The following is a 144179-nucleotide window of genomic DNA, read 5'->3' on the forward strand; positions in this document are numbered from 1 at the left end:
CGATCCTACAACCTTCTTTCAACACGGGTGTGATCAGAAAGGGAAAGTAACTTGCCCAAGGTCAGAAAACTGGTAAATGGCAGAACTGAGATCCAAATCCTGGTGTTTTCTCTTAGCCATGATGCTATACTGCTCTTTGACTTCCTGATGCAGGTCTGGATATCAGAATTCATCATCATGATATTTCATGGCATGTTGTAACATTGAAAATTTCAGGATCCTAAAACTGTTGGTAAAAGGTTGGAACTTTAAAAATGAGTATGAACATATTATAAGCCCCCTGATTTCCTAGAACCAAACAGAAATGAATACGGTGCACCCCTCTCCAAACCTCCTCCTTCCTATCCCTTACACCCCACTGTGGAAAATCAGTGGGTTAAATTCTAATCCAAATTCAGTAATGGAGTGTTCTGAATATTGGAGTTACTTGAGTGAGCCATACATAGCATTCAGTTCTGTATCCTCAGTTCTTAATATTGTATGAATTCTAGATTCCCATCTCCAAGTAGCTGCTAGATTCCCACTTGAATATTCACCACAATTTCAGTTTCAACACATTTAGATTTAAGAGGATTACAACCCACAAACTAGTCTTTATTAACAAGACACCTGGAGGGGCATTAGACTCTGGGGCCCGATTGCTTGTGTTCCAAACCTGGCTCTGTCGCTTATTTGTGTGACTTTGGATACATTATCTAACCTCTTTCTGCTTCATGTTGTTTGAAGATCAAGTGTATGTAAAGCTTTACACTAGTTCCTGGCACATAGTAAGTATCCTGAAACGTTAGGTATTGTTACGCTTCTTCCTTTTTCCTTCTTTTTCTTCTCTGTTATCCAGTTGAAAACTGCAGCCTTTTGCTTTGATTTTTGGAAGAGGGAAGCATGTGGGAGCAAGGCTGAGGGAGCAGCCAGCAGGTCCTTTCAATTCTTCCTTTGGAATATTTAGCACATCTGAATCTCCCTTTACATTCTCACAGGCAATTGCCCTAATTCAGGCCTTTATTACCTTTGATCTACTGTAGTATACTAGCAGTCTTCTTGTGGCCATTTACTTTTCTCCTACAATTTATGCCTCTTAAACTTCCAAGAGAACTATCATTTTAAATGTCGATTTAATGGAATTATTCTACTAAAAAACTTTCAGTATCTAATGCTACAGCATGTAGTGCAAAGTCTTCATTCTGAGACTGAAAATCCCAATGAAGCCTCAATCTATCTTTCCAGACTCATCTCCCATTTCCTTGCATGCCATGGAATCTCTTGGTAAACCAGTCCACTCACTTCTTCATACAACATTCCTAAGGCCTGAAATATCCCCTTCTCACTATTCACTTCCTACTTGTCCCTCAAGGACCAGTTCAAATTTCTTTTCCTCCAAGAGCCTTTAGACACTCCATAGGTTGTATGATTTGGGGCAGACATAAAGTATATGAGAATAAAAAGTCAAACTTTACCAATTCAGAATGGGCATATATTGGGGGTGATTTATTAAAACAAAAGGACAGATATGGGATTTGGGAGTCATAAAATTTTATAAGTATTCAATAATTTTCATATGTATATGGTGACAGCAAGCACTGATGGAAGCAACTAGCACAGGGCTTGCTGGAATCTATTTTAATAACTAGATCTTACAGAGTTCTATACAATGCTTAAAAATCATTGCCCATGATCAAGTTAATAGCCCCATCATCTCACATCATCTTGTCTGTTCTGCTGTAATGTGACAGCTGCTTTCCTAAGAAATCATGCATGATTAACAAAAAAGTTTCAGTGAAAAAAAGAGGAGGTGTTAATGTCAGGGGTTTCAGATTTATAATTTTTTTTTTCTGAAAGAATTTCAGTAATAAAGGTGCTTTCTTAGAGTCATAAATATGTAACTATAAAATTTAAACAATATTGAGCAAATCCAGTATTTTATCATATTCAAGGTATTGGCCTTCCTCTATTAGATGGGACCTCTTAATATTCCTACCATTGCTGATATATAAATGATGCAGAGCTGCTCAAATAAAGCAGGAGTGCTGGAAGCAACTTAGAGTGAGGAAGGCTCCTAATAAAGATTGCATTATAAATAGATGTTCATGTAATGCAAACTGATACTATAGAAGCTTATCCTGTACTTGAACATTTTTTTTCATAGAAAATACAAATGATAATTTCAAAACAACTTGCCTGAATTATCAGAAATTGCCAATTAGTGGAGAAACCTGGATTTTCATGATCCTGGGCAAATTACTTAAGGCTCTCAAGGCTTGAGATTTTTCATCAAAAAAAAATAAAATAAAATAAAAGGTGAGACCCCCAAAACATCAATATTTCTGTACCTTTTTCTTTTCTTGCTTACAAGGCTGTAAACTATTTGTATAAGTTACTGTTAGTAATGTACTATGACCTTAAAGTCCAATGAATGTATTTATTCTCTCATAGATAATTTTTCAAAGAATTAGAATATACATTCCTAATATTAAAAAATTACAAATTTTGATTTTTCTTTTATGGTTCAGAAGACACTTTGGATTTTGCCATACCCTGTTCTAATCACTGCATAGTAACATGGAAAAAAATTCAATTTGTTCATTTTTGCTTTATATTTCACATAGCATTGTATAGATTTAATGGCTCTGTAAAACCATACTACTTTACTACATTTTCAAAGCCCAATAATTTAAACTTATTAACTTTGTGTTATCATAATATTAAAGAAACATAATCCCTTTTATTGGGGAAAGCAGAAACCAAATCTTGCTTACCAAATGGAAATTAATTTAATTAATTTAATTAATTAATTAAATCTGAGACCACATCAGATCTTTTCACCACACCTAGTATTCCCTGACTACTCCAGAATTTCTTGGGTGCCTTGCTGGTGTGCATAATTTGACCACCTCACATCAGGTCTCTTTGCTGCTTTTTCCCTTAAGTATTTAGTTAGGAACCTCTCTCCCCATCTTTTCTTTTGTGATGTAAGATGCCAGATCACACTGTGATGAATTGATATTTTCTCAGGAAAATTTTAAAATAATTTCAGGTAAAACTATTGAACAATTTGCCTTACTGCCCTTGAGATCCATTTTCTATTTTAAAGATAATGCAATTAGTTTCATAGGCCAAATAATGTCATCTGGATAGTAGAATGAGGAAAAGAAAATTCAAGAAATGGTCATTAGCAATGTACAGAACTTCTCTTTTAAAACAGGATAGTGCAAATTTCAAACTTGCAGAATTGATAACTAGGAAGTTCTTTACAAAATTAGAAACCCGAAACTCTCCAAAACCAGTTGTAAATTTGAGGAATTTCTAGGTAATCACCTGGTGACATCTATTGGCCAAATGTGTCACTGTAGCCTAACTTTTAAAACATCTATGAGCAAGATGGCTAAATAAAGTGGAAAATTAGGGGTTCTTATCCATTTGCGATATCCACACTTGTGGATACATTTTACATAATATTTTAAATTACATACCTCACATATGTAGCCATTTTGCTTTTGAAGTTATTTTGTTCACATATAAATGTGTGTGTGTGTGTTTGTGTGTGTGTGTGTAAGAACACTCATTAACTTATTATTAGCATTAGGATATTCTGCAGTCAGAAATTTCAAACTTACGGAGGGGCAAACTGGAAAGGCCAACAGCTCCTTCTGCTAGTTGGAACCAAACCACCAGTACCCACAGCACTGGGGATCTCCTATCTGAAATGATTATAAAGTAATGAGATTGATTTTTATACATCATTTATGGACTTAACATCCTATCAGTGCTTCTCAGTTACCCATAATTCTCACAATGCCAGAAAGTTGTCTGTCATATTAAACATCATCACAGTTTTTAACTTGCTTGTGAAATAAATTTAATTAAAAAATTTAAACAGGGTACATTTGAGAAGCAGGCAAAGTGTTCTGATACCTTTAATAGTACATCAGATCTTTTACACTTTATTGCCAACCCTCTAATTTGTTTGGAGTAACTTGGAGGTTTTAACTGTTATAAAAAATACTTCCATTACAAAATCGGTAAAGCTTTCTATAGTTCCAACTTTAATATTAGCTTTCTCTCTATTGTAGATTCCTTGATCAACTTTCAGTTTTTTCCCAATAGCTAAAACTTGATTTTTGCCCATTGGAGACACACTGCCTTGAATCAATATAGAGCTTCGGGCTTTTTGCGTAAAACTACCCTGTGCATGGATCTTAATTTGAAAGCCAAGTAAGTGCTCATCCATGAGAGATTAATTGTCTCTTCTAGGTCACTAATTCATGCCCTAGTAGCACAGGAGAGTTAATTTATTTTAACCACTTGAGTCTGAAAAGGTTTTTTAACTTACCCAGGCTTAAATATAGGACAAATCTTATTATTTTAACTTAGAATGCAATAAGCAGTTTTCTCTTTTCTTTCCCACTGTGTTTACCTGGTGGCAGAACTGTCTTCCTTTCAATTGTCCTAGTGATTTAAACTCAGTTTGAATTTCTACAAATCCTATAATTTACAATTAAGATTGTATGACATTAGAGATGGCTACGAGGCTAAATTAATTCACATGCAACTGTAAATATGACAAATGAATCTCATGCTCTTCTGTAACCAAATAGGAATGTGGAGAATAAAATTCTTCTAAAAATATTATTATTAATTCCTTTGTTGAAGATCTGATTTGCCCATGGTTTTAAAACAAACTGGAGAGGAGAACCTAAGATGGCGACTAGGAGAGACAGGGCAAAAAAACACCTCCGTGAAAAATATTAGAGGCCAGAAAGTGACCCAGAACACCAGTTCCAGCGATGCACCAGCTGGACAAGGTCTGCTAAATCCACATGGACTGTGCGCTTGTTGAAACTGGGAGTCTGTGTCCTGAAACAAGTGAGTAAGCCTGCTGAATGTCTGGCAGCCATGCTGTGATGTAGGGAAACCATAGGTTGGTGTTTGGAGGCGGACTAGTTCTTTTTTAAAAAAACTCAAAAGCGGCTGCAGATACGGCAGTGAGAACCACACAGTGAAGTGCAGCAGGAAAGAGCTGTGCGAACGCTTCAATATCTGGCATGGAAGATAGCCTTTCATGCTCCCACTGCTAGTTGTCTCAGAGCAAGGAGGGCAGAGGTGAGCCAAAAGGGGAAAAAAAACCATTCCCCTTGCAGCCATCTTCCTGGCAGGCTGGGAACACTTCTGCCTGGCGCCAGAGCCACAGCCCAGAGCTGCGCCAAGGGACTCAGTGTGACGGGAAGTGTTTCCGGCAACACTGCACACACGCCACATTATTGGGCATGGACAATAGCCTTTCATGCACCCACAGCTAGTTTTCCCGGAGCTGGGAAGGTGGAGCTGTGCAAAAAAGGGGAAAATTAACATGCTCCATTCAGCCATCTTTACATCAGGCTGGGAACGCCCCTGCACAGCCTGGTGGCCCAGGGCTTCCCTTGAGGGACAGTGTGCACTTGTGACATAGCACAGCCTTCCCTCAGCAGAGGCCCTAGAAGGGCATGGCTGGGAAGAGGGACCCACTTGGAAGTCCCAGGGACCCTATGCCAATACCAAGGACTTGGGGGTCAGCAGCAGAGACAATCTGTGGCGAGACTGAAATGAAGGTTTAGACTCTTGGAACAGCCTTAAATCTCCAGGAACACCTGGAAGGTTTGATTATTAAAGCTGCCCTGCCTCCCTAACCACCCAGACACATGCCCCACATTCAGGGTGGATAGCACCAACAACACACCCAAACTTGGTGCACCAATTGGACCCCACAAGAAACAGACCCCCATGCACCACAAAGACAAAGTTGGGGAGAACTGACTTGAGGGGAATAGGTGACTTGCAGATGCCATCTGCTGGTTAGTTAGAGAAAGTGTATGCCACCAAGCTGTAGATCTGACAAATTAGAGATTGGTGTCTGAATAATCCTTCATTTCCTAAAAGAACCCTATCAAGTAAAGCAAATGCCTAGAGCCCAAAAACAACAGAAAATTTTAAAGCATATGAAAAAACCAGATGATATAGATAACCCGAACCCAAACACCCAAATCAAAAGATCAGAGGAGACATAGTACTTGGAACAATTAATCAAAGAACTAAAGACAAACAACGAGAACATGGCACAGGATATAAAGGACATGAAGAAGAGCATGGCACAGGATATAAAGGACATAAAGAAGACCCTAGAAGAGCATAAAGAAGAAATTGCAAGAGTAAATAAAAAAACAGATGATCTTATGGAAATAAAAGAAACTGCTGATCAAATTAACAAGATTCTGGATACTCATAGTACAGGACTAGAGGAAGCTGAACGACGACTCAGCAACCTCGAGAACCGCAGAATGGAAAATGAAAGAACAAAAGACAGAATGGGGAATAAAATTGAAAAAATCAAAATGGACCTCAGGGATATGATAGATAAAATAAAACATCCAAATATAAGACTCATTGGTGTTCCAGAAGGGGAAGAAAGGGTAAAGGTCTAGAAAGAGTATTCAAAGAAATTGTTTGGGAAAACTTCCCAAACCTTCTACACAATATAAATACACAAAGCATAAATGCCCAGCGAACTCCAAATAGAATAAATCCAAATAAACCCACTCCGAGACATATTCTGATCAGACTGCCAAATATTGAAGAGAAGGAGAAAGTTCTGAAAGCAGCAAGAGAAAAGCAATTCACCACATACAAAGGAAACAACATAAGACTAAGTAGTGACTACTCAGCAGCCACCATGGAGGCGAGAAGGCAGAGGCATGACATATTTAAAATTCTGAGAGAGAAAAATTTCCAACCAAGAATACTTTATCCAGCAAAGCTCTCCTTCAAATTTGAGGGGGAGCTTAAATTTTTCACAAACAAATGCTGAGAGATTTTGCTAATAAAAGACCTACCCTACTTTAGATACTAAAGGGAGCCGTACTGACAGAGAAACCAAGAAAGGAGAGCAAGATATAGAGAAATTTAACAGACATACATAGAACATTACATCCTAAATCACCAGGATACACATTCTTCTCTAGTGCTCATGGAACTTTCTCCAGAATAGACCATAGGCTGGGACATAATATAAGCCTCAATAAATTTAAAAAAATTGAAATTACTCAAAGCACATTCTCTGACCAAAGTGGAATACAAATAGAAGTCAACAACCATCAGAGACTTAGAAAATTCACAAACACCTGGAGGTTAAAAATAAGGGAGAGATGAAAACATTCCTGGATAATCAAAAGCTGAGGGACTTCGTCACCAGTAGACCAGTCCTATAAGAAATGCTAAAGGGAATTGTGCAGGCTGAAAGGAAGGGACACTAAACAATTGACTGAAACCACATGAAGAAATAAAGATTTCCAGTGAAGATCACATGGTAAATATAAATACCAATACTACTGTAGTTTTGATTTATAACTCCACTATTTACTTCCTACAGGATCTAAAATACATAAAGTATAATGATAAATCAGTGGTTTTGGACTCAATGTAAAATAAGTAATTTTTGACAAGAACCCTACTAAAGGTGGGGGAATGGAGGAGTATAGGAACATAGTTTATGTGTCCTATTGAAGTTAAGTTGGTATCAAAGAAAACAAGATTGTTATAGACTTAAGATGTTAAATTTAAGCCCCATGGTAAACACAAAGAAAGTATCAGAGAATATGATCATAGAGATGAAAAGTAGAGTATGGGTTACAAGAAGTGGGGGAAAGGGCAATGGGGAGTTAAAAAGAAATGAGTGTAGGGTTTCTGTTTGCAGTGAAAAGAAATTTCTAGTAATGGACGGTGGGAAGGTGATGCATTGCAACCTTGTGAATGTGATTAATCCCACTAAATGGAATGCTTGGGAGGGGTTGGAATGGGAAGATTTATGCTGTATATATGTTTCCACAATTGGAAAAAATGACAGTCTAAATAGATAATGACAATTAAATGCCATAGATGATCCTGGATGAGATCTAAGAATAGAGGAAAAAAGGCTCAAAAGGACATAATTGGGACATAAGAAAAAAACGAAATATAGAATGTAAGCTTTATATCAATGTTAAATTTCTTGAACTTCTTAACTACACTTAATGTGATTACATAATTGAATATTCTTGTTCATAGGAAATGTATATGTGAATTATATTATTTGTTCAAGGATGTGTGCAACTTGCTCTCTTAAGTTCAGAAGACAGAGCAATAGATGATGGATGATAGGGATGGAGGGAAAGAAAGAAATGGTAAAGGGACAAAATATTAAAGCTGGTAGATCAGGGTATCAGTGGAGGGGGGGTTGGGGTATGCTGGAGTTCTGTGTATGGGGTTTGTATTATTTTTGCAACTGTTACTGTAAGTTTGAATTTATTTCAAAATAAAAATTAAAACAAACTGGAGAAATAAAAAAGCAATCAATGAATAGTAAACATGAACATTCAAAGGCTAAACCTGAAATTAAGTAATTCTGCTGATGAGCCCATAAAATGCTGATTTTTCAGAATTCTCAAAGCTGACTCTTTTCAACATTATCAGGTATTCTTATATTTTTAAAAAATTTAGTTTGGTACTCAAAATTCCTCCATAATTTCACAATTAAAATAACTCTTCTTTGATAGCCATATTGTCATTCACATAGGGTTGCCAGATTTAGCAAATAAAAATATAAGACACACATATAAATTTGAATTTCAGTTAAAGAGTGTTCCACTTTCCTAATGCTGCCATTATGCAAAATACCAGAAATGGATTGGCTTTTATAAAGGGGGTTTAATTTGGTTATAAATTTACAGTCCTAAGGCCATAAAAGTGTCCAAACTAAGGCATCATCAAGAGGATACCTTCACTGAAGAATGGCTGATGGCATCTGGAACACCTCTGTTATCTGGGAAGGCACGTGACTGGCATCTGCTGGTCCTTTGCTCCTGGGTTGCTTTGCTTTCAGCTTCTGATTCCAGTGGCTTTCTTTCTAAGCATCTGGGAGTCCTCTCTTAGCTTCTCCAGGGCAAACTCTCGGTTTCATCTCTTAGACATCCTTCTGTCTGCATCCCCAAGCATCTCCAAGTATCAGCAAGCATCTGGGTCTGTGTGGGCTCTTCGCTTCTCTCTTAAATACTCCAGTGAACTTATCAAGACCCACCCTGCCACACCTCCATGAAAATAATTCAATCAGTTTCCACCCCAATCAACAGGCTAATCAGTCTGGCCCCACAAGATTACATTAAAGAACATAGCTTTTCGGGAGACAGAATATATACAAACTGGCACAAAGGCAAATTTTTAGTAAAAGCATGTACCATGCAATACTTGGAAGAGAGGCAGAATATTTCATTAAATATACTGTTCCAATTATGTTAATTAAATAGAGCAGCAATTGTAAAACAAATTGAACTAATCTGAAACTAATTTGGGATCTCTCTACCCAAAGTTCTCAGATCAAGTTTCCAGTTTGACTTTATCAAATTACTGGATTTACTGTTCTGAACCATCATTAAATTAATCAGCATCTATTTTACAATCTTTATTATTGACATTTATTTATTTATTTATTATGTGACAGGCACTTTCAGTAACAAAAACAGACCTTTTGGCAGGCACTTTTTCATGTTTGTAAAGATGGTTTTATACTATTCAAAAACTACTGAACATTCACTTTGCAGCAAAATGGTCTACACAGTTGCAATTTAGGCTATTGAGTACAAACCAGTGTTTAAAGAGCTTAATGCCTATTTTTGGATCATTATATTGCCATTCATTATATCGGAAAATTATTCTTTATAGTAGATTATGCAAGAACTTGTAAGTTAAATAACTCCTATGCGCAAGATGAAATTAAAACAATTAGAGCCTGTATTTTTATACAGAACTATGAGATCAAAGCAGACTATAGGGTTGCAACCTTACCTGTTAGCCTGTTTTCATTCTAAGGAAGCAAATTTAATGACATTTCATGTAAATAAGTTGAAGTAAAATTGTAAATGTGCCAAAAATGCAAGCTTTCATGAAATAATTGAAAATGATGAAAAAACTGTTAGTTAATAATTAAAGAGAGAAAATCGACAGGGATAACAATCTGAAGTCTAAAAGAGAACGATTTGACTATCCTAAGGATCAAGAGTCTCAGAACTCTTTGACCCTTTTGGCAAATTGATCATGCTATAAAAAAATGTGAAATGTCTAATAGAACTACGATACAATATTGTAGGAAAAATTATATGTTTTGCAAACTTGATTTGTTTATTCTAAGATATACAGTTGAAATTATACCTAAATATTTAAAAAGATAATTTTATTCCAAAATTTCCCAGAGTTAAAAATGAATCCTAGTACATTAAAAAAAAAATGGATTCAATTTTGAGCCCCTTTTTTGGTACTTTTTTTTCTTTTTAACAGTTGCTGTATGTGCTAGTATTGACATTTGTATCTGCTGAGCTCTAGCTCTATGTTTCAAGTGTCACAGAGATACCCAATGTTCCAGAGACCAATCAGGTTATACACTAAGGGATCACCATCTCAAAAGTTTGGAGATAGACATTACAATTCAGAAATAGATTTGACTGCTGTTTAAGAATTTACAATCTAGGGACCATTACAATAATCGTTCCCCTCTTAGGCTGTGTTCTAAGATTCAGTTCTGAGTTTACACATTGTAGTTAGTCCACATTGGTGAGGCATTCGTGTTTGCCTTTATTTCTGGCATACTTCACTCAAAATGCTGTGTACAGGATCCCTTTACCTCATTGCGTCTCACAGCTTCACTCCTTCTCGTAGTTGCTTAATATTCCATTGTACGCATATGCCACAGTTCACCATTCTGTTCCTCCAGTACATTTTTTAATTGGTCCTACCACGACTTGGTTGTGGTTTTGAAAACTTTTTATTGATACATAGTATACATACAAAGAAGTGTTCTTAGGTACACAACTTGAGTTTTTACAAAATATTACAAAAAAAAATACCCTTGCAGACAGAACCCAAATCCAGGAAGAACTTTACCAACACCCCAGAAAACTCCTTATCCTTCCCTCCAGTCACTCCCCTTTATCTCCTAAGGCAAACCACCATCCTGACTTCTATTAGTATAATGTTGATATTAATGAAGTTACAAAGCATGTATGCTTTTGTGTCTGGCTTTTGTGCAATATTATGTTTATTAATATTACCCATTTTGTTGCAAGCAGTCAAAACCATTCATTTCATTATTATATAGCATTCCATTACGTGAGTATGCCTCAATTGATAAATTCCTTCTGTTGATGGGCATTTGATTAGTTTTTTTTTTTTAACAAATAGTGCTGGTATAGAAATTTATGTATCTTTTTCAACCCTATTGCCTTCTTCGTGATGTTTTTTGATTAATTACAAGTTCTTAATTTAAAAATGATCCAATTATTCAAAGTTTTTTTCCAATTGTATGATTAGTGTTACCATTTTTTTTTTTTAAACTTGTCTACTCCTAGGTCACAAAGATCTTTTTCTTTTCTCAAAGCTTTATTGTTTTACCTTTCACATTTCGATTTGCAATCCACTTGGAAGTGATTTTTGTGTATGGTTTAAGGAAAAAATACATTCCTTTTCCATATGAACATCTAACTGACCCAGCACCTTTATATTGAAAAGATGATCCTTTTCTCAGCACGTGAGTGTTGCACAAATGACCACTTACGTGCAGGTCTGTTTCTGGACTCTGTTCATTGGTCAGTTTGTCTATCCTTGGGCCGATACCACCCTGTTTTAATTATTATAGCTTTCCATAGTAGCAATGTGATTTAAAGTGATTATACTTCCAAACTATGACTGGAAGTCAAACGCTTGAAGTCTGAATTTGAATCTTCTGGATAATTAAATTACAGCTCACTTGTAAGCTACTGACACAAAGTGGGGGCAGGGTAAATAAAAACCTGTGAAAAAATTTAAAATCTTCTGGTTGGTAATGAGAGGATGAGAATGAAGATTATTACAGCATGTGTAAGTCTGGTAGGGAATTGGGTCTCTACTTTCCAAGTATGGAAGACAAAATTTAAGACAAAAAGCGAGCAAGCAAACAACAAAATAATTGTGTAAGTTTTTAATCAAGTGCAAAATGATGTGGTATAGACCAAGGACTTTACAAACTAAGGGAAAGATCAGTAATGGTTGGAGTAGTGAGGAAAGGCTTCAGGAGGAAGTGGGAGACTTTGAATGGATTGGTGCCCTATTAGGTCACTCAAGACATTAAAGCCTTTATTTGTTTCTTGCATCTCCTTCAAACATTGATTCCTGTTATTGTTTCCCTAGATGACCCTTTAATGCACTAATGGGTTAATACCATTACAATAGACTAATGGTATTAACCCTGGCAGCATATCTGAAGGACCTGGGGAACTTTTAAAAATTACTGATGCCCAAGCACCATCAAACTAATGAAATCAATCTGTGGGTGCTGGGCCACATCATCAGCAATTTTAAATGCTCCTCGGGTGACTCAAATGTACAGAAGTTGAGGACCACCAAGTTAGAAGTTGCCTTTGATCAGTGGTTCTCAACTTGAAGCAGTGTTGAAATTCAAATTTAAATGGGTGTCCTATATTTTTATTTGCTAAATATGACAACCCTAACTGGGGCCATCTTGTTAATCCAGGGAAATCTGGCAAAATCGGGACAGTTTTGATTGTCATGACAGGAGTTTGCCACTGGCATCTAGTGTGTAGAGGCCAGGGACCCTGCTAAGTAAGCATCCTATAATGCAGTACAGCCCCCACAACAAATTACCTGGTTTAAATGTCAATAGTGCTGAGGTGGAGAAACTGAGCCTTGGAGCAATAAGAGAACCAATCAAAAGGAGAGGAAACAGAGTTGGAATGAAAAGCAGAATTTTGCTCAAATGTTAAGGATTAGGTTGTTACAAAGGACAGAAGCCTAGAAAGACATAAAAGTTTGTGCCAGTTTGAAGCTGTTATGGACCCCAGAAGACCTTTTGATGGACATGTGACTCACCCAATTTTGGATGAGACCTTTGATTAAATTATTTCCATGGAGGTGTGACCCTCCCCATTCCTGTGGGTCTTATTTAGATCACTAGAGTCCTTTAAGAGAGCTCACAGAGAGAAAGCTCACAGAAGTTGAGAGAGACATTTTGGAGAGAAGCTAAGAGTCAACACAGACCCAGATGCTGAGAGATGCAGGCAGAAGGATGTTTGGAGATGAAGCCCAGTATGCCCTGGAGAAGCTAAGAGAGGACTCCCAGACGCTTCGAGAGAACCGCCCTGGGAGGACAAGCAAGGATGCAAGGAGGCTGAGAGAGAGAAGCTAAGAGAGATAGAAGCCCAGAAACATTCTGGAGAAAGCCATTTTGAAACCAGAACCTGGGAGCAAATGATCAGCAGACACCAGCCATGTGCCTTCCCAGCTGATAGAGGTGTTCCAGATGCCATCAGACATTCTTCAGTGACGGTATCCTCTTGTTTGATGCCTTAGTTTGGAAATTTTTATAGCCTTAGAACTTTAAATTTGTAACCTAATAAATCCCCTTTATAAAAGCCAATCCATTTCTGGTATTTTGCATGATGGTGGCTTTAGCAAATTGGAACAAGGTTCTAAAACTGAAGACAGAGAAATAGTTTGCAGTGTAGCAATCTGTAATTGAATTTTTAGATACATGTTTCAAAACATTTTCAAAAAAGGAAACAGAGCTGTACAGAGAGCTCAACGGGATAAATTTCTAAGTTTCTTTATCTATGAAATGTGGCAGCAGTATTAGGTAACTAAGTTCTTTCAGATTAAATTCTGCAACTATTCACATTTTTAATAAGCACTTAATTGATTTAATTATCACTATAAACAGCCAATATAGAAAGAAAGAAAAAAGAAACTGTAATAGAATCATAGCCAAGTTCCAATGCTGGGTCTTCAGCATCACACAGCTGTGTGATCTAATGCATGCTCCTATCTGTATTTTCCCCATTTTGTCAAATATAAAATGAGGGATATGGGTCAGACAATCTGGAAGATCTCTTACAGCATTTTACATCTATGCAAAAATTTCTAAGTTCTTGTCAAAATATAAATTTCACAACAAAATATATATTTTTTCAGTGACAGGTCTAATATTTTCAATAGCTCAGTCCTAGGTAGCAAATTTATGTTAAGATGGCTTTTACAAATTCTTTCTTGTTCATGGTGTCTTGACCATGTGAATAAGTGAACTGGTCAGCTGTGGTTTTTTCTTACTGCAGTACCTAATAGTCAATCACTCTATCTTATCAGTAAGAGCCTCAAGTTATATTTCTATAAACCTGAATCTTACCATAACACTTCAGAAAAAATTTTTAATTAACAATTACGGCAGATCATGCTATTTGTTTCCTGGAATTCCTGTTAGAAAGCAAGATGATAAAAAGATTTCCACCACCATGTGCCCTCACAGCATACAATACAGTAAATAGCCACCATATATGCAATAAGTATCCTTGTCAACCAGAACTGTTAAAGTAAATGTTGAATTTTCAAGGGGATTTAGCTGTAAGAGTGGTGCAATGCAGAAAATGCCTGGATAAGCAATATACACATTAGAACAATGAGAGTGGGGCAAGGCAATAGACCAAGTAATACTTTGTTGTGGGGAGCTGACCTGTGCATTGTAGGATATTTAGCAGCATCCTTGGTCATTAGCAGCCTCCTCTTCCACTTCCAGTAGTGACAGTTAAAAATGTCTCCAGAAATTGACAAATTTCCTGAGGGTCAAAACTGTCCCCCACTGAGAACCTCTGAGAACGCGAAGTTATGCAAATAGGTGATTTTTAATTATACATAATAATATGGGTTGATATCATAAACAACGTTGAGTGAAAGAAGCCAGACATAAAAGTGAACATATTATATGATTTCATATATACAAAGCATCAGAACAGGCAAAACCAATTTATACTGTAGGAGATCAGAGTAGTGGTTACCCTTTGGAAGGGTGAGAGAGTGATGCGGAGAGTAGTGCCTTTCAGGCTGTTTGGGTGCCAGTAATGTTCTGTGTCTTGATTTGGGTGCTAGTTAGGGAGATGGAAATTTACCTAGCTCTTTTCTCTATATTATAGTTGAATAACATTTTTTTCAAAAAGCTATGAGACGTACTATTTCATCTGTCATAATGGAAACTTTTTAGCTTTTACTTTTTTAAATAAGCCACACATTATCAAGCTACATGTTAACTAAGCAGAAAGTTTTAAATCAAATTAACTAAGTTAAAAAGTAGGTCATCTCCATGTCCCTTTTTAAATATAGGCATTTCCTTTAAAAATACAGAAAAAGTCCATTTCAATTAATTTATTTCATAGAATTTACTTGTTTTCCTGAGATTTGACACCATTCCTATTGGCAAAAGCCTCTGAAATGGAAGATGATTCTTTTTATGTTTATTTATAATGCTGTAAAAACCAGCTGTCACAAATGAGGCATTTCTGTAAAGTACTGCAATTTCAATCTATTGTTAAAATTAGAGAAACATGTTTGTCAGCTGAAATATAGTACTGTTTGAAAATAATATTTATCTATGTCAATTCAGGAGCTGTTATTGTTATAATATGCGTAAGGATGAGATTCATACACTTTTATACATAAAGATCTAGTGTTACCCTTATTCCTCTTTTCCTGCACATACAACACTTCACAATAATACTAAGACTGGTACCAGAACATGAGAAAAAAGAAAATTAGGAAAAATAAAATCTACACTCAATCTAGAATTCTCAATTGAATTTATTGAAAAAAAAAAAAAAACTTTAAAAACATTAATATTATAGTCGATTAGGACTTTAAGAAGTAAATTTAAAAAATATTGCAATGAAAAAACACATCATTTCAACCAAATGAATGATTTATTTTTGGAGAAAAATAATTAAAACTGAGGTTTTTCCAATAAAGGGGAGAAATAACAATATGAGATCTTCATACCCTAGTTACACATTAATATGATCACATTCTATACAATGTGGATGTACTAAGCATGTATTCAATGATAATATGAATAATGAAAATCTGTGATTTAAAAATCACAAATCAATTACCAACCTTGTAAATTTATAAGTGTTTAAATAAATACCTACAAATAAGTATACTTTAAAAACTGAAGGGTTTGACAAAGTTTTTAGATCAATCCAAATGTGACGTATAAATAGTAAAACAAATTAACTGACATCACCACTAATTTCCACTTAATTTCTTCATAATATGGGTGTCTGGTGTTGCATTAGTGAAGATACTTCCTACTACAACATGAGTACCCCAGAGACTATGACGAATCACTTTACAGCAGCCAAGATCATCGACAGAGAATCCTAAATGCCGATAGCGTTCATCTGTTTCAAAAAGAGTGTTGTTTGTATATGGTCCAAAGAACTGGAGGAAATAAAAATTGAAGTAATACTTTCATTAGCTAGAAAGATATTGTAATAGTAATTTTTGTGCAATCATGAATATATACCCATACAAATGATTAAAAAATCACATAAAAGGAGGAAAAATAAAAAGGTCCCATGCAACATTTAAACTGCCCCACCCCTGCACAATATCTGCGTATTCTGGAAATGTAAAAGGAATGATCTAACAACTTTCACATTTAGAAGCAAATGTACAACATTATACAACCTTTAAAGATGGAGTCTACCTTAGACATCATTTTTGGTTTGTTGTCATCATTTTCAAGATGAGGAAACAACAGCCCCGAGCAAAAGTTCTTCATTTCTAGTCTTTACTATATTTTATTTGATGGTGAGAAAAAATAGTGTATACTACTATCTTAAGATTCAAAAAAGTCTAAAATCTTGTTACTACTTGTAACTGAAAGGTATACCCAGAATTTAAAATGTGACCACAATAGTGGTTATTTTTTCGAAAGCTTAATTTTGTAAATGTTAGTTTGTAAAAAGATCCTTTTCTAAATATTTCTTTTCACCAAATTTTCTTCACTTAATTCTAAACATAATTTTGGATCTTCCTTACAGGAACTTGACCACATTGACAGTTCTAATCTTCAACCAACAATAAACACACCAATTCAATACAAATCAATTAATATCTAATCTAGGTGGGAAATTAATAATTGATTTTATTTTTAATAAAAAAATTAAACGGATGGAGAGTTATGTGTCAATGAAAGAGCTCCACCAAAAGTTGTGAATTCAAGTGACTCAAAGTAATGTAAACTCCCAAAAGATCTAATTTTTACCAAAATTGTAAACAATTTATAAATTTCAAACCATACCTATTTCAAATTATATAATCTAGCTTTCCTAATTAATTTACTCACTGCCAAACCAGATGATGGGTCAATAAAGTCAGCCCAATAGCCTTCAGCGCGAAGAGCATAGCAAATTTCCTTAGCACCATTGATGAACTGCATAAAAAAAAGGCACAGATAATATATTCAAGATAGCATCACTACAGATTGTTTTATTTTCAATAAACTTTTAATTGAATATCTTTTGCTTCACACAGAGAACACAGTAAGATTAACAAATAATTAAAAGCAATGAAAAATTAGACTGTAAAGTCAGAAAATGACTTCTACCATTTCAAAAGACTAATGGTTCATGTAACAGTTTAATTTCTTTCAAAAAGTCTAAATTCCATTTATTTTCTTCAAAATTATTTCCTATGTACGAACTCTTCCTAATCAGTTCTGTGCTATTAACTTTTGTGTTTATCATGAATTATAAACTATTGTTGCTATTTTGTACCATTATAGAGACATTAGGAATAAGGTAAGAAAGGGAAATAAAATATTCATAATGAAAAGCTTAGTTTATTTAAAAACATTGTATGGACTTCAAAAACTCATCTATCCACTCACATGTCTGACAGTCATAAAATATTTTTGAAAAGACACATAAGATAACAGAAGAACTGGACAGTTGGGATACAGGGTAGACAGGATTCTTACTTTTCACTATATAACCCCTTAGTATCTATTGTATAGTGTATATTCACCATATACCACTTACATGTATCACCTGTTCAAAAGTTTGGTCTTATCATCCTAATTCTCCTATGATGTCTTTATTAGCCTTATCAGAAGTCTAAAGAGTAAAAACACGGTAACATATATTAAGGCCAAATTACAATATTAAAAGAAAGACCATAAGTGTTTAAACACAAGAGCACAGTTCTACTTCCAGCCATAATATGTACCAAACCTGACAACCTGCTGAAAACTATAAAACTATTGAATAAAATATGTGAGGCGACTGTTTTTATTTAGACCGGGAAGAACAGTCAGAACAAGACTGTGATGCTTGAGAGAAGGGAAACAAATGAAATGATCCCGATTTTTCCAGCTTTCTGCCTGGGGTACCTTTCTGCCACAGGGCAAAGAAGTCGAGACCAAGCCAAGTGAAGGTTTATCACTGAGCAGGGAGAAAGCAGAGTTGTGGACTACTGAAGCATCTGGCATTTGTGGGGTAGGGTACTTGGAAAGATGCATAAAGGGCACATTCTTTCTGGTTCATTAGCTAAGGGCTGTGCTGTGCATGCACAAGGTGAGATTCCAGGCCTGGCAGGGCTTGTCTGCTGCAGGGTTGAGAGTTACACTCCTGGGAAATAGAGAGAGGAGACCTTACCGAGCACCTCTGGCATTCATTTGAGAACCCAAGGCTGAACATAGGAATACAGACCTTGTGCTAAATCAGGAAGCTATAGCCTGAAGGCCAAATCCAGCCAACTGCCTGCTTTTGAAACTAAAGTTTTATTGCAACACAGCCACACATTTATTTACACATTGTTTGTACTTGCTTTCATACTATAATGATAGAGTTGAACAGTTGAGGCAGATAATCTGCTAAAGGCTAAAATATTTACTATATTAGGAAAAACTTGCAGAGATCCATGCTATAGAGGTATGCAGCCTAAACTTATTTTCCAGATACGTTCTTGTAAGTTAATGATAAACATTAAAATATAGATTTATTTCCTATACTTTACTATTTACACTATATTGCTGTATTTTATCAATCCTCCTAATTCTTAAGAATAGGAAAACTACTGATTATGGTCTAGAAAAGTCATTAGAATATATTTCAATTTAATGAATAAACATGCCATACACAAAAACTCTACAAGGAGAGAAGAAAAAAAATGCAATCAGATGCTCAAAGATTAATTAAAAGAATCCCAAATTAGCAGAAAAAGAACCAATTTGAATATTTCTAACAAAATTTCTATTTTATTAGAACACTGACAAACACTGACATCTGCTGGGAAAAATTAGAATGATTTAAATCATAAAACATAAAATACCTACTCGGACCCTAAGCTAAGTTCCAAAATAACCACTAACATCTGAAACAGAAAAATGTTTGTTTTTTTAAAAATAGAAAATAGTGGCAGACCTTATAAAATTAAAAATCACAGGAAGCATGATGCCATTTCAAAGCCCTAAAACTGGTTACAGGGAAACTAAGTTACAATTATAGGGGTCAGTCTCAAATTGCCAGAATCTTTAAGGGATCAAAATGCAATGCACATGCATATGTGAGAGCTCTCTAGCTGCTAAATGATGATTAGTACATATTTACTAAGCACTATCTTTTTTTTTTTTTTTTTTTTTTTTTTTTTAAATCATCATTTTATTGAGATATATTCACATACCACGCAGTCATACAAAACAAATTGTACTTTCGATTGTTTACAGTACCATTACATAGTTGTACATTCATCACCTAAATCAATCCCTGACACCTTCATTAGCACACACACAAAAATAACAAGAATAATAATTAGAGTGAAAAAGAGCAATTGAAGTAAAAAAGAACACTGGGTACCTTTGTCTGTCTGTTTCCCTCCCCTACTTTTCTACACATCCATCCATAAACTAGACAAAGTGGTGTTTGGTCCTTATGGCTTTCCCAATCCCATTGTCACCCCTCATAAGCTACATTTTTATACAACTGTCTTCGAGATTCATGGGTTCTGGGTTGTAGTTTGATAGTTTCAGGTATCCACCACCAGCTACCCCAATTCTTTAGAACCTAAAAAGGGTTGTCTAAAGTGTGCATAAGAGTGCCCACCAGAGTGACCTCTCGGCTCCTTTTGGAATCTCTCTGCCACTGAAGCTTATTTCATTTCCTTTCACATCCCCCTTTTGGTCAAGAAGATGTTCTCCGTCCCACGGTGCCAGGTCTACATTCCTCCCTGGGAGTCATATTCCACGTACTAAGCACTATCTTAATATATAAATAGAAAATGTTTGTTAAGCTCTTGCCTATTTAAGACCCAATTCTCTAAATTCAGCTCTCCTTAAAATGAGATGATGCTTTATGCTTCTCTGTAACTTCCTTGCTAATTAACAAATAATGTTCATGATTGCTTACTATAAGAAATCTATCAGCAAAGCTATAAATGGGACCTTCAACTATGAAGTAATTTTTGTAAAATACTGTTGAACATGTAAATTACAATGTATCTTCACAAATTAAGGGAACCACTCAACTACTAAAGAAAATACAAAATAATTCCTAACATTATCTTGCATGGAAATCAGTATAGGGGATTTTCAACTAAAATTAGCTAAGCTGCTCAAGTAGGCAGAAGAATATCCCATTCTATCTTGTAGACAAAGAAACTGACATACACTATTGATCCCAAAACAAGCTCTCAGAAAAATAACTATATAGAATTTAAAAATAAGTAGTTATTATTTAACTATCCAAATCCAAGTTAAGTTGCCATTTTCCACTTCCAGTTTGGTTAAAATGAAAAGAAATGCTAATATCCAAGATTGGCTAGGATAGAAGTATATAAACTAGGACAATTTTTTTTGGTGGGCAGGGTAAGTTTAGTGTCTATCAAAATTTAAAATGTATATACTGCTTCATTCAGCAATTCTCTATTTAGGAATCTATAGACACTAGTGTGTGTAAAAATATATGTACAAAGATATTCACTGCTGTGTTGCCTATAAAAGAAAAAAATCGATTTTCAACTTATAAATCACTAAGGAAATGTTTAAATTGAAGTATGGTTTACATGTAATGTAATACTATGCAGATTTTACAAAAAATGAAATATATCTATTGTAATACCATGGAAAGGTGTCAAAAAATATCTTTTAAGTTAAAGCAAAGCACAGGAAAAAAACAGTGAGTATAGAGCATTGTACAGTACACTGTTAATGCTTATTCCTTGGAGAAGGTTGGGATAATTTTTACTTTTTATTTGACATGGTTTAGAGAGAGACAGATAGGGGAGGCGGGGTAGGGGAGAGGATGGGAGGAGACCAGAGTATGAAAAGTAAATTTAGTTTTTTTGTTGTTTTTAACTGTACTTTCTAAATTTCCTAAAGCAAGCACACTTTTTTTTTTTTTTTTTAATTGAGGAAAGAACTGGACAGAATCTAAATTTTTCAAGGATACTAAAAATAAAAAAAAAGAGCCATATTTATTCTCAAAGGGAAAAAAAAAGATGCATTAAGTCCTTTGGTACTGAAATATTTTAGTGAAGAATTAATAAGACACCCATCATTTTAAATCATTTTGTTTTATTGGTATTTAAATAAGACCACAAAATTAAATTATCAGCAATTGAAATAATACCTTTTCTAAAAGCATTTCTCTTTCATTTTCTACTTCCTCACTCCAAACAGTCATATCATTCTTAGTTTTCTGTGTTACAGTCAGAATTATTAGTTTGCTGGTAACCACTTCTGGAAATAGTGATTCGAAATCTAGAAAGAAAAGACAATAAAAATTCCAGGGTTGCACGAAAGTATTTCTTTGGAAAAATGGATGATTAAGTCAAATCAGAATGACATTAAGTTATTATTATAAATGCATATTATCTTCTAATGTTGCTACCAACAATTCTGAAGGGCAAATAGGGTAACATGTTATTGGTGTTATAATTTTCAAAAAGGTCTATTAAGATTCTTTTCAGTATTACATATTAGCTTAAGGACTTACAGCTATAATAATCATCCAGGAATAAAAATGATTTAAATTAAGTTTTGGAGGAGAAAAAACTATTAAAATTTCTACTATTCCTATCTAATAGCAGCATGAGGCCAGATGGTAGGGGACATTTGAAAGCTTTTATCTTGGTATGCAATCACTTCTAGATAGATTAAAATATTAAGATGCAAAGATTATAATTTCTATAGAGTACATCATTCAACACATTAAAAAATTAGTGACATTATCTAATACACATTAATGTTACCATGTATAAAGCACGACATACCTTTTCGCAGCAACTCCGGGCATATTTGGATTGCACACTCTACTTTGGCACTTTCAAAGTAACTTTCTGCACTATTAACTTCTTGTTCGACTGGTGCAGCACTACCCTAAAGGGAACAAGAAATGTAAGTACCCAAAATCTGGAGTTTGAATAAAATATCATACATATTATGAGCTTGTTTTCCTTGGAAATTTTTTTTTTTTTAATAATCCTAATCTAACTGGGGGTGGAAGGGTAAATGGAAAACAGAAAAGGTAATAGTGTTTCTTATATACTCAAATTGTTCTTCTGTGAAGAATGTGAAAGTTGAAAGTTCTCAAGAAATACTGAATAAAACAAAATGAATATATATAATATATTGATATTCTAAGACTTAATATGAAAAGAAGTTGGCATGAAACTAAAATGTCATAACTGTCTTACAAAGTCACAGTATCTAATTATCTTTTCTTTTCTTTGGTTCTGTAATCTGTAAAATGGGGATTATAATATTAATTTACAAAATAACAAGGCTACATAATACAGCCTCTCCTACAGGGAGAGCTTCGAGATTTTTATTCAACTAAAATTTACTGTGAGCCTACTATGCATTAGGTACTATGTTAGAAGCAGGCATTATGATGGTAAAATATCTAGTCTTAACTGTGAGTGATCTCAGGCCTAGTAGAAGAAAAATAAGCAGAAACCAATAAATGCATTTTAATATGAAAAGTGCTATGGAGTTACAAAGAAAGTCTTCTGGGAGTACACATGGGGAAGACATTTTTTTGCCAGGTGGAATCAGGAAAAGGTTAAAATGGTGATATATGATGTACATCTTGATTTACATGTATGTTTGAAAGGCATGGAATAGGTGGAATATGTTAGAAATTCAGGAGGAGGAACAGTCAGCAAGAGACTGGTATGTGACAGTGAAAGAGAATGGTATATTTTAAAAATTGAGAAATATGTTGTGGTTGGAGTACAGAGGGAGTGGGAAGTAGTGGAAGATAAGGTGGGAAAGGTAAGGGATCAAAACTATAAAAGGCCATTTGTGCCACATTAAGAAATTTTGACTTGGGTGTATAAGCAATGAGGAACAAGAAGATCAGACACAAGAAACTAATGCTAGTGTTACCCTGGAGGATATATGGTAATGAGGAGAAGCAGGACACAGACCAATAATAACACCAGCATTTACTGACCACTTAGTAAATTTAAATGCTTTATACGTATTTTTACATTTATTCCTCAAAGCAACCTTGTGGGCTAGCGATTATTATTATCCCCATTTTACATATGAAGAAACAGGCTCAGAAAGGTTAACTAACTTTCTCAAGTTCATAAAATTAAATGAGTGACAAAGTCAACCTTTGCTAGATTTCTTCTATTTCCAAAGTTTATCACGCTATAATGCCTCAAAGAATCCAGGTTAAGATAAGGAGGCCTTGAACTTGAGCAGTATTACTGAGAATTAAAAGGGCATGAATAATTTAAGCACTACTTCAGTGAAGGAAGCAATGAGATTTGGTCAGTTACTATTTGTGGGGCTATGACAAAGAGTCAAGGCTGGAGATATACTTTTTATTTTGGGACAGTGGGTGTATGGTTAAGCCATTTATATTACTGGTAGGGAGTAAGGGCAGGTTTTGAAAGAAAAAAAAAAGGACTAGTTCAGAATTAGACATGTAAAATCCAGGGGCTTGTGAGACTTCTAGGTTAAGATGCTTAGCTGGGACAAAGATATACAGAACCAGACAGAAACAGTGGAAATAGAAATACTGAGATAGAAATGACAAAAACAGAGACTGTGGAGGAAGCCAATGGATTAAGTTACCAGGGAGGGATTCAAATGAGAGGATGGACAGAAACTTATGGGAAATAATCATTTAATTGGCAGCTAAGAAGACTGAGAAAAAATTATCTATGATAAGAAGATAGGAGAAGTCACCTGTGTCCCAATATCAAGTCATCCAATATGGCTCATAATAACTGTGAGGGGTTGTTGCTTCCAACAATATGGCTTTGATAAAATCAGCCCCAAACCATGTGGAATGTGAAAAATGATAAGCATCAGGGGCTTGACAGAAAGAATGAATATGCTGCAAAGCCAGTTTAAAAAACACAAAACTCAAAGAACTTAAAAAAAAATCCTCAAAAATAGTTTTTTTAATGCTTCCTTCTTTGTTTACTATATCTGAACAATTTCAGAGATCTCAAAATTTTCTTCATCTTGTAAGTGGATAAAGGAGTAGTAAAAACTGGTCAAAATTTGGTTCATAAACAAATTATAATTACCATTTATAAATGGGAAAAATGGAACCTACATTCCCAATACAGGAATAATTAAATTATCTATTATGAAATATGCAGTTATTAAAACATATTTTTGAAGAATTCATGACCTAAAAGAGACTGCAGTCTAAATTAAAAAAAAAAATTATATAGTAATCATTACGTATAGGACAATGTCAATTTTTAAAAAGCTATATATTGTTTCTGTATTAGAACTGAATTGTTTTGGAATTCTGTTGATTTGGATTTCTTTTTACTTCTTAAATGAAAGAAACAAGCTCACTGTAATCACAAAGTAACATGGCCTTACTATTTAAAAAAATACAATAAATGACATAAACAATTTACCTGAAATTCATTTACATATTGTGCCATTACAAACTCATGCCTTTCACTTGATAAAGGTTCTGCTAGAACATCAGGCAAAGTTTTATGAACCTGGCTTTTCTTCTGTGAAGTGGTCCCATTGAGGTGACAATCAAAACCTATGTTTCCAGGAAGCTGGAATCTCTGATCCTGAGGTCCAAATGGTCCCATAGTTTCATCAGGCCATACTGTTCGAGAGCCTGAAGAGGAACAACAAAATGAATAATTTTCTCCTTAATAGTCAAATGCACTGGTAGACTGAAAAAATGTTCTTCTTACAATTATGTATTTTTTGACCTAAAAGGCAGTATTGCTTTCTTTATAAAAACAAACAATTTTTGAAATTTGCTTCCCAGTGTGAATATAAATTAGTTTCATGCCATTTCTAAAACACTAATCAAACCAACCAGTTGTCAGTTCACAGGCAAGTGAAATAATATCTAAGAATCAATTTGTTCATCTTGAAGAAACAAAGGTTATTAGACTAGATAGATACATGGCATTTTGATATGGTAATATGATGCAGCTATCACTAAATGAGCCAAAAGGCAAAAACTAAGCATTCTTAAAAAAAAAAATTCAGTTTCTAAATTATCTGCAAAAACGGACATTCTCATATAGTCTGTCCTTGAGTCTCATTCTATTGCTAGCCTCCATCCACGAGTTGGAGACTGAGAACAGGCTGGGTGTTAAGGAGCAAGTTAGGTATAACCAGGCAAAGAAAATCCTATAACCAAGCATCATACATATTTTTACATTTGCTTATCTCATAAAAGGCCATAAATCATTCCAAACAAAGGATCTGCTCAATTTCTGAGAACTTACATTTTCTTGAATGGTCTCCAAATTATATGCTAAACTTTTATTACAATGCAAATGTATCAGAAAATTTATTGCAAATATTAGATGGGAGGAGGAAAATATTTGTGCCACAATATGATCACTTCTTCTGAGCACCAGATTGAATATGAGATCCTCAATTAAATTTCAAAAGTTCCTTTGACAACTTTTTAATATACATATATATTATACAAGTAATATGTACTTCTGGTTAAAGGTAGCAAGCAGACTGAGTACAAACATTTACCTCTTCTCCATCCAAAAAATTTCAGCAAACTGAAGAAAACATATAATAAAAGCATAAAAATCCATGATAGTACTAGAAAATAAGAAAGAAAACTATTGTCAACAGTGAACCAAAAATTGTAAAGAATATTTGGAAGACAGAAAGCAAACGAGACTGGATTGAAGAAACAGGAAAAAACCTACCAAAGCAAGCACAGAAGGTTGCTGCAAAGGTTAAGTTATCCTTCCCAAAAGAGTATGGGGGAGAAGTATTGAACAGAGAGAACAAGTTCAGGGAGTATGTCCAGACTAGAGACAATCATCAGGTAATTTAAACCTGTTATGGACAGTCTATTGAAACTGTAACCCAGTTTCCCACATATACACATCAATCATTTAAGGAGTGTGGTTCTAGGTTAAATCGAAGAGCAATCTTATAAACAAAGTGGGATCTGTCTAAGGGAGTTCCTAGATACTAGGCTGAAGGGGATTTGGGGGGAAAAGTGTAGAGACAGTCCTGCACAAGGAAAGTCACCCTGCATGCCTACATTCATGTAGCTAGAATATGTGAATATAATTGTTTGAGCTTAGAACTATTTTACAAAGAAAACATAATTTATTTCACATTATTTCAATATCCACTGAATTTTATAGGGATGCTAACATCAAGAACATTGAGTTAACTGGTCTTAATTTGCTTGTAACTTACCAAGAACTACTACTGTTTTAGAAAAATCACATCACTGACAGCAAACTGCTCACAGTAGGTGAGTCTTTAAGACAATACACCTGTATCTGTCTGCATTTGTAGCTGATGCATTCACAGTAATTTTATGTATAGATACAAGTGTCTACTGTGGGTCTTCAAATATAGCTATGCCCTAATATTTACATCTTGAATTACTTACAATTTCATTATAAATTACTTACCTTTTATATTAACTTTATATTATACTTAGGCATGTTGATTTATTTTTAGAATTTTGAGTGTTGGCCAGTGCTATCAGCTACAGTGTCATTTCAGCAGAGTAACAGGGGTATTACAAAATATAAAGTGGGACATTGGTTTGACAAGATGAGTGTACTAGGGTAGTGTTTCTCAAAGTGTGGCCTGTCTTCTGGCAACAGGCCCTTGAACTCTACATTACCAGTCTAAGAAGAGATGAAGAGCTTGCACCAGAGTGTAGATCAACCACCTCACTAACCATTCTCTTTATATAAGCTTTATATATTTTTTCTTAAGACATTTCTGATCAATGAGGCAATGCACTGATTTACATCCTGGCACAAACTTCTTACCATAGACCAGTAATAGCATTTCTTAGACAAGAGTCTTTGAGTGGTACTTTAAAAACTTTCTAACTTTGACAATGCTGGAAGTTACTTAATATGCCTACCTGCTCCTTATCTATGCATCTGAAAGGGAAGCTTGTCCTAGTAGTGTAAACAGAAGTGTCACAGTGGTGCCTATATGGCCGAAATCAATCCTTGGGGAAAAAATAGAGAATCCAGAAAAAGATTCATGTATATACAGGAATTTAATGTAAAATAAAGATGACATTTAAAAAATAATCATGTTTTAATGCTTCATTCCATATGCAAAAGCAAATTCCAGGTAAATTAAAGAATAAAATGTAAAAACAAAGTTAAAAACATTTAATAAAGAGATACAGGAGGATATTTTTATCTATTGGGGTGGGCATGGCTTTTTTATGACAGGAAAAACAGTAACTGCAAAAAACATTGATAGATATGGCTAAATAAAACTAACTTGTATAAAAGAAACCATTAATGAATTCAAATTTTGATTTAAAATAAAAGAATTACATTTCTCTTAAAATTTTTATAGATAGGTGCACTGGATAAAATGTTTATAGATAGGTGGCAGGCATAGAAAAAATATTTCTGTGAAACTTAGGACAAAAGATTAATATTAGTAATATTAAGTTGTTCTTCAAATAATTACAAGACAACCCAATAGAAAATGGACAGAGTAAAGAATCAGGGATTCACTGAAAAAATATACCAATTTCATGCAATCAACAAGCATTCATTAAAAGCAAGAGTCCAGGTCTAAGGGTATTAAGCATGAAAAGATATACCTCAGGGAAATGCAAATAAAATCAAGATACTCTTTCCATTCATGGAATTGGCACAAAAGAAAAAGATTAATTGTATCCAGCATTGCTAAGGGTGTAGAGAAATTGTTACTCTCCTATACTGCTAGCAGAAGTCTAGTAAAACCTGGCAGTATTTACCAAATACACATACATACTCTAAGTCAATATGAAAAACACATTGGCACAGATATATATACAAGGATATTCACTAAAGCACTACTTTTAATATAGAAAAATGGAAACAGTTCCCTAAGTCCATTATTAGGGGAAGTATTCAATAAAATATTGTAATCATCCTAAGGATGCGTGATAGCCATTAAGAAGACATAGTAAACCTATATGAAGCGACATTGAATGAAGTCCAGGATATGCAGTACTAAAAGAAAAAGCTAAGTCAAAGAATAGCATGTAAGCCATTTACTTTATATCTTTATAGTCACATTTTTAAGTAGAGAAAAAGATCTAAAAGGAGAGATACCAAACTTAATAGTGGTTATCCTTGGGGAGGGTCATATCATTGAACAGAAGAATTTTACTTTTTATTCAATATACTTCTGTATTGCTCAATTTTTACAGGTGTTTCTGCTATTAGATGTCATATTGTGTTTCCGGAAAGCATTCTGATGTGCAAAATCTTGCAATAAAAATAAGGCTTATGGGCAAAACAGGTTTAGAGCAGACCCAAGATTTTTGTAACCTGAGAACCAATAAAAACAATAATGCTACTATTAAAAAAACTAACACAATTAAAAAGACATATTAAATTCCTAATACAGAAATACTAAACAATAGAATTTTATTTTAAGGGTGAATAAAGGAAATTAACAGAAGGGTATATAAAGGATTGAGATTTGTGAATTATGGAAACGAGAAAATGCACAAAGATTGGGAAGAAAAGTAAGTTAAAGCGTGTGACCAAATTGAACCAAGAGGAAAAACAAGGTGAAGAAACAGAGGTAAATGGACATTGTGAACACCAGTATATTCTTGTTGATTGTTGAGTTCAACGTTGTTAGTTTACACCTTGAGTTTAGCTGCTGTTACCTCATGGCACAACACATTAATGGGCTGGGAAAAATTGCATATGAACCAATGTGACATAATTCCCTGTGAGCATAATTAATTTAATTACTGAATTAAATAAACATAGCAGAAGAGAGCACATTAGTGTTTTCACTTAAAACTTTAAAAAACAGTCAAAAGATCCTCCAGTGAAGAATAAAGTAGAAAATTAAATTACTATATACCTGGGGTGGGGGTATGGTTTAGAGAAGGGAAGGGCAACTGCTGCACACATTACTTAGTAATAATAATAATAATAACAATAATAATAATAATAATGATAAATATTCTGCCAGGACTGAATGACTGGAAATGGTCATGTCAATATGGCTGTTTCCATGCGTGCCACCATATATATCCCACTCCCACACCTGTGATAGACATCACTCATCAATCATGGCACTCTTTCCTGCTGAACCCACATAATATCTCAAAATTCCAACACAAATACTCTAAGCCAGTGCTCCTCAAACTCTAAAGTACTTAAGAATAATCCAGGAACTTGTAAATGCAGATTCTGATTTAGTAGGACTGGAGTGGGATTTAAGATTCTGTACTTCTATCATGCTCCCAGATAATGCTGAAGCTGCTGGCCTGCAGATCATGTTGAGTAATGAGACTCTAGTCAGCCACTAATGATTGACAGGAGTTAGTTTACAAAATAAAACCTGTTGGCTATTTTTGAAGCAGATGGTTTATAAGATTATTTGGGTCTAGCATTATCTAATTCTCTAGTTTATTAGAGAAAGTAAATATCCTATAGTTACAGATTTCAGTATATTTTCATAGGTTCACTGGTCATTTAGTTTTCTCTTTTGAAAATGGCTTGTTCATATCCATTTTGTTTGTTTTCTACTGGGTTGTCTTTTTTCCTATTATTCTATAAAAGTTCTTTAAACATTCAGGATACTAATCCTTTATATATTTTTGAATGAAAAAATCATTTATGATACATATATGGTGTAATTTGGGAAGCAGTCCCAGAAGGAGTTATACAATAAAACTGGGGTAAAGACAAATAGGACATTCTACTAAGATGGCGGTGCTAAGAGACTCCAGGGTTCCATAACCTGACAGAATCTTTGAACAAATAGCAAAAACTGGCAAGGCCACCTTCCTCAGAGCTGGACTAGCTATACTAATATCAGATAAAAGACTTTAAGTAAAAAATGGTTACAAGGGATAAAGAAAGATGCTATATACTGATAAAGGATTAATTCAACAACTCGTAACAATTATAAACATATATGTACCTAACAGCAGAGCCCCAAAATGTATGAAGCAAATATTGAAAGATGTGAGGGAGAAACAGACTGTTCTACATTAATAATTGGAGAATTCAGTACACCACTTTCAATAATGGATACATCTAGATATAAGGTAAATAAGGAAATAGAAGACATGAATGATATTATAAACCAATTAGACCTAACATACATATATAGAACACCTAACCCAGCAAAAGCAGAATACATGTTCTTCTCTAGCATTCACGAGCCATCGTCTAGGACAGACCATACGTTAGCTTACAAAACAAGTCTCAATAAATGTAAAAATATTGAAATCATACTATAACTCTTCTCTGACCACAAAAGAATTAGGCTAGAAATCAATTAACAGCAGGAGAACTGGAAAATTCACAACTACGTAGAAAGTAAACACACTCCTAAACAATGAATGGGTCAAATAAGAAAGCACAAGGGAAACTAGGAAATATCTTGAGGCTAATGAAAATGAAAACTCAAAAACTTATGGGATGGAGCAAACGCAGAGCTGAGAGGAAAATTTATAGCTCTAAATAAATTAAAAAAGAAAAGAACTCAAATCAAAGACCTAAACTCACATATGGAGGCCATGGAAAAAGAGTAACCTCAACCCAAAACTAGCAGAAGGAAAGAAATAATAAAGATAAGAACAAAGATAAATGAAATAAAGAATAGAGAAGCAATAAAGGGTTCTTTGAAAAGACAGAAAAAATTGCCAAACTTTTAGGTGGACTGATAAAGAAAAAAAAGAGAGGACAACTAAAATCAGAAATGAAAGGGGATACATCATTACCAACCTTACAGAAAAAAACCAGACAGACTTCTAGAAACACTTAAGGTAGAACTGTCATTTTAACAATATTCAGTCCTCCAAATACCACAAACTACCCACACTGACTCAAGAACAGAAGACCTTAACAGATCAACAACAAGTAAAGAGATTGAATCAGTAATCAAAAACCTCCCAACAAAGAAAAGTCCAGGACGAAATGGCTTCAATGGTGAATTTTACCAAACATACATTCCAAGAAGCATTAACACAATCCTGCTGAAACGCTTCCAAAAAACTGAAGAGGAGAGAATATTTCCTAACTCATTCTATGAGGCCAGTATCACCCTAATACAAAAGTCAGCCAAAGACAGAAGAAGAAAATTACAGACCAATATTCCTTATGAATATAGATGCCAAAAACTTCAACAACACTAGCAAACCAAATCCAACAACACATTAAAGGAATTACACACCATGACCAAGTGGGATTTATCCCAGAAATGCAAGGGTGGTTGTGCTGTTTTGCATATATTACTTCCCCCAGAAAAAGCCATGTTCTTTAAAGCAATCTTGTTGAGAGCAGACGTGGTAGTCTTGATTAGACTGGAATCTTCTGATCAGGTTGTTTCCATGGATATGAGACCCACCCAACTGTAGGTGATGACTCTGATTAAATAATTTCCATGGAGGTATGGCCCCGCCAATTCAGCATGGGCCTTGATTAGTTCACTGGAATCCTATACAAGCTTAGACAGAAGGAGCTCACTGCCAGCTGCAGCTGAGAGACACATTTTGAAGACAGCTGTTGGATGCCGACACTGACATTCTGGAGAATGCCATTTTGAAAGGCAACCTGGGAGCAAGCAGATGCCAACCACATGCCTTCCCAGCTAACAGAAGTTTTTAGACGCCATTGGCCATCCTTCTGTGAAGGTACCCTGTGTTGATGCCTTACCTTGGACACTTTATTGCCTTAAGACTGTAACTTTGTAACCAAATAAACCCCCTTTATAAAAGCCAATCCATCTCTGGTATCTTGTATTCTGGCAGCATTTGCAAACCAGAACAGTGGTTGAACACAATAATAATATAATACACCACATTAATGGAATGAAGGAATAAAACCACATAATTTCAACTGATGCAAAAAGACTTGACAAAATTCAGCACTCCTTCTTGATAAAAACACTCAGAAAACTAGGAATAAAAGGAAACTTCCTTAACATGATAAAGAGCATAAATGAAAAACCCACAGCTAACATCATACTCAAGGGTGAAAGACTGAAAGCCTTCTCTCTAAGATCAGGAGTGAGACAAAGATGCCCACTGTCACCACTGTTTTTCAACATTGTAAGGGAACACTGTAAGGGAACATTCATTCAAATTGAAAAGGAAGAAGTAAAACTTTCACTATTTGCAGATGACTGATTCTATATAGAGAAAATCATGAAAAATCCACATCAAGATACAAGAGCTAAAACGTGAATTCAGCAAAGTGGCGGGGTACAAGATCAACATGCAAAAATTAGTAGTGTTTCTATATACTAGTATGGAACAATCTGAAAAGAAAGTCAAGAAAAAAGATTTTATTTACAATAGCAACTAAAAGAATCAAATATCTAGGAATAAATTTAACCAAGGATATAAAGGAACTACACATTGAAAACTACAAAACATTTCTGAAAGAAATTAAAGATGACCTATATAAATGGAAGGACATTCCATGTCGATGGATTGGAAGACTAAATATTGTTAAAATGCCAATTCTACCTAAAGTGATTCACAGATTCAATGTAATCCCAATAAAAATTCCAAAAGCCTTCTTTGCAGAAATGGAAAAGTGAATCAAACATCTTATTCACATGGAAGGGTAAGGGACGTTGAATAGCCAAAAACATCTTGAAAAAGAAAATCAAAGTTGGAGGACTAACACTTCCCAATTTTAAAACTTATTACAAAATTTCAATAATCAAAACATGGTACTGGCGCAAAAGCAGACACATAGACCAATGAATTCTAATTGAGAGTTCAGAGATAAACCCTTACATTTATGACCAACTGATTTCTGACAAGGGTGTCAAGTCCACTCAATGGGGAAAGAAATCTCTTCAACAAGTGCTGATAAGAAAATTGGATAGCAACATATGCAAAAGAATGAAGGTGACCCTTACCTCACACCATATACAATAATTAACTAAAACGACATAAATATAAGTCTCAGAATTGTAAAACTCCTAGACGAAAAGATAGGGAAAGATCTTCAGGACCTTGTGTTAGGCAATGGTTTCTTAGACTTTACAAGAAAAGCAAGAGCCACAACAAAAAAATATATAAATGGGACTTCATCAAAATTAAAAACTTTTGTGCATCAAAGAACTTTAGCAATAAAGTAAAAAGACAACCCACAGAATGTGAGAAAATATTGGGAAACCATATATATGATAAAGGTTTAATATCCAGAACATATAAAGAACTCCTACTTTATATATGAAGAATTCAACTACATAAAGACAAACCACCCAATTAAAAAATGTGCAGAAGACTTGAATAGACATGCCTCAAAGAAGACATACAAATAGCCAATAAGCATATGAAAAGATGTTCAACATTATTAGCCATTAGGGAAATGCAAATCAAAACCACCATCAGGTACCATTTCATACCCACTAAAATGGCTACTACTCAAAAAATAGGAAATACGTGTTCAGGATGTGGAGAAACAGGAACACAAGCACACTGGTGGTTGGAATGTAATATGGTGAAGTCTCTGTGGAAAAGAGCTGGGTGGTATTGGGGATTGAATCATGGTCTCCACAAAAGACTTGCTCAGGTTCCAACCCCTGGTCCTGTGGGTACGAAACCATTTGTAAATGGGACCTTTGCCAATGTCATTAGTTAAGGTGTGCCCAAAATGAATGCGGGTGGGCCTTAATCAATAAGACTGAAGTCCTAATAAGCAAAAGAAATTGGACAGAGAAAGAGAAGCCATGAAGAGCATCTAGAAGCTGGAGGTCAGCAGAACCTGTAAGAGAAAGGATAAGACATTCTGTGTGCATTGCCATGTGATGGAAAAGCAAAGAACCTGCAAGAACCACCAGCAGCCAGCCCCAGAACACCAAAGTCTTTAGAGAGAAAGCACTGACTTGCTGAGGCTGAGATTTTGGACTTCTCCTAGCCTCAAAACTGAGCCATAAATTCCCATTATTTAACCCATCCCATTGTATAAGATACATTTTAGCAGCTACGCAACTAAAACAAGTGGTTCCTCAGAAAGCTAAACACAGAATCACCATGTGATTCAACAATCCCACTTCTAGGTATAAACCCAAAAGAACTGAAAGCAGGGACTTAAACAGATATTTGTACACCAGTGTTCACAGTGGCATTATTCACAATTGACAAAAGGTAGAAACAACCTAAGTGCCCATCAACAGAAGAATGGAAGAACAAAATGTGGTATATATATATATGGAACATTATTTGGCCATAAAAAGGAAGGAAGTTCTAATGCATGCTACAACAGGGATGAACCTTGAAGAAATTATATTGAGCGAAATAAGCCAGACACAAAAGGGCATCATATCATGGTCTCATTGATATGAAATAATTAGAATATGTAAATACATAAAGTCAGAAGCTAGAATAAAGGTTAGCAGGGACTAGGGAGGGGTAGGGAATAGAGAGTAAAGCTTAATTAGCACAGAGTTTCTCCATGGGGTGATGAAAAGGTTTTGGTAATGGATGGTGGTGATGGTTGCACAATATTGTGAATTTACACCACTGAATTGTATAACTGGAAGTGGATAAAATGGGAAATTGTATGTTGTACATATGTTATCAGAATAAAAACAACCCTTCCAAAAAAACCACTGAACTATACAACACAAACAGTGAATCCTAATGTAAACTATGGGCCATAGTTAATAGTACATTACAATAATAATATTTCATTAATTGTAACAAAGTACTACACTACTGTAAAATGTTAATAACTGTGTGTGATGCAGTGTTATAGGGGAACTTTGTATTTTCTGCATGATTTTTATGTAAACTTATCACTGCTATAAATTGAAAAAAAAGAAAAAAGAAAGAAAACTGGGGCAAGACGGAGGACTCTGAATGCCCAAATGAACCATTGTAAGTGATGTGCTCCATGAAAAATGGCCTCCAAGTGCAATGCCTTTAGGATACACTAGGTTAAGGTTCTAAGGGCCTCTAATATTTGTGTGCATTATAGATCTCCAAGATAGGAGTATGGTGTGTTGCATTTCTCAAACTTACCTAACCACAGAACTTAAAAAAAAAAAAATTTTAACATTGAACAATGATACACAATGATTCACAGCTTGAGGACTGAAAATAACCATAGATAATTAAGGCTTACCAAAGAAGTGACACGATTAAATATTTTAGAAAGATTAACACAATAGTGGTATGCATAACAGATTAGAAAAGGCAGACTTTTGAGACAGTGCGTAAGTTGTTGATTCAATATACATTCATGAACTAGCTAATAAGTGCCAGCTACATTTAAAAAATTTAGTGAAGAATGGCAAGAAGTAGTAATATGTTTTAAATGGATCAGGAGATTTGTTTCAGGGAGGACTCTGTACGACTGAAGATATTCAGAAAGAAACTTAAGTTTAGCAAAATAAATTTTAGAAACCAATATTCAGTCTTTCTTTTTAATAGTAGAGCTTGCTTTCTTGTTTTTAAATTTTTATTGTGGTAACATTTATACAACATAAAATTTCCCAGTTTAACCATCACCACCATACATTACCTAAACTTTTCCATCACCCAAAAATAGAAGTTCTGTATTAAGTATTAATTTTTCCACCCCCCCACCCTAATCTGTAACCTACTTTCTATCTTTACGAATTTGCAAATTCTAGTTATTTCATATAAGTGAAATCATACAATGTCCTTTTGGGTCTGGCTTATTTCACTCAACAAAATGTCTTCAAGGTCCATCCATGTTGTAACATGTATCAAAACTTCACCACTTTTTATAACTGAATAATATTACAGTGTATGTACATACTACATTTTGTTTATCCATTCATTTATTGATGGATATATTTGTTGATGCAATTATGTAAAAAAACTCTGATTTTATTTTCAATGGAACACACACCACTTTACAGAAAATTTGTAAAACCTCAAGAAAAATATTATAGGAACCACAACTCAAATTGTTTTGAAACAAATATAAGTAAAGCATCAATTACTTTTACTTACATATATCTGGAGGTGCAGTGGCAACATGAGACTCATCAGAACCTGAAGATCCTGCAGTAGAAAAGGCTTTGGGATTGACAACCCTTTTAACTAAAGAGCAAAATCCTGGAAGATAGGAAACCAGTCTGGCTCTGTTACAGAGCACCTAGAAATGACACAACAATTAACACAATTTGTTCTGGGTATAAATATTATACTCATATAGACAAATATATACTATCTCTAGTAAAACTTCATACTGGAACCTATCTTTTAAAATTGATATTTGTTCTACCTTTACTGAACACCTATTATTTAACAAGCATTATGTATACTTATAATTTTAGGAAAAAACATGCATAGTTTTAAAAAACAAACAATAAGTTACTTTAGGTAAAAATATATGTCTTTTCCAGTGAAGACCAGAATTCAAGAGAACTGCACATGAGAAGGAATGGGAATCTCTAAAAGTTGCCCTATTTAGCAACAAAACTAAAAGTAGCACAGCTAATAAGATTCTTCTACCCTCAAGATAGAGAATTTTCAAAACCTATTCCTTGGACTAAAACCTGTTTACTTTCTAACTCTTTTCTATGACTGCTACAAATTCTGCTATTTCCCATACTGTTCTTTCCTCTTGGTTATAGAGTAATGTTCTCTGTCCTCCATTTTAACATATACCTTTGTAGTGTACTTTCTGGTCTTAAGTTCCTTTCTTGAATGCTGAGGTCAGTTGCAATGAATTTGTAAACATCTTTCATGCATTTAGCGAAATACTTGGGTCAGGATAATTTAACGCAGGGGTCAGCAAACTGGCTAAATCCAGCTTGCTGTTTTGTAAATAAAATTTTATAAGAACATAGTCACACCCATTAATTTACGTATTGTCTATGGTTGTAGGGCATTTTAATGAGTGACAATGGTATAGAGGCATAAAAGGTTTGTATATTCAAAAGTGACAATTTCAATGAGGGTGGACATAGTGAGTAAATAAAAAAATAGGCTTGAAAGTTAACTTTTGGGCAAACTATAAAGAGCTTTATATTTAACAGACAGTAAAGGGCTTATTACATGAAGATAAGGCCAATTTTAACCTACAGGCAGAGAGGAGTCAGAGTAAACTGATAAAATAAGGGCTGTTTTTAAGGAATGCAACATTAATGGCAGTATACAGAATGGACTGGAGTGGGCACAGAGTTGGCATGGAATTCTTTAACTATTCCTCCCACCCAAACCTCAGATATCTAAATCCCACCCATCTTTCAGAACTCAAGTTCAATGCTTTTCCCATTTAGTGACCCCGGACTCCTCTGTTTTCCCTTCACCATGAAACAATGAATCTGCATTGTACCTTTTGTGTAACTTTTTTTAAAAATCATATTTTAAAATTACTTTCTATGTTCATTATCACTGTTTTCATACATGTCTCATGTCCCCTACTATATAAGAACTGCTTATGCTAAAGTGTGTCTGGTTAGTCACCAACCAATAGCTCAGCATGTTGCAGGCAATATCTCTGATCTGTGTGAATATTTCTTGTTCTTAATTTGTAGGATAAGGAAGGCTACTTCCTACATTGAAACTGGGCTACAAAACCTTCAGTTTAACTTACCAAATAAAATAAAAGGACTTAAAAAACAGATACTAAATGTTTACTGAAATAATGGCTTTTAAAAATATCAAAAAGATGCTTGCATGGAACTTCTATTTATAAAAATGAAATTGGAGAAATAAGTACACTTGTTGTAAACAGAATGTGTTCAAACTACCTTCAAAACATGTCAACATTATTTTCACACCCCTTGCTTCCCTTGACATTTTTGTTACACTAAGTCTAATCACGAGAAACATCATGGTTCCTATGCCATCAGAAAACCGTCCCTCCATTTCCTAACAAATCCCCAAACTATTTTACTCACTGGTTCTTACACAACTAATTTACTCACATTGGCCATTTCTAGCGGAGAGAACAGATGCAAAGTATCTTTTCCTTTGAAAAGTTATTCCTGGGAAAGGGCAAGACAAAACAAAACAAGCAAGTGACAGATTAAGATCTAACAACAGCACGGAAAACGTCCATTATCTACTACTCTCTGTCCCTCCACCGCGACAAGACCAAAGTCCAACTTCTCTCAGTAACGCAGGGAGACCAGAATTCGATCCCAGCTCCTACAAGGTACACAGGCGAGGCTGGAAGATCTCTGCTCGGAAGAGAGGCCTTGCGGCTGAAACCTTCCAATTTATGTCCGCTGAAAACAAACTCGGACCAGCTTAGAGAGGGAAATGGACAGCGGTGGCTAGGATATAGGGTTCTGGGAGCAGAAGTAGATAATTCAAGGTAGGCCAGTGCTGCCTGATTACAACCCGAAGTAAAGATTCAGGCTGAGCAAGCAAAAAAGTCCAAAGACAGAGTGACAGGAGGATTGGGGATAGCGACAGGGGCCCTGTGAGAGTAAGGGCAATACCGAGGGCTGTGGCCCGAAGTCGGGCGAATTTGGAGTGGCTACCGCGAGGGGAAACCATCCATACCAGTCACCACAGCCGCCACCAGCCGTCTCAGACACAGACTCTCCCGCCATCAAAATGGCGGCGGCGGCGACGGCAGCGGCGGCAGCCTCTACGCCGGCAGAGGCCAGGCTGAAGAAGTTGCTATTGAACGCATCGATGGTAAGGATCGTGGAACCGATGATGCGCACGCGCAAAGTAGGGAGGCGAAAAGGCAGGGAAGGGGTCTACATCGCGGGTCGTTTGATTTCGTCCACTGATAGACATTATTTGGCAGTGATAGATTCCTCCACCCTCAAGCTCTTCTTACTGTGCCTCAGAGAAACAGTCTGCTGTTCTTTATATAATAATTGTTTATTTTGCACGAATCCCTGGTTTTTGAGCAAAGCACTTATCTTTTTCTCTTTGTGCCTCCAGCCCTACCACAGTGCTGAACCCTTAATAGACTCAATAAGTATATATTTATAATTATTTATAATAGTAAGTAATTTTCATTTATCAATTTTATTTTTTATTAAACTAAAGTCCAGACTTTATCAGATTCCCTTCATTTTTACCCAATGTCCTTTTTCAGTTCCAGGATCCCATCCAGGATACATTACGTTGAATCTCATGTCTTCTCAGGCTCTTCTGGACCAAACAGTTTCACAGACTTTCCTCAGTTTTGATACCTTCACAGTTTGGGGGAGCATTGATCAAGTATTTCATAGACTGTCCCTCAATTGGCGTCTGCCTGATGTTTTTCTCATGATTAGACTGGTTTTATATATTTTGGAGAGGAAGTGCCATTTTTATTACATCATACCAAGGGTACATACTATCAAGATGACTTATTAGTGTTGATATTGACCTTGATTACCTAGCCGAGGTAGTGTTTGCCAGGTTTCTCCATTGTGAAATTGCTTTCCCACTCTGCTTTTCCCTACAGTCTGCTTTGAAAGGAAGTTACTATGTGCAGCCCACATTTAAGGAGTGGGGAGTTGTGCTTCTCCATAAATTATTTGGAGTTCTTCTGCATGGGAGATTGTCTCTTCTCCATTTATTTATTTATTCAATCATTTATATCAGTATGGAGTCATGTATATTTATTTTATACTTTCAGTTATAATCCATTGGTTCTTTATCTTATTGCTCAAATTTTCCAGCCTTAGGCATTGGGAACACTTTCAGTTGGCTCTTGTGTCCTTTTGGCATGACCCATGATTTGGGGGTTTCTGTTTGTTTTTGAGCAGTTCCTTACTTTCTGACAACCCAAGATGTTTCCAGGCTCATCTGTATTTCCTGCCCCAGCCTAGAATCAGCTATTTCTCCATGGAGCCCTGGTACCTTTTATTGGAGAAGGGTGTTAGAAACCAGGATTTGGTCCTTGGGTGGTATTGTTTCTAGGACCTCTCAGCTGACAGAAGAAGGAAATGAATGTGTGTTTATTAACTTGAATATATGCATATATTTATAAATATTTCTGTATGTATCCATTTGTATCTATATTAAGATAAGCATGAGTCTCCAATGCTAATCCATTTACATGGATTATTCCAGTCTTTTCCCCTTGCCTGTCTGAAACTCCCCACTTCAACAGTGAGAAACCTGGATCCACCATCCACCATCCATTCACTTCCTTTTTCAATTCTAGTATACATGTATAGCAGTATTGGAAATGTTAACCTGTACCCCCATGAGAAACAACTTTAACAACTAGAATGCAAGTCTTACATACAGTTCCTTTTGCCTTTAGACTTACAGACTCCTCTATTTCCAAAGTTGCTTAGGCTATACCCCACCCCACCTCCACCCCACTGCCACCCCTTCAGTGAGCTTATTTCATACATATGTAACACAGTTAGATTCTTTTGTCTCAATCTGCATTCCATCCTGCGATTTGTAGACCCTCCAAACAGTTTTTTTTATTTACACCCATTAAGTTTCACTCTTTGTGCTGTCAAGTTCTATGGGTTTTAACAAATATATAGTGCACATATTCATCATTATAGAATAGTTTCATTGCCCTAAAAAATTCCCTATTTCACCTATTCAATAGTTTCCCCCCACTCCAGCAATTGTCCTGTGGTTACCATTGATCTGTTTACCTTCACTATAGTTTTGCCTTTCCAAGGCTGTCAGGCAAGTGAAACCATATAGTATGTAGGCTTTTCAGACTAGCTTCTTTCACTTGGCAATATGCATTTAAGGTTCATTCATGTTGTTGTGTGGTTTGATAGCTCATTCCTTTTTTTTTTAATCACTGAATTGTATTCCATTGCATGGATGTTTCATAGTTTGTTTATTCACTCACCTATTAAAGTATAACTTCTAGATGTTAGAGATTGTGAATAAAGCTGCTATAAACATTTGTGTTTAGGTTTGTGTGTGGACATAAGTTTTCTGGTCAGTGTGGTAAATGCTTAGGAGCACAATTCCTTCCTGGCAATTGTACTTTTTATAAGATATCTGAAAACAGTTCTTCTAGAAAGTTTTAGCATTTTTCCAACAATCACTTTACAATTAATTTAACAAATGCTCTACTGGGTCGACAACATAGAGCAAACTTCATTTCACTCTTTTCCAATTACTACAAATTAGTAATGTCCAATTTTATGGGCTCTACAAATCACAGGACATAAGACACCCATGCTGCTGTTCAAATCAATGAATACTTAATCTCAGATAAAGCAAAATGTGTCCTAGCTGAGAATTTCCAGGGAAGGAGATTCTTTGACTATTATTAGTTACATCATCTAAGGTCTCAAAAAACCCTCATTCACTCTCAGGAAATTGTCCCTGTCCCAGATACCACCTGCTGCATGTTTATTATCTCTTTTTCTATCCATAGTAAGAGATAGCTGCTCAATAGCGGGATAGAATACAAATATTGTCCAGCTCAAATTGTCTTTCTCTCTCTCTTTTTGTTTTTGTTTTTAATGATCATCAATGGCAAAAGGCAGTTGCATTAAAACAACACCAAGACCCAAGCTTCGAACTCAGAAGAGAATGCTACATCTTCTCCTCATGTTCTCTCTCTCTCTTTCTTTTTAATGCTGTGAATTAATTGCTCATCAATGGGCCAATAACTAAAGGTATCAGACTTAAGCTGAGATCTGAAGTTGAAGCAATATTGCATATTTTCTCAGAGTAAACACTAGACATAAGGTGGGCCAGTCAAGGAAGGGATAGGAGCTCTTCTTCTCTTTGGAGACGGTGGTTCCTAGTCAAAGTCTGTGGGTGTCATGCAAGTCAAAACTCTGAAGAAGATGGTTTTTGGGGGCCTTTACATGGCAAACATTAATGGCATGAAATAACATTCTAGATTTGAGGGGAAATCCCAGATTATCTTTCCAGGCTACATGTCCAGGAGTCACTGGTCTGAAGACCTCTTCCACCTCTCCTGCTGCTATCCTAGAAAGGCAGGAGACCTTAGATGGTGCAGATATAGGTTCTGGCATCACACAGCTGGGGTTGGATTGTAGTTGGATCATGTTGGGCAAGTTACTTTATATCTCTATACTTCAGTTTTCTCATTTCTAAAATGGCAATAAAAATAGTGCCCATCTCATAGATGCTGGTCTAAGTCATGATCTTTTGCCTTTAGTCTCCTAACTGGTTTCCCCTTTTGTATTCTTGCCCACCTCTCCAATCCCCCCATTATATTTTGCAGCAATTTATTCTCAATGTAGTAGAGTATCCTTTGTAAAACTGAAATCACATCATGCCAATCTCTGCTCCAAACCCTCCAATGTTTCCCAAGACATGCAGCATAAAATCTAAAGTTACCACTGTGGCCTAAAGGTCCTACTTGATGTGGCTCTTGCCTAATTCTTTAACCTCATTCATCCTACTCTCTCCCTCTCTCACTCTGCTTCAGCTAGTTATTCTTTGTGCTATTCCTTGAATGCTTTAAATTTTTTTTCTTTGTCTCAAGGTCTTTGCCAATGCTGTTTCTTTTCTTTTGAGTACTCCTTCCCAGATTTTTCAAGGCTTGCTCCTTCTCTTCATTTAGATCTCTGCTGAAACGTCAGCTTTTCATAGAATCCTTCTCTGACCCACATTTGAAGTAGACCTCTTAGTCACTCTCTAATGCTTTATCTTTCTTTATTTTTCTTGATAGCACTTTTAACCACTGGAAGTATTTATTAGTATTTTTGGTATTTTCCCTCTGAATCAGTCAATAAATGTAAGCAGCAAGAGGACAGAACTATCTGGATTGTTCTCAGATGTTTTGCAGCATATAAAATACTACCTGTCACATAAAAGGCACTCAATACAACTTGAAACACTCCCTTCTTTTGGTATTCATGGCATGACATTCCCTTGATTGTCCTTCAATCTTTCTGAATGTTTCTCAGTATTCTATGCTGGTTGTCCCTTCTCAAATTTGTGTATCTTGGGATTCCTCAGTTTTCTGATACAGGCCCCCTTCTCTTCTCGTGCTATACTCCCTCCACAGGGACCTCATTCACTCCAATCACTTCACTCTTTGTCTGAATTCGGGTGATTTCCTTTCTGAGCTCCATTCCCATATATTCATTATCTTGACTTGAGCATTTTATTGCCTCTCCAGATCACCATGTCCAAAAAAGATACCTGTCAGCTTTCATCCGGAATGTGCTCCTTGTTCAGTGTTCCATACTTCAATAAATGTTTTCTGGCTGAAACCAAAAGTCTTATAGTTACACTGACTGCTCCTCTCCCTGACCTCTTACATCCAATCCTACTCATGGTCCTTGTTGGTCTGCTTCCTAAATGCTTCTTATATTGGTCAGTGTTCAACCCCTTTTCCCTAGTTGCAATCAGCCAAGCGCAAGCCATCTGATCTCCCATGACCTCTGCACTCGTTTCCTGTCCAGAATGCACATTACTCTGCCGTCAGAGTGATCTTTTCCAATGTAAATTGAAGGTTGCCATTTACTGTCTTGAAACTCTTCAGTATCTTCAAGGAAGTCAAGGAAGTTCCAGAAACAAATAGAAAATCCTTCACATGCTTTAACATACTCTACATGATCTGGCCCCTGCCTATCTGCACCCTCATCTTATGTCACTCGCACCCTGGCTCTCAACATTCTGGTCCCACTGACTTCCTTTCAGGTTCTTGAACATGTCATATTTTTTCTCACCTTTACACTGACAGGTAACTTGCATTACCTGGAACATTGCTTCTCCTTACTCTCTTTAGCCTAGTTTATTTCTACTCATTCTTCAGGTTGCAGCTTAAAGGTACTTCTTCAAGATACAGCTAATTCCCTCTGCTAATAATCTCCATGGAATCTGTACTTATCTTTGAAGCTCCCATTAAAATTGTAATTTAATCAGTTGTGTAATTATTTGTCTAAGTAGTCTCTTTACTTCCTGGCATGGGCTCTGTGCTTCCCACATAGTAGGCTCTTGATAAATAATTGTTTAATCAATGAGTGAGTGAAGGAAGGACAGAAAGTGGCAAGATGTGATGACGTGATGAGAACAGGGGTAGAGGTGTATGCGGGGTCCTCTGAGAGCCCAGGTGGGGGCACTTAGCACAGCACAGGAGTCACAGAAGGTTTATGAGAGGGGACCGCTGAGCTGAGTGTTAAAGCTATTTACAACTCTTTTTTTTCATGCCTCATAATTCCTCTTTCTATTTGGGTTACATGTCCAGGTTACATAAGAAGATTTCTGGTTGAATCATGATTATAAGCTTTTTGAGATTAGGAACCATATGTTATTCATCTTTGCCATCACAGAAAATCATTTGTCAGATACAGGTTGGAGAGACAAGGAGGCAGTGATCAATGGTATGGCAGGAGGCTGCCAGGAATAACTTCATAGTGGATGCGATGCTTGAACTACATTTTGAAAGATGAGTATGCCAAGTAGAGATGTAGATGGGTGAAGCCGTTTCAGGAAAAGGAAGCAGTGTGAATAGAAGTACAAAACCAGAAACACTATAGGCAGTTTAGGGGACCTGAAAGTAGTTCAAGAGATTGAGTTGGAGGTAGACAGGAGTCAGATCTGAGTCAGTCAGGACTAAGGTAGATTTAAGCCTAGGAACAATGAGAGCAACTGAGCAAATTTAAGCACAAAAATGTTTTTATCAGATTTGTAATTTAGGAAGATCCTCTGGTTTCAGTGTGGAGGATATGTTGGAGTTGGGTGAGACAGATAGGTGATTATTCCTGTATCCATGAGAGAGAATATGAGAGCCTGAGATAAGGAAGGGGCAAGTGGGGCGATTTGAGGAATCAACAGGGTATAGCCATCTACTGGTTGCAGATAAGGAAAAGAGAAGTTGCAGATGACTTCTAAATTTCTGACTTAGGATACTGGGTAAATGGAGTTGCTTTTACTGAAATTGGGAATCTAGCAATGTTAATATTTGTGGAATATATGATATGCTCTGTGGCAGGCACTTTAATAAGTGTTTTGCCCATTACCTATTTTGATTCTCATAATACTCCAGAAAAGGTAGATGTTATTATCCTCATATTACAAACAAGGAGACTAAAGTACAGAGAGATTAAGCATACTATTGAAGCTCCCAGGGTTGGCTTTAAATCTAGGTCTGTTTGGTTCAAAAGCAGTGTTTTCTTTCCCATAGGCTGTTTCCTTCCAGGAGGAGAATGGGCTTAAGAAGTAAGATAATGAGTTTTGTTTGGGATATTTTGAGTTCAAGATGCCTGAGAGGCATTCATGTGGAGTTGTGCAATAAGTCATTTGAAAGTAGGCCAATAGCTCAGGAAAGTGGTTTATTTTTATTTTTTTATTTTTTTTATTTTTTTTTCCTTTTTAATAATTTATTTTTAATTGTGGTAAACGTATATAACAAAAATCATTTTAGCCATTTTAAGTAGTTAATTTTTTGATATTAGGTACATTGACAATACCGTGTAATTTTCACTGCTATTTCCAGACTATTTCATTATCCCAAACCAAAACTCATATACATTTAGCAATAACTCCCCATTTCCCCTCCCCCCACCCCTGGTAACAACTATTCTGCTCTCTGTCTCTATGAATTTTGTTACAATAAGTATTTCGTGTAAGAGGAATCATACAACATGTGACCTTTTGAGTCTGGCTTATGTCACACAACATATTTTCAAGGTTTGTCCATGTAGCAGCATGTACCAGCCCTTCACTTTTTTTAACAGCTGAGTAATATTAAACTGGATAGATATTACCACTGTGTGGGTATTACCACATTTTGTTTATCCGTTCGTCAGTTGCTTCCACCTTTTGGCTGTTGTGAATAATGCTGTGATGAACATTGGTGTATAGATATCTGTCCTAGTCTCTGCTTTCAGTTCTTGTGGATCTGTACCTAGGAGTGAGATTGCCAGATCATATGGTAATTCTATATTTAACTTTCTAAGGAACTGCCAAACTGTTTTTCACAATAGCTACACCCTTTTACATTCCCACAATGTACAAGGGTTCCTATTTTTCCACACCCTCACCAACATTTGTTATTTTCAGTTTTTTTGATAATAGCCATCCTACAGGGTGTGAAGTGGTATCATTCTACAGGGTGAAGTTTTAATTTACATTTCTTTAATGGCTAGTGTTGTTGAGCATCTTCACATACACATAGTGGCTATTTGAGTATCTTCTTTGGAGAAATGTCTATTCAAATCCTTGGCCCATTTTTTAATTGGGTGGTTTGTCTTTTTGCTGTTGAGTTTTAGTTCTTTATGTATTCTGGATGTTAAACCCGCATCAGACATATGGTTCCCAAATATTTTCTCCCATTCAGTAGGTTGTCTTTTCACTTTCTTGATAATGTCCTTTGATGTACAAAAGTTTTTAGTCTTGATGAAGTCCATTTTATCTTTTCTTTTGTTGCTTGTGCTTTTGGTGTAAAATCTAAAACTCCATTGTAGTTACCCCATTCTCGCCCTTTTTATATTTAGTTGCTTTTTTGTAGTGTGCCATTTTGATTCCGTTCTCTCCTTTTCTCTATATTTTTTAGTTATTTTCATAGTGGTTACCTTTCTTGTTACAGTTAACATCTTAAACTAATAACAGCCTAGTTTGACTAGTATCAACCTAGTTTCAGTAGCATACAAAATCCACTCCTATGTATCTCTTTTCCTTTCCCTTTATATTGGTATTGTCTCAGACTACATCTTTATACGTTGTATTCTCATTAACCTAGATTTAAAATGTTATCTTATACATTTGCCTGTTAAGTCATATGGGGGGAAATGCAGTTGCAAACCAAAAGTACAATAATACAGGATTTTATATTTACCTATGTAGTTACCTCTACCAGTGTTCCTTATTTCTTTTTATGGCTTTGAATTACTATCTACTATCCATTTATCTCAGCTGTAAGGACTCACTTTAGCCTTTCTTAAAGGGCAGGTCCTCTGGTAGTGAACTTTTTCGGCTATAATTTATCTGTAAATATCTTAATTTCTCCTTCAGTTTTGAAAGATAATTTTGCCAGGTATACAATTGTTGGCTGACCGGTTTTTTCCTCAAGTATTTAAAATTTGTCATCCCACTGTCCTGGCCTCCATGGTTTCTGAGGAGAAAGCTGCTGTGAATCTTACTGGGACCCCTTGTATGTGACAAATTGCTTCTCTCTTGCTGCTTTCACAATGCTCTCTTTGTCTTTGGGTTTTGACAATTTTGTAATGAAGTATCTTCGTGTAGATCTCTAAGAGTCTATCCTGCTTGGAGTTCATTGCACTCCCTGGATGTGTATAGTAATGTTTTTCCTCAGATTTGGGAAATTTTCAGCCATTATTTTTTCAAATACTTCTTCTGCCCCTTTCTCTTGTCCTTCTGGGACTCTGATGCATATGTTGGTATGCTTGATGGTATCCCACAGATCTCTTGGGCTCTGTTCATTTTTTTTTTTTTTTTTTTTTTTTAGTTCAGTTTTATTGAAATACATTCACAAACCATACAGTCATCCATGGTATACAATCAACTGTTCACAGTATGATCATATAGTTATGCGTTCATCACCACAATCTATTTCTGAACATTTTCCTTACATCAGAAAGAATCAGAATAAGAATAAAAAATAAAAGTGAAAAGAGAATACCCAAACCATCCCCCCATCCCACCCTATTTGTCATTTAGTTTTTACTCCCATTTTTCTACTGATTTTTTTTCAATTTTTTTAAATTTGTTTATCAAAAAATTAAAAACAAACAGGCAAACAACAACCAAAAAAATCCCACAACATTTCAAACAAAGCAATGGATTAAGGAAAACAAATAACCTAAAATAACTACTTTGCTTCCAATATGTTCCTACCATACCCCAAGAAAATTAATAAACCATGTCCAAACAGAGGAGTAAGAAAAACAAATAATCTAAAATAACTACATTGCTTCCAACATGTTCCTACCATACCCCAAGAAAATTAACAACCTCTAAGAAAACAAAGGAATAAGAGAAAAAAAAACCTAAAATAACTCTATTCCTTCCAACATGATCTTACTATATCCAAGAAAGTTTACAAACCATAATCATTCCTGAGCATTCCCATAACATTGAGATTACCCTCCATAGTTTATCTGTTCTTATTAGATTATCATTCCCCCTCCACTAATTGGTATCTCTAGGTCCCCTACATTCTACAGTATAAAACATTGTACATTTTTCACAGAATTCACATTAGTGGTAACATACAATATCTCTCTTTTTGTGCCTGGCTTATTTTGCTCAGCATTATGTCTTTTTTTTTTTTTAATCTTCATTTTATTGAGATATATTCATATACCACACAGTCATACAAAACAAATCGTACTTTCGATTGTTCACAGTACCATTACATAGTTGTACATTCATCACCCAAATCAATCCCTGACACCTTCATTAGCACACACACAAGAATAACAAGAATAATAATTAGAGTGAAAAAGAGCAATTGAAGTAAAAAAGAACACTGGGTACCTTTGTCTGTTTGTTTCCTTCCCCTATTTTTCTACTCATCCATCCATAAACTAGACAAAGTGGAGTGTGGTCCTTATGGCTTTCCCAATCCCATTGTCACCCCTCATAAGCTACATTTTTATACAACTGTCTTCGAGATTCTTGGGTTCTGGGTTGTAGTTTGATAGTTTCAGGTATCCACCACCAGCTACCCCAATTCTTTAGAACCTAAAAAGGGTTGTCTAAAGTGTGCATAAGAGTGCCCACCAGAGTGACCTCTCGGCTCCTTTTGAAATCTCTCTGCCACTGAAGCTTATTTCATTTCCTTTCACATCCCCCTTTTGGTCAAGAAGATGTTCTCCGTCCCACGATGCCAGGTCTACATTCCTCCCCGGGAGTCGTATTCCACGTTGCCAGGGAGATTCACTCCCCTGGGTGTCTGATCCCACGTAGGGGGGAGGGCAGTGATTTCACCTTTCAAGTTGGCTTAGCTAGAGAGACAGGGCCACATCTGAGCAACAAAGAGGCATTCGGGAGGAGGCTCTTAGGCACAACCATAGGGAGGCCTAGCCTCTCCTTTGCAGCAACCGTCTTCCCAAGGGTAAAACCTGTGGTAGAGGGCTCAACCCATCAAACCACCAGTCCCCTATGTCTGTGGTCATGTTAGCAACCATGGAGGTGGGGTAGGCGAATACCCCTGCATTCTCCACAGGCTCATCAAGGGGGCACTACATCTTTTTTTTTTCCTTGTTTTTCTTTTTTTCTTTTTTTTTTTTAACTTTCCCTTCTTTTTTAAATCAACTGTATGAAAAAAAAAGTTAAAAAGAAAACAAACATACAATAAAAGAACATTTCAAAGAGACCATAACAAGGGAGTAAGAAAAAGACAACTAACCTAAGATAACTGCTTAACTTCCAACATGTTTCCTACTTTACCCCAAGAAAGTTACCTAATATAGCAACATTTCTGTGAACTTGCTCCTACTATATCCATCAGAAATTAACAGACCATAGTCATTCCTGGGCATCCCCAGAACGTTAAATAGCTTATCTGTTCTTCTTGGATTATTGTTCCCCCTTCCTTAATTGCTCTCTATTGCTAGTTCCCCTACATTCTACATTATAAACCATTTGTTTTACATTTTTCAAAGTTCACATTAGTGGTAGCATATAATATTTCTCTTTTTGTGCCTGGCTTATTTCGCTCAGCATTATGTCTTCAAGGTTCATCCATGTTGTCATATGTTTCACGAGATCGTTCCTTCTTACTGCCGTGTAGTATTCCATCGTGTGTATATACCACATTTTATTTATCCACTCATCTGTTGAAGGACATTTGGGTTGTTTCCATCTCTTGGCAATTGTGAATAATGCTGCTATGAACATTGGCGTGCAGATATCTGTTCGTGTCACTGCTTTCCGATCTTCCGGGTATATACCGAGAAGTGCAATCGCTGGATCAAATGGTAACTCTCTATGTAGTTTTCTAAGGAACTGCCAGACTGACTTCCAGAGTGGCTGAACCATTATACAGTCCCACCAACAATGAATAAGAGTTCCAATTTCTCCACATCCCCTCCAGCATTTGTAGTATCCTGTTTGATTAATGGCAGCCATTCTAACCGGTGTTAGATGGTATCTCATTGTGGTCTTAATTTGCATCTCTCTAATAGCTAGTGAAGCTGAACATTTTTTCATGTGTTTCTTGGCCATTTGTATTTCCTCTTCAGAGAACTGTCTTTTCATATCTTTTGCCCATTTTATAATTGGGCTGTCTGTACTATTGTCATTGAGTTGTAGGATTTCTATATATATGCAAGATATCAGTCTTTTGTCAGATACATGGTTTCCAAAAATTTTTTCCCATTGAGTTGGCTGCCTCTTTACCTTTTTGAGAAATTCCTTTGAGGTGCAAAAACTTCTAAGCTTGAGGAGTTCCCATTTATCTATTTTCTCTTTTGTTGCTTGTGCTTTGGGTGTAAAGTCTAGGAAGTGGCCGCCTAATACAAGGTCTTGAAGATGTTTTCCTACATTATCTTCTAGGAGTTTTATGGTACTTTCTTTTATATTGAGATCTTTGGTCCATTTTGAGTTAATTTTTGTGTAGGGGGTGAGGTAGGGGTCCTCTTTCATTCTTTTGGATATGGATATCCAACTCTCCCAGCCCCATTTGTTGAAAAGACCATTATGACTCAGTTCAGTGACTTTGGGGGCCTTATCAAAGATCAGTCAGCCATAGATCTGAGGGTCTATCTCTGAATTCTCAATTCGATTCCATTGATCTATATGTCTATCTTTGTGCCAGTACCATGCTGTTTTGGCAACTGTGGCTTTATAATAAGCTTCAAAGTCAGGGAGTGTAAGTCCTCCCACTTCGTTTTTCTTTTTTAGAGTGTCTTTAGCAATTCGAGGCATCTTCCCTTTCCAAATAAATTTGATAACTAGCTTTTCCAAGTCTGCAAAGTAGGTTGTTGGAATTTTGATTGGGATTGCATTGAATCTGTAGATGAGTTTGGGTAGAATTGACATCTTAATGACATTTAGCCTTCCTATCCATGAACATGGAATATTTTTCCATCTTTTAAGGTCCCCTTCCATTTCTTTTAGTAGAGTTATGTAGTTTTCTTTGTATAGGTCTTTTACATCTTTGATTAAGTTTATTCCTAGGTACTTGATTTTTTTAGTTGCTATTGAAAATGGTATCTTTTTCTTGAGTGTCTCTTCAGTTTGTTCATTTCTAGCATATAGAAACACTACTGACTTATGTGCATTAACCTTGTATCCCGCTACTTTGCTAAATTTGTTTATTAGCTCTAGTAGCTGTATCGTCGATTTCTCAGGGTTTTCTAGATATAAGATCATATCATCTGCAAACAATGACAGTTTTACTTCTTCTTTTCCAATTTGGATGCCTTTTATTTCTTTGTCTTGCCGGATTGCCCTGGCTAGCACTTCCAGCACAATGTTGAATAACAGTGGTGACAGCGGGCATCCTTGTCTTGTTCTTGATCTTAGAGGGAAGGCTTTCAGTCTCTCACCATTGAGTACTTTGCTGGCTGTGGGTTTTTCATATATGCTCTTTATCATGTTGAAGAAGTTTCCTTCAATTCCTACCTTTTGAAGTGTTTTTATCAAAAAGGGATGTTGGATTTTGTCAAATGCTTTTTCAGCATCTATTGAGATGATCAATTGATTTTTCCCTTTTGACTTGTTAATGTGTTGTAATACATTGATTGATTTTCTTATGTTGAACCATCCTTGCATGCCTGGAATAAACCCCACTTGGTCATGGTGTATGATTTTTTTAATGTGTCTTTGGATTCGATTTGCAAGTATTTTGTTGAGGATTTTTGCATCTATATTCATTAGAGAGATTGCTCGGTAGTTTTCCTTTTTTGTAACATCTTTGCCTGGTTTTGGTATTAGATTGATGTTAGCTTCATAAAATGAGTTAGGTAGTGTTCCATTTTCTTCAATGTTTTGAAAGAGTTTGAGTAAGATTGGTGTCAGTTCTTTCTGGAAAGTTTTGTAGAATTCCCCTGTGAAGCCATCTGGCCCTGGGCATTTATTTGTGGGAAGATTTTTGATGACTGATTGGATCTCTTTGCTTGTGATGGGTTGGTTGAGGTCTTCTATTTCTTCTCTGGTCAGTCTAGGTTGTTCATATGTTTCCAGGAAATTGTCCATTTCCTCTACATTATCCAGTTTGTTGCGATACAGTTGTTCATAGTATCCTCTTATAATTTTTTTAATTTCTTCAGGATCTGCAGTTATGTCACCTTTTTCGTTCATTATTTTGTTTATATGGGTCTTCTCTCTTTTTGATTTTGTCAGTCTAGCTAGGGGCTTGTCAATCTTGTTGATCTTCTCAAAGAACCAACTTTTGGTGATATTTATCCTCTCTATTGTTTTTTTGTTCTCTATGTCATTTATTTCTGCTTTAATCCTTGTTATTTCTTTTCTTGTACTTGGTTTAGGATTGGTTTGCTGTTCGTTTTCTAGCTTCTTCAGTTGATCCATTAGTTCTTTGATTTTGGCTCTTTCTTCCTTTTTAATATATGTGTTTAGTGCTATAAATTTCCCCCTTAGCACTGCTTTTGCTGCATCCCATAGGTTTTGGTATGTTGTGTTCTCATTTTCATTCGTCTCTATATATTTAGCAATTTCTCTTGCTATTTCTTCTTTAACCCACTGATTGTTTAGGAGTGTGTTGTTTAACCTCCAGGTATTTGTGAATTTTCTAAGTCTCTGATGGTTATTGACTTCTAATTGTATTCCATTGTGGTCAGAGAATGTGCTTTGAATAATTTCAATCTTTTTAAATTTATTGAGGCTTGTTTTATGTCCCAGCATATGATCTATTCTGGAGAAAGTTCCATGAGCACTAGAAAAGTATGGGTATCCTGGTGATTTGGGATGTATGTCCTGTATATGTCTGTTAAATCTAATTCATTTATCAGATTGTTTAGGTTTTCAATTTCCTTATTGGTCTTCTGTCTGGTTGATCTATCTATAGGAGAGAGTGATGTGTTGAAGTCTCCCACAATTATTGTGGAAACATCAATTGCTTCCTTTAGTTTTGCCAGTGTTTCTCTCATGTATTTTGTGGCACCTTGGTTGGGTGCATAGACATTTACGATTGTTATTTCTTCTTGCTGAATTGCCCCTTTTATTAGTACATAGTGGCCTTCTTTGTCTCTCAAAACATCCCTGCATTTGAAGTCTATTTTATCTGAGATTAATATTGCTACACCTGCTTTCTTTTGGCTGTAGCTTGCATGAAATATTTTTTTCCATCCTTTCACTTTCAGTTTCTTTGTGTCCCTGTGTCTAAGATGAGTCTCTTGTATGCAACATATTGATGGTTCATTTTTTTTGATCCATTCTGCAAATCTATATCTTTTAATTGGGGATTTTAATCCATTTACATTCAACGTTATAACCGTGAAGGCATTTCTTGAATCAGCCATCTTATCCTTTGGTTTATGTTTGTCATATTTTTCCCCTCTGTCTATTAATATCCTTTATTGTACCCATACCGAATCTCTTTAGTACTGAACCTTTCTCCAAGTCTCTCTGTCCTTTCTTTGTTTCTCTGTCTGTAGGGCTCTCTTGAGTATCTCCAGTAGGGCAGGTCTCTTGTTAGCAAATTCTCTCAGCATTTGTTTGTCTGTGAAAAATTTAAGCTCTCCCTCAAATTTGAAGGAGAGCTTTGCTGGATAAAGTATTCTTGGCTGGAAATTTTTCTCACTCAGAATTTTAAATATGTTTGCCACTGCCTTCTTGCCTCCATGGTGGCTGCTGAGTAGTCACTACTTAGTCTTATGCTGTTTCCTTTGTATGTGGTGAATTGCTTTTCTCTTGCTGCTTTCAGAACTTGTTCCTTCTCTTCTGTGTTTGATAGTGTGATCAGTATATGTCTCGGAGTGGGTTTATTTGGATTTATTCTATTTGGGGTTCGCTGAGCATTTATGATTTGTGTATTTATGTTGTTTAGAAGATTTGGGAAGTTTTCCCCAACAATTTCTTTGAATACTCTTCCTAGACCTTTACCCTTTTCTTCCCCTTCTGGGACACCAATGAGTCTTATATTTGGACGTTTCATATTATCTATCATATCCCTGAGGTCCATTTCGATTTTTTCAATTTTTTCCCCATTCTTTCTTTTATGCTTTCATTTTCCATTCTGTCATCTTCCAGGTCACTGATTCGTTGTTCAACTTCCTCTAGTCTTGTACTATGAGTGTCCAGAATCTTTTTAATTTGGTCAACAGTTTCTTTAATTTCCATAAGATCATCCATTTTTTTATTTAGTCTTGCAATGTCTTCTTTATGCTCTTCTAGGGTCTTCTTGATTTCCTTTATCTCCCGTACTATGGTCTCATTGTTCATCTTTAGTTCTTTGAGTAGCTGCTCTAGGTGCTGTGTCTCTTCTGGTCTTTTGATTTGGGTGCTTGGGCTTGGGTTATCCATATTGTCTGGTTTTTTCATATGCTTTATAATTTTCTGTTGTTTTTGGCCTCGTGGCATTTGCTGAACTTGATAGGGTTCTTTTAGGATTTGTAGACCAATTGAAGTCCTTATCTCTAATTTATCAGATCTACAGCTTTGTGGAGTACACTTTCTCTAACTAACCAGCAGGTGGCATCCACGAGCCACCTGTTTTCCACAAGCCAGTTCTCCCCTGCTTAGCCTTTTTGGTGAGTGGGGGAGTGAGTCTTGTGGGGTCCAATTGGTGTACCAAGCTTGCGTGTGTAGTTGGTGTTGCCTGCCCTGTATATGGGGCGTGTTTCTGGGCAGTCAGGGGGGGGGGGTGGTGGTTCTAACAATCAAATCTCCCTGGTGATCCTAGAGTTTTAAAGCTGCTGCAATAGTCTAATCCTTCAGTTCAGTCCTGCCACAGTTTGTCTCTGCCACTGACCCCCAAGTCCTTGGTATTGGCATATGGCTCCTGAGACTTGCAAGTGGGCCCCTCTTCCAGGCCGTGCACCCCGGGTCCTCTGTTGAGGGATGACTGTGCTATGTCACAGGTGAGTGCCGTCCCCCCAGGGCAGTTCTGGGCTGCTGGGCTGTGTAGGGAGGCTCCCAGTCTGCTGAAATGATGGCTGAATGGGGCTTTGTTAATTCACACTGCTCTACCTTCCCAACTCTGGGACAAGCAGCTGAGGTTGCAGGGAAGGCTAATGTCCACGCCCAGTTTTGTGATGTGTGCCTGTTATTTGAAGCACTTCCGTCACACTGGGTTGTCTGGGGCAGTTCTGGGCTATGGGGCTGGCGATGGGCAGGAGTGTTTCCTGTCCACCAGGATGATGGCTGTGAGCGGACACCCCCCTTTTCTTGGGAAGTTGTGATGTTTAGTGAATTTTCTCAGCCACTGGATTATTGCGTTTTGTCTCAGAGCTCCCCTACTTCTGCTCTTGACTTGACCTGCCCGAATAGCAAGTCTTTGAAGCTTTCTGTATTGGGCTTCTTAGAGTAATTGTTTTAGAAAAAGAAAAAAGGATTAAAAAAAAAACAAAAAAACAAAAAAAAAAAAAACGGGCCCTCCTCAGAGATCTAATGGGTTATTGAAATGCTAAGAGACAAAGCAACCAGGGCCATTAAGGAAAGGTCCACAGGGCAGAGAGATCAGCTTTTCTTCAGGATTTGCATATGCGCCTCAGGGCCCTTCCCCTTTCTATGTTCACCAGAACTCCAAAAATCCTCCGCTTTTATTTTGGAGTTTTTCGTGTTGTTTTTTTTCTATTCCTGTCTCCTCTCTGCTGGGCTGGCTGCTCTCAGATTCTCTGGTGTCTGGTCTCAGTCTATCTATGGTTGGAGTTTGAATCAGTAGAATGAGTTTCCGATAAGGGCTGCCACTGCAGTTCTTCCTTCTCCTTCCCGGAGCTGCAGCCCCTCCTCCCACGGGACTGAGCCTGGCAGGGAGGGGCGCGGGTCCCCTGGCCGCAAAAACTTACAGATTTCGCTGATCTCAGCAGTTCCACGTTTTCATGAGTGTTGTATGAAGTATGCCCAAAGTCAGATTGCTGTGTGGTGTCCAGTCCACGCAGTTCTTGGCTTTCTACCTACTTTCCTGGAGGAGTAACTAAAACATACAGCTCACCAGTCTGCCATCTTGCCCCGCCCCCAGGAAAGTGGTTTAGAAGGAGATAGAGATTTGAGAGTCATTGGCATATGCATAACGGTTAAAACCATAGGAACCCATTAACCAGGAGTATGCCAATGGACTTAGTGGGGAGGGAAGATGGTGTGTGAACCCCCTGAAAATGTATGCAAATTTTTGTGCATTTTTTAGTAAATCCATTTTTCTAGGGAGAGGGTTCACAAGTTCTTCATATTCTTACAGAAGTCCATGACTCTGAAAAGGTCAAGAGCCACTAGTGTAGTGTATAAAAGGAAGAGGGCAAAAGTCACAACTCTAGGAAGTATTATTTAAGGGGTGCCAGAAGAAGAAAAATGTAATAAAGGAGATCAAGAAGTTTCAGTCAAAGAGTAGAAGGAAATTAAGTGAGAGAGAAATATTCTAGACACCAAGAAGATAGTTGCTCAGTATTATTAGATTCTACAAGAAGGTCTTATTAAGGTCCAAAAAGAGTCAATAATATTTGATAAGTAGGGCAAGGGTGATTTTGTCATAGGAGTTTCAATGGAATGGGGAATGGAATTTTGGTTACTGTGGGATGAAAAATAAACTTCTGGAGGACAGACTGTTTTTTACTACTTTCCTGAGATTTCACTGTATTCCTGCCACAGAGAATTAATAAAAAAATAATTAGTTGAAAGTTGAATGGAGGTAGACTTAGTGACTGCTACCATTAACAATAGCTGCTGTTTGTTATTCTATTTCCAGGCTCCGTTATCTACATAACATGTATCTTTCCAAGGACTTTGCTGGGGAAGAAGTAGTGTCCACATTTCATGAATGAAAAAAAATGAGACTCAGAGAGGCCAAGTAAGCTGCCCAAGGCCACAGAGCTAATACATAGTGATAGATGTGAACTTCAAACTTGAATTTGTCTGGCTCCAAAATCTCTATTCTTTTACTACAAAAAAAAACTGAGAAGAGGGAGAGGTGAGTAGTTGTCTCTCAAGTACTATTCCAATTTCCCCTTATCTACTTGCCTTCCTCCTTTCATTCCCTCTTGGTTTGTTCTGATTCTTCAGAGGCAAACAAAGCAGAGCCTTCAAAGAACTATAAAGGTTGATTAAAGCACCAGATTATGAGATTATTCAGAGGCCAGTATGTAATCCTTGGGGTTTTCTTTCTCATCTCCCTCTCACAGCTGCCTATATTAATGCTTTCTGATAAACATATGGCTGTGTTTTTATTCTGGAAAACATTGGTTCTCAACAACAAAGAATGTATACGTAAGCAAACTAAAGAATATGTAGTCATCACTGAACACTCAACCAAGAAAGGTTATTGTATTGCAGCCAGCTTTTTCCATAAAGACAATAGGGTTATAAAATCAAAAGAGACAAGAGGGAATATTTTGTGCTCAACCAAGCATATCTAAAGCACATTTGAAGTTTGGAGACAATATTCTGTGTTATTTTAAGAAAAGGTAGCATGGAGCTATTAGCTGGTTGCAACAAAATAACATCTAAAAGAAGGATAATAATAGGAATAAATAAGGGTATGCATAAAAGGAAAAGTGTGTGAGCCCCGGGTTTCATTCTTTGACTTGGCTGCAGAATTCGAATTTTGAGAATACACCTTTTTTTTTGGTGCATGCCTGGATGCTGCAGTAGCTTTTTAAAATTGCTACATTGAGACAGGCATATGCTCTGGCCATTTCTAGAAAACCCAAGGTCTTCCTAGAAATCCGTAAAGCTAGTCATCTATTGTTAGATAGAAACACATGAATGTTTTACAAGAAAACTCTTATTAATACCATAATAGAAAAGGAGTCCTTTGATTTAATATTTTGATTTTTAGTTTGAATGTGACTCACACAGTTTATCACTGGACTTTAACTGTGATATTAGATATTGTCAAATAAAAGACAAATTTTAAGAATTTTGAAAAGAGAGACTGTTTATTTATCATAAGGAGACAATTTGCAAATTGGAGAATGCTCAGTGTTTAGATAAAAGCACTGCATCTCTGTTTTTCCCTGAGAAAGAGGCAGCTTATATAATAAATGCAATAAGGTTTCACAAAGAAAAATATTACTGGTTAAGCAAAAACAATAAGAAAAGCAAGCCTTATAAAGGGATGAAATGCTAACTAACAAAACTTACCCCCAGCAAGAGTCCTGGTATCAGGAAATCAAGGCTCAGGTTCAAACAATGTCAGAACTTCCTAGTAGCTGTGCAAGGTTGGAGAGTCTCAGATAATTTGTCTCACAGATAACTTGTCTTTGGTATGTGTGGGCAATTTCAACAGGTACAGATAAGTTGGCCTTTGCTTTAGACATACACGGACAAGTTGCCTCCAGGCCCTGGCCAATTCATTTAACAATGTTAATTATTACCTAGCTCCTCTTCTCTATGTCTCTCCCCTCTTCATTAAAATGCAGAAAATATTATCTACTCCATGGATATTCTGAGGATCATATGAGATAATCCATATGAGGAAGTTAGCATAGTGTGGCATTTGTTAAGTATCTGGCCAATGTCATCATCATTTTTGTGGAACTCCTCTGCACTCCTTTCTTGTAGGGAGGTGATAATGAGATAAGGAGTTGTGGTTTCCATAGACATGTCTGCATTCCTAGCAGGTGATGCTGCCCTGGGACTTTGTCTCTTTGGCACCAGGAAAGGGATTGGTCTAGAGGAGCAGGTGTGGGCTCAGGTGGAATACCCATCAGGATGGTAAACTCTGCTTTGTTCCTAGCTACTTCTCCTTGGGGTGACTGTGGTTATCCTGTAGAACTCAAAGCCTGTGGACAGAGTAGAGAACAGGGGCAAGGAGAAGATTTAAATAAAATCTGTTTAACCGCTGAGTAAGAAGCATCTATGTATCACTCTATATAAACTCAGAGGATTCAGGCTGTGTGATATGACTACATAAAGAAGTGGAAATGCTTAGGTTTAAAATGGGGTTAAAAAGCCACCCAGGAGCTTGTTAGAAATGCAGAATCTCAGGCCCCATCCCAAACATATTGTCCCAGAACCTATTTTAACATGCCCTCCAAGTGACTCCTCGGCATAATGAACTTTGAGAAGCACTGTTACCTTGAAAGAGATTGATAAGGAGGTGGAGAAGAGGTGGTAGTAGAGGAGCTTGAAAAATGTAGCTCACCCCAGATACATAGAATCAGAATTCACGGGAGTGGGGGCTTAGAAATCTGCATTTTAACAAACTTCTAAGGGAATTTTTACGGACACTAGAATTCAGAATCACAGGTAAGAAGTGCAGTACACTCCATGAACACCAGCTGTCACTACTCTACAATTTAAAAATGACCCTCATTGTCAACAGCAAAAAAGACCAGTTTCTAAAATTGAAATACAAATATCTAGGGAAAATGAACTTTAAGTTAAAAAGATTTGGATTATCCTGTAATTGTATTAAAAATCTCTAGGACATATAAACAGCTTAAGAGGAGTAGTGGTTGGAGATTTAGAGATTTGGGGTACCTGTGAATAGAACTATTTTAAAAGAAAAATGTCTCACTGTACATGTGGAAAATAATGTGAATGGTTTTGTGGTTTAGAAAACAAAACTGTACTTTACAGTCTTAAAGTATGTAAGGCAGCTAAGAGACCCTCTCTGAGAATGTCTTTACAAAAGTTTTCCTGGCCTTTTGCTGTGATGTTAGTTTCATAATGAATTTGCCAGAAATTTAATTTTTGTCTGCAGTTCAGGGATTGAAAGTTTTATGTGGTATCCTCATGAACTTTTTCTTTATTTGTAGACATTGCACCACATTGGGAGACATGGGTTCAAATTCTTGCTTTGCCAAACAGCTCTATGTGGCTCATGATGGACAATTCCTTAACATTTCTGGGCCTTGGGTTCCTGATCTATGGAACGGACACAAAAACACCCACATATTTTTATTAGGAGGACCCAGGAAATATAATAAATGTAAATGCTTTATAAATTATGAAGCATTAAATAATGCAAAGTAGTATTTGGATGCTTACAGTGTTGGGCCTTTGCTTTGATATTAGTCTTTGGAACCCCACCAAAGCAATATTCCATTAAAATGACTCAGTTTCTTCTAGGAAGATGGCTGTTTTTGTCAACTAGGCCTTTTGTTCCACCCCAAGAAGAGTTGGCAGTTAAAATAGAGGACACCAAGTTAAATTTTAATTCCAGATAAACCACGAATAATTTTTTAGTCTAATTATATCCTAAATATTGTGTGGCAATTTGGCATCTCTAACTTGGAGGCAAACTGAGAAAACTGTTCTTGTTTCTACACACCAACCTCATCTAATTGCTCAAGTCTTCTATTTTGCCTAGTATGAAAAAGTCTGACTAAAAGGCAGTAATGTAGTCCTAAAAATGCTTTGAGAGAAATTATTGCAATATGAAAGCTCACATTTTCAAAAATTTTAACACTTCCTGTATAGAAAGGGTATGAGCTTATATCTAAAGATGGCTTGGAAGGGAATAGGGCCTCTTAATAATTACTTGTTGGGCTTATTTTTATTTCTCAGTTATATTCTGCCAATTTTGTAAGTTGTTTATTAACATTTCTTTCTCTCTCCCACTCTGTGGTTGAGGGAATAGAAGGAAGGAAAGGGTGAAAACTCCAAAATGAAACAATTCTAAAGCCACACAAAATGTTGGTTTCATGAACAATTTGGATGCATTTCTGGTTCAGAGTCTTCTTAACAGTTATATTGCATGCAGCAAATAATGCTATTAAAATATATAGATTTTATATAGAGAGTCCATATTCCAGTAATGGAGGAGAGTGGCGAGAAGGAAAGGTGAGTCAGACATGCCAAGGGGCGAGTCATCCTGCAGCAGTTTCAAACTAGCTGAGGATAATCTGCGAAGTGGGAGTTTAACTACAAGGAATCAAATCCAAAATTGCACTTTCATGGGCACACCCTGAAACAGAATGAGAATCACACTAGGGATACTGATGTAGGGTGATGGCTGAAAAATGCCACGTTTAAAGAGCTCAGCTACTGTTAACGGACACCTGCCTTTGGACGGTAGGTGGCGATATAAGGCAACGTGACGGTTTTACAACTGGGTGGATACGCTGAATTAGTGGAGGAGGAGTTGTGGAATGAGGTTTTGTTTCCTGCTGTTAACACGGAGGCCTTCGCTTTAAGGTAGAATGCTCTTTGGGCTGTGGTCTTATAAAACTAAAGTGGGGACAGGTACCATGTCAGATTCACCTCTAGGGATTACCACCCCTGTCTTTTTTTTTTTTCTTTTTCCCCTTCTCTGTGGCTGATTACTTCACACTTCTGCGAAGTACTTAATTAGTCTCATCAGGCATCCAAATTTGATAGCCATGTCCACATTTATATACAAAGGTGGTGAAGGTGTTTAACTGGCATATGGGGCCATTAGAGGGAGCCAGGGGAGCAGACCAACATGGCGCTCAGTGGATTTGAGCAGTGCATGAGGGAAAGGATATCTTCCAGGGCTGTGTGCTCCACTCACTAGGAACATTTGCTAATCTGCTGACAAATTGCAATGGCAATATCTCCTGAACCTGTTGAAGACCTAGTGCTCTGTCATTTGAGCAAAGCAGGTGCTTCACTAGCCCACAGGACTATCAATGGTTATGCTGCACTTTGGTGTAAGATTCCTATTTTCTATGTGGTTCTGTACTTGGTGGCATCAGTGATACATGTTTGTTAATGGCTTAAAGAAGCGTTTGGCTTTAAAAATCAGTAAGATCTTGGATCTGTTGACATTTTTCTCTATTTTGATCTTTATTGATAGATCTCAACTCTAGGGAAATTATAGGCCTATCAAGATTCACTGTTTTATACATTCCCATCTTTTAACCTCCAATTTTCCTTCTGGTGTCACACATGACTCTGAGCTTACCCTTTCTACCACCTTCACACACTACTCAGCACTGTTAGTTATTCTCACAACATGCTACCATCATCCCTGTCCATTTCCAAATGTTTAAGTTCACTCTAGTTGAACATTCTGCTCATAATAAGCAAATGCTACCCCTTCTTTAGCCTCATTCTATATCCTGGTAAATTATATTTCATGTCTATGAGTTTACATATTGTAATTAGTTCATATCAGCGAGATCCTGCAATATTTGCCTTTATGTGTCTGTCTTATTTCATTCAATATAGTGCCCTCAAGATTTCTTTTAAGATGGTTTTGTTCACACACCATACATTCTGTCCTAGGTAAATGATCATTGTTTCCCTGTATCATGTATTTATGTATTCAGCACCATCGCCACTATCTATGTAAGGACATCTCCATTTCTTCCCCAAAGAAGGAAGAAGAGTCAAAGAAGGCAGAGAGACAAAAAGAAAAGAGAAGAGAAATAGAGAGAAATAAAACAACACAACAAAAAGCATGACAAAAGAAAAAAGAGAGAGAGAAAAAAACATGACAGCTAGAAAGCAGCAAAAGGAAAGACAGCATTAAACTAAACTAGAATAAAGAGTCAGACAACATTACCATTGCCAGGAGTCCCATACCCTTCCCCTACTTACCACTCTACCCCACCCCATGCATTTAGCTTTGGTATATTGCCTTTGTTATATTAAAGGAAGCATAATACAATGTTTCTGTTAATTATAGTCTCTAATTTGCATTGATTGTATTTTCCCCTCAATCCCACCCCATTTTTAACACCTTGCAATGTTGACATTCATTTGTTCTATCTCATGTAAAAACATATTTGTACCTTTTATTACAATCATTGAGCACCCTATTCACTGAGTTATACAGTTCCAGTATTTATGTTTCCTCTTTCCTTCTGGTGTCCCACATGCTCCTAACCTTCCTCTTTCAGCCATACTCACAGTCATCCTTGTTCAGTGTACTTACATTGCTGGGCTACCATCACCCAAAATTGTTTTCCAAACCTCTCACTCCTGTCTTTTCCTATCTGTCTGTAGTGCTCCCCTTGGTATTTCCTGTAGTGCAGGTATCTTGTTCACAAATTCTCTCATTGTCTGTTTGTCAGAGAATATTTTAAACTCTCCTTCATACTTGAAGGACAGTTTGCCAGATATAGGATTCTTGGTTGGTGGTGTTTCTCTTTCAGTACCTTAAATATATCACACCACTTCCTTCTTGACTCCATGGTTTCTATTGGGAAATCCACACATAGTCTTATCAAGCTTCCTTTGTATGTGATAGATCACTTCTCTCTTGCTGCTTTCAGGATTTTCCCTTTATCTTTGACGTTTGATAATCTGATTATTATGTGTCCTGATGTAGGCCTATTCAGATCTGTTCTGTTTGGGATATGCTGCACTTCTTGGATCTGTAATTTTATGTCTTCCATAGGCGATGGGGAACTTTCGTTGACTATTTCCTCTATTATTGCTTCTGCCCCCTTTCCCTTCTTTTCTCCTTCTGGGACACCAATGACACATACATTCTTGCTTTTTGTTTTGTCCTTAAGTTCCCAGAGACGTTGCTCATATTTTTCCATTCTTTTCTTTTGTGTTTAGGCTTTCAGGTGCATTGTTCTCCAATTCCTGAGTGTTTTCTTCTGCTTCTTGAGATCTGCTGTTGTATGTTTCCATTGTGTCTTTCGTCTCTTGTATTGTGCCTTTCATTTCCATAGATTTTGCCAGTTGTTTTTCGAACTTTTGTTTTCTACCTCATGTACACCCAAGTGTTTTCACTATACGCTTCATTTCTTTTGCCGTATCTTCCCTAAATTTTTTGAATTTAGTATTAGTTGTTTCAATTCTGTATCTCAGTTGAAGTGTAAGTTTGTTCCTTTGTCTGGGCCATAACTTTGTTTTTCTTAGTGTAGATTATAGTTTTCTGTTGTCTAGGCATCTGATTTCCTTGGTTACTCCAAACAGGTTTTCCCAGATCAGAACTTGCTGAGGTCCCAGAAGGAGGTGATAGTATCATGTCTCCCTGAGGATGTGTCTTAGAAGATTGGTACATCCTGTGAGTCCTCAAGTCACTGTGCTTTTCCGCCTAGCAGGTGGCTCCTGTCAGCCTGTAATTCCAGACTGGTGTAAGGAGGTGTGGCTGTGGCTGTTTTCCCCCAGGCTCTGGGGTCTGGTTCTGAATGGAAGGTGGGTAGTAGAGCTTGGCACCACCTTCTTCCTCTTAGGGAAAATATACCCCCTAGGAAGAGGTCATTTACATTTGAATAGTTTCTCTGCCTGTGCTATCTCCACCCTTGTCTGGGTCAGAGCACTGGGAAGTGAAAATGGCTGCAACTTTCTCCACTGAGCTAAAAAAGGGACAGAAAGCCCCCTTCAGGGCCAGTCTGTGGCCACCCTCTGGCTCTCCAAGGTCAGTCATCACCCAAAGCCTCTGTCTGCTTGTTGGGGATTTGTAGCTTGTAGCAAGCAGCCATGCTTGTTAATTAAAACCCCTGAGCTATATTTGCTTGCTGGGAGAGTGCTGCTCTCTAGCACTGTGAGGCTTTACAGTTTGGGCCATGGGGGGAGGGGGCTCCTGGCTTGGATCTGCAGTTTTTACTTACAGATTTTATGCTGCAATCTTGGGCATTCCTCCCAATTCAGGTTGGTGTCTGATGAGTGGACTGTCATATTTGTCCCCCCACAGTTATTCCAGATTATTTACTAGTTGTTCCTGGTTGTTTATTAGTTGTTCCAGGGGGACAAACTAGCTTCCACTCCTCTCTATGCCACCATCTTCCATATTTCTCCCTCGTTTTTGAAGGACAGATTTGCCAGATAAAAAATTCTTGGCTTGCGGTTTTTTTTCTTTTAGTGCCTTCAATACATGCTACTGTCTTCTTGCCTCCGTGTTTTCTGATGAGAAATCATCACTTAATCTTATTTCAGTTCCCTAGTGTGTGACAAGTTGCTTTTCTCTTGCTGCTTTCAGTATTATCTCTTTATCTTTGACATTTGACATTCTTATTAGTATGTGTGTCTGAGTAGATCTATTAAGATTTATTCTGTTTGGAGTATGTTGTGCTTCATGGATATGTATATTTATGTCTTTCATAAGAGTTGGGAAATTTTCCATCATTATTTCCTCAAATATTCTTTCTGCCCCTTTTCCCTTCTCTTCTCGTTCAGGGACACCCATGATGTGTATTTTTGCATGCTTCATGCTGTCATTGAAACCTCTGATACCCAATTTTTTCCATTCTTTTCTTTTTCTCTTCTTCTGTCTGTGAAATTTCAATTGCCATCTCTTCTAGTCTGCTGATTTTCTTCTGCCTGTTCAAATTGGCTGTTGTATGCCTCTAATGTATTTTTAATGCAATTTTATTGAGATATATTCACATACCATACAATCATCCGAAGTGTATAATCAGTTGTTCACAGTATAAACATATAATTATGTATTCATCAACATACTCAACTTTTGAACATTTTTGTTACTCCAAGAAATAAAAATGAAGATAAGAATAAAAATAAAGTACAAAAGAACACCCAAAACATCTCCTACTCCTCTCTCCTTTATTATTCATTTACTTTTTCCCCTTTTTTTCTACTCATCTGTCCATACACTGGATAAAGGGGGTGTGAGCCCCAATGTTTTCACAATCACACAGTCACACCATATAAGCTATATAGTTATTTAATTGTCTTTAAGAATCAAGGATACTGAATTGCAGTTCAACAGTTTCAGGTATTTCCTTCTAACTATTCCAATACACTAATAACTAAAAAGGGATATCTATGAAATGCATAAGAATAATCTCCAGAATCACCTATTGTCGGATGAAGCAACTGAAGTCCAGAGGGTTCCTTACATTTCCCTCGGTAGACAGTTGGCAGGAGGGGCCAGAGTAGAACTGACTGGCTTAATGATTTGTGTGGTTGTTTGGATAAATGAAAGGCAACCTTAATCTTCTGACTTCAAATTAGAAGATTATATTTTTAACTTCCTAGTGGATAAACACTTTATTGCCTTTCAATTAGTATTTGTTTAAAAACAACTGCTCCTAGAATTGTGTTTTTGTATTTTCCTTCAGTGTTGACACAAATCCTCAAAGATTTCAGTGCAAAATTTACTGTCTAAATCTCCCTTAAAAAGAATATAGCATTTAAATGAGCATAATAATTTCCTGAAAAATGATGTAAATGTACACACACGAGCTTATGTGTGTAGCTTCAAACTCTATAAGGGATTATAATTTTAACATTTTCTTTTTATTAGTCTTTTTAAAGGTGCTTAGATTTTCACATAAAATTACACTCTGTTATTGTGCACTTAGAGATATTTTTCCATGTGATAATATGTAAATTCTTTGCTTTTTCAGAGTTTGCTGTGAGTTTCCAGCGTTACAGGGAATAATATATTGGAAGGATTTTTCTGTTTTCTGGCAGTTTCAACTACTTAAAAAAAAATGGTTCACATCCCCAGGTATAATATCTTAATGTTAAATAATTTTTAAAATGTTCTGTGTTAAAATATCTCAGTATTAATAGGAAAAAGTTTCTTTTATTGGCCAATTGCAAATTTAACCATGATCCTTGATAAATTTCTCTTTGACATGAATTTATAAATACCAATTATAATGAAACTGCTTCTCTAAATCAAAGGAACTGTTAAAACCAAATGATCCAATTACAGGTTTATTTTAAAAATGAATGAATTCAGAAAGCTTTTTAACTCCCTAACATGCTATCGGTCCTCTTATAGAATGTCAGGAAAGTAATCAGTCTTCCTTTGAGTAGGCTTATAACTTGTCTTCTTTTTTTCTCAAATTTCTGGAGACTTTTCATTTGCTAGGGAAAAAAAATTAGAAGGCTACATGAGCAGTGAGAGATAACATCTGAGTATTTCCAAAGGATTTGATGAAGAAGAAATAGGAGTTTCTCAGATGTCATTTTACTAGGATTCCAGTGCTTCTACAGTCTTGTCATGACTAGGTCCTAATGATGAAGTGTTGGATTCTAAGCCTTCACATAGGGAAAGGTGAAGACATTTAGTGTGTCTAATAAAACTAAATGCTTGTTAGTAGAGAGAACAGTGAGATTTTCAGTGGCTTTGGCACTAATTGTTTGTCTCTAACATTTACTTTACTGTGACTGCCCACCAGAAAACATGGTCAGATGATATAATGTGAGACAAAGGGCAAGCAACAGACAAACCAGATGGCTGATTTTTGTGTATTTATGGGATGGTTCTGCATATCTTACATAAATGATTCATTCCTTTAATTATATTCAAAGCTTATATTTTCTTAAGTGTTATATCAGAGAATTGTTCTTCTGTGATGAGAATGCCAGACTTTCAAAATATTTTCTTCACTCCTAAACTACTTCTGAGGAAACTTTTAAATAACTTGGAGGTGAAATATTTTCATATTTCCTGACTATCAGCATGTAATCCCTCAAGTAAATAATTGATTTATCATAAACTATTTTATTTAGCATCTGTTATATACTCAACATTGTGCTGCAGTCTGTAGGAATGCAGAGGAAGTATGAGCCCTTACAAAGTCAATGAAGAGAAACACTTAAATGAAGTATATTTTTTAGTACTAGTATTGACTTAGTACTCTGGAGGATGAGGTTTGACTCAACTCCTTTCCTTGACCACACTGAGTCCACTTCTAGTTCCAGGCACCTCTCAATATGGCTGTATGATAATTTGATTAGGCCAGTAATCAGGGTTTGCATTTTTGTGACTATCTACTCATTATTAATGGTTGAGTCAGGTGTATACTATGGTCACTTTTCTTTTCCTGAATATCTTTTTCTCCCTGAAGTTAGTAAGGATTTTGTTTTATTGCATTTTTTTTTTGTTGTTGTTTTAGTTCTCTCTGATCTAATCCCTGTCTCAGACCAAACTATCCCCCAGTTGTGGAAATATCTTCTCAAAACTTTCAGACACATTAGGTATCAACTTCTTATTCTTGAAGCTTCATAATCCTGAAGACATCTCTCCTGATACCTGTGACCTACTCCAATCTAGACTAGTTATTCTATAGCCCTGGGGCACAGTTGTCATCGTGGGATCCCCTTTACCAGCCTCTTCTTTCTTGCATTATATCCCTTGTTTCCTGAATTCCATGTCTTCCTTCTTCTTAGATGACTTTCTCCAGTAGCTTCTTGAGAAGGTTTGCATAGCAGGTACAGTTTTTGATATTTTTGTACTTCTGAAAATGACCTTAATATGCCCTTATTTTTTAAAAAAAATCAGTTTTATTGACATATATTCCCATTTTGTACAGTCATCCATGGTGTACAATCAACTGTTCACAGTACCATCATATAGTTGTGCATTCATCACCCCAGTCTATTTTTTGAATATTTTCCTTACACCCAAAAAAGTAAAAATAAGAATAAAAAATAAAAGTAAAAAAGAACAGCCAACCCCCCCCCCCCATTTTTCATTTAGCTTTTGCTTCCATTTTTCTACTATCCATCCATACACTGGATAAAGGGAGGTGATCCACAGGCTTTCACAATCACACTGTCACCCCTTGTAAGCTACATTGTTATACAATCGTCTTCAAGAATCAAGGCTACTGGGCTGCGGTTTGATAGTTTCAGGTATTTACTTCTGGCTATTCCAATACCTTAAAACCTCAAAAGGGTTATCTATATAGTGCATGAGAATGCCCACCAGAGTGACCTCTCGACTCCATTTGGAATCTCTCAATGAAACTTTATTTTGTTTCATTTTGCATCCCCCTTTTGGTCAAGGAGATGTTTTCAATCCCATGATATCGGGTCCAGATTCATACCCAGGAGTCATATTCTGCGTTGCCAGGGAGATTTACACCTCTGGGAGTCAGGTCCCATGTAGAGGGGAGGGCAGTGAGTTCACCTGCGGAATTGAATATACCCTCATTTTTGATTCTTAATTTTACTGCCTTTAGAATATAAGTTGCAAATACGTTTTCCTCAAAATTTCCAAAGCATAATACAATTGTCCTCTGATTTCAGAATTGGGATTGAGAGGTCACTGTGATTCTTGAAAACTTTGTATGAAATTCCTTTTTTCTGCCTTCACGGAACCCTTGTTGGATTGTGTATCTGCTCCTCCCCACCACCTCCCCAGTGTTCTAAAATTTCACGGTGATGGCATTTGGTGGCGGCCTAATTTCATTTATTGTCTTAGCGTTCACTGGGCCTAGAAACTCATGTCCTTCAGCTTTGGAAAAAGTTTCATGAATTCTTTCTTTGATGACTTTCACCTTTCTATTTTTCCTTTGTTCTCTCTGGAACTAATAATATTCAAATGTTTGGCCCCTGTATTGTTCACATTTTATTATTTTTCTTTCCTATTTTCCATATATTTGTCTTTTCATTCTATTTTTTTCAAATATATCCTTAAGCTTTTCTTCCAACTCTTCTAATACATTTTCTTTTTTAGGTATGAATATTTTTAGGCCAAGAAAGCACAAGAAATTACAAATTTAAAAACTCTGATATACATTATAAACACAATCATTTTTTACCAGTTTTTTCTCATAATGTGTGTTGATAGCTTGAAATAACAGACTAGATTAATAAAGATCATAAAGATAAGTCAAATATATTATTCTGCTACTGGCATTGCGTGTTAAATCTAATGGTCACTTTATTATCTTCTTCTTTCAATTTCTCAGTAGCATTTGATGAGTTGACCATACCCTATTTCTTGAAACCCTTTGTTCTCTCCACATCAATGACATCACAGTGTTCTATTTCTTCTGTCTCACTGGTTGATCTTAGTCAATAGGTTATATATATATATATATATGTATATATATGTGTGTATATATATATATATATATGTATATATATATATATATATATATATTTTTTTTTAATTGAGATTGTTCACATACCATACAACTATCCAAAGATCCAAAGTGTACAATCAGTTGCCCATGGTACCATCATACAGCTGTGCATCCATCACCACAATTTTTTTTTCAATTTTTAGAACATTTTCATTACTCCAGAAAAGAAGTAAGGACAAAAAAAGGAGACTCAAATCCTCCCATACCCCTAACCACCCCACCCCCTCCATTATAGATTCATAGTTTTGGTATTTGTTAATGTTGATGAAAGAATGTTAAAATATTACTAACTGTAATATATAGTTTGCAATAGGTATATATTTTTTTCCTATATGCCTCTCTATTAACTTCTGGTTATAGTGTCGTACATTTGTTCTAGTTCGTGACAGAGATTTCTAATATTTGTATAGTTAATCATGGACATTGTCCACCACAAGATTCACTGTTTTATACATTCCCATCTTTTAACCTCCAACTTTCCTTCTGGTGTCACACATGACTCTGAGCTTACCCTTTCCACCACCTTCACACACTACTCAGCACTGTTAGTTATTCTCACAACATGCTACCATCATCCCTGTCCATTTCCAAATGTTTAAGTTCACTCTAGTTGAACATTCTGCTCATAATAAGCAAATGCTACCCCTTCTTTAGCCTCATTCTATATCCTGGTAACTTATATTTCATGTCTATGAGTTTACATATTGTAATTAGTTCATATCAGCGAGATCCTGCAATATTTGCCTTTATGTGTCTGTCTTATTTCATTCAATATAGTGCCCTCAAGATTTCTTTTAAGATGGTTTTGTTCACACACCATACATTCTGTCCTAGGTAAATGATCATTGTTTCCCTGTATCATGTATTTATGTATTTAGCACCATTGCCACTATCTATGTAAGGACATCTCCATTTCTTCCCCAAAGAAGGAAGAAGAGTCAAAGAAGGCAGAGAGACAAAAAGAAAAGAGAAGAGAAATAGAGAGAAATAAAACAACACAACAAAAAGCATGACAAAAAAAAAAAGAGAGAGAGAGAAAAAAACATGACAGCTAGAAAGCAGCAAAAGGAAAGACAGCATTAAACTAAACTAGAATAAAGAGTCAGACAACATTACCATTGCCAGGAGTCCCATACCCTTCCCCTACTTACCACTCTACCCCACCCCATGCATTTAGCTTTGGTATATTGCCTTTGTTATATTAAAGGAAGCATAATACAATGTTTCTGTTAATTATAGTCTCTAATTTGCATTGATTGTATTTTCCCCCCAATCCCACCCTAATTTTAACACCTTGCAATGTTGACATTCATTTGTTCTATCTCATGTAAAAACATATTTGTACCTTTTATTACAATCATTGAGCACCCTATTCACTGAGTTATACAGTTCCAGTATTTATGTTTCCTCTTTCCTTCTGGTGTCCCACATGCTCCTAACCTTCCTCTTTCAGCCATACTCACAGTCATCCTTGTTCAGTGTACTTACATTGCTGGGCTACCATCACCCAAAATTGTTTTCCAAACCTCTCACTCCTGTCTTTTCCTATCTGTCTGTAGTGCTCCCCTTGGTATTTCCTGTAGTGCAGGTATCTTGTTCACAAATTCTCTCATTGTCTGTTTGTCAGAGAATATTTTAAACTCTCCTTCATACTTGAAGGACAGTTTGCCAGATATAGGATTCTTGGTTGGTGGTGTTTCTCTTTCAGTACCTTAAATATATCACACCACTTCCTTCTTGACTCCATGGTTTCTATTGGGAAATCCACACATAGTCTTATCAAGCTTCCTTTGTATGTGATAGATCACTTCTCTCTTGCTGCTTTCAGGATTTTCCCTTTATCTTTGACGTTTGATAATCTGATTATTATGTGTCTTGTTGTAGGCCTATTCAGATCTGTTCTGTTTGGGGTACGCTGCACTTCTTGATCTGTAATTTTATGTCTTCCATAGGCGATGGGGAACTTTCGTTGACTATTTCCTCTATTATTGCTTCTGCCCCCTTTCCCTTCTCTTCTCCTTCTGGGACACCAATGACACATACATTCTTGCTTTTTGTTTTGTCCTTAAGTTCCCAGAGATGTTGCTCATATTTTTCCATTCTTTTCTTTTGTGTGTAGGCTTTCAGGTGCATTGTTCTCCAATTCCTGAGTGTTTTCTTCTGCCTCTTGAGATCTGCTGTTGTATGTTTCCATTGTGTCTTTCGTCTCTTGTATTGTGCCTTTCATTTCCATAGATTTTGCCAGTTGTTTTTCGAACTTTTGTTTTCTACCTCATGTACGCCCAAGTGTTTTCACTATACGCTTCATTTCTTTTGCCGTATCTTCCCTAAATTTTTTGAATTTAGTATTAGTTGTTTCAATTCCTGTATCTCAGTTGAAGTGTAAGTTTGTTCCTTTGACTGGGCCATAACTTTGTTTTTCTTAGTGTAGATTATAGTTTTCTGTTGTCTAGGCATCTGATTTCCTTGGTTACTCCAAACAGGTTTTCCCAGATCAGAACTTGCTGAGGTCCCAGAAGGAGGTGATAGTATCATGTCTCCCTGAGGATGTGTCTTAGAAGATTGGTACATCCTGTGAGTCCTCAAGTCACTGTGCTTTTCCGCCTAGCAGGTGGCTCCTGTCAGCCTGTAATTCCAGACTGGTGTAAGGAGGTGTGGCTGTGGCTGTTTTCCCCCAGGCTCTGGGGTCTGGTTCTGAATGGAAGGTGGGTAGTAGAGCTTGGCACCACCTTCTTCCTCTTAGGGAAAATATACCCCCTAGGAAGAGGTCATTTACATTTGAATAGTTTCTCTGCCTGTGCTATCTCCACCCTTGCCTGGGTCAGAGCACTGGGAAGTGAAAATGGCTGCAACTTTCTCCACTGAGCTAAAAAAGGGACAGAAAGCCCCCTTCAGGGCCAGTCTGTGGCCACCCTCTGGTTCTCCAAGGTCAGTCATCACCCAAAGCCTCTGTCTGCTTGTTGGGGATTTGTAGCTTGTAGCAAGCAGCCCATGCTTGTTAATTAAAACCCCATTTTGAGCTCAGCTGAGCTATATTTGCTTGCTGGGAGAGTGCTGCTCTCTAGCACTGTGAGGCTTTACAGTTTGGGCCATGGGGGGAGGGGGCTCCTGGCTTGGATCTGCAGTTTTTACTTACAGATTTTATGCTGCAATCTTGGGCATTCCTCCCAATTCAGGTTGGTGTCTGATGAGTGGACTGTCATATTTGTCCCCCCACAGTTATTCCAGATTATTTACTAGTTGTTCCTGGTTGTTTATTAGTTGTTCCAGGGGGACAAACTAGCTTCCACTCCTCTCTATGCCACCGTCTTCCATATTTCTCCCTCATTTTTGAAGGACAGATTTGCCAGATAAAAAATTCTTGGCTTGCGGTTTTTTTTCTTTTAGTGCCTTCAATACATACTACTGTCTTCTTGCCTCCGTGTTTTCTGATGAGAAATCATCACTTAATCTTATTTCAGTTCCCTAGCGTGTGACAAGTTGCTTTTCTCTTGCTGCTTTCAGTATTATCTCTTTATCTTTGACATTTGACATTCTTATTAGTATGTGTATCTGAGTAGATCTATTAAGATTTATTCTGTTTGGAGTATGTTGTGCTTCATGGATATGTATATTTATGTCTTTCATAAGAGTTGGGAAATTTTCCATCATTATTTCCTCAAATATTCTTTCTGCCCCTTTTCCCTTCTCTTCTCGTTCAGGGACACCCATGATGTGTATTTTTGCATGCTTCATGTTGTCATTGAAACCTCTGATACCCAATTTTTTCCATTCTTTTCTTTTTCTCTTCTTCTGTCTGTGAAATTTCAATTGCCATCTCTTCTAGTCTGCTGATTTTCTTCTGCCTGTTCAAATTGGCTGTTGTATGCCTCTAATGTATTTTTAATGCAATTTTATTGAGATATATTCACATACCATACAATCATCCGAAGTGTATAATCAGTTGTTCACAGTATAAACATATAATTATGTATTCATCAACATACTCAACTTTTGAACATTTTTGTTACTCCAAGAAATAAAAATGAAGATAAGAATAAAAATAAAGTACAAAAGAACACCCAAAACATCTCCTACTCCTCTCTCCTTTATTATTCATTTACTTTTTCCCCTTTTTTTCTACTCATCTGTCCATACACTGGATAAAGGGGGTGTGAGCCCCAATGTTTTCATAATCACACAGTCACACCATATAAGCTATATAGTTATTTAATTGTCTTTAAGAATCAAGGATACTGAATTGCAGTTCAACAGTTTCAGGTATTTCCTTCTAACTATTCCAATACACTAATAACTAAAAAGGGATATCTATGAAATGCATAAGAATAATCTCCAGAATCACCTCTCGACTCTGTTTGAAGTCTCTCAGCCACTGAAACTTTGTTTCATTTGTTTTCCCCATTTTTGTCAAGAAAGCTTTCTCAATCCCATGATGCCGGGTTCAGGCTCATCCCCAGGAGTAATGTCACATGTTGCCAGGGAAATTTACACTTCTGGGAGCCATGTCCCATATAGCAGGGAGGGCAGTGAGTTTACCTGCAGATTTAGCTTAGAGAGGCCAAATCTGAGCAATGAAAGAGGCTCTCTGAGGGTGACTCTTAGGTCCAATTATAAGTAGGCTAAGCCTCTCTTTTGCAGTAAGGAGCTTCATAAGGGCAAGCTCCAAGATTGAGGGTGTGGCCTACTATAATGGTAGTTCCCAATGCTTGCAAGAATGTCAGGAATTCCCCAGGTGGGGAAGTTTAGTATTTCCAGTTTTTCTCCAGTCCCTCAAAGGGCTTTGCAAAGATGTTTTTATGCTCTGCGTAAATTACTCTGGGATGTGTCAGGGCTTCGTGCTAACCTGTACAAACCAACCAGATCTCACCCCCTGTTCAAGGTCCCATGTAATCACAGTGTTTGAATAAACTAACCATACAAGTTAAGTTATGTAGCATGCTACAGAAAATACAGATTTCCCACCAAATAAATATCTCTTCCTTTGGTCTCAAGGAAAAATTTCAAGAAGTTGAAATTTTAAAATGCTGTCGATATCATCCTTTTCCCTTTAGTCTGGTTTACCTTAATCCTAACCAAGTTCTTGTTCATATCTCTAATTAAAGTTTGATCTTTTTTTCAGCTTCTTTAACATTTGTTGTATGGGGTAATGCTGACATTCATAGCTTCTGAACTTTGGCTCTAAGTCTCAGGTGTCACGCAGATACCTGAAGTTCCAGGGACTGAGCAGGTTATACACAAACAGCTCATCATCTCAGAATTTAGAAATAACCATTACAACTCATGAATAGATATGACTGCTGTAAGAGCTTACTATCTAGGAACCTTTACCATAAGCCTTCCCCTGATAACCTGTGCTCTCAGATTCAGTTCTCAGAGTTTGCACATTATAGTTAGTCCATATTAGTGAGGCGTTATAATGTTTATCTTTTTGATTCTGGCTATTTCACTCAACTTACTGTCCTCAGGGTCTGTTTACCTCATTGCATACCTCACAACTTCATTTCTTCTTGCTGCCATTCAATATTCCATTAAATGTATATACCACAGTTCACCATTCCATTTATCAGTTGATGTACCCTTAGGTCACCTCCATCTGCTGGGAATCTTGAATACTGCCATCATAAACACCAGTGTGATTGTCCATTTATGACCCTGCTCTCAGTTCTTCCAAGTATATACCCAGTAACAGAGTTGCAGGGCCATATGACAACCCCATAGTTAGCTTCCTATGGAACCACCACACTGCCCTCCAGATAGGCTACACTATTCTACTCCCTACCAACAGTGAATAGGTACATCCCTATCTCCACATTTTCTCCAGCACTTGTATCCCTCTGTTTATTTTTTAAACAGTTTTATTCACACACCATACAGTCCATTCTAAGTAAAGAATCAATGATTCCTGGTATGGTCACATAGTTATGCATTTACCTCCACAACCTGTATGAGGATATTTCCATTTCTTCCACAAAGAAAGAGGAAAAGGAGGAAAAAAAATGAAGAATTAAAATATAAAAGATAGAATAAAAATAAAAACAAAGTAAAATACAATGAAAACCCAGAATATCATCATTCTGTAGTCTCAGGAAAGGCAGATTTTATTCTATAATGATAGATATTTAAGAAATGTAGTGACATAGAAATGAAGTCATTTTTTTTCTGGAAAAAAAATGCAATGAAAAGGTCAGACACCACCACCACCACCACCAAGAATTCCATATCATTCCCTTATAACCCCTATTATAGACATTTAGCTTTGGTATATTGCCTTTGTTAACGATTAATGGAAGCATCTTACAATGTTTCCATTAACTATATACTCTGGTTTGCTTTGATTGTTTTTATTCCCTTGTACCATCCAATTTTCAACACCTTGCAATGTTGACATTCATTTGTTCTCCCTCTTTTAAAAACATTCTTATATTTATACATTTAATCACCATCATTGACTACTCTAGATTTAACTAAGTTATACAATCTTCTATCTTTATCTCTGTCTTTCCTTCTGGTGTCATATGTGCCCCTAACCTTCCTCTTTCAATCATACTCACAGACATCTTTGTTCAGAGTACTTACAGTATTGTGCTACCATCAAGCAGTATTGTGCTATCCATTTCTGGATCTATACAATCAATCCTGTTTATCTTTATGTATTCCTTCAGCATCAAATGCCCAATTTCTAACCTCTTTCTATCTCCTGATAAACTGTGTTCTCAATTTTAACTTCAAATTTTGCTCATCAATGTTAGTTCATATTAGTGTGTCCACAGAGAACTCGTCCTTTTGTTTCTGGCTAATTTCACTCAATGTAATGTTTACTGTCTACCATTTTCACTTTTGGAATTTATATGTCATATTCCATTCCATTCCATTCCATTCCATCCCATCCCATCCCATCCCATTCCATTCCAATTTGTTTCATCTTATTTTCCCTCATTCTCTCTTTTTACTCTCAATGATAGTTTTCATTTCTATTCTATTCTCCAAACCTTTCTCTCCTGTCTTTTCCTATTGCCTCGTAGTTCTCCCTTTACTATTTCTTGTAGAGCTGGTCTTGTTCACAAACTCTCTCAGTGTCTGTCTGTCTGAAAATATTTTAAACTCTCCCTCATTTTTGAAGGACAGTTTTCCCAGATACAGAATTCTTGGTTGGCAGTTTTTCTCTTTCCGTATCCTAAATAATCTTGCCACTGCCTTCTCACCTCCATGGTTTCTACTGAGAAATATGCACATAATCTTATCAGGCTTCCTTTGTATGTGATGGATCACTTTTCTCTTGCTGCTTTCAGGAGTCTCTCTTTGTCTTTGATGTTTGATAATCTGATTATTAAGTGTCTTGGCATAGGCCTATTCAGATCTATTCTGTTTGGGGTATGCGGCGCTTCTTGGATCTGTAATTTTATGTCTTTCATAAGAGATGGGAAATTTTCAGTGATTATTTCCTCCATTATTGTTTCTGCCCCTTTTCCCTTCTCTTCTCTTTCTGGGATACCCATGACATGTATATTCACGTGCTTCATGTTGTCATTCAATTCACTGAGACACTGCTCATATTTTTCCATTCTTTTCCCTATCTTTTCTTTTTTATGTAGGATTTCAGATGTTCTGTCCTCTAGTTCCTGAATCTTTTCTTCTGCTTCTTCAAATCTTCTGTTGTATGTCTCCATTGTGTTTTTCATTTATTCTACTGTGCCTTTCATTCCCTTAAGTTCTGCCAATTGTTTTTCAAACTTTGAAGTTCTTCCTTATGTTCACCCAATGTCTTCTTTATGTCCTTCATCTCTTTTGCCATATTTCCCTCAACTCATTGAATTGGGTTTTGTGTGTTTTTTTTTTAACTTTTTATTATGTTAATTTTCAAATCCAAACAGATGTACAGCACATAGAATAATGGTCTCCCATAAACCAATCACCAATCTCAACAATTAATAACATTTTTTAAACATTTCTAAGCTATTGCTTTTCTTTTTTATTAAGATTTATTCACATACCATACACTCATCCAAAGTATATAATCCATTGATCACATTACCATCATATAGTCGTTCATTCATCACCCCGATCTATTTTTTTTAACATTTTTCTTGTACCAGAAAAAGTGAAAGCAAGAATAAAAAAAAAAAAAAAGGTAAAAACAGAAGACTCAAATTGTTTCCTTTAGTGTTTTTTTTCCCCCTGTTTTTCTACTCATCCATCCATACACTGGACAAAGGGGAGTGTGATCCACATGGCTTTCCCAATCACACTATCACCCCTCATAAGCTACATTGTCATACAATCATCTCCAAGATTCAGGGGTTCTGGTATGTGGTTTGATAGTTTCAGGTATTTACTTCTAGCTATTCCAATTTGTTAAAACCTAAAAAGGGTTATCTATATTGTGCATAAGAGTGCCCACCAGAGTGATCTGTTGGCTCCCTTTGGAATCTCTCAGCCACCGAAGCTTATTTCATTTCATTTCACATACCCCTTTTGGTCAAGAAGATGTTCTCCATCCCACAATGCCAGGTCCAGATTCATCCCTGGGACTCATATCCTGCGTTGCCAGGGAGATTTACACCCCTGGGTGTCAGATCCCATGTAAGGGGGAGGGCAGTGAGTTTACCCGCTGAGTTGGCCCAGCTAAAGAGAGAAAGGGCCACATTTGAGCAACAAAGAGGCACTCAGGAGGAGACTCTTAGGCACAATTATAAGCAGGCCTAGCCTCTCCTTTGCAGTAACAATCTTCCCAAGGGCAAGTCCCATGATAGAGGGCTTGGCACATCAAACCACCAGTCTCCAATGTCCGTGAGCACATCAGCAACCATCAAGGTAGGGAAGCCCAACACCCCTACATTCTCCCTCAGCTCCTCAGGGGGCTCTGCATATTTTTTCATTTTTTTTTAATTAACTGTTACTATATAAAAAAATTTTAAAAGAAACATGCAATAAAGAAACATTTCAAACAAACCAAAACAAGAGAATAAGAAAAAGACAACTAACCTAAAATAACTACTTTACTTCCAACATGTTCTTACTCTACCTCAAGAAAATATACAGACTATAACCCAGCAAAGGAATAAGAAAGACAGATAACCTAAGATAGCAACATTTCTGTAAACGTGTTCCTACCATACCCACCAGAAACTAACAAACCATAGTTATTCCTGGGCATTCCCAGAATGTTGAATTTACCCATGATAACTTATCTGTTCTTATTAGGTTATTGTTCCCCATTCACAAATTGCTCTCTATCACTAGGTCCCCTACATTCTACGTTAGAAACCATTTATTTTGCCTTTTTCAATGTTCACATTAGTAGTAGCATATAATATTTCTCTTTCTATGCCTGGCTTATTTCGCTCATTATATCTTCAAGGTTCATCCTTATCATTTTTCACGACATCATTCCATCTTACTGCCGTGTAGTATTCCATCGTGTGTATATACCACATTTTATTTATCCACTCATCTGTTGAAGGACATTTGGGTTGTTTCCATCTCTTGGCAATTGCAAATAATGCTATGAACATTGGTGTGCAGATATCTGTTCGTGTCACTGCTTTCAAACCTTCTGGGTTGTTGTAGTTTGCTAATGCTGCAGAATGCAAAACACCAGAGATGGATTGGCTTTTATAAAAAGGGGTTTATTTGGCTACACAGTTACAGTCTTAAGGCCATAAAGTGTTCAAGGTAACACATCAGTAATTGGGTGCCTTCACTGGAGGATGGCCAATGGCATCTGGAAAACCTCTGTTAGCTGGGAAGGCACGTGGCTGGCATCTGCTCCAAAATGGCTTTCTCCCAGGACGTTCCTCTCTAGCAAGCTTGCTCTTCTTCAAAATGTCACTCACAGCTGCACTCAGTTCCTTCTCTTTGAGTCAGCTCATTTATATGGCTCCACTGATCAAGGCCCACCCTGAATGGGTGGGGCCATGCCTCCATGGGAATATCTCATCAGAGTCATCACCCACAGCTGGGTGGGGCACATTCCAAGCAAATCTAATCAGCACCAAAACCTCTGCCCCACAAGATTACATCAGAGATAATGGCATTTGGGGGACACAATACATTCAAACTGGCACACAGGTATATCCTGAGAAGTGCAATCGCTGGATTGAAGGGTAACTCTATATTTAGTTTTCTAAGGAACTGCCAGACTGTCTTCCAGAGTGGCTGAACCATTATATAGTCCCACCAACAATGAATAAGAGTTCCAATTTCTCCACATCCTTTCCAGCATTTGTAGTTTCCTGTTTCTTTAATGGCAGCCATTCTAATTGATGTGAGATAGTTTCTTGTTGTGATCTTAATTTGTATCTCTCTAATAGCTGGGGAAGCTGAACATTTTTTCATGTGTTTTTTTTTGGCCATTTATAGTTCCTCTTCAGAGAACTGACTTTTCATATCTTTTGCCCATTTTATAATTGCACTGTCTGTACTATTATCATTGAGTTGTAGGATTTCTTTATATATGCAAGATATCAGTCTTTTGTCAGATACATGGTTTCCAAAATTTTTTTCCCATTGAGTTGGCTGCCTCTTCACCTTTTTGACAAATTCCTTTGTGGTACAGAAGCTTCTAAGCTTGAGGAGTTCCCATTTATCTATTTTTTCTCTTGTTGCTTGTGCTTTGGGTGTAAAGTCTATGAAGTGACTGCCTAAATCAAGGTCTTGAAGATGTTTCCCTACATTATCTTCTAGGATTTTTATAGTATTGTATTTTATATTGAGGTCTTTGATCCACTTTGAGTTAATTTTTGTGTAGGGTGTGAGGTAGGGGTCCTCTTTCATTCTTTTGTATATGGGTATCCAACTCTCCCAGCCCCATTTGTTGAAGAGACTGTTATGTCCCAGTTCATTGGCTTTGGGGGCCTTATCAAAGATCGGTCGGCCATAGATCTGGGAGTCTATCTCCAAATTCTCAATTTGATTCCTTTGATCAATATGTCTGTCTATGTGCCAGTACCATGCTGTTTGACTACTGTGGCTTTATAATATGCTTCAAAGTGAGGGAGTGTAAGTCCTCCCACTTCTTTTTTCTTTTTTAAAGTGTCTTTAGCAATTCGAGGCATCTTCCCTTTCCAAATAAATTTGATAACTAGCTTTTCTAAGTCTTCAAAGTAGGTTATTGGAATTTTCATTGGTATTGCATTGAACCTGTACATGAGTTTGGGTAGAATTGACACTTTAATGACATTTAGCCTTCCTATCCATGAACATGGAATATTTTCCATCTTTTAAGGTCTCTTTCTATTTCTTTTAGGAGAATTATGTAGTTTTCTTTGTACAGGTCTTTTACATCTTTAGTTAAGTTTATTCCTAGGTACTTGATTTTCTTAGTTGCTACTGAAAATGGTGTCTTTTTCTTTAGTGTCTCTTCACTTCATTCATTTCTAGCGTATAGAAACATTACTGACTTACATGCATTAATCCTGTATCCCGCTACTTTGCTAAATTTTTTTATTAACTCTAGGAGCTGTATCGTCTGCAAATAATGACAGTTTTACTTCTTCCTTTCCAATTTGGATGCCTTTTATTTCTTTGTCTTGCTGGATTGCCCTGGGTAGCACTTCTAGCACAATGTTGAATAACAGTGGTGACAGCGGACATCCTTGTCTTGTTCCTGATCTTAGAGGGAAAGCTTTCAGTCTCTTGGCATTTAGTACTATGCTGGCTGTGGGTTTTTCATATATGCTCTTTATCATATTGATGAAGTTTCCTTCAATTCCTACCTTTTGAAATGTTTTTATCAAAAAAGGGATGTTGGATTTCCTCGAATGCTTTTTCAGCATCTATTGAGATGATCATTTGATTTTTCCCTTTTGATTTATTAATGTGTTGTAATACATTGATTTTCTTATGTTGAACCATCCTTGCATGCCTGGAATGAACCCCACTTGGTCATTGAATTGGTTTTTGAATTGATTTAGCATATTTGTTTGAAGATCTTTAATCAGTTGTTTCAACTCCTATATCTCATTTAAGGTGTAAGTTTGTTCCTTTGGGCCATATCCTCATTTTTTCTAGTGTGAATTTTAATTTTTTTTGTTGTCTAGGCATCTGGTTTCCTTGATTACTCCATTTAGATTTTTCCAGACCAGGTGGACCCAGGTCTCAGGAAGAGGATGTAATTAGTATCAAGTTTCCCTGAGGATGAGACCTTGCAGGTTGTCAGACTTTCCTGTGAGGCCTCTAGACTCTGCTTTTGCTATCCTACCTAGTTGGTGGTGCTTGTCAGCCCACAGCTCCCCACTGGCATAAAGAGGTGCATTGCCTTTAATTCTCAGTAGACCTTGTCCCTGCCAGGGACTGAGAGTGTCAGAAGCCAAGCTTAAGCTGTTTCTGTCCTCCCCAACCCCAGGCCCTGGGGTCTAAGTTCTCTGAGGGAGGGCAGCCACTTGAGCTCAGCCCCACCTCCCCCTTTTCTTAGGGAAGTTAAGTCCTTTAGGGATTTATCTCCTACATTTGAGTTCTTCCTTTGTCTCTCTATCTTAACTCCACCCTTACCTGACAATTGAAAATGCCTGAGGCTTTCTCTAATGAGTTACTTAGAATGAGAGAAAAAAAGGAAAAAAAGGAGAGAAATCCCATTTTCAGAGCCAGTCCCCAGCCCTCCAGTTACCAGTCAAGAGCCAGAGTTGGTGCCCAGTTCTGTACCTTTTCTTGGCACACAGCCCTTTTTCAGTATTCTGAGCTCAGCTGACTCCAAAAGCCTCTGTTTTTATTTATCTCTCTATATTTTTTCCATCAGCCCTGCCTCCTCTCTGCCAGGAGCAACATCCGAGTTCCTTTCTTGCTTACTCCAGGTTTATCTGTGCTCATAGCTTGCTCAGTAGTCCAAATTCATTAACTAAAACCACAGTTGGAGCTTGATTGAGCTACCTTCCCTTCCTCCTAGTTGACTGCTTCTTTTTCCCATAGGGCGAATGCCTGCCATGCTGGTGGGGGAGGGGCACCAGCCCCACAGTCTGGGGAACTTTACTTACAATTCTTAGGCTGAGATCTTGGCTGTTCCACCTATTCCAGACTGGTGTACAATGTTTGGTCACAGATGTTCCCCAACAGTTGTTTCAGGCTATTTACTAGTTGTTCTTTCCTATGTGCTTGTTTTTCCAGAGGACTAACTAAATTCCACACCTCCCTATGCTGCCATCTTGCCCCACCTCCCTCTAGTGTATTTTTAATCCCTTCTATTGTGCCTTTCATCCCCATCATTCTGTTATGTTTCTTTTCATACTTTTGAATTCTACTTTATGCTCACCCAGCATCTTCTTAATATCCTTTTTATCTTTAGCCATTTTTTCCCTTCATCTGAATTGACTTAGGAGATTTGTTTGAACTGTTTTTGTTAGTTGTTTCAAGTTCTGTCTCCTCCAAAGTTTTAATTTGTTCCTTTGACTGGACCATATCCTTCTGTTATTTACTATGGCTAGTAATTTATTTTTCTGACATCTAGGCATCTGATTATCTATCATGTTATGAGTTTACTTTGAAGGTTGATTTCTCTCTCTTGCCTAGGGTTTTATTGTTGATTGGCTTTGTGTTATGGCTCTTCTTTGACACTGGGTTCAACTTACTCTAGACATGTAGAGTTGCTGTGTTTGATCAGATTTTTTCAGCTCTTCCTCATCTGATTCTTGCCCTGGGTATGCAGTACAGTTTTTATGATTGTACTGTTTGTCCAATTGTTTCACCTGCAGGAAAAACCTTCCTTTCCTCCTTTCCCATATAGTTCTCTAGGAATCTTGATCTGTTTGGTTTGTTTTTATTTTGCCTGTATAATTTTTCTACACTCCTTTTGTTGCCTCTGGCTGCTTTTGCCTTGAGGGCAAATTCTGGGAGAGGGTCAGGAAAGACACCAAAAAGTTCCCCAAAGTTGCAGTTTCCTGGTCTGCCCTGCAAACTGTTCCCCACAGCCCTAAGGAGGCAGTGTGTCTTTAAACTTCCACTTCCCCTGTCAGGAGTGGGGATGAAACAATGGCTGTGGCCAGTCCCTGTCCAGGATGGGTTGAAGCAATAGCTCAGAGCGGGGACCCAGCAATATGAATTTGCTGATCAAAAGCCATGATCATTGCTCAACTGTGCCCACCCTTGTTTTCTGGGAAGGGAATCACCACTGTCTAATTTGAGAACATTTTCATCTCCCCCAAGATAAACCCCATATCCATTAGTGGTCACTCCTCATAATCCCTTTCCCCCCTACCCCCTAGCACCCAGCATCCACTAATCTGCTTTCTGTCTATATGGATTTTCCCATTCTGGACACTTCAATAAATAGAGTAATATAATATGTGGATTTTTGAGTGTGTCTTCTTTCACTTATTATGTTTTCAAAGTTTATCCATATTGTAGTGTGTATTAGCACTTCATATTTTTTATGACTGAATAATATTCCATTGAGTAGATATGCTACATTTTGTATCTATTTATCAGTTGATGGACATTTGGATTATTTTCACATTTTATCTATTATGAATAATGCTGCTGTAAACATTTGTATGTAAATTTTTATGGAACCTATGTTTTTATATCTCTTGGATGTATATCTAGGAGTGGAATTGCTCTATTGTATGGTAACTCTACACTTAACTCTTTGAGGAATTGCCAAATTATTTTCCAAAGTGGCTGCACTATTTTATGTTCCCATCAGCAATGCTGTCAGCTGGATTGATTCTGGATTAATCTAATAATAGAACACTTTGACATGTCACCTTCCCAGCGTCTCTGTCTTTAATGGCTTCCTGTTACCTATCAGTTAAGTTCAGAATCCTCACTATTCCACAAGTGGTCCTAACCTACCCATCTCATTTATTTCTTGAATTTCTTCTTTACACCAGTGTCCTCCTGTCCTATACTTCTCATTATTAATGCCAATTCAAATTCCACCCCCTCTGAAGTTCTCTGCAGCTCACTGCTCCATCCTTTAGATTGGTTTTTAACATGTGCGTGTCACATTTTTCCTGACAATGTTGAGGTATATATTTTTGTTACCTGTCCTATCTCCTATATTCTACTGTATGTCTTTTTTTGGTATAGATATATTCTCAACTTTATATTTCAGCCTTCCAATTGAATTTTTCCTTTTTGCTATTAGAGTTTTAATTTATAAAAGCTTTTTCTTGTTTCCTTAGCAACCTGTTCTTGTTTCCTGGCTGTTTCCCTTATCTGTGTGAGGCTACTAATGATAGTTCATTCTTTGAGAATCTCAATGCCTTGCACATATGTGCAAATTTCACAATGCCTAAGACCTAATATACATAATATTTATTAATTTACCTCTTACAGTATGAGTTGAAATCAAAGTGAAATATAAAACTAGCTAGTTGAACATAAAGGAAAGAATAAAAGTATGAGAAAGGAAAAATAAAATTTGGGGCTACAATGTCAGTTTTAGTCTCCTGGGTGATATTTTTATACTACTATTACTTTTTTAGTAATCACTCCTCCGTAGTTTTTGTATACTAACCAATTTAAATTTTCTTAATAAGTCTTGCTTAAAAGTTCTTCATAAATATATATATGTTTATATTCTCTCTCTCTCTATATATATGTATTTGTAGAAGGTAGTATATTCAAAGGAAATTTGCTCGTGAATAAATAATTAATAAAACAAATACAGATAGCCAATGAACACCTGCGGGACACTGTTATCGAGTTCCGACTTGGCGGGCCTGGGCCAGGGGAACTGATCAGCCCCTAGGAAAGAAACGTGTCCCGCCTGTTCCTTCTCGCCGCCCTCGAGTTCTGACTTGGCGGGCCTGGGCCAGGGGAACTGATCAGCCCCTAGGAAAGGTAGTGGGGCACGGGTGGTAGCGCCCTCCACGGCCCCCCGGGCCTGAGAAAGTGGAGCCGAATGCAGGCCCCATTTCCTCACCCCAAAGTACAACCGTTGGGGAGGACTTGCCGGAGAAAACCCCCCCCCCCCCGTGCCTTACCCGCACCCTCCACCCTCTTCATTACCGGAGCAACTCCCGCCCCTTTTCAATCAACCTCCGCGCCCTCTCAGAACCAATCCAAGCCTTTAACCCCTACAGCTACCCCGCCCTCTAAACCGCCCGATATAAGCTTGTACTCTCCCCTAATAAACTCTCTTGGCTTCTTCACCCTCAAAGAAACGTGTCCCGCCTGTTCCTTCTCGCCGCCCTCCACACCTTGCACGCCTCCGCCGGGGACCGGGCCCAGTCCCCCGCCTCGCCCTCGCCTCCGGGAAAGAGCCCCCGCCGCCGGTACCCTCCGAGCAATCCCGAGAGCCTAGGATTTAGCAACCGGCCGCCACCCCCCCCAGACGAGTCAACTGCGACCGCAAACACCTGAAAGAATTTTCAACACTGTATTTCAAAAATAAAGAAATCAATTCAAGGTACCTTTATCATTGTGATGATTGACTTATATTTAAATGAATCACAAAACCCATGGTTGATAAGGGTGGTTAGAGGAGAATCAGTTTATTTGCGTACACAACTGGTATGATTATAAATTGTTATGAGATGTCTAAGGCAGGTGATTTTGTGACATGTAACAAAAGTTTTAGGCAATTCCATTTTTAGGAATCTGTCATAAAAATATTTGTACATGTGCAAAACTACTTGTGCAAGCTATACTTTGGAATGTTTGTAATTCAGATACATTGTAAACTGTCTAGATGTCTATCAGTAAGAACTGTTGAACTGTAATGAAGTAGCCTTGATTCTTGAAGATGATTGTGTAACTATATAACTTTTATGGTGTGGCTGTGTAATTGTGAAAACCTTGCAAGTGACTCTCCCTTTATCCGGTGTATGGACAGATGAGTAAGAAAGTAAAGACAAAAAATAAATAATAGGAGGGGATAAGAGGTATGGAATGTTTTGGGTGTTCTTTTTAATCTTTATTTTATTTTTATTTTTTTGAGTAATGAAAATGTTCAAAAATTTATCATGGGGATTAATGCACAACTATATGATCATAACATGAACCATTGATTGTGCACTTTGGATAATTATCTGGTATATGAATATATCTCAATAAAATTGCATTAAAAAAGCTAGTTTATAGATACATTCCACATAGTAAGATATATCCAAAAGATGATTATGTAGAATATTTATTGATATGGAAAGATGTTCACAATATATTGCTAATGTAAAACAATTGTTATAACATGTTCCAATTTATGTAAAAATTATAAATAATACATATATATATTCATATTTATGCACAGAGTCTGGAATATCATGCACCAATATGTTAATGAGGGTTGACTCTGGGTGCCAGGATTATCTGTGATTATGGTTTTGTCCTTTTAATTTTAAACAGTATTTTATACTATTTCCCCAAATCACATTGATTACTCATGAAGAAGAACATATTTATAACTTGTTTAATTCTCATTTCACAGGTTGTGAGCTCCTTAAAGGCAAGATCTCTCTTAATTTGAATTTGTCTGCCCTGGGCACAGTGCAGTGCCAAAACATAGGAAGCACTTGGCAGTGTTTGTTGAAGGAACTCATTAGGCTTGCTCTCTTTCTTGTCAATGTTGTCTCCCACATACATTGGGATCCTGTTTGCCTTTGTGTTCCTGTTTCCTTTTTTCCTTCACCTGTGTAAATGAACATTCAGTTACTGGAGTGTTCTGAGGATACTAGCTGTTGAGAAAAACTATAAAATCTTATTAAAAAGACTTAATGTGTTAAATTTACAAATAAGTTTGTGAAAATGAATTTTGACTTAGGCTTGAAGGACCACTTGAAGAAATTTCTGGAAATAAAAAAGAACTAACAATAGAATCGCTTTGTAAGTCTCTTTGCAAACAGAACATGGAGGCAGGCAGAAAGGATTGCTGATTTTGGGAAGAGTTTTGGACATTTGTCAGGGTTCTGTCCTGTTATGAGAGGAAACTTTGAATGGGAGCTGGCCTTAAAAAATAATTTTTATTTATTTTTTTTCATGCTAGTTGGAAGACTTGACGGGGAGAGGAGTAAAAAACAGCAACAGCTTTGTTGCCTCCTTCTCTGGCTCAGTGCCTGGGCTGCTATCTAATGGGACTCGGTTTGTCCACTGAAACTCCAGTATGAGAAAATGCTTTACTTTTCCGGTTTATCCTATGTATTAGCCAGGCAGGGTCTAGCCAGAAATAGAAAAGTCACTCTAGGAATTCAGGACGATAATGGATTATACAAGTGATGGAGAGGGCAGTTGGGGGATGATGGGTGGGCCTTTAAAATGGGAACTGGGTCCATGGAAGGAGGGCCAGGAGACACAGCTTCTGGAGACATCACAGGAAACAGAGAACGAGGGGGAGAAATGCCCTAGTTATTCCTTTCCTTCCACTCTTCGTCTCCCAGAAATGCTTCCCATATGCTTTAGCCAGAGGGCAAAGGAGTGTGGACATGCCATTCCCTGAGATACACAGCAGAGCAGGGGAAGGGCAGGGAAGATGGCAAACCGGCAGGTGACTGGTGTGTTTGATAACTTCTGTAACATTGAGATGATATGAACTATCATACTGCCTCCATCATACCTCTGACGGATCCCTGTGCACGCATATGCACTTATGGCATTTTCAATTTGCATGTGTGTGTGTACATGTGTTTGTGTTTGCACATCTTAGATCTTTGTTGGGTTGGTGTCCTCTTCAGGAGGAAGGTGCAAGGCTGTTCATTTTAAGATTGTGTGTAAAATGACAGCTAACACTCCTGTTTTCAATTAGCACTTAACATTTACATAATGCCAAAACATCTGGTCATTTCTGTCAATCCAGGCATGAATTTAGTCCACTTGATTGCTTGGTGTTATGTACAAAAACCATCTGGCTGCTTTACTGGGGTTTTCATTACGGCTGAATTGGCTGGGTATTTGGTGTCATGTAGATTGATGTTATGACTGGCTCAAGTTGAAACAGAGCCAGTTACAGGGAAGACCAAGAACAAATTTGTGAAATAAAATTTTGTGTGGAATTTCACTGGAAAAGTTAATCATTTGTTTCTAAGACTGACTCTCAGAAACATTAAGACCTAGTTAATGCCCTCCCCCCTACGTGGGATCGGACACCCAGGGGAGTGAATCTCCCTGGCAACGTGGAATATGACTCCCGGGGAGGAATGTAGACCTGGCATTGTGGGACGGAGAACATCTTCTTGACCAAAAGGGGGATGTGAAAGGAAATGAAATAAGCTTCAGTAGCAGAGAGATTCCAAAAGGAGCCGAGAGGTCACTCTGGTGGGCACTCTTATGCACACTTTAGACTACCCTTTTTAGGTTCTAAAGAATTGGGGTAGCTGGTGGTGGATACCTGAAACTATCAAACTACAACCCAGAACCCATGAATCTCGAAGACAGTTGTATAAAAATTTAGCTTATGAGGGGTGACAATGGGATTGGGAAAGCCATAAAGACCACACTCCACTTTGTCTAGTTTATGGATGGATGAGTAGAAAAATAGGGGAAGGAAACAAACAGACAAAGGTACCCAGTGTTCTTTTTTACTTCATTGCCCTTTTTCACTCTGATTATTATTCTTGTTATTTTTGTGTGTGTGCTAATGAAGGTGTCAGGGATTGATTTAGGTGATGAATGTACAACTATGTAATGGTACTGTGAACAATCGAATGTACGATTTGTTTTGTATGACTGCGTGGTATGTGAATATATCTCAATAAAATGAAGATAAAAAAAAAAAGACCTAGTTAAGCTTGTCTTTGCTTTCCCTCCATTCTCATTTCAATTCGTGTAACCCAGGTGTCCCCTGCCTCACCCAATATTCTCATGGCCACTCACCCCCAATGCACCCAGTTGCTGAGCCCCATGTCCCTGGGCAGGACCCCTGGCTCCTGAATTCTTTAGCATTTATGTTCCTCTGTCCTGTTTACCCTTTCCATCAAACCACATTTGTCCTAGGTCCTATCTTTCAGAGATCTGCTCTCTATTGAGGGGTTAAATTATCTCAAGATCTAATTTGTACAAATACAGAGGAATGTTCTGCCAGGAGAAGGAGCTATGTCCATTCTTTTGCAGCCTTTTGCCACCTTGTAGAATTGCATCGTATAATCAGAAAAATTCTGATTTTTTTCTTCATAGCTCTTTTGAGACTCTTTCTATCCTTCTCTAACTTCTTCTAACAAGGGGCTAGTATTAAATCTTTACCATACTGAGTTATTAAGTATTTAGGTTTATAATGGGTCAGAGGGCACCATGGTTTCTGCCACCTAGAGTTGTCTCCTATCCCGGCTCTACTAGAAATGTATCTGAGCTCTGTGGAAAGTAGAGGGACCCTAACTAAAAATTTAAGGGAAGTTACAGAAAGAGAAAGAGACAAACACAACCTCTGTAAGTTCAGAGACTTAAGTACCAGTGCTTGAGAATCTCTCCAAAGCAAAAAGCAGTGACATATTCTACTTTGCCGTGACACAGGTCCCTGCATAGATTTGATTTCTTGAGAGCTCTCTTAGGGGCCAGAATACTTTCAGGAATCAGCCAAGGTTGCAGCAGGAGCTAGCTGGAATGGAATTACTTAAGAGCAAGTCTGAGATACTCCCTGAAGACCTCAAAACCTTGTAAAGGAGTTTGCAAGGGGTTGGGGGGTTGAGGACCTAACACAAGTGAAGGTACAAGTCAGGAAAATTTAAACATTCCTTTTAATGGAAATTCATTTTAACCCACATGTATAAGGCCTAAGAAAATTCCAGTTATACCTGTAACATATTTGAACTTTAACGCTTTGAGCCCAATAAGTAGATTGATAGTAGTTGTTTCATTCCATAGCAATGGTAAATTGGTGAAGGAAACTACTTTTAGTCAGTCCTTTTAAGAATTCTTCAAATAATACTTCATACAGTTCCTTCTCACTCTTCTACTTTTATTTGTAAGGATTGAATCATGCCGCCCACAAAAACCTTCTCAAATCCTAACCCATGGTCATGTGGCTGTGAACCCATTTGTAAACAGGATCTTTGAAGGTGTTATTCATTAAAATGAGACCAAATTGAATCAGGGTGGGCCTTAATCCAATATGACTGGAGTCCTTGTAAGCAGAGGAAATTTGGACATAGTAGGGGACAGATGGGGAGGGAGAGGGCCATGGGACGGAGGCAGAGATGAGTTCTGGGTGCCAGCAACCACCGCCACATCATCACAGACTTCAGAGAAAGCCTGATCCTGCTGATGCCTTGATTTCAGACTTCTTGCCTCCCAAACTGTGAGACCATAAATTCCTTTTGCTTCAGCCAAGTAGTCTGTGGTACTTTATTATAACAGCCCTGGCAAATGAAGACAGTTTTCTTAAGACACTAGGGCTTGAAATGTCAGTCTAAAATTATTAATTGAGGCTTGGTTGCTGCTGGGAAGAGAAAGGTGTGAAATTCTAACATATTTGTGAGTTATTAAGTATTTAAGTTATTAAGTATTTAAGTATTTGTGAAATCTAAGTGGATATTTATTGGCTTATAACTAACAATATTGCAATGGAAATATATTTTAGTTTATAGAAATGATAAAGGTAGCACTTCAATCTAATAATCTGTTTGTGGGTTGGTTTTACTGTATTAACTAAGTCATTTAATAGATATTTACCCAGGGCCTACATGCATCATGCACTCTGCTGGGTTCAGGGTAAACTTTGGTGAATTCACCAGATTTCGAATCATGCTCAACTTTGCTGTTTAGCTGAGATATGAACTGGAATTGAATGATATAAGGCATCTGATAAGAATATGCCATCTTTATAAAGCAAAATTCTCCCTACAAATAAGGATTATATTTTATATCATCACAAAGTATGTTCCTGCTCACAAGATTTGGATATGTCAGGGTATACTAATTTTTCATATTCATGAGTGTGTGTGTGTGTATAGTATTACTTGTATCCACCAGAGCCTTATATGGCTAAAGAAATATTTCAGAAATACAAACATCAATATTTAGGTTTCATCTGTAGAAAAAAATTCCAACTTTTATTTAAACCACTGAAATTGCAGTCAGCTGCTGGGAGAAAAACTAAAGGCAAAGATCCTGTTTACATGGCATCTACAGTTCGGCCATTAGATGGTTTTAGTTAAGATGCAGTTTCTCTTCATGCTGATGTTTCTATATTTTTTGTGAGTCAATGATTACCCAACTGTTCAGCGTTTTTCTCTTTTCTGTGATTTTTTTACTCTCCTTTATAGTGGTACGTTTGATTTTTGGCAAAGCCCATTCCTTTGAAGCCTTTCGCCATCTTGTAGAATTGCATCCTATAATTGGAAAAATTCTGATTTTTTTCTTCATGGCTCTTTTGAGACTCTTTCTATCCTTCTCTAACTTCTTCTGACAACGGGCTAGTATTAAATCTTTACCCTACTGAATTATTAAGTATTTAAGTTTATAATGGGCATGTCCCCTCCAGCTGGTCTTTGACTTTCTTGGAGTGAGAGTACATCAGAAAGTTTTCTCTTTGTAGCCACCCTGCCATGTCTAGAATAATGAGGTGATAAATTATCTCATACTAAGCCACTATTCTGCACTATGGGAAGGGTAGGGCAAGTTGGGCTGCACCACACCAAAGGTGGGGAGTCAGTCCGTTTGTTTGCAAAAGGGTCAGAGTTCTCAAGTATGTGTTTGCCAGGACTTGAATACAGAGAAACTGACTGACAGTCTGCATATCTGCAATGCCGCCTATGCTAAAACATTCTATGAAAACCTTTCTGACAGACTGCTCCCACACTGCGTCTTTGATTCCTTAGGCGTTTGGATTTAAACCCATTGTCTTCATTTTTTAAAAATAAGAACCCCGGGTCACCTGTAGCTGAAATGGAACCCAGTAGACTGTATTGTGAGGTTTGTTGTTGTTGTTTTGCACTTTACCTCTATTAAAGAGAGCTCTATCTATCTATCTATCTATCTATCTATCTATCTATCTGTCTATCATCTATCTATTTATTTTTACCTACAGGTAAAGCCATTTAAAATATTTAGATTATTTATATTTTAGATATAGGAAAATACCCTTCTATGTGATTACAATTGTGCATGATAACCCACCGGTAGAATACCTACCAGCATTTGTATAGTCCAAGCACATTGAGAGGGTCACTGAGCAAACCTTGGACAGGAGCTCTGCAGTTTTCATTCCAGCTGGAGCCACAAGATCCATGTCTATGTCTAGCTTTCTTGCTTGGTCTGCAAAAGAAAGCAGGAGAGAGTAAGCATTTTAATATGGTTTTGTTCCAGGTGAGGAGGCCTGTCCACTATGTATTTATTTGCTTTTAATTCTCCTCTTTGAAGTTGTACCTGATCATTTTGCATCTTAGGTGAGGTACCCACCCTCTTTGAAGTAGGAAAAAATAGATTATCAAATAGGGAGAAAATGAAAAATAAAACCCTTAGCTCACCATTTTTCTTGGCCCCTCTCCTTTGGTGGGAGGTGAGGGAAAAAGAAAAAGAAACAAACACCATGGAATATTTGTCTATTTTCTTTCTCTGGAGACATTGAATATTAACTAAAAAAAAAAAAAAACTTGTGTCCATTAGGGAAAGCCATATTGCGCATAAAAAACTTCTTTGCCCTATTTCTCCTATCTCTTTTTAATTTTGAAGGGTACTGGATGGAATATGGAAGAAAAATAGGCATTTTCTTTTTCTTATAAAGTTTGTGAAAAATTCAAATAAAACTGTGCAAAACGTTATTCTCTGGCTTGTGACTTTGGTACAGACTGAGTATGTGCATGTGGTTGAGGACGGATTGTGTAAAGATTGTGTTACTATCACCATACAGCAGGTATTTTTTGTTAGACTAGATTAGGTAGGTAACAAATAGAATAAAAATGCTTAAGTATTTTTATTTGACATGTTTTCCAATATTTGTAACAAGATATTTTATTTATACAGTGCTTTATAAAACTTCATTATCTTTGAGTCTCAGCTCCATATGTAGTAAGTGGTGAAATAGGTGCCATTGTTTCCATTTTACAGCTGTGGCTAATTGGGGGCCATCAGTTATCCATGATTTGTTTGAGGCTGCATATTAGGTTAGTGGCAGAACCAAGGCTAGAATCCTTGCTTTCTACAAAGCACACTTGACAAGCATATCACGTGGCATAGCCTGGACTTTGGCTTGTCTATGTCCAGAGGACAATTGTCCTCTCACCTCTGCCTCTCCTTGAAGACTATCTTGTTTCCAATTTCAGCCCCAGCAGCTTGCACAGTAACTGGAATATAGTAGCTGCTCAATACGTATCTGTAAATGAATAAATGAATGGAGTGAATGGTGAGGGTGAGGGTTTGCCTTGAATAATAATGCAACTTGCCTCCTGTTCACATTCTCCTTGCTTCCCTTATTATGCCTATAAACAGTATTATAACTTGAAGCAATGGAGTTAGACAATGATATTATTTAAGCACTTGGGATGGTACTCAGGCAAAAAGAATTTCATTTAAAAACCTCTATTTTTTTACTTACTCTATTACCTTAGAAAATTAAATTAGCCTCCCTAGGTCTTTTTTTTTTTAATTATAGAGGTTGTGGGTTATAGAATAATCATGCATAAAATACAGGATTCCCATATACCATCCTATAAGTAACAGTTTGCATTGGTGTGGAACATTTGTTACAATTGACAAAAGCACATTTTAAGAATTATACTATTAACCGTAGTCCATCATTTACAATAGGGTTCACTTTGTTGTACAGTCCTATGTTGTTTTTTTTTAATTTTTATTCTAGTAACATATATACAAGCTTAAATTTCCCCTTCTAACCACTTTTAAATATATAATTCAGTGCTGTTAAATACATTCACAATGTTGTGCCACCATCACTACCATCCATTACCAAAGCTTTTTATCATCCCAAATAGAAACTCTGTACATTTTTAGCCTTAACTCTCTATTCCCTACCCCCACCCCTTCCCTATATCCTAGATTCTGACTTTGCGAGTTTTCTTATTTTAATCATTTCATTTCAGTGAGATCATATGGGTCTGGCATATTTCACTTAACATGATGTCTTCAAGTTTCAGCAATGTTGTCACATGTATCAGAGCCCCCCCCACCCCAGGTCTTGATATCCATACATAATCGAAAAATGTTTTGTGATCTCATTCTTTCTTTGCATGTGGGGTCAGACTTACAGGGCTGGAAATGTGTCTTCATTACATTCATTTGGTGACCTCCTTTCTTTGCACTTGGGGTTAGACTTAGAGGGCTGGAATGCATCTTCATTACATTCATTTGGTTTAACATATTGTGGGTTTTCACAGAGCTAGCTTCTTCCCCCTGAATAAGCCACTCATCAGAAGAAGTCAGGTAGCTTTGTATATTGCATTCTCAGTTTTAGGACCCTGGAGAACCATTAGTGAACGTGCACTATCACACTTAAATTCCTGCTCAGACACTAGAAGTGCATAGGCAATGACATCCCATTCAGAAAATCTATGTTCCATCATAAGCTTTTCTGTCTGGAGTGTTCTCTACTTCCAATGTTATGTCTTTGGAATATTTTAGGCAGGCAAGAGATGTTTTTTAGGTTTTACTTGAATGATGAGTATGTGCTTAAAAGAGGGGAAGGCAGTCAAGGACGTGGTTTACTGGGTCCCTGAGGCACCATGGAGACAAGTAGATACTGGATTATTAGTTCCATCATTTTTCTACATTCTTAATGTAGTAGATGTTGTGATAAATAAGACCTCTCAAGGAAGGGAGGACAGTTATCTGCTTTCTCTCCTACCTCACCTTTCAACCTTATAAAAGTTTTGCAGACTCAAAACAAACTTGTTGGCTAGATGCCTGCAGGGATGCCTCATCATGTGCAGGCTGTTGTAGCATTTTTATGATAGCTAGTGTTTCTTTTGGTTTGAAACCTAGGTATGTGAAATATAGGTCAGGGGTTGAAAATACCTCCTTGTCATGTGAGAAGTAATTGTCATGAAATGTGGTAAAGAATGCTTGCCATTCTGGCAGTGCTGGGTCATTTTTTTTTTTTTTTTTTTTTTTTGCCATGAGTTTTGGATGTTGTTCCCAGAAAAATAATGAGCAGGTTCATAATTCTTATAACATATCTTTATTAACACTGTCAACTTGGGGTGTCTTAGACCCCCAGGAGACAGTCAGTCTGAAAGTCTTCATTTGTGCCATTTTTATTCTGGGTACATGACTGCACAGATCATGACAAGTTAATACAGTCACAATAATGAATTTCTCTTATCCTTGAGCACAGACCTGCTGGGAAAAACATCTACATCTTTTGAGAAATTTGAGGTTGCTGTAACAGGTTCTACATGAGATTATCATTCAGAAGAGAGATTCTTCTTTTACCCTTACATGTAAAGTCACAAATGGACTGTGTGCAGATTGCAGGAAAACTCAATATCCAAATGGGTTGGGTTCCTACTGTTGATTTTGGAATGTTATACACATTTTATTTATAAAGATTGTTATAAGTAGTGTTTCAAATCTCAGCGCTAGCTCACTCAAGAATCTATAGGAAAGTAGAAATACATCATGCATTTTCAATGAAAAGCAATAGAAAACACGTTTTTAAAACTAAGAATTACGGAAAATAGAGAAACAGCACAATAGAAGGAGAAAGAGTTTTTACTTTTCTCAAATGTGGGTGCTTTTATGGTTTGGTTATGGGCAGGTGAGCAGCCAGGTGAGCCAATGCCTCCAAGTATCCTAAAGTGGCATTGGAAATATTCACGGGCTTAAAAGGTTAGAGGTCAATTTTTTTCTATTAAGTTTGCAACCATTATAGTTAAAAAGCTGGACTCAATGGAATTAAAAACCCAACGCAACTTTATTTTTTTTCTCACTATCCCTTTAATGCACTCCATTGAGTAGCTTTTCCCCTGGCCATTGGATGAAATTTTGAGCCTATCTCAGAGCTTTTTCAGTTACTCTCTGGTAATTAATAGACCTCCAGTCACTATAAAGCTTCAAAGAGTCCAGTCCAGTATAGTAACCTAAACTACAAATCTGTTGTCTACTTTACATATTCTCCCATCTCCCAGCCAGAGCCTGACCACAGATTGGAAGCCTAGCATGTATATATGTGTGTGTGTGTGTGTGTGTGTGTGTGTGTGTGTGTGTGTGTGTGTGTGCATGCACACGTGTGCGCCTGTCTGTATAGGAAGTGGATTTTCCTCCAATTGCTACCAATGGTTTTCTGATCCTTCCAGCTTTGGAGTGGGATAACAAAGGAGAGGTTAGGGGGCAGCAAAGATCTTACTGATATGATCTGGATTCATAGATGTTCAAAGCTGACTCTTTCATGGGGTGTTTTTAGGGCAGTTCCCCTCCTGGGTACCCTCAAGTTCAACTTCAATCCCTGTGAGACAGGTGCTGCCTTACTCATCTGGTTACTTTTGACACTGTCCTCAGGTCCTGGGCTTCTGCTGGCCACCCATCTTTTGAGTCACTTTGCTTTTCCAGGCAGTTCTTTCAAGATGACTCTCTTTGCTTCTTCCTATGTGGCCCACATCTGATCAACAGAAAACCCAAATCCAGCCTTTCTCTCTGTATTTCTCCTTCAGGTCAATCTAGCCACAGCCTCTTACATCAGCACTTAAATTCCCTAAACCCTGGGAGGTACTTGTCAAACACTCTAAGCATCACTTGAAGTCCCTCTTACTTGGCTTAAAACAAAGGAGAAGTATTCTTTCTTCTTTGGGGGAATCACACCCTCTAACAATTCTCTCCACAGACATTTTCTCCCTCTGGCAGATTTAACTAATCTAATTCTTCTTTAATTTGCTAATTCTTCTGTAATTCTCTAATTCTTACAGTTCAACTGTTTTTATTGGTTGGAGATCATTGCTATCAGGGATGGTTTGCAGTATCTAAGCATGTCTGCATAGGGCTCTTCTTACCTCACTGTTGTATAATTCTAGAATTATTTGGAGCATTGGCCAAAGATGAGATCAAAAGAATTCCATTTATCATTCTGTTGCATGCCCAATTTTACTTGAATACATGTATTCTTCCTTTACTTTTAATTAATTATGAGTGTTAATATGAATATTAATAATATTGCTCCAATCAGCCACAATTCAGGTTTTTTGTGCTTACAAGTAACATTGTAAGGAAAACGGAAAGGGAGAAAGAAATTGCTGAAAAAGATACTTTTTCTCTGAGTTGAATCTGCCAGAGGGAGAAAATGTCTGGCATGTAGTATATGCATAATAAATATTTGCTAAAGATAAAATAAAAAAACAGAGTAGAAAATAAGGAAATAAGTAATTAGTTAAAGATGTGTGTCTCTGAAATGAGTGGTGCAAGATTGGATGAATTTATGAGCTGCAAATGGCAAAGCAATTCTAAAAGCTGTCTGTCATCTTCCTGAGAGTAGAAAATGATGAAGGAGAAGGAAATTTTCCAGTAGGAGACATGTCAAATAAGAACAGCTTAGTGGCTGTTTGGGTGGCCCTTGGAGGGGAAAGGACAGACAAACATGGTGTATATATTAGTCAGGGTTCTCTAGGGAAATAGAACCAACAGGAGATATCTGTAAATATGAGATTTTATAAAAATATCTCATGCAACTGTGGGGATGCACAAGTCCAAGTTACGTGGGGCAGAATGCACGAGTTTAAATTCCGCAGGGCAGGCCACTAGCTGGCAAATCCAATGAAAGTCCTCGATGAACTCTCCAGGAGAGACTGGCTGGCTGAAGAAGAGATGAAAGTTCTCTCTTCTCCCTTAAAAGTCTTCAACTAATTGGATTAAATCCAACTGATTGTATTCTCTCATTGTGGAAGACACTCCCTTAAACTCACTTTCTGGTTTATTAACCAGACACAAAACTTGCAGTAATGGGTAGGCCAGTGTTTGCTTGACTGGATAACCTGGCCAAGTCAACACATGAAACTAGCCATCACAGTGTGCAACTAAATATGGTATTTCCCAATTAGTCTGTTACTAACTTGGAAAATATCTATAGTCATAGAGAAAAAATTTATTATTCAAATTAATCACATGATTCTTGTCTTCTTGAACGAATGTAATCCCATACCTATTCTCTTTCATTAACCTATCATACTCCCAGGTGAATCATTTATTCAGAAACTATTTATGGAGCACTTTTTAGGGACAAAGCGCTGTGCATGTTATTATGAGGACACAATATGTTATGGCCTAACCTACTCTCAAGGAGATTTCAGTCTAGGTGAGTGATGTGAGGTGATCATTTTAAGGGTTACCTAGAATCATAGACCTTATGAGGTAGAAGATTATTTAGTGTGCCCTTGTTTTTTTTTATAGATGAGAAAACTGAGGCCTAAAGTGGTTAATTGGCTTCTGAGTCACCTAGTTAGGTAAGGGTAGAGCTGGAGCTAGAACTCAGTTCTTTTTATTTCTGCTCAGTATTGTTCCACTACAGTATCTCATGTTCTTCAAAACTGCAACACAGTGATATAATTTTAGAAAACAGTGAACCACTTAGTCCTATAACACAATTGTGTGCTGGAGCTGGCTCTCAAGAGCTGATAGCCTGTACCGCTCCAACGCCAAGTCTTGAAATGGGCTGTGGTACGAGAATTTACACCACAGAAGTTGGGAAACACTACAAATCAGGGATGCCCCTCACTTCCCAGGAGAGCCTGTTATTACTCATTTACCTGTACACTACTGATTATAAATATAAGTGTGATCAGTTCAGAAACCCCTTCAGTAAGAGTTTATCACATGAATGGATTTTAGGGAGAAATGGGATTTAGACAGGTAGAGAGGACAGGAGGGGGGCTGTTTGAGAGTGGAATCACAGATGAATAGTGCTCTGGGCTGGCTGGGATACATGTGGGACCGGGGTGTCAATGCCAGTGGAGGTCAGGCTGACTAAATAAAGGCAAACTCGGGGTGGGTCATGAATAATAGAGAGTGATGGGGTCAGTGGCAAAGTATAAAGTATAGGCCTAATTAAAGGTATTTTAAAAAAAGCTTGTTGTATTCTACCCACTCTTTGTTTCCCATAAGGAAGTAGTGGGAGATAAACCTAGAAAATAGAATCAAATAGGGCCCTTACAAGGGACTATCATTTTCCTTCATTAATGTGGGTAAATTGCAGTTGAGTTTATAGTAGTGAAACCATCCATTCTCAGTTTCTTTATCATAGTCTAAGGATAATAATAATACTCCCAAAGAAATGAAGATTCAGTGGTGTTTCCAAAGCTATTCGTTCATATCTGTAGGTATCTGAAAATAAATCCCAGTAAATCAAATGAAAAGTTAGTATATTTTGGGGAAGTTCCTAGAAACATATTATTTAATTGATTTTTCTTTCAGAATGTCCTCAAATTAATTTCAAATAAGTTTTTAAACATATTTCTTTTTTACACTAACCTGTAAGGAAAATTCCATATTCTTCACCAGAATCAATAGTCCAAATCGATCTGCAGAAATTTTTTTTTGAAGGGAGAATTGCTGCCTTCGGAGATATTTATCAAAACCACAAGGATTCATTTTTGAAAAGGTAAAATAAATGAAATAAATGATCATGACTCTTCAAGGAAAAGATTCCCAAATAAAGTGTATCCCATAATTCTTTTCTGAAAAATACCTAATAAATTCTTAAAATTTCCTAAGTGTAATCATACCTCTAAGAAGCCCAATGTAAATTATTATATAATTCTTTGCGGAAGTTGCTCAAGTCCCTCTAATGCCAATGATATCTCTGTGTCTGAGAAGGACACCATTTGTATTTTTCTGGGAGCTGTACATGCCTAATTTCCAGTTCCACCGATGTATTTGACTTAGATTCCCCCTGGATGAGCTAGTCTGGAATGGAGAGGGTGTGGGAGTGAAGACCAATTTGGGCATTCAGACTTTTGAAATTAAGTGACAAACCAATAATGCTCCATGGATAACAGAAGTCAAGACATGCCTCTAACCTCTCCTCTCCTTCCCCCATTTCCATCTTTTCTAAATCTCTTGACAAATCACCTAGATACTATTTCTTCAAAAGGATAGGCAATGATTCAGAGATAAAAATAGAAATTATATAAATATACAAAGAATTTATGCTCATGCTAGATATTCAGTTATTCTGGATCACAATACTAGAAATCAAGGTTGTTGATCCATTAATCAAAAGAAAGGATTGGGGAAAACCAGAAATGGTATAGAAGAGCTCCATATGGTTGAACTCCAAAGGGTAGTGATAGTTTTTGTACATTTGTGTGCCAGTGATGATGCTAAGCCTTTTGTATGTATTACTTAAATTTATCCCCATAATAAACCTATGAGGTAGATAAATTATTCCATTTTTACAGATGATGACTATGAATAGGGTAAGTAATTTGCCCCAAATTGGTCAGTTCATAACTGGCAGAATCCATATTCAAACCCAGGTCTATTCTTGCTAAAAGTCAGTCTCTTAACCATATTATTATTTTCCTTAGAAATTTTCTTGGAAGTATGTGGTAGCACATAACCAATCCTATTGACTGATTCATTAATAGAGTCAGTCAAATAATAATTCAGTAAGTATGCATTTGTAGTTTTTCTTTAAAAAGTAGTAAGTTGGGTATAAATTATGAAAGAAATTCAAATGCAAATTCTGATGTATTTTTAATACTTATATTAATTCTCTTATAGCATTATTTGTAATATGCATTAAGAAAAGCTAGAAATATAGGTAAAAGCTTTAGAAATATTTCTGGTGGAGCATTTTGCTAGTAGTCTAAAAAGATTTTAGCAGATCAGTATCTCTAAATCACATTGCAACTTGAGGCTCAAATTTGATGTTCCTGGATAAGTGGAAATTCTGTGCTCCTTTTTGAGATTAAATTATGGCTGCAAGTAATTTGCAGAAAACTGACATCTTGATAGACTTGAAGAAAAAAAAGGGAGAGAGAAAACAAATTGGACAGTTCTATCAAGCTTTTTCAGGGTTAAGAAATCTTAATTTAATGTGAACTTGTAGGTAAGATGAGATAGAAAGAGAAGATAGGAAAAAGAAGGTATTGATGAGGAATAATGAATAAATTGCTTACAGTGGTTTTCCATCAGAACTCAAGGGTCTCCAACTTCCATTTAATACATTCTCTTACTTTTGGGTGTATTCTACCTAATAGGTTTAAAATTTTTGCAATACCATCAATATATTTTAGATGGTTGACATTTGAAGGTGAAAGTATATTCAACCTAGCTACACCAGTTCATTAAAATCTTTTCTTTCTGTTCAGATTGGCTCATTGGTCATCATTAGCATTACAGCTGACCAGCATGTATCCCAGAGAAGACGGGGATAAAGATTGATATTTTCAAATAACATGATCTATTGGATAAAAGCTGCATTTCTACCCCTCTTTACCTTTCACTGTTATGGCAGAGCTATGACCTAGCTCAGATGGATATTGTGCTCCTTTGGGGAGGTGGCATGGATTTTGGAGCCCATGAGTTTCTGCTATCTTGACTGTCCTATTACCTGACATACATGGAGATTATTTTATTTTTAAACAGGCAAAAAATACTTTAAAAAGTGCTCTAAAGCATTAAATTCTAATCATGGCTGAACTTGAGAATCACCTGGCATGTTTTTAAAATATACAAATGCCTGGCCTCACCATTGACCCTGGCTTGCCAGGAAAGGGGCCCAGTATCTGTATTTTTAAAAAATGCTCCTTAGACTAATCTGCTGCAGTTAGCCACCACAGATCTATGGACTAGCATTTTGAGAACTGAGAAATGGACCCCTTATCATTTGGTATTCTGTCATGTGTCAGAATTTTGGATTTATGAAATCACTCAATTCTTTAAAATGATTGAAGCATTATTCAATCATCTGACTGGGAAATTGTAATAACCTTGCAAAAACCAGGTTTCTTTAAGAGCTATATCCTCCAGGAGAGAATGAAATTAATAATTATTAGTGCTCATTAAGCATTAAATCTAATTAAAATATACTCAAAATACTCTCATCAAATGAATTTTATATGATCACAGCCTGATGTTCATATTAGCATCTCTTTTTCTGACCATACATTAAATCCTTTAAAGTAATTGTCTTTTAAGTAGATTATTTCTTCAGAGAGAGCCTGTGAAAATGAGGGGTGTAGCATTTGAAAATATCTATAAAAAATTTCAATGCATATATTTTTTATCAACTCAGTCCTTGGGTTTATGTTATGTGCAGTCCTTGGGTTTACAGTATATGCATAAACATCTTCTAATTTTAACATTTATTTATATAAGAGAAAATGGAAACCACTTAAAGGTTTATTACAGAGGAACGGTTAAATTAATTATGATGTTACCATTGTCTGAAATATTACATAGCAATTAAAAATAATGAAGTCTGTCCATTAAATAGATATATCTAAAAACATTATTGATCAGTGAAAAATCTAGTAGTAGAAGGACACACAGCATGTTACAAAATGTATCTAAAAAATCACGAATAGTGTATTTATGTACATATATTTATGTGGAAGTATAGGAAATAGTCTGGAAGAACCCCTCCAATATCGGATGCAAGCTAGCCTTTAAATGATATGGAAGTTCACTAGATCTCTGGAAGTCCAGAGAAATGAAGGAATTTAGGGTTGACCTAAGCCAATGGTTCTCAGGCTATTTCACTGCAGTTCTTTCAGCTCTGCTCTTCTCAGTGTGCTTTCTGCTTCTTCAGGCTCATACTAAGATGGCTGCTGTTTCCAGCCTCAAATCTGTGCATCAAAATGGTGAGAGAGAGAGAGCGAGAAAAAGAGAGAGCATGAAAGCGCAGGAGGATATCTGTCCCAGGATTCCAAGCAAGTGAAGGGAGAATCATTCTGCATGAGATGTCTGATCTATATGCCCACCCTACCAATGATTGTGACTGGGTAAGTAGAATATGCTGGTTAACTTAAGATCACCAGTCTGTGAGACTGATGTTGCTCCAGAACAGATTATTAAAGAAATTGCTAGTCAGCATCTACAAAATAAACGAACTCTAGGTACCAGTATAAGGTCACTAAGAACAAATTGTGTCAGATTAACCTCACTTCTATATATGGAAAATTAATTAGACCTAAATAATTAACGTGTTAGCAAGGCAAAGCCATATAATATACTTGTGGATAAAATGAATAACTAAGACCTATAAGGAATAACAATTTGGTGGAGACAATATTCTAGTGAAGTGTTGTACAGCCTTGCTGTGCTTGACATTTATTGCCAACTTGTATTAATTCTTAGATATGGACATAATAATCAGCAACATTATGGTAGAATTATTTATATGATTGACAAAACCATCAGTCTTGCCAAACTCTCCTGATAGGATGAAAGAAATTTTAATAAAACTTGATGAAAGGTAAAAGTGTTTGGATCCAAGCAAAACCATTTTACAACTACAGGCTAAGGGAGAGATTGCTTAGCAGTAGCATCTGTGAAAAATGCTTAGAAAATGTAGTCAATTTTAGTCCATAGACCAATGGAGAAAGCTAGAATGTCAATATGCTTTTAGGCTATATTACTCTAGTTTTAGAAGAATATCCCAGAAGTAGGAACAGTATCCAGGAGTGGGGCACACGTTCTTAGAAGAATGTTTTAAGTTCTAGTGTCACATATTGTGAAGGATATGATGAACTGGAGTTTATTCAGTGAAGAGCTAGGATGGGGCAGGGTTTGTAGGGAATGAGGAGGACATGAGAGCTATCTTAAAAAAAATAAGAGGTTCAAGAGGTTCAAGATGAAATTACCATTTGATTTAGCAATTCTGCTTCTAGGTATAGACTCAAAAGAATTGAAAACAAGGACTCAAACAGATCCTTGAACACTGATGTTCATAGCATTATTCACAATAGCCCAAAGATGGAAATAACTCAAGTGTCCATGGATAAACAGAATTTGGTATACATATACAATGGAATATTATTCACCATAAAAAGGAATGAAGTTCTAATATGTGTGACAACATGATGAACTTTGAAAACATTATGCTGAGTGAAATAAGCCAGACACAAAATGACAATTATTGTATGATTCCACTTATATGAAATATCTAGAATAGGCAAATTCATAAAGACCAAAAGTAGGTGAGAGATTACTAGGGGCTGGGAGGAGAGGCAGAATGAGGAATTATGGCTTAATGGGTGAAGCGTTTCTGTTTAGGGTGATAACATTTTGAAGATAGATAGTGGTGATGGGTGCACAACATTGTGAGGGTAACTAATACCACTGAATGGTACACCTAAAAATAGTTAAAATGGCAAATTTTTAAAAAGCACTTTTATTGAGATATATTCACATAGCATACAATCCATCCAAAGTGTACAATCAATGGCTTTTTAGTATATCCACAGAGTTGTGTGATAGTCACCACAATCTATTTTAGAACATTTTCATTACTCCAAAAAGAACAAACCCATACCCTTCAGCAGCCACCACTTAATCCCTCTGTCCTCCCCATCCCTATATAACCACTAATCTATTTCCATCTCTAAAGATTTATTTATATTTATGTTTTATATAAATTGAATCATATAATATGTAGTACTTTGTGTCTGATTTCTTTCACTTAGAATGTTTTTTTAAAAAAATATTGTTTTTTAATTAGAGAAGTAGGTTTACAGAAAATTCATGTAAAATCTACAATGTTAAAATGGCAACTTTTATGATATATGTATTTTACCACAATACATTTTTTTTTTTTTTAAATGTGAAGTGTTGTCAAGTGGAATAGGTATTTGACTTTTCAGTGTGACTACCTGGTATGTATGTAAAATGAGTTTGAGTTCAGGTGCAAGCATCAGAAAACCTGAGTTAAAATCCCTACACCAATAGTTTACTTTTTCTACATAGCAAGAGGTCTGAAGATAGGTGGCTACTGGTTTTGTTGAGTGGTTTAGGAACGTGAGGGCTGACATCTGAGTTTTTTGTGCACTTTCCTTCCTGATTGCAAGAAGAGATTATAGCTGTATCAAGTTTATATTCAAGGCAGAAGGAGGGGGATGAATGACAGAAGGTTTCCTAGAATCCCTGTACATGTGGACTTCTACTCATTTGCTATAACTGGGTTATGGTGGCAAATTCTTGATGCGGCTGCAGCCAGGGAAGCAAGTATTTAGTTTTCCTGTTTGTATGGCAGATGGTGAAAGGAAGAGGGGTTTGTGAATGGATATAAAGTCAATGAACCAAGAGTTCCTGTGTAATGTTGGCATATAAGTAGGACCAATAAACATTAAATACAAGAAAGCAGATTTCAGCAGGACCTGCTGAGAAGGACTTTTTCATCATCACAGATACCCAGAGGTTAAATGGGTAACCCCAGTAGATGAGTTCCCCTTTATTGTGTGTATCTAAAGATTGGATGAATGAACATTTGCCAAAAATGCTGTGGGGAAGATTAAAGCATTAGTTAGATAACTGGTTGAACAAGATAACATTTAAGGTTGCCTTCAAATCCTCAACATGTGATGATATTCTGTAGGCACTACAAGTTCTTGCAATCAGGAAATTGTTGTCTGTTTTTAGCTAACTACTTTGTCATGTCTATTGGCACAAAGGCACAAATCTGCTTTACTTTATCTTAACATTAATATCCAACACTGAAATATCTAGATAGGCTCAAAAAAGAAGATATCTTCATTCCCGACCTGTGTTCATGTCTTAATAGAAACTTTTTTTCTTCCCAGAAATGTTGACAGAATTGATGCCAGAAGAGTCTTTTTATGGATATGATTTTTAATTTGATGTACTTTTTAGCTTCAAAAACTTTACTAAAGTTTCCTTAAGATGTACAGTAGGAATGTCAATTTCCATGGCATTCTTAAAGCCCTTGTCTTGTTTTTTTTTTTTTGAAATATGTTCTTTTACATATATACTTATGAAAGAATCTCTGTTTGGATTTGACTCTATGTTCATGAAACACAGGAAATTTTCAAGGAAAAAAATCATATAAATAGTGAGCTGAAATTTTGAAATGGACAATATTGAAAAGTTTGAATTGTTTCTGAATACAGGCTGAATGAAATGTTCTGTATTCCTACTACTTCATACAGAATAAGACTGATTTCTGCTTTGTCTGATAAAAAAACTAAGACAAAATGTTAAAAAATGCTGGAATTCACGATCTGTTCAGTACTGAATTACATTTGCCAATCTCTGAAATTGGATGTTTTCAAATATACCCTGTAAGTCTCAAGAGAGTGAACCTTTATAATTATTAATATTATTTTTCTCCTTTTCCCAGACAGCATGAGGAAAGACCAATTAAACAAGAGGGTAGAGAATAAAATATAAACTTTAAAGAAAACCCAACTTTGACTCATCAAAGATTATCTAAATGGAATAAAAATTGAGATATGTCTTTTTCTCCAGTCAGGCATGATTAAAACAATTTACAACAATGTTGGTGAGGGTATGGGAAGATATGCCCTCTCATTTATTTCTGGTGGGAATATAAACTGGCCCAAGTCATTTGGAGGGTATTTTTTTAAATAGATGCCAAAAGTCCTAAAACCATGTAAAACCTTTGACTTAGTAATTCCAACTCAACGAATTTATCCCTCTGACATTCTTGCATAAGTTGCAAAGATACAAGCCAAAGAATAGTACTGTATTATTGTTTGTAATAGTGAAAAATTGTGTATAACCTAAATAAATAGCCATTGATATAAGCCTAGTTGAGAAAACTATAGGACATTCACAGAGTGGCAAATTATGTAGATTAAAAAAAGATGATGTACTGAAGAAAGAAAATGACTTGACAACGTTGAAAAAGAAAGCTTTAGAATATTATGTATAGTCCTATCCCATTTTTGTTTTTAAAAATGTACATAATTATATACCTTTTATAAAAAATTTTAAAGGCTTTATTCCTAACTGTTTAATAGTAGTCACATTTTGGGCAAGGAGTTTAGCATGATTTTATTGAACAATGACTTAAATGTTGAATTTGATTCAAGGACCCTCTATCTAGTGCTGTCTCTATTAAGATTCTTTACTTCTTGATAGATCTTTTAAAAGCCATTCAGGAGGATCTAAGATGGCGGCATAGAGAGGAGTGGAAGCTAGTTAGTCCCCCTGGAACAACTGAAAAAAAAAAAAAAACAGAAACAACTAGTAAATAATCCAGAATAACTGTGGGGGGACAAATGTGGCCATCCACTCAACATACACCAACCTGAATTGGGAGGAATGCCCGAGATCACAGCATAAAATCTGCTGACAGGCACCACCTGCTGGGCAGAAAATCACAGTGACCTGAGGCATCACAGGGTGTACCAATTTTCTAAGACACACCCTCAGGGAAACTGGATACTGAATATTTCTTCCTTCTGGGACCTGAGCCCATTCTGGGCTGGGAAAACCTGATTGGGATAACCAAGGAAAACATGCCTAGACAACAGAAAACTACAACCTACACTAAGAAAAATAAAGTTATGGCCCAGTCAAAGGAACAAACTTACACTTCAGCTGAGATACAGGAATTGAAACAACTAATAATAAGTCAATTCAAAAAGTATAGGGGATGTGGATAAAAATTTTATGTCTAAAGATTTCATTAAGCTCAGAAAGAAGCAATGCTTTCTCACTGGCTAACATTCAATAAGTTTGGTCAACAGCAGTCTGCTAGGACTAATTTGTTCCAGGCATCCTGGAACTGGAAAGAATTACAGTTGTATTCCCTTCTCTTTATTTCAGAGATTTTGGCATTCTGAAGCAGTGGTTCTTAACTTTCTTTAAGGTAAATGAACCACGTTAAGTATTTTAAGAAAAATGCAGATTATTTCCCAGGGTCTGTGACATTTTATATCCAGTTTGAGAAGGAATCCCTTTATAGTCGTCTGTGAATCTTGGGTTAAGAATACCAGTTTTAGGGGTGTCTTTGCTTTTCTTTGTCTCTATTTTTGTATGTCTTGGGAACTCTTATAGATTCTGTGCTTTTCTAAAAGAGAATTCCCACTCTGTTGCTTCTTAGAAATATTGTCTTAACAAATGGTTTATATTTTAATATCTATTTTCCTTAATTAGTGCTTTTTAAATGTTAAACAAAATGTTTAACTTTCTTATGAAAGAGTGAGTGTGGTACTAAAAATGCATATGCAGGGTTGAACATAGGGTGGGTGTGAGTTGGAACCCTGTATACATAGAGCATGTCCTTCTGTTTTGTCAAGGAGCAAATCATTACCTTCAGTTTGACAAAGTAAAAGTAGGATTAAATGCCTCTTACTCATTAAGGTTAGTCTGGATTAGAAATTATTATTAAGTATGAATTGAGTAACAAGTACATGCTAATATTAGGCCCCTAGAAGGAATGTGGGAACCAAGGACTGTATAGAGTCCAATGACTTCTTGGCACAAGATAAAAAAGAGTGCTAAAAGACATTTAGATAAATTGAGCATGTAATAACTGTGTCACCTGAAGAGAATGCAGTTTTACTAAGGAGTTTGCTTGTTTGGTTTTAAGCTCTAAATTGTATAATAAAATTGTGTAAACATAGAAGTAGGCCTGTGCTGTCTCAACTTTTCTTAACAACTACTGTAATTCATCTAGAGACAGATATCCTAAATATAGGTAGAAATTAAGTCACCTCCTTGGTTGGATAATATGTTCCAATTTAGGTATAGTAATGATTATCTAATGAGTTCTTTCATTGTAAGCAACAAAAGTTGAATCATTAAGTAAAAATGGGGATTTATTGAAGGCTTATATGGTAGTACATATAATTGAAAGAATGCAATAGCCAGATCTCAAAAAAGAAGCAGGGTAACTGGTCTTCCCTATGAAACTACCACTCTTAAACAATGCATCTCTAATTGTCTGTTGCAGAAGATCAGTTTTGTAAATTTTCAGTTTGTCACAGATCGATACTTTTGTAAAAATGCAATAAAAATTAATTATTAAAAAATAAAAATAAAAAAAAGTTTAGGGAAGATATGGCGAAAGAGCTGAACTGTATAATGAAAACACTGGATGTACATAAGGTAGAAATTGAAAATTTGAAAAACCAACTGGCAGAATCTATGGAAATGAAAGGCACAACACAAGAGATGAAAGACACAGTGGAAACATACAACAGCAGATCTCAAGAGGCAGAAGAAAACACTCAGGAACTGGAGAACAACAAGGCACCTGAAAACCTACACACAAAAGAACAGATAGAGAAAAGAATGGAAAGATATGAGCAATGTCTCTGGGAACTTAAGGACAAAACAAAAAGCAAGAATGTATGTGTCATTGGTGTCCCAGAAGGAGAAGAGAAGGGAAAAGGGGCAGAAGCAATAATAGAGGAAATAATCAATGAAAATTTCCCATCTCTTATGAAAGACATAAAATTACAGATCCAAGAAGCACAGCATACCCCAAACAGAATAGATCTGAATAGGCCTACACCAAGACACTTAACAATCAGATTATCAAATGTCAAAGATAAAGAGAAAATCCTGAAAGCAGCAAGAGAAAAGCAATTCATCACATCCAAAGGAAACTTGATAAGACTATGTGCAGATTTTTCAATAGACACCATGGAGGCAAGAAGGAAGTGGGGTGATATATTTAAGATACTAAAGGAGAAAAACCACCAACCAAGAATCCTGTATCTGGCAAACCTATCCTTCAGATATTAGGGAGAGCTTAAAATATTCTCTGACAAACAGACAATGACAGAGTTTGTGAACAAGATACCTGCTCTACAGGAAACACTAAAGGAATCACTGCAGACAGAAAGGAAAAGACAGAAGTGAGAGGTTTGGAAAACGATTTTGGAGATAGTAGCACAGCAGTGTAAGTATACTGAACAAAGATGACTGTGTATATGGTTGAAAGAGGAAGGCTGGGACCATGTGGGACACCAAAACAAAAGATGAACAATAAAGACTGGGACTGTGTAACTCAGGGAAACCTAGGATGTTCAACGATTGTAATAAAAGGTACAAATATGTTTTTACATGAGGTAGAACAAATGAGTGTCAACATTGCAAGGCGTTAAAAATAGGGTTGATTGGGGGGGAAATGTAATCAGTGCAAACTAGAGACTATAATTAACAGAACCACTGTATTATGCTTCCTTTAGTATAACAAAAGCAATATACCAAAGCTAAATGCATATGGGGGGGGGGGTGGGGAATAGGGGAAAGGTATAGGGCTCCTGGCATTGGTGATGTTGTCTGACTCTTTATTCTACCTTAGGTTAATGTTACCATTCCCTTTGTCGCTTTCTAGCTATCAAGTTTTTTGTTTGTTTGTTTGTTTGTTTTTCTCTCTTTCTCTTTTCTTTTTCTTATGTCTCTCTGCCTTCTTTGACTCTGCCTCCATCTTTGTGGAAGAAATGGAGATATCTTTATATAGAGAGTGGCAATGGTGCTGAATACATGAATACATGACTATACAGAGAACCAACAATTGTTTACTTAGGATGGAATGTATGGTGTGTGAACAAAACCATCTGAAAACAAATGGATTGATGAAGAAACCTTGAGGGCACTATATTGAGTGAAATAAGACAGACACATAAAGGCAAATATTGCAGGGTCTCACTGATATGAACTAATTATAATATGTAAACTCATAGACATGAAATATAAGTTACCAGGATATAGAAATGAGGCTAAAGAATGGGGAGCTGTTGCTTATTATGAGCAGAATGTTCAACTAGGGTGAACTTAAATGTTTGGAAATGGACAGAGGTGATGGTAGCATGTTGTGAGAATAACTAACAGTGCTGAAAGGTGTGTGAAGGTTATGGAAAGGGTAAGCCCAGACTCAGGTACGTCACCAGAAGGAAAGTTGGAGGTTAAAAGATGGGAATATATAAAACAGTGAATCTTGTGGTGGACAATGTCTGTGATTAACTATACAAATATTAGAAATCTCTCATGAACTAGAACAAATGTATGTCACTATAACTAGAAGTTAATAATAGAGAGGCATATAGGGAAAATATATATACCTATTGCAAATTATATACTACAGTTAGTAGTATTTTAACATTCTTTCATCAACAGTAACAAATGTACTATACCAAAATTATGAATCAATAATGGAGGGGGGCATGATTAGAGGTATGGGAGGATCTGAGTTTCCTTTTTTTTGTCTTTATTTCTTTTCTGGAGTAGTGAAAATGTTTTAAAAATTGAAAAAAAAATTAATTGTGTTGATGGAGGCACAGGTGTATGGTGGTGCCGTGGGCAATTGATTGTACACTTTGGATCTTTGGATAGTTGTATGGTATGTGAACAATCTCAATTAAAAAAAATATATATGTATATGTATATATATATATATATATATATATATATATATATATATATATATATATATAAAACCATTCAGGTGGTCCTAAGAACAGTGAAGATGAACATTATCTTCTCAAAAGGAAGAGGGACTAGAATTTTACAGTCAGGGTGTGTGATGACAGAACTGCCTGAGAAATTAGTAGAAGAATAAATCAGAAATTAATTATTAATTACTTCTAGTACTGGTCCTTTCACAGGCTGTTTATAATTTTGGCCAAGTCACTTAAGTTCAGTGCATATCTGGAAAGTAGGATGTTTAAAATTAACTAAAATAGAATAATACTAAGTGCCTCTGTACATAAATGTGGCAGTCTTCAGTTAATGCTTTGTTTCCTTCTTTGTGAATTTCTCTTAACAAGGGTATCTTTAAGATTCAGTTATCTTAAATATACTATCTTTGCATATTAAATCCAAAAATCGTTTCTTGTTATTAAATTTCTTCTTATTAGAGATTTGTCTGAGAGAGAAATAATGCTTTTGTCCCTTTTTGAATGTCCTGTCACAGCTATAGAGTGAAATTCCTAGTGAAGAGTAGGAAAATTATGTAGAACAATTTTCCTAATGCAGCTATTCTCTTTTTGATCTTTATCAGCTCTCTCTTGTATACTCAGTCCTTTTGCAGGCTTCTCTGTCCTTTGCACAAATAGGCTCATCTTAGGCCTCTGCTTCCTTTTGGCACTGACATTCAATAAAGGCTTTGCTTTATAGTCTGGATCAGAACACTGCTGTTTTCTTATGGTTGAGCTGTTTTTTTCTGATTCTTACATTTCAATTCAATGGATGAAATCAGTGGCATGGAGGAAGATAGTTGGTGATTTTTTTTTTTTTTAACCATTTCCAACTAGCCTTTTTCATATCTCATTATTTCTCTTATTTTTTAAAGAGAATTTTTTTTTTTTCTTTTGTAGGCCACAGATATAGCGGCCTCCTTTTTCTTTTTTTATTCCTTCAATACCTCTGATATGATAGGTGGCAAGGTAATGAAAGCTGAGTTTGTGGATAAATTACAAGTACTAGGAACAAATCTACTTTTCTAATTTCTTATGTTCTATTTCATGATACTGTTTTGGGAAAAGACCCATACATTTGCCCAACACTTACATCAATGAGTGGGCTATGTGTCACTCGCTGTTTATTATGCTCAGTGGCGCTCCAGGCCGAGGAGGTCACCTCTAGGCATTAGAGTGTTTCTGGTTCAGTAGTCGGTATCACTGACATGACACAAAGCCATTAATGCAGGTGTGTAAAGGGCTTCCAAAGCACTTGCAAGGTCAAAGTCAGTGTCATTTGAATGAGATTAGTGGTCGTTAATTAGTTTTGTTTACTTTACCTTTTGCATTCTTGTAAACTCTGGAAGTAAGATACTAAACAAATTTTAAACAAGCCCCTAAGAAAGACTGCAGTTAGAATTAATTAACTTAGCTAGACTATTCAGAATCATTATGAATGGAAATTTCTAGAAAGACATTTAGGATTTAGATCAATGCTGTCCAGTAGAAATATAAAGCAAGCAGCATAAGTAATATAAAATTTTCTGGTCACCATACCAAAAAACAAGAAAGCAATTCACGTTTATTTTAATAATATATTTTATATGACCTAATATAATCGAAACCACCATTTTAACATGTGATTAATTTAAAAAACTGCATTTTTTTTGGTACCAAACCTTTGAAACCTGGTGTGTACTTACAGAATATCTCAATTTGGAATAGTCATATTTCAAATGCTCAATAACCATATGTGGCTAGGAGCTACCCTATTGGATAGCACAGATCTAGATTTTTAAAGTCGAAGCTAGACCACTAGTTCATTTTTATTTTACTGTGATGAGATACATAGAATGGCTAGTTTTGTTCTTATAATTATAGGAGTTAATAAGTGTTTAAAATGACAACCAAGTCTAAAGGCATACAGCAAAACACCACCTAATCTTAACAAAGGAAATGTAATGAATACATTACTGATTTAATGCTGAGGGGTAAGGAAAAATACAAGCTGCTAGTGCTTTCCATTATGCAATGAATAAAACTGTAACCCACAAATCCAATGGGAAAAGTAAAACTAATGAGCTTTGTTTGGAAAGAGACCAATGACAGAATCAGTTTGACCACACAAGCATTTGTGGGTTATGATCTTTTGGGGAGTAGATTTAAGGTCTGCACTCTGGGCCTAAGGGCAGAGAGTCAAAGGGCAAAGACCAAGACCTTCCAAATATTGGCTTTTTTATGTTGTCCAGCAATTAGGCTCTTACTGAAGCTTGGTAAACTGACAGGCATACTGGCTAGTGGGATGTACACTAGGGCTGTTTTAATATCATATTCGAGTTAATAGTAGGAATATCTTGCACTTGTGCAGCACTATGTTTTTCAAAAATTTTCATTTATTCTTACACAAATTTTAAAGCAGGTTTTACTAATTGTGGTATGCTAAGCAAACTAGGACCAAATATTTTCAATTCAACAAATTATCATTAAGCAATTAATAAGCAAGGAAATTACGTTGGGCTTCAAGAGATGATCATAGTTCATTGAGAACTTAGATATACAAGACCTCATGTATCTAAATCCTGAAAATAACCATCGGATTTATTTGGTTTCAGTTGGAATATATTCAGGTCTGCTTCAGGCAAATGCCCACATCTCGTCGCTTAGCCAAGTCATTCTATTTTTCTCTCCTAGTGAACTGGATTGGACCATGTTTGAGTCTCAAGGACTCCTTTCCTCAGACTAAAATAGAGCCACCTAAGCCACATTCTTCATTATTCTTTCTCATGAGTTCCTTTTAGACTTCCCATTCAACTTTACTAGGGGGAGAGATAAGATAATTGAGAATGAGATATTTTTACCCTCTTCATTCTCTAGGCGATTCTCTATTTGATTCTCAAGACTCTTGGACTCATGTCTGAGCTCTACTTGCTGGAAGTGAAATTGTCTATGTGTTTGTTGAGGGTGATGGTGACCATGGTGGTGGAAAAGTAGGGAAGACCTTAAATTTAAGACCATAGATGTCAGCTTGAAATAAGACAGAACATGTGACTAAAGCATCCTCAAATTTCTGTCTTTCTTCTCTTAAGTCAATGGTTTTAACATTCAAGTCTTTGGCAATCAGAGATATTGTTGCCTCTTTCAAGAGAAGTGAATGGAGTCTTGGAAAAGTCCTGCCTATACTTTTGTGAAATCCTTTCTCCAGTTGTTGTCACTGCTCTTATTTACTTCAAACCAATATCATGGGCATTTTAGCCCATAGTCCTATTTATTAATGTACCTTGTTACTGCCCCGCCAAACTACTGAAACATGTCATATAAGCACTTAAAATACCAGTAAATTAATTCTAAAGTCACATTATAAAATGGCCAAGAATTCAACCTTGTCTTGTTTACCCTCTCAAATTGTGCCTAGCTATTGTTGAACCAAATTTACAAGCTTAGGCTCTATATTTTGCACCAGATTTATTGCCACAAGTTTGACCAAATAGTGCAATAGTAGTATATAAAAATGCCTGACATTTGCACTCCATCTATTATATTTTAATATTATGAGGCTTTATCTTTTTATCAGATCAATTCTTTGTCCTTATATGATATGTGAAAGTCCCCCTCTTATTCTGCTTAGTACAAGTTAGAGGGACCTTCTTCTGGGGTCTGACTAGAGTTTAAATTCTTTCTTCTGCAGTTGAAACATGAGGATTATTTTCTAGAACAGAATCTTTCTATTGAGCTCTTCCAAATTTCCAAAGTTGTTAGGGAACATCAGGAATCACCTCACCTATTCTGGTCCCAAGGAGACCTTTTTATCAAAAGACGTTTGGCTTTCAAGGGAAGGAAAGCAATGGAGAGACACCTCAAGTGTTAGCAAGGTTTTGGGAAGGTTTTGTTTGTATTTGGTTTTTGTTTTTAAAGTGGCATGGGTGTGGTCAGAAGGAAAAAAAAGGGGATATGGTTTTATTGTTTTTGTCTTCAGTAATTAGGAGGAGGATGGTGGGGAGATAAAGATGACAGACATTTCTTGCTCAAAAATCAAAGTGACAGAAGAAAGGAAGGAGAAGAGATGATGGAGACTCCTGTAGTCAGACTCCCATGGTCTAAATTTGGTAAAATATGGTTAAGGTAAAGGGTGAGTTTAGGGTAAGTAGGAAAAAAAGCAAAGAAAAGACCAATATATATATATAGAACCTCTCTGCTTTCGCAGTTTGGTAGTGGTTTCTCAATTTTGGCTGCATATTAGACTCACCTGGGGGCATTTAAAAACAGCCTTTGTGAAGGACCCATCTCAGACTAATTAATCAGAATCTTAAAGAGGTGGGACCTAGTTATGGTAATTTTTAAAAAGTCCCAGGAGTTTCTAATGTGCAGCCAAAGTTGAGAATTACTGTGCAAGGTGGTATTTCCTAAGTCCAGACCAATTAAATTAGAAGCTTTGGGGACAGGATGAGTGATTTTAAAAAGTACCCAAGGTGATTCTAACAGGTAGCCAGAGATGAGAATCACTGTGCTAGGGAACCAGGGATAGAGATTTTTTTAAGCATCAACAGTGAGGGATGAAGGAATTTGCCTCCCAAACTCTGGACATTCCTTTACATTTCTGGGTTGTTTTACTTGTTCTCTGCTTCCCTGTATCAGTGCTTAACCTCTTCCCTAGACTCATCAGACCCATCCATGTCTAGATCCAGATGCAAATATATCCCTGTTATCACACGCCTGTAGATCTAGGTCAGCTGCACCCAGTCCCACATCCAGGTCTGCCTTAAAACCCTAGACTAGAGCAGTATTTGCTCCCCCTCGTCTGCCACCAACCAGGCAAGGGAGCTTAGGTTTTCATGAATTTATTCTTAAGAAGTTTATGCGGCAGAAAAAAGCCCAATTTACTTTGACTAGGACTTGCTCCACACTTACAAATGCCTCTCAGTTTAAAGGAGATCCGACACCAATAGAAAGTTCCATCTGTAAGAACCACAGGTAGTTCCAGGTCAACATGCCCTCAACTGAACTGGGTTCTTCCTCATTTAAATCTCTCCCTATCCTGTATTTCTTATCTCAGCAAATGGCATCACTCTGCAGCCATTTGCATAGACTTAAACCTGCAAGTTTCAGTCTTAAGTTACAAAATTAGTTTATTACAGGACATTGAGCATATGTGCTTACACTGAAAATGAACTTTAAATAGTCTTGTGTAATTTTAAACTCATTGGATTCTCTTGATGATGAAAAAACCATCACATCTAATCAGTCCCCAGATTCTGTTAATTTTACCTCTTAATATTTGTTTTATCCTCTTTTCTCCATCCTGACCACCACTGACCTAATTCAAGCCACCATCTCAGCTAACACATCCATTCTCATACTTGTCTGCTAATCCCTAGTCTCATACCACTTGTCCCATTCTCCTCCCTTCTTCCCTCCAACCCATCCTTATCACTGCCGCTAAATTGACATTTCAGATGAAAATGTAATTATATTACTTCCCCATTCAAATTCTTTTCATGACCTTCCATAACCTCAAGAATAAAATCTGTACATTGTTTGAAAAGCCCGCATAGTTTTGTTCCCGTGTACCTCTTGTTTCATTTCTGCTACTGTTACTCTTTATGCTCCAGAAATACGGAGCTAGTTGGTAGCCCCAGAACATGCTGTGTTCTCTCCTGCTTCATTGTTTTTGCCCATTTGGTACCCAGTCCTCATTGGTCCACCCAACACACTGCTCATCTCTCAGGTTTCAGCTCAGTATCGTCTCTCTGAAGCAACCCTGACTTTCCCTGGCAGGCTGGGTCAGCTCTTTTGTTGATGCTACCACTGTGCTTTAGAACTTCCTTCCATTAAGGCATTTTCTTCATTCTAATTGTTAGTTACATGTTTCTAACCCCACAAGACTATAAGCTTCTTGAGGCTGTGGGAGAATGAAACTTTGAATTATGTTTGGATTTGAATCTTTAGATGAACTCATGTAATTTTAGTTTGCCAAGACAAAAACTCGTGTTGTGGCTAATAAGAGGATCCCCACAGAACAATTAGTACTGAATTAAATTAACACAAGTCTAGTGAGGTACTTATAACTGATAAATCTAATTTCCTATGACAAATACATTTTGTGATTTAAGTTTCACCGTTATATTACCATCTTATTTCTTTAGTTGACAATGAAAATATCTTGTAGCTGAGTATGCATATTTTAATCTGAGATGTGCACCCCTGTTTTATTTTAGCATTCTTTGTCTATAGACCTAACCTATTTTCCCCTTGTCTTCCATTTCAAAATGTAAGACATTTTGCTAACATCCTAAAGCCCCTTGACTCATTTAACTCATTTATTTAACACATAGTGTAAATCAACTATGCCAGGAACAAAGGATACAAAGATATTAAAAACATGTTTTTTGTTCTTTTGGGATCAGAAAACATAGGCTTTTTATGTTCATTTAAATTAATTCTCATAATAGTGTCTACCAAGAAATTACAGACTGAGCTGCATGGTGACAAAAGTATTTATTTGCGGTCTTAGAATTGCAATTCTGGAAGCAAAGATTTAAATAGGAACCTAAATTGTGTCCCATCTTGGAGCGTCTAAGAAGAGGTTTTCAAAGAAAAAAATTACATAAGTTGTTTGTAAAGAATTATGATTGGTGGATGTTCTGGTTTGGTAATGCTGCTGTTTTGCAAAACACCAGAAATGGATTGGCTTTTATAAAGGGGGTTTATTTGATTACAAAGTTACAGTCTTAAGGCCATAAAGTGTCCAAGGTAAGGCATCAACAATAGGGTATCTTCACTGAAGGAAGGCCAATGGTGTCTAGGAAAACCTCTGTAAGCTGGGAAGGCACGTGGCTGGCATCTACTGATCCTGGGTTGAGTTCCAGCTTCTCTCTCAGTTCCTGTGTGTTCTTCAAAATGTTGCTCTTGGAGCGTTTGTCCTCGCTTAGCTTCTCCAGAGCAAAAGTCTGCTGTCAATGGTCGTCTTCAAAATGTCTGTCTCAGCTGCAGCACCAAGTTCCTTCTGTCTGAGCTCTTAATATAGGGCTCTAGTAAACTAATCAAGGCCCATGCTGAATGGGCGGGGCCACACCTCCATGGAAATTATCTAATCAGAGTTATCATTTACAGCTGGGTGGGTCACATCTCCATGGAAACAACCTAATCCAAAGGTTCCAATCCAATCAACACTAATATGTCTGCCCCCACATGACTGTGTCAAAGAACATGGCTTTTTCTGGGGGACATAGCATACAAACCACGCAATGGATATTTGGGGTGCCCAAACATCCTTTGAGTTAGATAGTTTACTGATTTTTTACCTTGTGGTTGGTTCCTGGCATCCAGATATCCTCAGAGTTCTGAAAAACATCGTTACTTGTAGTCTCATCTAATTTGGCAGTTTGTGATATCTGGTTGAGACATGCTTAAGTATAACCTCCTGAATGGCCTCCTGACTCCATTTAAAATCTTTTAGCCATAGTAACTATATTTTGTTTTGTTTCTTTTTACAGCAGCACTGAGGAGCAGGTATTATCATTTCTGTCTTAGAAATGAAGACATTACAAAACAGCGCTTATCTTAAAGAGCATCTTAAAATGTCTTAAAACCCTTGTGTTTTATTAAAACAATAAAATGTCTCATTGTTTAGGAGATTTTCTTGTGGTTTACAACAGTAGGTCTTAAACTTGAATGTGCATACTATGCACCTCAGAATCTGTTAAAATATAGATTCTGATCCAGTTGGTGGGATCCAAGATTCTTAATGCATAATAAACTCTGAAATGCCATGCAGCTGTCTAGAACCATGCTTGGAAGAGCAAAAGTTTAGAACACCCATGTAGAATTCCATTGTGTCAAGCATTGTTTCTTCATTTCATTGAAAATTTTGTTTTGAAGATGGATTCACCACCACCTTGTGAAGTTTGTTTAAAAATGAGAGCTGAGTACTGAGTTCTTACAAGCCTGACCTTCCTCAAACTTTTGGGCCCCAGACAACATATGTGCTTACCATGCATCTTCTACAATTGTTCCACCCCACAATGATCCCTTCCTTCTCCCAAACATTACTGTTTCTCATTTATTTTTTCATATCTGCTAGTTTGGTTTCTCAATTTAAATTGCTAGCTCCTTAAGGGCAGGGACCATGTCTTCATTTTTTAATCCCCCACAGTGGTAGCATTATGTTGTATACCTAATACTAGTGAATAATATTAGCTACAATTAATAGAGGAATCTAATATTTGCCTAGGACTATACATGTTTTATGTACGTTTCCTCATTTAATCTTTCATATAACCCTGCAAAGTGGGTACTATTTTATAGATATAGAAACAGATCCAGAAAAGTTTATTTTACTCAAACAAGTTAATTAACTTGCTGGTGGAGCCAGGATTTGAACCCAGGTTTAATTCCACAGTCCATGTTTTTTTACCCTACATGCCACTCTGCTCCTCAGTAATGTGGACTCTTAATTAGACTCTAACTGAAAGACTAATCTCGTGAAAATGATTTATTATTTGTAGTATAATTGAATTAGAAATTTTATTTTGAATTCATTTTATTCTTTTTTATGGTGGGAGTCTCTGTATTAGGAATCAACAAGGAGAATTTCAGGAAAGGATTCTGGTCTAATTACTGTTATTTTTCAGTCAGACCAGTTTCCTGGACTTTGGCAGCTTTCAGGCTGGGAGTGCCATGAGCTTCATGAAGCTTTGTGAAAGGCTGGCAGCTCTGACAAGGCTGTCGTCAAGGCTTCTACCAAAATTAGCGGTTTGATGGTGGTCTAATCCTCACCGTCACCACTTTACTTCATTTACTTTACTTCTGGCTTTCTGCCCTCTCAAACTGAAGAAGGCTGATGTAGTGAATTGAATATTTATTCTACTGAGATACCAGTTGGTATGGTAGTGGTTTTATAATTCAACACATTTCTGTAGTTTATGTCCTGTCTTATGTCAATTTTACCTCCAAGAGGAAATGTACTTATATCTAGATAGACTACTATGTACTCTATATTTGCTGGTGGTTATTAGTCCATTATTTTCAAGGAAAATGTAGAAAATTAATAACTTAAGTAAAATTTTAGAAGAAAAATTTCTCACTTTCTCCTTTTTTACTTACTTTATTTTTCTGGAGGTTCATGAATAATATATTACAAAAACGAGTTAAAACCCCCGTAGTTCTTTTTCTAGAATCTTTCATCCCTGTGGGTCTCTCATTAATGGCCTTTTTTCATTGAAGACAAGTAATGAGAATTTTGTATGCCCAATAAGAGTTTATCTATGTAAAAACACACCGACTGCTTTAGGTCTTTTCTGATAAATCTTATAACCCAATAACAAGAATATTTCTTCGAATAGTTGTTTTCTGGATGAATACTATGGAATGAAATTGTTCCAAGGGTGACAGACAAGGACAGTGCTTCTGAGCAGGGGCTCTGGAAGAGATAGCCTGGTCCACAGCTTGCCATTTGAATGGCCTTGGGCAATTCACTTAAACTGTCCCAAGTCTTTCTTCCCTCATCTGCAAAATGGTTATAATAACAATTCTCATGAAGATGAAATTTGATAACCCAGGTAAAACACTTGGCATTTAGCAAGAACTCAATAAATGTTAGCTCATATCTCACTTTTCCCTTGACCACTCATCAGAAGTGAAATTCTGGAAAAGTGCTAATTGTTTTGCTTAATTGTTAGAGTTCTGTTCAAGAATTATTTGGAGACAAAAGGTTAATATTTTGAAGCCATGATCTGACTTCTGGATATATCTGTATTGCCTTTTTCTATTTTGCTACCGGTTATTAATATACATAATTCTGGTTTGTCTCTGTTTTCCCCTCATGAACAGTTATTTCATTATGGCCACAGAATCAACTTTATTATATCTTGATTTTTAGAATGTCTTAGGATTTGATATTCTTACTGGGGGAGGATTTTGAATTATTTGCCCACTTTCTTTTTGAACTTTCCATCCACAGATGAGTACAGTTACAACAAACTAGGACTAAAGCAGCATGGAAGGGTCTAGAGTAATGATATTATGCATAAGAAACTAGCAATAATACTTAGTAGTTTAAAAAGTACTTATCTTCCAAATATAAGCTACATCATATTTGCTTGGAAGCTTAGTAAATAAACACCTCAGAAAATTTTTATCTTTTCAGCATATATATTTTTTCTTAGACCCAAGCTTACGTATATATAGTGCTTAAGTTAAACTCTATTCTCTTTATGTGCATACTTAGACACTGAAGCATAGACCATTTATTCTTATGGGTCAAGACCCTGTAAAAATTAATGAGATGTGTCAGAATAGGGCCTTAGGGGATGCCAAAACTGGTGGTGTGATTCCAGGTGGAAGACAAAGCAAGTTCTGGTGAGGTGCAATGCTGGCCAAGTGCAGCAGGAAAAGCTTCTTAGCTCTGGGGGTCCTTCATTATGGTTTATCCATAAGGACAAACTCAGCGCATGTTTAACTATAAACTAGGATAGCTAAAGATATCAAATTATATAAAAACATATATTTTTAGTCTCCTTCTACATCGCTCAAAGCCCCTTTCTAAGGTCGCCCTACTTTTAGAGATTATCACCTACAAAATTTAAATGTAAAGAATGAGCGACTTGTTTTACCAAAGGAGTCTTTGTTCACTGAAATATTTTATGTAGGATTCTTTAAAATCAAGACTCATAAGTTCAGTGTTTGTGGGGGTCAGGCAGGATATATAAATGAGTGGTGGGCTGGATAGAGAACTAGAGAGTTCAACCCACCAGCTATAACAAGCCTCTTAAGTTTATTCACTCAAGTCTTCAGCTTGGGTTGTAGAGGTAACAATGGACTCTGAGATTGAACAGGTGAATTGTAGTCTGGGCTCTTCTACTCGTTGATTCTGTGACTTTGGACATCAATATCTTCATCAACAAAATAAGGGTTGAAATAAATGACATCTAAGGTGAGTTTCAGCTTTGCATGTTGGAAGTTTGTGTATACCAATTACTCAGCCCTCTACCCTATAAAGTTTGTCATAGAGAAAGGTCACAAGATACCAAATAGAATCAAAATATCAGCTTTAATCTGGGTTCTCTGATAATAGGCAGATTAGAGGGCACAGAGGTCTTTCTACCTCCCCCTCCTACTGAAAACTGCAGGGACCATTCCCCTAGACTTAGCCTCCAGTTCCCCTTGCCCTCCCCAGACTTAGGATGATAAGAGGCAGTGCATAGAGACTATAACTACAAGGTCTGCAAAACTGAAATACAGGCAGGTAGAAGAAAAAGCTAGAAATAAGAAATTGTGCTCTGCTGGAACAAGGATCTTTTACTCTTAGATTTGACTTACCCAGTAGAGGAGCATCAATCACCCCATACATATGAACTCACACTAGTCTCACAAATTAGACATAATGGGGGCAATATTTTTCCAATTTTAAATACAAGTATTTGATCCCAAACCTCTGCCCATGCACACGCATGCATCGCCCATCGACTCTCCCCCCCCCACACACTCATCAGGATTTTTAGTTGTAGTCGGCAGAATTCAGTCTACCTAGTTTAAGCACAAAGGGATTTATTAAGTGTTGGGAGGGGTGAAGCAGCTCCCAGAAATGGTTTCAAAAGCCCTGGGCTGCCTGGGGAGCTGCTGTCCATGCTTGATTAAGAGGCTGCTACCAGCCCAACTGCCACCTCCAGAACTGTGCCTTCTTGGCCATGATTCCTGCTAGTAAAATGGATGCTGTTCACTCTGCCTCCCTTCCCATGTATGTCAGTGTGGGTCAAAGTTGTGTACCAGTGCATTAGATGGGAAGGACCTAGATATCATGCAGTACCCTAGACACAAGGGAGTCTGGGAATGTAGTTGTAGTTTTCCAACAGTTAAAGTTGTTAGAGGTGTCGAAATGGGTATGAATGAACCAATCCATCATCTAGTAACACATTCGTTTGCAGCTTTCAGCCTCAGAGGGATGTAGGACAGGAGGGGGCTGGTATTTGATATGTTTAGCAAGTCAATAGGCTTAAAGTCAAGCTTAGAAGCTATTTAAAATTCTTTTAGTATATTATGAACCACAGCAGGAAAACTGAGAAGATATAGTTTCTATCCAAGTCTGGAGAAGATACCTGTTCTAGTTTGCTAATGCTGCCGGAATGCAAAACACCAGAGATGGATTGGCTTTTATAAAAGGGGGTTTATTTGGTTACACTGTTACAGTCTTTAGGCCATAAAGTGTACAAAGTAACACATCAGCAGTGGGGTACCTTCACTGGAGGATGGCCAATGGTGTTCGGAAAACCTCTGTTAGCTGGGAAGGCATGTGGTTGGTGTCTGCTCCAAAGTTCTGGTTTCAAAATGGCTTTCTCCCAGGACATTCCTCTCTAGGCTGCAGTTCCTCAAAAATGTCACTCTTAGTTGCACTTGGGATATTTGTCCTCTCTCAGCTTTTCCGGAGCAAGAGTCTGCTTTCAACAGCCGTCTTTAAACTCTCTCTCGTCTGCAGCTCCTGTGCTTTCTTCAAAGTGTCCCTCTTGGCTGTAGTTCCTCTTCAAAAGTTCACTCTCAGCTGTACTGAGTTTCCTCTGTTTGTCAGCTCACTTATATGGCTCCACTGATCAAGGCCCACCCTGAATGGGTGGGGCCATGCCTCCGTGGAAATATCTCATCAGAGTTATCACCTATAGTTGGGTGGGGCACATCTCCACAGAAACACTCAAAGAATTACAATCTAATCAACACTGATAACATCTGCTGACAAAAGATTACATCAAAGATAATGGCATTTGGGGGAACACAACACATCCAAACTGGCACCATACCCCTACTGTCTCTTAGAACATAACCATGTGCTTGCCTCCAAAGGTAGAAGGTAGTTATAATGGTGAAAAATACTGGGAGGGAAGGATAGAGGAAGGCGGATAACAGAATCCTTATTTTCTCCCCCATCATTCGAACCATCAAGATAAATATAAGGAAGACTCAGGCTAGGGGACTTCTGCCTTTTTCTTGCATAAGGATCTGGGATTCTATTCCCTGGCAGGATCCTCTATCACTTAGAAAACTCACTGAGGCTGTGTGGATAAGCAGAGGTACTGCACTGTTGGAGTTAAGCTTTTCTAAGACAGTGGGTTTCTGTGTTTGTGTCTGAGCACCAGAGATTTGCATGAACCTGAGTGGAGAAAATGTGGAAGGCAAGTGGTTTAAAAATCCTCAGACATGCCACATTGACCAGGGTTATGAGGGGAGAGTGACCCTTCAGCAGAGGCTAAGAGCTGACCACTCAGGCCTGGGACAGATTGGAAGATGCGGAAATGCTCAGGGGGTCCACAGTGTCAGGGAAAGCTGAGATGAGGCTGACTCAGCCTGTGGAGGCTGCTGGGTTTCATCCAACCAGAGAAAGACCAGGTCTTCAACCTGTTGTTCACTTTTGCTGTGAATACCTACAGGGTGAACAGCCACCAAGAGGACAAGTGACATTGCTGAAGGGTCCAGAAGACCCAGAAGACACCTTATGTGTATGAAGATTCCTTTATCTCTAATACCTGAATGCTTATTTTACCCTGACAGAATCTCGATGAGGAACCTGGAGAGAAGGTTAGGAATCTAATAGACTGAGTATTTTCTACCTAAGGAGACTACATATTACTCAAAGGAAGCTTTTAAAATAGGACATTGGTCCAAGGTTGTTGGATTGGACAAAATGTTAACCTTTTCCTGTTACCCAAAGGCCTTGAGATAAGATCCAAGGACTACTAGCCCAAATAAAGTATTTACATTTTCTTCGTACATCTGGGTTTTAATATGAGTAAATTTGTGGCCCTGCTTCATGGATAAGTCACTGTCTCCTCGTTTGCCAGAAACATCTTCCCTATCTCTTCCCAAGAAGTAACCACTTCTTTCTGCTCTTCTGTGCATCCTCAGTTTGTTTTTATCCTTCTCCTTGATCCTTGCATGCTTTGTCCAGAGGAAGCCCTGACCACATTTGCCTGTGATATGCCTAGTAATAGTTAGGGCTCCAGCAAGCCCATGAAGCTCAGGGTTGAGGCTAAGGTGCTGATGAAAACGTTCATTTCATAAACCAGCCACCAGAACCTTAAAAATAGTTCCCATGCATCATTAGGTCTACGTTTGCACAGGCTTCATACCAACTAAGCTGTGCTACTTCCTCTCTGCTCTCCTTCCACTGCAATAGCTTAAGAAAATAAAAACATTCATCTACTTGGAAATTTTCTTCTTATAGTTATTAGAAGAAAAGAATAGGATACAAGGATGGAGACTTTCTGAAGCAAGAATAACGGACTGACATATTGGAACACGAATGAAGATTCTCATTTGAACTCTTCTGCTAGATTGCTTCTTCCTTCTCTATAAAATGAGGTTGCAGAATAGACCATTTCTATGGCCCCTTCACTGATTCTACAATTCTGTGACTATGGGCTTGTGAGAGCCCACAGCTATCTCAGTCATGGGTTTGCTTAGTATAATGTGGGGCAGCCCCACCAAATGCACCATGGCCTACATTCATTTGGCAAATACTTCTTGAGTACCAGTTGTGTGCTAGGTTCTGTTCCAGGTACTTGAGATACAGCAGAAAACAAGACATACGACATCTCTGCCCTCTTCAAGGTTTTCTCTATTGGGGAGAAAGAAAATAAAGAAGTAGGCAATATAGAGAATAATTTATGAAAGTAATGACTGCTCTGAATCTATACACTAATGTGACAGAGATGGTGGTGGGGTGCACTTGAGATAGGGAGAGAAGGGAGGTGAGGAAGGAGGAGAGGGATCTTCTTCAAATCTAAGGAGTGAGACTTGTCTTGTGACCTGAATGATCAGAAGGGGTCTTAGCTTTGGCCTGTCTCATCTCTCACTTCAATTATCGTAACACCCTCTTTACTGCTGACCTGTCTCCAGTATTCCCCATCTCTGATCCACCCCACTTGCTGCTGTCAGAGCATCTTCTAAAAGTCCATGTGATTATGCCGTGTCCTGCTGAAACCTTGTCAGAGTTCTCCTGTGCCAAGGGGATAATGGTAAAACCTTATAGCACTGCTTATATGAGCATTTATGATCTGGTCTCTAGGAATTTTTTTCAGCCTAATTATTAAAAATTTTTTTTTATTGTGGTAACATATATACCACATAAAAGTTGCCATTTTATCCACTTTCAAGTCTACCCTTCAGTGGTATTAATTGCATTTACAATGTTGTGCTAATCATCGTCATTGTCCATTACCAAAACTTTTTCAACACTCCAAACAGAATTAAGCCCAAAATTTAATCACTGGATATAAAGCACATTTCTAGCCAATCTTTGATCATGCCCTGTCTTCAGCTATCAGTGGCTTGGTTGGGTTGGTAACTCTACCTGTGCCTCAGCTCTCGACCACATTTGACTCCCGAGACACTCCTCCCAGCTTCCTATCATTTGAAATCCTATATCCCATGGCACCTCCTCCATGAATTCTTCTTTAACATCTACACTCTCACCCCATCACCTGGGCCTTCGTGTAGAGTTAATTTCTCTCTGTCGAGCTCCCATAGCTCATTGTGCATCCTTCTGTTAAGCTACATTATATGATATTGCAATTGCTTGTTTGCGGGGCCATCTATTTCATTAGATTGTCAGCTTCCTATGAGGTTGAGGCTTTTGATATCAGTATCTCTAATGATGTTCACTGTTCACATTGTCTGGCATATAGCAGGGGCTCAGTTAACATTTGTTTAAGGTGTTAGACCATGTTCTTTATCTCTCATGCTGTTATACTTGGCATAACTGTGCTAAAATTCTGATTGGATACTTTCTGGAGAGGGGTTGCGACAGGCTCACAGAACTTTGTATCATAGGTGCTGAAATAGGAAATAAGGGTATGGAAGGGAAAAGACCAGGAATTTGGAAGGGCAGAAAAATAAGAGAAGAACTAAATACATGGAAAGGTGCAACATTTTCTTCTCTAACTACCTTAAATACTTTAAAAAATGAGAAATGAAATGACCATTCTTGTTTTTATTTTAAATTATGTAAAGTATGTTATTAATATATAATGAATTCTAATTGTACAATTTAAACACTACACAAAAAAATTAAAATCTTCCTTGGCCTCTGAGATAGGCTGAAAAATGCCCCTGTCAAGGATGTGCACGCCCTATCTCTGGTACCTGTGAATATCTTAACTTAACTGGTAAAAGGTACTTTGCAGATATGATTAAGTTAAAGATCTGAGATGGGGTGAAAATCTGAGAAAATCTGAGATGGGCCCAATGTAATAGCAAAGGTCCTTGTGAAAGGAGGCAGGAGGATCAGAGTAGTAGGAGACGTGATGATGGAAGCAAGAGGCTGGTGTGATGCAAGAAAGGACTATTAGCCAAGGAATGTGGACAGCCTCTAGAAGCTAAAAAAGGCAAGGAAACAGATTCTCCCCTCAAAGCTTCCAGAAGGAACCAGACCTGACGATACCTTGACTTCAGCCGAATGACTGATTTTGCACTTCTAACCCCCAGAACTGTGAGATAATAAATTTCTGTTATTTTTTTTTAGTCTGCTAAGTTGGTGATAATATGTCATAGTGGCAAAGGAAACTAATACAGCCTCCTAAATTCACCCCCTTCACCAAAGATAATGAATGTCATCAATGTGGTATGTGTCCTCCCAAACTTTCTTTGACATATGTTTCAACATATATTGCCATGTGTGTGTAAATAGTTTTATTTTTAGTGTTTTTAAAAAATTTTACCACATATTCTGCAGTTTCCTTTTTTCACTTGTCACTGTTTCTGGATCTCTTTTATTTTTATCAGTATATATTTATATATATACTTCATTCCTTTTAACTACTCTCTGATTTTTCCATTCTATGGATGTTTATATTACCAGTCCTCTAACTTGTTTTCTACATCAGATATTTTATACATTAAATTTACATTAATATTAATATTAAAATTTAACTTTCTGGCATACAGAGAAGAAACATAGCTGGTTGAAAAGCATTGTCAAGGTCCTGCTTCAGGATATTAAAAAACACTACATTTAACTGTGCATTGTCATAAAATTGGAAATACTTTATATTTCTCAAATGAATGGTTGAAACTGAATGCACCTTTAGAAAACAATTTCAACAAATCCTGTCTGATCCAAGATTCTCATTTTGTAATTCTTTTTCTTTTTAGGTCTTGAAGTTTTGTGAACAACTATGTGTTGTGCATTTCATTCTCAGATAGATTACTGCCTGAGCAGATTAAAATACAGTAGTAAAAAAATCCCACCCTACAAAGCAGTCTTTTTTGATGCACACTTGTCAGGGCAGGTTACAATATATAATGAAATGTCACAGCCTGGTGAGACATGCAAAGCAGGTTAAAAAAAAAAAATCCAATACTGCCGAGTGACTTTAATACTGATGATGGTAAATATGTGGAAAAAGAAATCCATTTGCTGCCATGCTGCCATTCTATTCAAATGGCTGGTTACATGTAGTTATCAGAGTGCCAATAAATGTCCCCTGTAGGTCAAGTTCTTTACAAAAAAAAAAAAAAAAAAAAAAAAAAAGAAGCACTAAGGGTTTATACAATCTCTTTGGAAACTAAATGCACTTTGCTACCCAGGCTCTTCTCAAAGGCTCAAAGCACTTTGCTGCCAATCAGTAGAAAAGAGTTGGCTACCACCTTGGTGTTAAATATAAATGTAGTCTAAAGGTTTAATGGATTAAAACTGTGCTATTTAATTTGAAATGGAATTTCCCACCCTCCTAGGTTAGGTAGTTAGGATTCTGTGACTTTGCTTTTCATTCCAGCCCAGTTTATAGGCATAATAAAGAAAAGGCAGCTATGGGTTCAGAATGTAAGTGTGTCAAATTGAGGAGACAGGCTTCTCTTGGTAGAAGGAGAAGGGGAAAAAACACCCCATTAACTCCAACTTGTTAAAATTTACTAAGTCTCTGCAGTTCATTAGTATTTTTTCCCCCTCTTCACACCAAAAGAGCAGATAAAAGGTAAGCTGCAACAGTGAGAGACGTTATATGCAGAGGTGAACACGATATAACAAGGTCTTCTTTTAATAACAAACAGTGCTAGCTCTCTAGGAGGTAGACAGTATGAAGTGCAACAAAAACTGTAATTATGCTCTCAGCAGGAAACCTGTGTTTAGAGTGACAGCAAGAGTGTCTCTAAAAACCTGTTAGGTTAAGGCTGCTAGTCTTAATTATATGTATTAGGAGTTTGTGTCTTCACTTTTTTCCTTTTAAAATTCAAAGAAGAAACCTAATTATAACTTGGACCCTAGTAAATCAGGCCATGTTTAAACAATGAACATTTGGCAATCTCATCGTGCACCATGATGTGGCTCACTGGTGCAGCTGCTATGGAAGCCAAACTGGCTCCTTCAAATAATTTGTTTTTGCTGCCTCCATGACAGAGGAAAAACAAACAGAAGCTAAACAAGGGAAAGAATGAAATTATGCTTTTTTTTCCCAGGCAATGACACCCAAACCCTCTAGATGGGGAGATAATTCCTTGGGTAGGTTCTTACATAATAGAATAGTAGGCTTTTATATGTTATTAACATGTATTTTAGCTAGAAGGTGGTTGGATAAATCTTCTTGGTTTGGTTTTTGCCTCTGTTTTGCCTTAGATATAATAATAGTTTGTAATTGTTTCTAGGTGACTTTAATCGAATTGAAAAAAGCTCAAAAATTTAGGTCTGGTCTGGTGTGTAGCAGAATTTGTTATAGCTAAGCAACATGATTCAGAGTTATAGGGACTGTCCCGCTGTATGCATTATGATTGTGGCCCCAACCCTGGCCACATTTGACTTTTCCATTTATGATTTATTCTTCACTTGGTATTCTCCATGCAAGTTTCCCAGTCTCTTATGCTTCTGTGCAATATTTGGTGAAAATCAAGGGGAAAAAGACTTAATCATTATGTTGGGCTTGGATTATAATCATATGAATATATGATATATACTTATAAAGTGTATAAATATAGAGATTGTCACCTACTTTTATCAGCATTACTTACTACGATGACACTTTATAAGTTTGGTAGACAATAAATATGTGCATTGCTATTTTCTCTTGGCATAGATGTGGGACAAAAAGTTGAACATTACAAAGATACGTGGTGAACTGAACAAAATTAATTTATTGAGTTTAATGGGAAAAGATAATACTGATATGACTTGAGCTAGTGAATTAAGCTGTATAAAAGTTAATTTATTTTGATATTATTCTTCTCTATGGCTCTATTTCATGAAGTTTCATAGGTCCCATAACCCAAGCAATTTTTAAGATAGTCTGCACAAATTATGATGACTGGATGATTTGATCCTGCATCGTATGTTTCTCTTTATTGACCCAGGCAGAAATGGAACTTGGAGCTAATACGTTTTCTTCTCCTTGGAATTTATATCAAACTAAACTGAATTTCTGTCATCTGCCTTCAAGGAACCACCAAAGTAACATAAAAGTGATAATGCAAGGATTTAAATTAAAGCTGAAAATTTTGGAAACCATTTGCATATTGTTTGGTTCATAATACCTCCATTGAAGCTTGCATCTTGGGTAACACAATTTTCAATTTTATTGAAGTATCAATTTAGTTTTCATTATTGTTGACTTGAGGAAAGCAATTACTGGGTCAAAACTTAATAATAGTTTATAGTAGACTCATGTATTTTTATGATATGGTCTGTAGTTTGAATAATGGCATTTTCCTAATTAAGCAGCAATTGAATAAACAGTAAAAATAAAGGATGAGCAAATAATTTATTTTAATTCATTTAGTTCAGTTTAGATCAGACCTCATAGAGTATTTGTTATTTCTCTGTTGATAATTTATAAAAGTAATGTGTGCCAGTTTGAATGTATTGTGTCCCCCAAAATGCCATTATCTTTGATGCAATCTTGTGTGGGCAGACATCTTACTGTTGATTAGATTGTAATTCTTTGAGCGTTTTCATGGAGATGTGACCCCCACCCAACTGTGGGTGATAACTTTGATTAGATAATTTCCGTGGAGGAGTGGCCCTGCCCACTCAGCATGGGCCTTGATTAGTTCACTGGAGCCCTATAAAAGCTCAGACAGAAGGAGAGAGCCTGCTACAGCCAAGAGGGACACTCTGAAGAATGCACAGGAGCTGAGAGAGGAACTGCAGTTTACAGAGACACTTTGGAGATGGCCTTTGAAAGCAGACTTTTGCTCCAGAGAAGCTAAGAGAGGACAAACACCCCAATAGCAACTGAGAGTGACATTTTGGAGAGAAGCTGAAGCCTAGAGAGGAACATCCTGGGAGAAAGCCATTTTGAAACCAGAACTTGGAGCAGATGTCAGCCATGTCCCTTCCCAGCTAACAGAGGTTTTCCGGATGCCATTGGCCATCCTCCAGTGAAGGTACTCTGTTGTTGGACACTTTATGGCTTTAAGACTGTAACTGTGTAACCAAATAAACCCCCTCTATAAAAGCCAATCCATTTCTGGTATTTTGCATTCTGGTAGCATTAGCAAACTAGAACATAATGAGTAACATGAATCATTGGGACAATATGCTGTATTTTATCAAAATAAATTGATGAAAGATGGAGTAAGGTTTACAGAGGAGGCATGAGACATTATTGGATGTTACTAAGAGCAACTTTGGACAGTGAGCAATAATCTTTCATTTACTCCATTCTTTAAGTGTGATCAGTTTGAGTGAAAATCTAATGAGTAGTAGTATTAGATGATGACTGCTTTATACAAAGTAGTAAATTATCTTAACGGTTCCAAAACTGGGCCATGTAATATTGAAAGTAAATCCTTAGATCTGTATAGAAGCTTTCCCTCTTTTAGTATGAATGAAATGGTAGAAAAAATATTCTCTGGCAAACCTAAATAAATCATTTACATAGTAGTAGCAGGGAGATCTTAAAATAAAATTCAGTGCATTTGCTCCCAAATTCCCATGTATATCTTTTCTTAAAGGAACTAAATGACCAGGCTTTCTGTGGATTCTCAGAGAATATTTTCAGAGCTAAAAGAAAGCTTGAATGACTCAATTTTCTATCCTTCAAACAGGGCCATTCCTAAGATCGTTTACACCAGGGAGGTATTACCCAATTTGAAGTGATATTTAGCACAGCCCTTCTTTCTATAATCCTCCTTTAGTGGGTTTAGCAAATATCACAGTCAGGAAAGCCTCATAAACGACTTCCATTTCAATAAAGCCCTGTTTTTTGGTTCCATTCTGCACAGAAATACATGACAGCTGGACCAAGTATGTTTAGAGATTCTTGGCTTCCTTTTGGTTGCTGCAACATCTATTTTCATTTAGGGCTTTTTGTCTTATTTTCCCTTTTTTCTTTCTTCTTTTTAAAAGTGTTATTCTGGTGTTTTATTTTTAAGTTAAATGTATTCCTCAGATTGGATTTAAGAATATTGGAACAGTGTTTGAGATAAGTTGAGACCTAGGATGTTTCAAATTTGGGACTGGGAATCCTCGTTTTATGTGTAGTAATATTTTGAGTTGTTGAAAGTTGTCAGTGATACCTGATAGTCAAATTAACTTTATTTTCTCTAATATTTTCCATAACAACCTAAGACTTATACACGATATCAATGTAATTGAAACATGTTATCAATATGAGTAAAAATAGAATTGGTATTTATCTCTAAAAAATTGTCTGAGCTAAATGCATCAGTAGATATATAGGTTCATGTGAATAAATGCAGTCCTATTCCTGCATAGAATATATGAATTAAATATAAAAATTATAAATGTATAAATTATATTTGGTAATAACCAGAATATTTTTATTTCATATATTTAATTTTTTACTCAGTTTTACAAAGTAAATGGTATCAAGAAATTTAATCTTTAAAAATATTGTAATTCATCTACTTGAGGAAAAATGCATATCTCTTTTATGTCACGTAAGGGAATTTCTGACTTTAAAAAAATGGTCTTATACTGTTTCTCATGTTTAGTAGAATTTGGCTTGTTTTATTTTATTTTTTATAGGAAGAGTTTGGCGAACATGTTGGCATAAATGGAATTGTTTAGAGTGGTACTTTGGTTTACAGTAATATAGCCCATTCTCTCTTTGCTATAAGAAGGTCTGTGTTGAATGTTCTATTCTCTGACCCCTGATATCATCATGAAAAGAAAGCTTCAGTCCATCCAATTTGTTAATTTATTTGAAGACTGGGTTATGGCAGCCCATTCATTGGAGTCTTACCCTATAGCTTAAGTAATCAATTCAATTTGCATGGAGAGAGCGTAAGGGCGGAGGAAGTTTCTTTTGAAAATTCTCATTGAAGGAAGACTAGGCAAGTTGCAATCATCATTTGTCCCGATTTGCCTCCAGTTTCCTTCAAATATAAATTCTTCTTTTCTCCTTTCACCCAAAATTTATGTTTTAAGCATAAATCCAAATCTCGATTTAAGATGATTTCTTGGATGTAAAGAGCAGGTCTGCATCTTCCATCTCAGGCGTCATGTTTGTAAGAAACCTGGGGCAGTGCCACTTGAATGGGGGAATTTCTGAACTCCAAAATTTATGAGACCTCTCTATTAGGGGAAAAATATTAAATTTTCTTTCTTTAAGACATGTTTTTATTGGAACAGCCTGTTTGCCATTGCTGCTTAAAACTGATCCCCAAAGAGAAAAACCTCATGAATCTTTGGATTGCTTGCCTTGGAGCAAGGCCAGGAGCAGTAAGTTTTCAAGATAAACAGTGTTTAGGCTGAAAGAATGGCATGGAAGATTTCTCAGGTGGCGTGTTCTCACTTCCCTTCTGGCATGTACTATATTTCACAGTGTCTTACAGATAAGGCTTGAGGGGAATCTGGTGTGAAATAACTCTATTTCATAATACTTATTTTCCTAGCTGTTTTGTCAAAATTTTGCTTGAACAGCCCAAAGAACAGTTCTGAATTTATTGACACTCGTTGAATGAAACCTATTTTCATTTCCTTCTCCACAATTTAAGCACGGGCCCTGATATCTCTTTTGTTCACAGCTGTATCCTGACTCTTACCATAGTGCTTTGCCCAGACCAGGTACTCAATAAATATTTCTTGAATACATGTTAAATGAATGAACTCAGGTTCTTTGGAATTTGATTACAAACTTAAGTCTAGAATGCTGAAAACATAGCCGAATTACACTAGACAGGTATATCTGGACCTTATAATTGTCCATGTTTATGTCTTCTGCATAACCGTACTGTGCAATCTATTCATTTCATTCATTCATTCATCTGAAAGATATTTCTTGACTATTTTGCCCTTGCTGGGTATGATGCAAGAGTTAAGAAGTGAGCTATATCAGGCCTCTGAGAAATATCAGAATATGTGAGGCACTTGCCTTGCCCTCCTTGAACTTTCGGCTCTGTATTTGGTTTAAGGCAAGCACAAAAATTTTGATAAAATAAGGTGAATATGTCTGCAGACTAAAATGGTCAGAGGGGTGCAAAACTATGCCTTGTGATGAATAAAAGTGGCTTTACAGAGGAGGCTAGGACTCAAGGTTAGGTGGGAATTTGGAACGTCAAGTTGGTGACAGCTTCCCTGAGCTGCACAAATTGAGCAGCTTATCTCCTTGCCCTTATGGACAAGTAGGATTTGGTAGTCTTGCCACTGTTTTAGATTTGTGTTGCGTTTTGGTTAAGAATGAACTCCAATAAAAATGGGCCCAAGGCTAAACTTGCATATAATTGTGCCTAAGAGTCTCCCCTTGAGTACCTCTTTGTTGCTCAGATGTGACCCTCTCTCTCTAACTGAACCACCTCTGCAGGTGAACTCACTGCCCTCCCCCCTACGTGGGACCTGACTCCCAGGGGTGTAAATCTCCCTGGCAATGCAGGATATGACTCCTGGGAATTAATCTGGACCCAGCATCGTGGAATTGAGAATATATTCTTGACCAAAAGGGGGATGCAATATGAAACGAAATAAAGCTTCAGTGGCTGAAAGATTACAGATGGAGTCGAGAGGTCACTCTGGTGGACATTCTTATGCACGATATAGATAACCCTTTTTAGGTTTTATGTATTGGAATACCTAGAAGTAAATACCTGAAACTATCAAACTCCAACCCAGTAGTCTGGACTCCTGTAGATGACTGTATAACAATGTAGCTTACAAGGGGTGACAGTGTGATTGTGAAAACCTTGTGGATCACATTCCCTTTATCTAGTGTATGATGGATGAGTAGAAAAATGGGGACAAAAACTAATTGAAAAATAGGGTGGGATTGGGGGGGATGATTTGGGTGTTCTTTTTTACTTTTAATTTTTATTCTTATTCTGATTCTTTCTGATGTAAGGAAAATGTTCAGAAATAGATTGTGGTGATAAATGTATAACTTTATGATGGTACGGTGAATGGTTGATTGTACACCATGGATGACTGTATGGTATGTGAATATATATTTCAATAAAATCTAATTTAATAAAAAAAAAAATGGGCCCAAGGATTGTGTGTGCATATGTGTGCATGTGTGTATTTGCACACTTGAATGGAGAGACAAAGCAGAAATAAGGCAAAAAAAAAAAAAAAAAAAAAGAAATGTGAAATGTGGCCCAAGAGAAATTTTGAAAATATTTTATCTTACATCTGCACTCTCTGTTGTCCTATTCCTATATCTACAGAGATTGCGATACCCCTGGGGTGAGTGATTTCATGTTTGCATTCTACATTGCCCTTTGTCAGTATGTGGTCATGGTCAGGTTTCTGGAACTTAATGGCAAACTTGTTCTGGTTGAGAGTGCAGCTAACTGGTATCATAATTCATTGTTTGAGAGACCAAGGTTAAAGGCATTCAGTTGTTTCTACTTTCTCATATCACCAAAATCAACTATTAGTCAGAACCTGGGAAAGTCTCTGTAAGTAAGAATGTTACTTCTGGAGATTATTTATGGACCTTATTTTCTTAGAGCAGAACAGTATGGTTTAAAACATAGAACAGAAATTTACAGAAGGTAATGTTTGTGATTTTAAGGCATTAATGCCATACCAAGCAAACATTATGCAACCTCTGAATTTTCATAAGAGAGTAAACTTTAATTTATTTTTCCATTTGATTGTTTTTTTTCAAATGGATTTTACCAATATGTTTTCATGGGTCATTTGTTTTAGGAATCCTATTTACATTTTCTAAAGTAGTCAAAACTATAGCTCAGGTTAATACTGATGTGTTCTCTGGATATCCAGGAAGTTATCTATAAAATGAGTTGATCTAGAGCCTGTGTTTAAAGAGAGACGACGGGTGGACTTGGAATTATATGGAACCTATGTGCATACCTGCATCTTTCTGGGGCAAGGGGCCATCATACTCCTCAGATCCTCAAAGGGGACTGCAATCCCCTCAAAGCTTAAGAAACTCGGTTCCTCTTTAAGAGTTCCTGCCACGCTAATGTTCTTTGACTCCTAGACCTGACACGTAAAAACTGGAGCTAGTGGGCCGGCATTGAAGTATTAAAGTAAGAGAGCAATCCAGAGACCTGAAAACTAGTGGTTTCACATTTTGTCCTTGCCACTTGCTGAGTAATCTCACTGTTAATGGCTTTGCATTTAGAAGGAGCTAGTTTGAATCCTGATTTTTAAGTGTACTGGCTGTGAGATTTTGGGCAAGAATTCTTGACTTCTCTAAGTTTGTTTTCTTACATGTAAAGTGGATACAAAGGGTTATTTTGAAGATTAAATTAGATGATACATTTAAAGTACCATGTAAAGTGCCGGGGAACAGTCAAAACCATCAACATAAATGGTATAATCCTATTTATTTATATGTTATCAGGCACGCATCTGACAATTGTTAATTCTTTTCTTTTTCTCTTTCCTCCTTGGGAACAGCATGAGACCGATTTGCTTGTCCATAGAGAACTCTCAAACTCACTATGGAACTGCTTCTTTTCTGCAGTAACTAGTGGGCCAGGCAGGACTTGCTGCCAGGGTCTCTGGTTTCTTCCTGATCCCTCTGGTCTGGAGCTCTGCAGTGGTGGTGGCGGCTGATGAGTTCGGTGGGAGCAGTAAGCTGTGTGGTCGGTTATGAGGGAAGCACCTGTCTCCAGCTCCAGATAGAGAAGGCAGGACTGGGCATCGGTGCCCCCTTGGGTGCTCGCCTCCCAGAGGGGACACCGCAAGGACTCCACAACTCAGGGGGCTGTCAGTGATCCCCGGTGCTCTTTTCACATTCTTCTCAAGAGGACCCTTAGGCTTTCATTTTCCCAATCTCAGAACCTGAGCCCCCATTTCTCCTCAGGAATTTCTTAGACTAATCATTTCCCTTAGCTTCTCAGAATTCCCTTGACTTATCTTAAATATGTAAAGTAACGTCAGCGCAATGACACATCACTGAAGAATGAGGCATTCTACATTAATGGATTTTCCAGGTAGTTGAAGTAAGTCTCGTTCTGTGTTTTGCTTTAAAAATCTCATGGAAATGGCTATAAGATATATTAGACATTCTCTTGCTTTCTTAGATGTGTTTATATAAGATGTATAATTTAAACTTTTCTTGATTACTATGCCATGCTATAGTTCACAGCATCTCCCTCAGGGCCTGCTAAAGCAAATAGATGAATTTCCCCATGTATTAATACTCTTGAGTTTGCTTGCCTTTGTGTTATTTTGGGTTGGAATTTCGTTACCAGATGACATAAAAAGATGAGGAATGCCAATGTTGTTTACATTCCAGACTGCATTAAGGCATAAGCTATAACCAACTTCTGATTATTTGCATACAAATACAATCCCAAACATTTGCATATGTATTTGTTTATTAAGTACATATGCAGACATTATTATATTGCTTATGAATATAAAATGTTTTTGGAATTATAGTAATATATTTAATACTTATATTAAATATGTTGATATAAAATATATATTGAATGGACTACTGTATATATTTTCCTCTCCTATGAATTCTTGCTCTTGATGACCAATGCAATAGATCTATTTTTAGTGGCCCAGGATAAAGTTGGTTACAGAAGAGGTTGAAACCCCAAGAGTAGTATTATAAAACTTATATTAGTAAGAATTGAATGTTTATGTCACAGTTAAGTTTCCTTGGAGTGCAGTGTTTATACACCAAATCCTGTCTAGTACGAGGCTCCCTGAAATTGACCCTTAGGCACCACAATCTCCTGTCCCAAGGTGACATTATACTCATGGACTCGTAAAATGAACTCACTCTTTGTGAGCGAGGCAACATTAATCTACTGCCTGCAACATAATTACAAATTTTACAAAAAGGACCACAGAATCAAAATATAAGCCAACAACAGTAGGCTTTACTCTCCAGTGTTTCTGTTTTTGTGCTGGATGTCAGTGGCCCAAATAAAAGCCTCTGGGCTTATTTATTTACTTTGGTGCTAGTTGAAGTAGCAAATGAAGAGGGGTCATGCAAACAGCCTCTCAGATTCTCTTTATGGGCAACACCAAAAGTGGCAGTCTCTGCACAATTTGAAGACTACATATTCAGTAAAATGGCAACAAAGAAATGTAGTTGCTATGAAATAAAATGACTGTCACAAAGGGAGAGATCAAATGTGAGAGGAGGTGCATTTATGTGAAAAAAAACACACAACTGGGCTGCTGTTCTTTTTCAAAGGAACCTAAGTGGAGAGTGCAAACGTAATGCATGATAATGAGGCTGCCCAATTTTGGAAAGTGGTTTTTAAAATGCTGCAGCAGAATGCTATCTAGAGTCTCTTAGGAAAAAGCTAAATCTCATCAGGGACCTTTTCAAGCATCATTTTCTCCTGTTTTAAATGATCTCACGTGAACTTGCTGTTGTCGACTTGGCATAGCACTCTATTATTCATTACTTTTGACCGCTTGCAAGAGGAACAAAAGACCTGTTATTAGTGATTTGCCAATTGCTGCAAGCCTTAATCTAGCACTCTGCCTCATGTTTATTTTGAAGTTGTATGATCTAAGGGATTTCGTACCACCCTGATGCTCAACTTAGAATCTCTTCTCAAGTGATTAGTCTGGAAGAAATGATTAATTCTGGGTACCAGGCCTCTGCTCATACTGAAGTTTCAATGAAAAAACCTTTTCTCCTCACAAAGGAGAGTTTGGTTTGGGGGCAAAGATGGGTTTTCTCACTGATTATTTGTGTAGAAATTCCACTCTTCCATTAGGTGAAAAGATGCAATATTTCATTATGCTTCTAAGGGTACAAATAAGAGCATCTTTTTATTAATAAGATCAAATGTCAGCCTTTGAGCACCTCACTATCTCCAGACCCTACTGGAGAAACTATATAATATGCGGTTCATGCTTATAGTATTACTTTTCTGAAACCACAAAATTTCCACTTAAGGGATTGTGGACCTATAGGAAAGTGATTTAAAAGTAAAGGTTGCTGGGAGGGTAGCAGTGGTGGGGGTGGTGATAAGGAGGAAGAAATCTGGTTTGCAAGAGAACAGGACAATCTCCATGAAAGAAATGCCATTGCGAAGAGGATGGGTACAATTTTTACAGAGATTGTAGGGGATTATAGGATGGGGTTTGTAGGCAGCATAAAGAGCTTGGGTAAAGTTATGGAAGAGGAATAGAACATATTTCTCCTGGAATTTAATTATCAGAATCAACCTAACTACCATGTTCTAAAATGATTTTAATTGATCTTTTTTTCTAATAGCATGCATTGCTGTTGGTTCATGTGATGATAGGTTTGTGGTCTGTGAAGGACTATTTGACAGCACCATGCTGGCCTGATTGATTCTTATAAGGCTGACACAGTGGCTCTGATCCCAATGGACTATCACAGTCATGCCATGGTCATATTTCATGGTCCATGTTGCTTGTGGTTGCCCTTGGTTATTTGTTCAATGCATAACACCTTTTTGAATCACTGAATTATGATTTTGGATATACATATTAACATACTATTTATAATCAAAAGAAAAATTGATGGAGTACATATAGCATGTTTTGAGTCCAATCAAGTCTTTTATTTTATATAATATTACTTCGGAGTTAAGGTTTCTATAGCCTCAGATTTTCATATTAGTTATTTCAGAACAGATCAAGACCTGGGTATTTGGGATAAATAGTATTCTATTATAATATACCGCAGGCTGAGTTAAAAACAAACAAACAAAAACATGACAAAAAACCCAAACCAGCAAGTTATCCTGCTTAGTTGGATTATTGAGTATTTGTGGGAAATATGGTACTATGTTGTACAAGGATCAGGCTATGTTTGCAATGAAAAATAAAACATTCAAAATTTAACTTCAAAAAAGGAGAGTTTTACAAGAATACTAGTCATCCTTCAGTCATCTTTCCTCTGGACCAGAAGGCTTTCAATAATAAGTTGCAGAATGGAGTGGGTTTCATGGAGAATTTGAACACTAGGTCAGCATTTTTCAGGATACAATTTGAGTTCAAGGGATTTGTCCTTCTCTTTCCTAGAGAGAAGAATGAGAAATTGATGAGTCAGTTTGTCACTCTGAAATGTGGAGCCTCCCTTTTGGGCAGTTTCATGACAAATCCCATCTGCCTCTTCCCTGTCCTCTGGCTTTGGACAAGTTACTTAAATTCTATACAACTCAATTTCTTTGTCTTCGGAATGAAGATAAAATGCCTTCTGTGATAGGGTTGGTGTGCAGCTCAGAGTCTGGTACGTGTTGTATGCCCGTTGCAGGCAATTGTTGCAAACCCTCTGTGAGCAAGGCTCTTTCGCCTCCATCTCTTAATCCTCACAACAATACTGAGAATATTATTATGACTCTCACTTTACAGATTGGAATTTTGTAACTAAAAGGAGTGAAGTGGTTTTTACAAAGTTAAACAAGCCCAGGAGGAAAGGTCAGGAGTACAGCTTATACCCTGCAACTTCAGGCCCCCAAAACACGGTTGCCACTGAAGAACAGATGCATTAAGTTCAGTGGTTCCCTCATTCTCTTTTCTTCTCCCCACCCCCTTTCATTCTCCCTGCAGCCCTCCCTTCACCAATCTCTTCAGAGAATCTTTGTTTTAAAGAGCTCATGTTGATGACATACCAAATCAGAGGAAATGAAAAAATTTTTTTCATTCCAATAAATTGAAACAAATATGATGATATAGCTACAAATGCCCTTAATTTCTTTCAAAAACATATCCCATTCTTTATTTTCTAAAATATATATAAAGTTATTCATATTACTGGTAGAAACATTGGAAAATATCAATAAACATAAATTGTCGGAATACCCAATATTCAAAGACAAACACTGGTAACACAGGTGAATGTCCTTCAATTCATACCCATCCATATCATTCTTTTTCTTCTCTTACAACAATAGCATCTTACAATTCTGATTATAATGTGCTCTTTTCAATTAACAATCATGCTCAAATATCTCTCCAAAGTGATTGTGCCAGTTTGCATGTATTGTGTCCCCCAAAACACCATTATCTTTGATGTAATCTTGTGTGGGTGTTGATTAGATTGTAATTCTTTGAGTGTTTCCATGGAGATGTGCCCCACCCAACTGTGGGTGATGACTCTGATTGGATAGTTTCCATGGAGGTGTGGCCCTACCCATTCAGTGTGGACCGTCATTCATTTATTGGAGCACTATATGAGCTCAGACAGAAGGAGCAAGCTTGCTACAGCCAAGAGGGACACTTTGAAGAATGCACAGGAGTTGATAGAGTAGCTGCAGATGAGAGAGTTTGAAGATGGCAGTTGAAAGCAGACTTTTGCTCCAGAGAAACCAAGGGAGGAAAAACACCCCAAGAGCAACTAAGAGTGATGTTTTTGAGGAACTACAGCCTAGAGAGGAACGTCCTGGGAGAAAGCCATTTTGAAACCAGAACTCTGGAGCAGATGCCAGATATGTGCCTTCCCAGCTAACAGAGGTTTTCCAGATGCCATTGGCCATCCTCCCGTGAAGGTACCTGATTATTGATGACTTACCTTGGACACTTTATGGCCTTAAGACTGTAACTGTGTAACCAGATAAACCCCTTTTATAAAAGCCAATCCATTTCTGGTGTTTTGCATTCCAGCAGCATTAGCAAACTAGAACAGTGATCAATGTACATCTAAGGAATTATTTTTATCAGCTATATGGCATTTTGTTGTATGACTGTACCTAATTAACAATCCATATTATTGGACATTTATATTGTTTTTAATTTTGTACTTCTATAGATTATATACTCTTGCATATACTTCTTTTGTTCCTGGCCAATTATTTCCTTAGGATAATTCCCTATGAGTGGAACTCATATGTTGATGTTTACATACTTCTCTAAGCTTTTGATATATTTTGCTAAATTACATCCATAAAGAAAGTACCAGTTTACACTCCCTCTGGCGATGTAGCAGAATGCCCATTTCCACACTCCCACACTGATGATTATCATTTCTTTTAATGTTTGAGAGCTCCATTAGTCAAAAAAAAAAGTGACTTTATTGTTTTTCTTTGCATTCCTCTGTCTATCCATTCCATAAAATAATTGCATTTCTACTACTACCATCTAAAAAAATGTTAACTTCTTAGGTCAAAGACAAAGTTTCCAATATTTAGTATCTGCCATTCTTTTAAAATAGAATGACTGCAAAAGAGGCATTTGAGACACTATTTGGCAAAAAACCATAGATTAACGGAATGTAAACTTACTAAGAATATCTTTGAATTTTAGTTTTAAGCTTCAAAATCATTCTCAGAACATACCTGCTAAAGAAACCTTCTCCTAACTGAACAGTGACCAATGCTCTCCTAAGCAGACTGTTAAAACACAGGAAAGGAGAAGGTTTTGATGCCCATGCCAAGGCACCACCTGACTTCTATGTTCTGGCTTGGACTTCAGCCTATTCAGTATTTGCTTCTCTGTGATGGGTGACAGAGCAGCCCGGCGGCTGGGGGGGGGGGGGGCGGTGGATGCGCACATCTTCTTGGGCCTCAGTGGATAAAGGGGAAAGAAATGTAAAATATGTTTGGTAGATTTCTTTTGAGGAATGCTGAACAAAATGATGGATGTGTTGCTCTTAAAAAGAATCCCTAAACAATACTACTATTAGGGTAGTATTGTCTTCGCATATACTCTAGACTAGTTGTCAAATGATTATTTATGCCATGCAGTCTGGGTTGCACCATACTCTCTCTCTCTCTCTCACTCTCTCTCTCCCTCTCTC

The 144179-nt window shown here is 36.9% G+C and overlaps 1 protein-coding gene, 1 long non-coding RNA gene and 1 pseudogene across 4 annotated transcripts; 1 reads left to right on the forward strand and 2 right to left on the reverse strand.

Annotated features, from left to right (window-relative positions):
- Positions 1-15754: 15754 nt before the first annotated feature.
- Positions 15755-38897, reverse strand: MMADHC (metabolism of cobalamin associated D). Of its 3 annotated transcripts, none has more exons than XM_037849823.1 (8): positions 38811-38897; positions 38228-38287; positions 36303-36447; positions 24850-24977; positions 22138-22243; positions 21495-21625; positions 17216-17302; positions 15755-16305 (listed from the first exon to the last, which is right to left on the reverse strand). In XM_037849823.1, the coding sequence occupies exons 2-8, from the start codon at positions 38234-38236 to the stop codon at positions 16111-16113; spliced, it is 801 nt and encodes a 266-aa protein (XP_037705751.1). In that variant the 5' UTR covers positions 38237-38287; positions 38811-38897; the 3' UTR covers positions 15755-16110. The 3 variants fall into 3 exon arrangements, with proteins under 3 accessions (XP_037705751.1, XP_037705749.1, XP_037705750.1); XM_037849821.1 differs by having other exon boundaries at positions 15763-16305; positions 24760-24977; XM_037849822.1 differs by having other exon boundaries at positions 15763-16305; positions 24760-24977; positions 38747-38878.
- Positions 38448-66547, forward strand: LOC119544384. Its single transcript, XR_005218823.1, has 3 exons — positions 38448-38948; positions 56995-57216; positions 66485-66547. It is a non-coding gene; the product is annotated as an uncharacterized LOC119544384 (long non-coding RNA).
- Positions 41664-41793, reverse strand: LOC119545048 (annotated as a pseudogene).
- Positions 66548-144179: the final 77632 nt, after the last annotated feature.

Source organism: Choloepus didactylus, chromosome 9 (genome assembly GCF_015220235.1).
Source record: "Choloepus didactylus isolate mChoDid1 chromosome 9, mChoDid1.pri, whole genome shotgun sequence".
Lineage (NCBI taxonomy): Eukaryota > Metazoa > Chordata > Mammalia > Pilosa > Megalonychidae > Choloepus > Choloepus didactylus.

What these genes read in the sequence shown, in the direction of transcription:
- MMADHC (XM_037849821.1), bottom strand. An exon ending in GAGAAATGCTTTTAGAAAAG is followed by an intron (nt 17,303 to 21,494) that starts GTATTATTTCAA and finishes TTTTTTATGCAG; the next exon opens with TTCATCAATGGTGCTAAGGA. An exon ending in ACCCATCATCTGGTTTGGCA is followed by an intron (nt 16,306 to 17,215) that starts GTGAGTAAATTA and finishes TATTTCCTCCAG; the next exon opens with TTCTTTGGACCATATACAAA.